General features: G+C 37.3%; 2 protein-coding genes across 10 annotated transcripts; one reads left to right on the top strand and one right to left on the bottom strand.

Moving 5' to 3' along the window:
- Positions 1 to 3,987: 3,987 nt before the first annotated feature.
- Prp38 (pre-mRNA processing factor 38) lies at positions 3,988 to 31,385 on the bottom strand. Of its 2 annotated transcripts, none has more exons than XM_083120200.1 (7): positions 31,143 to 31,385; positions 27,316 to 27,475; positions 23,465 to 23,586; positions 12,060 to 12,145; positions 9,224 to 9,459; positions 5,668 to 5,777; positions 3,988 to 4,575 (listed from the first exon to the last, which is right to left on the bottom strand). In XM_083120200.1, the coding sequence occupies exons 1-7, from the start codon at positions 31,270 to 31,272 to the stop codon at positions 4,289 to 4,291; spliced, it is 1,131 nt and encodes a 376-aa protein (XP_082976326.1). In that variant the 5' UTR covers positions 31,273 to 31,385; the 3' UTR covers positions 3,988 to 4,288. The 2 variants fall into 2 exon arrangements, with proteins under 2 accessions (XP_082976326.1, XP_082976325.1); XM_083120199.1 differs by having other exon boundaries at positions 3,988 to 4,578; positions 31,143 to 31,383.
- Positions 31,386 to 31,695: 310 nt separating this feature from the next.
- Pdzd8 (PDZ domain containing 8) lies at positions 31,696 to 94,506 on the top strand. 8 transcript variants are annotated; one of them, XR_014441421.1, is made up of 17 exons: positions 31,696 to 31,777; positions 34,576 to 34,932; positions 36,754 to 36,951; positions 39,843 to 40,035; positions 42,654 to 42,811; positions 49,400 to 49,604; positions 52,565 to 52,926; positions 55,012 to 55,231; positions 56,889 to 57,145; positions 58,706 to 59,031; positions 63,032 to 63,290; positions 63,975 to 64,217; positions 65,041 to 65,217; positions 74,135 to 74,326; positions 78,732 to 78,833; positions 80,476 to 80,507; positions 83,099 to 94,506. XR_014441421.1 is itself a non-coding variant. In XM_083119494.1 (17 exons), the coding sequence occupies exons 2-16, from the start codon at positions 34,771 to 34,773 to the stop codon at positions 80,494 to 80,496; spliced, it is 3,183 nt and encodes a 1,060-aa protein (XP_082975620.1). In that variant the 5' UTR covers positions 31,696 to 31,777; positions 34,576 to 34,770; the 3' UTR covers positions 80,497 to 80,507; positions 83,099 to 94,506. The 8 variants fall into 8 exon arrangements, 7 of the variants coding, with proteins under 7 accessions (XP_082975620.1, XP_082975622.1, XP_082975619.1 ...); XM_083119494.1 differs by lacking the exon at positions 78,732 to 78,833 and adding an exon at positions 78,376 to 78,585; XM_083119496.1 differs by lacking the exon at positions 80,476 to 80,507.
- Positions 94,507 to 125,552: the final 31,046 nt, after the last annotated feature.

Raw genomic sequence — 125,552 nt, 5'->3', positions numbered from 1 at the left:
GAGAAGATGGAAATGCTTCACGGAGGCCCTGTGCTCTACTAAGAGCAACAGGAAATATGTCAATTCACATTTGCATATTTTGATATATATGTGTTATATGCTGTGACATACTAAAAACATGCGTGGTTTCATGTTGGCTGTCTGAATTATTCTGTTCATAATACGCACCACAGTTTTTGGGGCAAAAAATTTGGAAAAAAGTGCGCATTATACGTGAGTAAATACAGTAGCTGTCACCTTGACACCTTACACCTTTTTGATCACATTTCACATGAGAAAAAATTGTAGACACTAAGGTAAAAAAAAAAGGTAAAAAAAAAAAAAAGAAGAAAAACTTTACATGTGTAGAAATTGCAATATATGAGGGAAAGTCATGTAGGATAGGTGATTGTAGTTTGTAGCTTTGAAAGGTATAAGTATATGGTTGTACTACTAATTTCAATGATTAGGTACCAGATGCTAGACATTTATTGCGTGTGAACAGCTGTATTGAAAATGCTCAATGAGTGAACAGAAAACAACTCAGTGTTGTGCACTTTTTCTGAGCTAAAAGGGCTTCCTTGCAAAGGATATTCATAAAGAATGGTGAGCAACAGCAATAAGGCCCCTGGAGACTCCATGGTGCACAAGGGATTTGAAGGGTCAGGGGAAAGGCAAGTCAATGCTCATCAAACTCAGAAAAATGAAATTTTGTTTGCAAAATGTTCCTGGGCATGTAAATTACATCACTCTCTCTTATGACAGAAAATTGACATCTCTTCCCCCCCCCCCCCCCCGAACCCTTCATTTAAGGTGCCCCTCAAAATGGTTGGTGACAAACACACTTCAATATATGCACTCAGTGGTGCAACATGTTCCTGACATTAATTGATTGTTGATTTTTCTGCCACTTTTGGGTAATTGCGAAGATTATGATGAAATTGATGAAGGGATACTCGCAAGCAACACCCATTTGTAGGCTGGGATTCGAACATGGAACTCTAAGCAACGTTCTTACAAAAGTCACAACAGAGTCCAACATTATGACAGTAGCAAGTATTAAGGGAAAGTTACGAATATGAAGGGGCTGAATTACCTATGGTCTGCTGTAACTGCTTGTGGAAATCTGCCTTCAAATGGGCAATGTTGAAGCAATACATCGTGCTCATATCCTGTATACATCTGGATTTATTCATTACATGTTGCTATTAGAAAAATTATTCTCTTCCAGATATTTGATGTGTATGATATGAAATCATGAAAATGCACCCTACAAATTCTGTAGTTTCTTTTCCTTTGATGTAGATAAACCAAATGGTAAAACTCAAGGCAATACATGATTCAAGGTTTTTAAATAATAAGGTGCATCTTTTTCAACAAGACCCCCTAACAACAGCTGTTTAATTCTGACTGTCTAATGTGTAGGCACTAGGGCTGAGCAGATACCACTTTGAACCATTACTGATGCTGATAATCTTGCAGATCTGCTCTGATTGGAGTCTTCTATGTGGTGTATGACCATTTTGCAACTGATCAGAGAAAGGAACAGCGAATGTGCATCAAAATTTTGCGCAAATATTGGGAAAAGTGTGAAGGAGATCTTGGCAATGATTACACAATGTTCAGGGAAAAGCATGAGCCATACATTGGCATCCTGAAACAAAATTAACTTTTTCGAAAGAACTATTAATAAACAAATTTTCCTTATAAGGATCTGCTACTTAGTCGATCATCCACCATTGCCAGATGCATGCAGTGACCCACTTCTACTAGTCATGAATAGTATACCCCCTCCTCTCTTCACACTATTTAATATTAACAAATGAACTCGTGATTAGCCACATACAGGAAAGGTATTACATAGAAAAACAAGCAAAAAATGCAGGTTTGACGAGAACTTGTACCAAGGGGTCTGGCATGGCATGCCATTGCTTGCCAGCTGAGCTACCAAGTCAGCATTGGGTTAGCCGGATTTCTCACTTCAGCTGTTTTACCCGAGTAGAATTACACCAAGTAATGGCATGGGATGCCATAAACTGGGTGCATGTCACTAATAACTTAAAAACAATATTAATAGAAAGTATTGAGAAAGAGTATTTAAATTTGATTATGAGTTTATAGAAAAGAAGAAAAATTGGTAACAGTTTCATAGATCGGAGACGCATTTCTTCATTTTTACAGAAGAAACTACTTACGGAAATGAGTTTCTCTAAGGTTTCCAACGTTAGTCGAGGTATTTTCTTTCATCGTGGTATCTATTTGACTGGGAAATCATGTCAGTGTTTCCAATACCTTTTTTTTTTTAACTATGCTTGCCTAACTTAACCTAACCTTATTGGAAATGGTTCGTGGGGCTATCCGTCAGCTACCCGTGCATAATGTACAATTTGCACACATGACAAACACGATAGTAGGTATTTTTCGGTGAAGAAGTTTGGAAACAATGATATTCGAAACCAAAAGAAGCGATATCATTTGCAAAGTAAGCAATATCGCACCGTTACGTGTGTTCGGTAGCACTTATAAAAATGCGTTATTTTAGTAGAAAAACTGTTTGTTTTCGTGTATAAAGCATAATGGCACCTTGAACTATGTTCCGCAATACACAATTGGTAAGTACGAACCATGCGATACACAAAATATTCAATGTTTAATGTGTCTCCGATCTATGAAACTGTTACCGAAAAATGTATCCATGTTAAGCCTACAATTTACTTCAATTTCAATGTAATACCTACTAATAATCCGGCATTTTTGAATGGGTGGATAGTGTAAAGATAAATTTACATTATCCTATCATTAGACATCAAGAAGACTTAAAATTCAAATCACAAACCCCCGAGACCTTCTGTAAACAAAACCACCTGCATGCAGAAAGCATTGCAAACTCGTAGAAGTAAAATAATCCACACGAAAATCCAGTGTTGTTACAGGAATTTATTGCGGTTGGAAACTTTGACAAGCATCCTAATAACGATTTTTGTTCCACCAAATATAGTGTACTTCGTAAAATAACTTGGTGACATGGCAAGGCTAGATAAGTGTGAACATTTTGTAGTAATATGCATTGTAACTTTCAATGAGCTTAGAGATTTGTGTACATAATGATATTTTATAACATTGGTTATTTTCTAAAAATAATCATTTGAACAGCAAGGAAGTAGTGCAACTTAGTAATATTGCTCGACTTATCCTTAGGAAAATAACATTGCGAGTTCTATGCGTGCGGGAAGGTCTCCGTGTTCTCCGAGCTTGTTTTCAAAACACCAGCAAGGACAGCCTTTGAAAAGGGGTGAGGAACAGATTCTACTCAATATTATGTAACGTTCTGTCAGTGGTATCCTGAGAAACCAGTAAATGAAGTGGTTAAGTTCGTATCCCAGTGCAGTGGTGTGTCAGTGTCTGCAGTTTTAAGGGTTATGAAAGAGAGAATGACCGGGAGAGTAAGAATGTATGCGGCTGTATATTCGTCTGATGTTTTGACAGCGGGTTCTCACCTTCAAAGGCTCTTATATAAAATGAATAGGTGCGGTGAACTATGAGTGTAACAGCAGATGATTGCGGCCATGAATCAGCTGACGCGGAGTGAAACATCGAATCGGTGAGACCGTTTGTTTACAGAAGGTCTCAGGGTTGGTGATTTACACTTTAGGTGGGCAGAATGGGAGGGGAAAGAAGAGTTTACAGTATTATTGTTGGGAAACCTGATGGTAAGAGACCTGTAGAAGGCCAAGACGAAGATAACGTTGAGATGGACATAAAAGAAATCGGCAAGGATGGAAAAGATTGGATTGATCTTGCCCAGGATAGGGACAGGTGGAAGGCTTGTGTTGCTGCAGCCATAAACCTTCAGGCTTAATTTCTTGCAGTAGTTTATGTTAATTATTATAAATGTGTTCGGGTTTATGTTTAGATATTAGTTGGTCATCATTTATGCAGTTTCTGCATAAATATCTAAAAGTAATTAAAATTATATATATGGAATCCTACTGAATGTGAAGAAAGATATAATTTTACATTAAATGTATTAAATTCTGCTGTAATTTGTATATACAAGATTTTTCATTAAGATCTTGTACAAAATATCAACTTTCCTCTACATTCTTGCATGACATGATTGGTTTTCTTTGACCTTCTTCTGAACACATTTATTTGTAAGAAAAATAAATACACACACAGATACCATGATGGTCTTCTTAAAAACAGCTTGCTCATCACTTCTGCAGTTCCATTCTAGGAATTATAACACTAATCATGTTTAGAAGATGTTGACTTTAGAAAACCTTGACAACTAAACTGCCGTTCTTTCTTAAGGTCTCAGAGGAGGAAGACCAAGCCTTGCTCTCAGTGCATTGGCTTCTGCAATTTCTAGTTCATCCCTGGACATCGGCTCGTGTCTTCTGCTTTCCTTCTTTTCACGATGACGCCTTTCCCTATCTCGGTCTTTGTCACGGTTCCTTTCACGGTCCTTGTCACGGTCACGATCTCGGTCCCTATCTCTGTCTCTCTCACGCTCCCACTCTCTATCCCGGTCCTTGTGCTTGTCTCCATGATGAGACCTGTAATGGTCTTCTTCTCTGTGCCTGTATCGTCCACCTGCTGAAAGAAAAGAAATGTGTTATAATTTACTTAAATGGTCTTTTATCCAACTTAACTCAACTTTAACGGATAGCTGGGATTACCCTCATCTCAGTGCCATGTGGCAGCATTTAATACATTGCTCAAAAACCAGAGATAACAATTATTTCAATTCTGTGTTCTATTTCTTAATTTATATACATACTACAATATGGGACACTCAAATTTCAATCTTATACGAGTATTGGAAGTTTGTCAAAAAGACATTTAATCTTTTTATTGATTAAAAATTTGAAACTCCACACTTTTCAAATGCACAGAAATGTTTTTAAAAAATCATAAAGAGAGAGATGTTCATAGAGTTGAAGTTAGTTCTATTTTGGATAGAATGACTAGGGCTTTCAAAGGAGGCAGAGTGATGGCATTCCATAACAAAGTTCCCTGATTTTTCTGTATATCTATTTCAGTGGGAACGCTATTTTAATTCATATCATTAATTGCAATTTGAAAATGGAGAGGTTACCATGGGTCACATACTATATTGGTCTTATTGCAGCAGAGTTACAGATTCATTCTGCTTATGTGATCTTACTTTCACACTTACCCACAAAATGACTTATTTTAAGTGCAATCCACCAGAAAAATTATCACCCTACTTCTTAATGATTCTGGAAATGAGTCTCATGTATGCAAACTACACGACAGAAATCAACATAGTATACACTTATAGTCCTCCACTTCTTTTAAATACCCTGTTTATCCCATCGGATGGAAAACCAGAGCCATAAATCCTGGGGTCAGACAAAGGAAGGCAAGTTCAGTTACCAAGCGTCTTACAACTCATCTCTCACTAAACAAGACAGAGAAGGTTGGCGAAGGTGGACATTCTTCCCTTGAGTGTTCTTCAAGGGCCATGAAAGATTCAGTCCCACCCTTTTCTTTCTTAATCTTCATGACTTCATCCCTCCCTCATACACATGCCACTGCAGGATGTATTCACCATACCCAGATGAAGGATGGCTATTGAGAGACGAGAAGAGGGGAAAAGATGTGGCAACGGTTTTGACTTGACCGTGGCAAACAGGATAGCAAAACAATTATTCACAATACCTTCAGGTGATTTTGATCTGGACCTTGAACGATGCCTTCTGTCAGCACTTCGGCTACGTCGCCTCTTCTTTTCCCTTGCAGGTCTTTCCTCCCTCTCTCGACTCCTATGCCTGAAACAGAATTTGCAGTTTCACAAACCAAAAGTAAGTTTCAGCACACACTGTAGTCCATGAACTGTACTACTGTACAAGTGAAGACAAGGCACGTATCCCCATAAGTGTTATACATGGTCACATAGCAAATATAGGTGGCATGTATGACTCCGAAACATCAGTGTAAATAGCAATCTCGCATTAGATGTCAAAGTGTCATGCAACTACGTAAATGTTCTACATTGCGCAAGATCTTAATTCAATTTCCCAATAATGACAAAATGCACAACTTCATAATTGTAATATCCACCCCCATCTTCAACTAAATCATTTTGACTGTCATATATACTACAGCTGGGCTAATATCGATCCAATTCTAGTACCCGGTGGCTACTATCCTTGATTGTGATATCACCTTAAATTCCAATCTATAAATTCCTCATATTCTGTGGCTATTCCAATTTTCCTCATAAATATTATTCTAAAATATAATTTCCTGCTGATTCTATGTTTACTCTCATCTCAAATGTCAAGAAAAATTGACAAGAAATATATTTTAGTTGTTAGTTTTACTTCAAACATGATGTTCCATTTATAAATTTAATTTCTTCCTTTCTCACAAACTACCAGTTATTTTGTGTCTTTTTTTTTATCTGAAAATTTCATTTGTAAAACACACATTGAATTCAGATAACACCTCCCCCCACCTTTGACTTGGATTTTCTAAAAAAAGAATATCGGATATATTAATAAACAGTAAAATATACCTTTGCCTACTAAAAAAGTCATAGTGAGCTAGCTTACAGCTTGTGTTCTGTGCTATACTGTATGTAAATCTGAATAGGAAAGGTTGAAGTTTCAGATGTTTAAAATTTTACTCAGACAATCTATCAAACAAATCATTCTAACTAATGTATCCAATATACCTTGTTGTGGGGCTTTTGTATCTTACCCTTCATAAACAGCACACTGCCAATTTGTCTCACTTCATGATATGAACATTAAGCTTCGCTTCTCAACTGAGATTCATTCTGTAAAAAAACTGATGGCAGAGTAGTCAGCATGTGTACTATGACACCAGTATTCCCGGATTCGAAGCCCTGCCAGGACATGGATGTTCTTTGTGAGTATCGCATCATCATTTTCATCATATCATCACTCATATGCATCGCTGCAATTAGCCAAAAGTGACGCTAAACAGGGTATCAGTCAAGAATGTCAAAAAAGTCAAGAAATCAACAGGTAGGTCAAGAAAGTCAAGAAATTATGCTTGTTGTGGTCAAGAATTTTTGCTATTTCTTACAGTGCCGTGAATTTACTTTGTTATATACCTGTACTGGGATTTTATAAAATTGAATATTTGTAAATCTAAAATTGTATTAAGTTGTAGTTAAGATTTGTTCACTTTGCTTCTTAAGGATTACATTCTTGTATGTACGAAGTTCTTATGGCCGCAATGGCTCAGTCGGTAACGCATCTGACTACCATACTAAAGGTCCCGGGTTCGATCCCTGGCCATTTCAAAACCAGGAACTTCTAACATTGGAAGCGGCCCGGGTGCCCACCCAGCATCGAATGACATGGGTACCTCGGGGAAACCCTGGGGGGTAAAGGCAGTCAGGGGCGTGATGCTGATCACATCATCCCCACTCACGACCGGATCAAGAAAGTGTGGGGCGTTACCCCCACACCCCCTATACGCCTTCATGGCGTGGTGCTAAGCACAGGGGAACACTTTACCTTTTTTTAATCTTACTAGGAAAGAATACATTTTAATCTTCTTCGTCAAAACCCAGACATTCATCTCCAGAGCTAAATGAGGAGTCACTTGAATCTTCTTCCAAATCAGGATCGGAGTCCTCATACAAAAAATTGTCCTCTGAACCTCCAGTGCATTTCTAATGCCACAATTCTTAAATGACTTGACTTAACCACTGTCTTAGTTTTCACAGCATTCCACGAAGCTTTGACCCATTCACAAACTTGTGAAATGCTAGGCCTCTTCCTTCTTCCTGATGGTCTAACCTGAGTATCAGCATAAAAGATGCACCCTGTTTTTTTTTCAGACCTATATTTAAAGGAAGAAGTGTGTGTAATACGCTGGCAAATACGGTAGTTGATATGCTGGTGCTCAAACATTAAAAATGCCACATGAATGTAAGATACAGGGGATGGAGAAAAATATGGAAACACCTGGTATAAAACAGGTAGCCATTTCAAACATGATTTGCATCTGAATGGTAGGTGGCGCTGTGGTCACTGGCACTTCCTGCGAGGTATACACCCTGGCCAACCTGACAGATGGTCCAGTTACGGTTCAGCGACCGGTCCGTGCAGGTTATCGTGAATCATGTCTGAGCTGACAAGAGTTTCAAAGAGGGCAAATTGTGGATGCGCGTATGGTGGGAGCTTCCGTGACGAAAGTAGTGGAAATGTTTGGTGTATCAAGAGGCACAGTCTCGAAGATCATGACTGCCTACGAGACGTCCGGAAAAACCGCATCAGTGAAGCACCAGCGTGGACGCAAGTGTGTGTTGTGTGACAGAGACATGCATATTGGGTAGGATTGTGACCCAGCAGAAGATCACCACGGCTGCAAAAGTCACTGCTGAGCTGAATACAGTGGTTACAAATCCTGTTAGCATCAAAACAGTCAGAAGAGAACTCCACAAGCAGGGTATTCATGGCAGATCTGCAATTACCAAACCACTCGTGACTGTTGGCCATGCTGCTAGATGGAGACAGTGGTGCAACGCCTATAAAAACTGGACAATGGAGCAGTGGAAGACTGTAATCTGGTCGGATGAGTCATCCTTTACATTATTTCCAACTACTGGCCGAGTGTACGTGTGGAGAATGCCAGCACAAGACTGTCTGTTACCGAGAGTGAAGCATGGTGGTGGTTCAGTGATGATTTGGGCAGCTGTCTCCTGGTATTTTGCCAGACCCATCATCACCCTGCATGGACATGTCACTGCCAGGGACTACGTAACCATTTTGAGTGACCAGCTGCATCCCATGGTGCAAACTTTGTTCCCAGATGGTGATGCCGTGTTTCAAGATGACAGAGTCCCTGTTCATACAGCTCACATCGCCCAGGACTGGTTTGATGAGCATGAAGATGAAGTGTCACATCTATCATGAACTCCACAATCACCAGACCTCAATATTTTTGAGTCCCTGTGGTCGGTTTTGGAGACCAAGGTGCGTGCCCGCTACCCACCACCATCGTCTCTACAACAACTTGCAGCTGCTTTGGAGGAAGAATGGTACAACATCCCTTTGACAACCATACGCGACCTGTATTTGTCCATTCCACATCAACTGCAGGTCGTTCTGCGTACCAAAGGTGGTCCTACTCAAAATTAATAAAGGTAATGTGCATTTTTGCAGGTGTTTCCATATTTTTGTCCATCTCCTGTACATACATTATTGAGCATAAGTATTTTTCTTCCATAACCAACCTTCTGTCCCTCTCTCTCTCCCGGGAATGGCTCCTCCGATGACGAGGAGAGGGTGGGGAGCCTCTCCTGTTTCTCTCCTCCCTTCTGACTGCATGGAGTTCAGCGCCCGAGGGTGGCTCAGGTGCTCTCACCACCTCATCCTCCTCTTCAGAGGATTCAACGCCTTCGTCAAGATCATCCTCCAGAGCAGATATTCTGGCTTCAAGTTCATTGTTCTCTTCAAGGACATGGCGTTTCTGAAAGAATTCATCTATATAATGCCCAGTAAAGGTCCAACTGTACAAGATATATCCTTTACATGAACAGACTGGTGGAACTGAGTCCTCCATTATATAATATAAATATTTCATCAATTATACCACCAACACCCTGATTTCACTTTTTCCTGTATTACAAATTTTACTCTCCTGGTAAAAATAAAGAAAAATACTACAAAAAGTTCTTAGATCATACTTTTTTTGCACTATAAGATCTTTTAAGTTCAGTGTCCTTAAAAACATAATTTAGATTCCACTTAACATAACAATGTCCCACACCGTGGCCATGCGGTCTAAGGCATCATGCTTTGGGCTCCGGTTACAGGGTGGGAGCAGGTTCAAGTCTCCTGGAGGAATCGTAACAACTTTTCTCCTGATATATCAGTCTGTGTTAGGGACTGGTGGCCACCCACCATCGTGAGGAAATTGGGGGACTATGAACGAGTGGCATAAACTGGCCACGGAAACCTACAACAACAATTTGGGGTTCGTCATGCTGACCACACGTCACCCCATAACTGGTTGGATTATCTCCCAACTTGGCAGGTGGGAGTTTGGCCAGTAGGTAGGCCCTGTCCCTCACAGGCTGTTGTCCATTCCACATCAACTGCAGGTCGTTCTGCGTACCAAAGGTGGTCCTACTCAAAATTATATATATATATCAGGGGTTTTCAAACTTTTAGCTGTCGTGGATCCCCTATGCTCCCAAAATCTGCTTGCGCCTCCCATCAATAATAATAGCTAAATACATGTGATGCGACCATGGAAGACAGACACAAAATCTCTTGAAGTGTTTACTTACTGCTGGTACACATACAAGTACTGAAAATATATTGTGGCATACATTTTTTTAATATTTATAAGCTGGTGTCATTTCATCCATACGATCATCACAAGATAAAATTGTAAGGAAAGCTGGATAATATATATATATATATGTTAAAAACAAACATACACCAATATTTGGATATCTTCATTTAATTGTAGCCCTGTTTCTTCTAACAATGTGTTCAATGTATGAAAGCAATCCCCAATGTATTCATTCACCTTTAATCTTTACCTTACCAAGCCTCAACTTCCTTTTCAAGGGTGAACACCTTGTCTGATAGGTGCAGGATTCCCTTGTATCTTGTAGAAATACATTCAGAATCAGAACATTCAATTTGTGGAACATGCCAGAAAGGTATGCCAATTTCTGTACAAAGGCACTATGAAAAGTTTTCAGCATTGACGTGGTTTTCCTCTACACGATACGAGTGCAGTTCCTGTCTCAGTTCAAACACACAGGAGATGACAATGCCGAGGGTACAACCAACGCGAGTTGCAATGATACAGAAGAAAAAAAAATGTAAGTCTTGAAGCTTTCATAGCGGTGATGAAAAGATTTATATTTTTAACTCATTTTGAACTTTCAGAAAAAAGAAATAGTTTTCGAAACTTTGGCACTTCCTTAGGGAGGCGTACTGCACAGTTTGAATATTACTTATATATATTATTTATTTACATAACTTAGTGAATAACTGCAACTGTGCTGAACACTAACATACATACGCATTATTCAACAGGGCCTCCCCGCTGGGGCAGTGGTAGGGTCGTTGCTTTGTAATCAATGGGTCCCAGGTTCGATACCCGGTGGAGGTACATATAGTGGTTTGGATCCCACTATAAACTGTAGGTCCAGTCCCGATTAGCCTTACTGTGTACAAAGTGGACTTAAAACACCAAAACAAACCAAAACATTATTCAACATTTTGATACTAATTAAAGTGCTACCCTTGAGTGGCTGTAAGACACTTAAATTAATACAAATTTTCTACAGAAGCATGACAATATGCGAAGTATATAACAGCAATATAATTAATGTGACAGTAAGCATCCTGTGGATATTTGGCTGGTTATAGGCTTAGTCCTGTATATATTTGTGGATAATTTGAAGAACCATAACTTTAAAATGAATGAAGATTAAATTAAACCAGTTTTCATTATTGCATTTAGCTGAACAATTGACATGAATTTTAGTGGTCACACAACATCCATTCATCAAATTCTATAGCTGAGTTGAAGATGACAGCTTCCAAGAGGCAACGCTTGAGGGTTATGATAGCACATAGAGGTCGAGCCATTGGCCTAATATGTAATGAGATTATTGCTCAGTGCTTATGAAGGATATTGGAGTGGTTCTAAACTCCTGACTCACCCTCAAAACAGATATTACATACTGTAGCTGGTTTTATAAAGTAATTGCGAAAATATGCAGCTTCTTTTTCAAAGGCACAAAATCCACTTTAGTCTCCTGACTACATCCATTAAGGCGGTTGATGAACCATTCATTTATCTCAGGGAACATTTAGAATTTGGATTGGTCAAATACCAGTAATTGATATTGGCAAATTTTATACTGGTACTTTAAGGTCATCAGTTAAAACTTCATGCAGGTTAATCCTTAATTTCATCTTTTCAAACTTGAGTTTTCATTAAGCTAAAAAAATGCATACAATTCAGAATTACACTTACTTTCATTTCATATCATATTTTGCTTAAATTATATTACAATGCTGCTTTAGAAAAATTAAATTTACCTGTACTCTTGGTAATATCACATCATACACTCTTTCCTCTCTTAGAAGTTCATCAATGAACTCATCCACGTGAATTAATTCAAACTCTGAAAAAGAAAAGAAATAGAAATATCTTAAATGTTTTATGAAAATATTTGTATATCTATATATGTAAAACAAAGAATGTCAACTAAGAAAAGGAATGTATATTAACAACATAAAAACCACAATACAACAGAAATAAGTAGATATCAATTTAAAACTACATGAGTGAAAATATGAATAATAACCCTTTTGCAGATTTCACTATTACCTGAATAACCAATGGGTTATTTACAAGTATGGAGGATGGCACAAATGATGAAGATATGGATGTAAGACATATGCTGAAAAATTAATAAAAATTCTAATTTATACAGTTGAACTTCAATTTGATGTTTTTCAGGGGACAAAGCTGAAAAAACTTAAAATGTAAAATCGAGGAAAATTTTTATAACATTTTGATGTGTTGTAACAATCAAGACTCAATGTACATTCTGTCAAAAAAATACCAGGAATTGTTCAATAAAATTCAAAATACTGGTTTAATCGTCCAAATTTATTTTGTCACCTTCAAAATAGACCCCATTTGATGCGATACACTTACGCCAACGAATAATCCAGTCGTCGAAACACTTCTTATAGGCACTTTCTGGTATGGAGTTCAGCTCCTTCTGAGAATTTTGTTTTATGACTTCAATGAACTCAAAACGTCTTCCACAAAGTGGCAATTTGGGTTTGGAGAACAAAAAGTAAGTCACACTGGCGAATACAGATCGATCGATGACATTCATTGAGTTCTTGGATCGTTGAAGCATGTCTTCAGCAAGCTGTTTGCGGTGCTATTTTTGAAGAAAATTTAGCTCCTTCAGAACAAGCCGTACCGGAACATGTCTCATACCCAAAACATCAACCAAAATGGTGCAAACAAATTTGTGAGACATGTCCAGATCCTGAGCTATCTCCCTTAAACTTGAATGACTACTTTCTATCACCATTTCCTTCACTTTGTCGATGTTTTCATCAGTCGGAAGACGAAGGTCGACTGGAACGAACCAAGTCTTCAACCACTTTTCATCCTTCTTTGAATGCTTTGTACCACTTATACACTCATGTTTTCGATAAAGTTGACTCACCATAGGCCTTCTCCAACATTTTCAAAAATTCAGCACAAGAAATTTTATTGGCAACACAACATTTGAGGCAAACTCTGTGTTCAATACTTTTATCCATATTAGAAATCGCAGAGCACTCTTGAGGTTGACTAATTTAACCAACAGCTGTAAACAAACTTGTCGATAGATCGTGCCAAAACTCTATGTGACAATTAGGTACATTGGTAGCAACTTACAAGAAAAAAAAATGTTTATACCTTTTACACAGACTATTTATATGAACAATTCCTGGTATTTATTTGACAGAATTTATAATACAGGAAAATGTAAAATCGGGGTTCCACTGTACTCTTGCCCTGTAATCAAAGGGTCCCGGGTTCGATACCCGGTGGAGGCACATAGTGGTTCGGATCCCACTTGAAACTGTAGGTCCAGTCCCGATTAGCCTTACTGTGCATAAAGTGGACTTGAAACACCAAAATCAACCAACCAACCACTGTACTCTTGGAACAATATTCTAAAACATGACATAATCTAAATCTTTAGACTTCCTGTACACATTGTGAAGATACCTTAGACATTTTTAAGAACTACATACTCCCCTAATTGCAATTTATATCTCCTAGCCAAATGTCTTAAACTAACTATTACTAATATCAATGAAAGTGTTTATTTATTTATTTTATTTTCCCTCTAATGTTTTGATGCATTCCACGTGGAATGTATCAAATGCCTGAATGTGCATTCAAACCGTATACTCTTACCCCGAGTCATTGCTGTTATGACAGGGTTAAAGTGGTGTTATAATAATCATAAACTTTTGTAAGTAACAGAAACCAGCACTGAACCTGGACAATGGACAGGCACACCCCCACTTGGTGCTCTGTCCTCAAAAAGATCCCAGACCTGAAAAAGAAAAGATGTGGTGCGCATACTCGACCCCTCTCCAGCCACGTAGGGAACGGAAACTGCACCGCACAGAGCAGCATGACCCAGCCCCCCAACCACCACCCGGCAGCACCACCTGACAACAGGAAGCAGAAAGCACAGCAGACGACGCGAACCTGGTTACACACGCCAGCACCACTGAACGGGAGAAATTGCAACTACCGCTGCCTGGGAACAAACAAAGCAGTGACGCGGTACCATCTCCTCTTCAGACGCCGTACCCTTAGTGAATAAAGACAGAGAGTCTTCGAAATTAATAGGATTCTACCATTAAATTGTGCAACGCAGAAATACGAAATTTCAAAATTTCACGTAAATATTTTTTTTAAGTCCCCTATGAAATCCCTCAAAATATAAGCAGACAAAAATTTACATTCCAATGATCAAAAACTTTTTATAGTATAATAAATGGCAATAGGTGCTAATATTAATGTTCACCTGAATACCCATTGCTGATTTATTACTACATATTAAGTATAATCGTGTATGTTTTTTTAAAAAAAATTGGGTATAAAATTGATTACTAAATTTTGTTTACCACACACTGCAGTTTCTACATCTATCATTAACACATGAGTGAATCTGGAGCTCTGCTATTACATAACTACAGATACAGAACTATACACAACCAACTTGGAATTCTAACTGTAGAGGAAAGTGACCAAATCCGGACCCCACCTCCTAGGTCAGACCCCCAGCTTATCTTTTCAAGGAAGCACGGCACACTAGCGACGTGTAAGATAACAATTCTGAATGATGCCACGAGGCAGTGGCCTTGTCATGCTTCATTTCATATGGATGCGTAGATGGATTTTTCTTTACCCGATGAAGCAAAAATGTTTCGGCTGTCAGTAATTTCATCTTATTTTGATTTCTACATTTGTAAGAATTCGTCTCTCGTTGGAAGCGGCCCCGGCGCCCACCCAGCATCGAATGACATGGGTACCTGGGGGGTAAAGGCAGTCAGGGGCGTGATGCTGATCACATCATCCCCACTCACGACCGGATAAAGAAAGTGTAGGGTGTTACCCCCTATACGCCTTAATGGCATGGTGCTAAGCACAGGGGAGCGCTTTTACTTCTTTTTACTAATATGTAATAATACAAATAATGACAGGAAAATGCAGAAGCAAAAAAAAAAAAAAGTCCTGGTCCCATGATTCGATGGCCAGAGTGATAGATGCAATGAGAACAAAGAAAATGGGCTGGAAGAAAGCTGCTAATACATTTGTTGTTGTCCCTAAAACAACATTTTATCCAGTGAAAGATAGTGGAATCGTGAAGAAGAATCCCAGACAAAAAAGGGTTGTCTGACTGAACTTACACAAGTTAAGAAGGAATTTGTTAAGTTTTGTTTAGAGATGGGGAGAACGTCTTATTCTAACTAGTTCAGATCTAAGATGCATGGCATATCAATGGAATGGTACAATATTGACCATCCTTTTGAGAGACAGTTTGGATGGAGAAAAATGGCTCACCTTGTTCCTGAAGAGATACGGGAAAGGTCTGTCTGTTCGTCCGCTGACTGCTAGAGCAGAACAGCTACAAAACACTGTTTTGGAGGTTATCCACTCTACTATGAATTTAAATTTATGTATAAGTACTCAAATATCAGTGGCGTAGCATAGGCATTTCGGGTGGGAACGCCAAGTCCGAAGGAAGGGTCGGCCCTTTCTTGTTTAATAATTTACTTATGGTATTAGTCTCCACAGGCATTGTTCATTTGCCTGAAGTCAGCTGGGTTTTTAATAAAACATCGTCCATGCATGTTTTAGCTAGAAAATTAGATGCCTCACTATGCAACAAATGTTTTGAACTCTGGTGTTGTATACCTTTTTTTTATACCTTTCTGCATGACGCAAGTCATTAAAAACCTACCTGAATCACAAGCGCCTCTGCACAACAGTAGACGTCATTGTCGTGGGCCATCCAACTACTGATTGATTTCGTTGATTATACTTCACTTTTCTACCACTTTTGGTTAATCGCGAATACGAATATGAGTGATGATATTGAAAAAGAGAGACTCACAAAGAACACCCGTGCTCACGCCGGGATTCGAATCAGGGGCCTCTGTCGTCTTGGCGCGCTGTGCAAAACACTCTGACACGGAGGTGGGTCAATGATCCAACTATCATACACTCAACTGACGTAACAGTGCCGATTAGTAATTCAGACCCCTGTTTATTACATCTTGAGAATGTTGATAAACATTTTAAAATAATTTTGTCCAGAGATCATTCGATATAAAGAGTTTTCAAATGAATGCTAAACACTTCCATTGACACAATATTAAGCAGTTAGATACTAACAAAATAATAATAATAATAATAATAATAACAAAATAATAGTTTTGCAGGTTAAGTGGTAGAGCAGGCACAGGCTGAACTTCTACCACGAGGACTTCACCAACTTATTTGACAAAAACTGTGTTGATCTTTTAGTATTTAATGCACATCGCCCTTCGTGCGATAAATTATACAATGAAGTGGTCATTAAGAAGTGGTATATTTGAGTTTGGTAAAGTTACGTCAGTCAATATTGTGTATTGTAACATCACATAGCACGAGTGGCATGAGCGCGAAGAACCGAGTAGGAATTCTACCGCCGTCGTCTGCTTCAGAAGGCAGGAAGGGTCACATGAACCAATCACGTAGCGTAGCCCTCTGCTCCGTACGCTGGCGTATGAGAGAGCATTTACGCCCGTACTGTACAGATCCAAGCTTTCCCTCAAGAAAGGCAGCAAGGAATATAGAGTTCTTTACGCCGAACCTGCTTGGTGTACGGCCAGTAAAGGCATTGAAAAAAAATGCTAGAACGAGTGTTGTTAGTGGAGCGTTACAAGCGGATCGCGAAAAATAGCTATTATAATGCCATGAAGTGCGACGAGCTACATGACATTCGTTCAAACTTGTATGTTTGAACAAAAATGTGTTCAAACTATTTGGTTTAAACTAGGCAGCAACTACTCAACAACTGAGTTCCAACAATCTTGAGACGTGCTAAATGTCATTTGTTCGAATTTATTTGTTTTAAGAAAATTTGCCTGATAGCGCCGGTGACGCGTGCAGATCACTGGGAATGAAATTTCTATACCTTATGATTCCAAATAGAAAATACTTAATTTACAAATAACAACATCCACTTTCCATAATAACGACACTAACCCAATTTACAAACACATGCGGAATTCCCCCTCTGAAAAGGAAGAATTAAACATTTAAGCATTGTCACGAATAACCAAATACAGATGAAAGAAAATGTTAAAGAGCGCAAATATGAACAATGAACCCATTTATTGAGTTCAATAATTACACATGTTTCATGCTTATCAGTCAGCTGATTTGAGAGTACTTGAACAGAACTTTTCAACCTTACTGAAGCATATACTGTTTTTAGTATCAAGGAGTTTATCTCCTTATTGAACTATGATATGTGAATCAACTGTCAATAGGTTGATCGTGAAAATTACCATATATGGTCATGTGACCTTCAAGAACTTTTCAACACCAAATGCACACCATGCAATACATATCTGCGAAAATATATACATATGGTATATGTGATCAACGAGAAATTAACAATATCAAATATACATCAAACCAAACAATTCTGTGACATATAACGACCAATATTTATCATGGCCAAATTACCACTTTATATATTATCAAATGTCAAACACGTTTCGCTCAAGATGTTAAGAATTCAAATTTCAGACATCAATGGCGTCCATTTACATCGCGCTCATCCATGCGGTGCAAATAATGATTTGTTCGTTATCCAAAGAACCACACTGACCACACGCTAGCATGCTTCGAAATCAGTGGCGGCTCGTGGTGAACCAAAGTGGAGGTGCGATAACTCACAAATTTGCTCTATTGATTTGCTTTATTTTACTTTGCCTTTTGTGCTACATTTGGCTAATTTGCGAAGATGGGGATGTGTGATATGATGAAATTGATGAATGGGTACTCACAAACATCCATACCCAGGCAGGATTCGAACCCGAGACCCCCGGCGGCGGGCGTCGTAGCGCGATGTGCTAACCACTTTTTTTTTTTTTTTTTAAAAAAAAGGAAATACCCCTTACACGGAGGTATCCCCCACCATTTACACTTTTTCTCTCCTTTACACTTTTCAATTGTTACAGTTTCTCAGTTTCTTATCATCTAGACAAACACAAATACCCATGCCTTACCCGGGACTCTAACCTGGAACCCCTGGCGTTGTAGCGTGCTCTGCTAACCACTCCGCCACGGAGGTCGACTCCACTCAGCCACGGGGGCCGACACAAATTTGCTCTACTAGTAATGTGAGTTTAAATGGTGAATTTCGTATAACAGCCAAAGTGATAAGAAACTGATACGTTCGTGTTTACCGAATATCATGTTTTACACGTTTGCACATATTATAATAAATTAATAATTATTTTACAGTAATGCGAAGAAGATGGAAGAAGAAATAGAATTCTAACAGAATTAGTCGTTTAACAGAGGGGAAAATTCAGAAGAAAGGATATTAATTTTTACACAACTTGATAAGCACAATTACGAATATTTACGTGCATTGATGGTGAAAAGTTCTAAGCTGCTCGTCAAGTCAACCTTGCAGCAGGTTTTATGTATCAATCCGCGCGAGAACTGAGCTCAGAATCTTCCGTGCCAGTCTTTCCTCAACCGCCGAGCTGCTTACATCGCAGACACTGAGAAAATCCACAGTATTGCCAACCGCACAACACATCAAAACCCGCATGCATGTCAAGTGGAATGTATTTTTGCTTCTCTTTGTCTCCTGAAACATAAAATTTTAAAAGTACTTTCTGCGCATAGATTATTTAATAAATGTGTCATTACTTAATATAAATGCGAAATATCTTCGAAACATGAGAGCGTGTGTGTATATTTCGAGCACGCAAAAATAAAAATGAACAAAGATAAAAGTAAACAACGATAGGCCCTCTTGAATTTAATGACAATTTTTTTTTTTTTTTTGGTTTAGAAAGAAATACATTTATGAAAAACGTGGTTGCTTCGTCCGCAATACATCCGTTCCTGTAAGACACACGCAATTCAAGTTATACCACCAAAACAGCATGATTTGTTATTGGTGATATATACAATCAGGTGCATTGTCTGTCGCTATTACTCTGGTTTCAATTTATGAATCACTTCACTAAACCAGGATTCAAATCTTGGTCTGTCCATTTCTTGCGGATAATCACCCTTCCCTTTCTTTGCGCGGAACAGTAAATATGCACCTTCAACAAAGCTTTCATTGCCGCCAGTGGGTGAAACAATAAGCCTCCCCCTTCCCCTCATCGTTGGTTTCTTCAGCCCTGGCGTGGTTTTGCATGCTGGTATCCTTCCATGTTTTATTCCCCCTTCCCCCACCCACCGAGTTGAAGGACGTCTCGTCCAAATAATAAACATGTTTCTTCTCACTGCGATATCTTTTAATACCGCGCAGATTCTTTTGTCGTCAAAAAACAAACAATCGTTTCCTCTTGCTAAACTCAAACAGCAAATCATTCAACACCCGTGATACAATTCGTGCGCACATTGACGGAAAATCACCTCACGCCCTGTTTTACTTTGATCTTGTTGCCGCAAGGAGGATTATGCATTCAAAACAACTTGCTTGTCTTTGAAGAAAATTTCCCTTCGGACGAAGTCCAAAATAACATTCGGGTAAAACCGCACGCTGAACAGTAGATTCAGCCATTCTCGCCGCTCTACAATAAACATAGGGTTAAAAGAGTGGGATGTGCAACACTGGTATCGCCGATTCCACGCGTTCTGCAACGCATTCAGTCTCGCTCGACTCGCTCTAAAGTTTCAGTGTCTCTTCAACGCACTACACATTGCAGTTGGCGAATCTACGGTTCTAAGTTCGTCTGCACAGTGATTGCAACCAATTAAGTCCATACCTGCTAATGGATGTACTATTTTGTCTGTATATTACAAATTAAATAACTGTTTTCTTGCAAGTATGCAGTTGTGTCGGAATAGAACCCGTCTCAGTGGAACTATGTTCTTGCGCGCACGTTTGGAACTACATATGCGAAAACCTGCTGCAAGGTTGACTTGACGAGCAGCTTAGTAAAAAAGTTACACAGAAAAAGTTTCCTGTCCAACATTACTAATTGATATGTGAAATAGGGCACCAAAATAAATATCTCACTGGAAAGGTGATATCTGCGTTACCAGAAGCTCTAAAGTAAAAACTTCAAACTTACCAGAAATCTTCAGTCATGCTTGTAACTGAAATTCATCCTTCTGTCCTTCAACGCGAAATTTGAGAATGAACTCACGACCTCCCTTCTTTGACACTTGTTCTAGATTCAAATTCGGCCTAGGTTTTTTTATGTTTATTTTTTCATCAAGACTTCAGACTTCTGGTAGAAAAACTTCACACCAACAATTTCTCCACACTGTTCATCGCGACAAATACACAACTACAGAACACAACTACCAAAAAAGCTTCACTTTTCCATGGAAAACAAAAAACAACAAGTGTCAATACTATAGTCTTCCCAACCATCCCGTCGTTTTATTGCTTCGGGGTTGCCAGGCAATTTTGCCAAATTTTTAGAAATTTGTAGTTCACAGGTTCCTGTAGCGGCTCTTGGTGAGTTTAGATGACGAGTTTCTAATTTATTTAACATCCGCCTTGAAAATAAATTGGAGAACTTTGTCACATTATCGGGATTTTTTTCAAACGTGCTAATCAAAACATGTAATTAAATCTACATGATGTACTCCACATCATTGTAATCCAAATGTACTTTTCACTAAACTCAGAAAAAATACAACACATTTATACGATAATTTTGCGTGTAACAAGAATCTATAGCAGACTTCCGTGGCTAGCATACCGCATTACAAAGCCAGGGCTCCTGGGTTCGAATCCCGGCATGGGTATGTGTGTTCTTTGTGAGTGCTCTTCCATCAATTTCATTATATCATCGTTCATCCTCATCGTCGTGATTACCGAAAAGTAGCAGAAAGCGATGGTAAATAACAAAAATCAAGCAAGAGTCTGTACATTTTCAGTTACCGATATTTTCTTTCCTCCTTGGAAATTGCGTTATTTATTTCTCTACTCTTATGTCATAAGAGAATAAGATTATGGAATACAGAATGATTTTTTTCAACTGTTGGTAATTTTCTATCTTCTGTTAACTTCGTTGCTTCTGGCAACTCTTCATTGTTTACCGTTCTCCAGAGAGAAGGCCAGTTTCGCCTAAGGGGTGAGTTTCGGACGACAAACCCTCCGTCCTCCCAGGCACAGATCCAGCGCGTGTTATTCAGCCAGTTTCCTCGCCTTATACCCCTCGCAGCCGCGCCTGAGAATGCTCTACGTCTCGTAAAGTGGGAGGACGGCGCCCCGCCAGATTTCTCTCGAAGTTCCGTATTCCCCCGCACGGTGGCGTGCAAACTTCGCAATTGTCGCGGAAGAAGGAATACAGAACCGACTAACCAACGATCTATAAGCAATGGAATATTTTCAATTCAGACAATGTAAAAGCTAATATATAAATGTTAATGTAATGTTTGTTCACTTGTAATTACACACGGCAGTGCGGCGTCCGTATCGTCCTTATGAGCGGCCGCCCCTGTTCGAAATACATTAACAGACGGGTAGATCTACCAACAAGCGTCGAAACATGAGCTCATGCAATACTAAAAGTACATATGCAGCTTACCTCCCTTGTGATATCACGAGGCAAAATCCGCTCCTCATTCCACCTTGTTTAGTTTCAGCATTCCAAGTCCAGCTCGCCTTCCCAATGATCCGTGCTTATCCCAAACCTTGGCTCAACGTTTCCAGCCCTAAGGCTAAGTAAAATTATCGTGAAACTCAGGTGTCCACACCGAAATTTGCAGATTTTGGTCACCGTTTATTCATTCCGATGCAGTTTGTTCAGCGTCCATTCCGCCGGAATCCCTCCCTCTTACCCTCCTTCTTCTTCTTCTTTTAGTTCTCGTTCCCTCATCCTTTTGTGGGGGTTTATTTATTAATTCGTTTTGGGGATATATTAATATATACTGTTCTTGGTAGGGTACTTTTGTCTTTACCAAATCAACAATTTACTTGATTAAGAAACCACACGTTAACAAATATGCGTATGCGTTAAGAATCCTATTGTAATACTTTTTGAGATAAACTTTTTGCTGTTAACTATACGATGGCACCTAGACCAAAACGCTGTAAATTTTACAATTTTCCGCCATTACTGCAAATTGCCCATGCGTGCAGTGGCCGGAACATCAAAATGTCCCTGTGCGTAAGCAAACCACAAGCAAATCTGATATCAAACAAAGGAATTTACAATTTAAATACGTACACCAGCCAGAGCCATCTAGCGACTCTTCGCATAACTACGAAAGCAACAAAGTTTTTATACTGCATTGACATTCCACCTGTCGTGAATTCTCTACACTAGAAGAGTTCATCATCTTAGGACGTGAGTTGGGCTACTTTACCCCAGCAAACACACACGAAACTCAAGTTACCAGAATGCCTTATGACAGCTCGTCATAAATGGCGCCCAACATATATGAAATTAGTCACGTTTTACTTTATATTTACAGAATTTATGCATTTTTGTAATGTTAAATCTGGGAACGCCAGGCGTACGGGCGTACTATAACGCTACGCCACTGTCAAATATAACTGTTTAAAAAGATCATCATAATATTACATAAGCTCAGTTTGCTTTATATTTTCTACTTTAAATTATCATTCAATTGCCATTTACAATATTTATTTTACAAATATTAGTAGCGGGTCCGAATTTGGAGTACTTTTTCAAACATTCATTTTTCAACTTTTTGCTAGATTTGAAAATGCTCTTCGCAGTATTTCCTTAAATGGATTCTGACACAGGGAGCCCTTTGGCAACTTACTAGAGTATTTTAACAATGAAAAATCATTTTTAACTTTCATATTAAGAAATAAATAATCGACAAACCAATTGGAGATCCGACTTTGGTTACTTTCCTCTACTAATTCAAAAAAAAATAAAAAAAAATTAAGATTTTTTAAAACTTGGTTACATGCACTGAGAAAAAATCTGAGCTGTACATTACTGAGGAATTAATTATATGTTCCCAATCTTTCGATTTTAATATTCAGTAACAATACACAATTTCATTGGTAACACACAAAACTGTAATCCTTTCAACATAAAAAATGGATTCAGCCCAAGCACTTACATAGATAATTTGCTACTGCATGTAGATCTTAATACTATATAAGAACATAAAACTACGAGAGTAAATATAAAGTGCACAATTTTAGTCCCTTGTGAAATATACTCACGTCCTTGCCTATTCTGCCTCCTAAGTTTTCGATAATCATTGAGCAGTGGTTCCAAGTACTTGTAGCAATCTAAGGAAGTCCCCACTAATCTCATGTAAAAAGCTCCAAGGGCACGAACATACCTGTTGAGTACCATGAAAAAATACCAGCAGTTAATCCTAAGTCCACTTTCAATTTCTAGTTTTTATATTGCATCACACCACATTGTGTGATTATTGTATGCTGTTCCAGTAAAACGTGTAGGACATAGAGAGTTACCAAGAAACAAGACAACCTGAGGAGGTTGTGATGAATTAATTAAAATTTTTGAGCACATTCACAGGGTTGTTAACAGCAATTAGTGTCATTACAGTAGAAATAATGGAATTTTCTTGTAAACTTTGATTTGCACTTAGGTAAAGGTGAAGTTCCCCATGCCAAGAAGGCACATTTAGGGATTGTGGGGATAGCCCCCGCACATTCTCGATCTCAGCCATTTTGGAGGCGATGTGATCAGCACTGCCTTTACCCACCAGGTACCAATTGATTTGAGGCTGGGTGAGTCCCAGAGCAACTTTATGCAGGGACAAGGTCGGTCAAATTCCAAAGTTAGTTCACCCACCCCGGGTCTGCTACGTGGCAGTCAGACACCCTATCCACTAGACCACTGTGAGATTTGCACATAAATTATGCCATTTCTGTAGGTACAACTATAGCATCTGCTGCATCATTCATTGCCTCTGATGCCCACGTGGACAGGAAACCAGAAGTGAACATCAGCACTCGCAGACAAGGACATTAGCTTAGGTCCTCAATCAATACATGTGCAGTTGCACTTTGTGTTGTTACAGATTTATCAAATGATACATGTGGGGGTGGAAGAGCTTTGTAACACATTGTTTCAGCAAATCAAACAGAACTCTTCAAATTTATTGTAATACAATTTTATTTTCTAAAATGTTTAAACTTCATGTTGTATACTTGAATATTTGTAAATCCTAACAATTATGAATAATATTGCACAATTCCTTGTGCATACATACTGCCTTCAAGAAATTGTAGAAAACAGGGAAAACATGGAGTTCTCTTACCAAAAATGAAACATAATCACTTTACACAGCAGCATCTGAGAAAATATGGAAGGGGGAGCTCAATTAAAAGCTGTCTCAAAAGGCAAAATTCAGAACTTTACATGTGATTTCTTCATATAATTAATTTTTAAAAATATAACAAAGATATTCAACACAAGATACTGTATTACATAGAATTTTGAAAGAAAAATGCAGGCTCGACCAGGACTCGAACCCGGCTCTCTGGCATACCATGCTATTGCTCTATCACTGAGCTACCGAGCCGGCCTCGTGTTGCTTGATTTTTCGCTGTCTTTTACCTGTGTGGAATAGTCTCTGCCAGTGGTTCCTCCCAGGCAATAGATCCCGTTGCGGTAGCACTGGCGGAGTCGATTCCACACAGGTAAAACAGCGATAGTGAAAAATCAGGCGATGCCAGGTCGGCTCGGTAGCTCAGTGGTTAGAGCAATGGCACGGTATGCCAGAGACCCGGGTTCAAGTCTTGGTCGAGCCTGCATTTTTTGAAGAAAATTTCTACGTAGTACATCTCCTGTGTGTGCCTAATCTTCATGATACTATATGTTATATTCAAAATGCACTTTCAACAATGGTGTAATCTAATGTCACCTTCTAAATGAACAGAAACAAAAGCAAACTTTAAGCAAATAAGAATAACATTGTACAAATGAATTTCAATCAGAAGTCAGTTTACAATTATACAAACGATGGTAGGTACTTTATTATTATGAGATAACAAGCTATGTAACTCACTCACTGCTTGTAAGAGTACCAATTCTTTCATTCCATAAGGTGGACCTTTGTTGGAGTCTTTACACCAGTAGCATGTTCAGGAACTTCACAAGAGGTGGGGGTAGGAGAGATGGTTGAAGTTGATTTTTGGGTAGTGAGATGAGATCAACTAGATGACTGATAAATTGATAATGTATTATATACAACATGATTGCTATGTTTTCATGTGAATCTCTGTGTGATATTTTGATTTATTTTTGTAACATGAACTTTGTAACTTTTGTCTCTAATATATAAAATTGAAGTGTTATACTTTTCCATGATATTTTTTTTTTAAATAAGGGAGAGCATTTATGTTCTTTTGCAATAAATGTTTATTTTCTTTGTATGTGATGAATACTGATTGCACAGTATATTTTTTCACATGAATCCTTGAATTTACATGCTCAAAATAAAATGTTTATTTGTTATACGTATTAAAGACAGCACCTATTATTCCTTTATTTTGTCGAGGATTAATTTCTATTGTCCCTACAGCATACTTATTTCTGAAAAACTGTATGGCATATCACATTGTCATTGTACTCAGTGAAGCTATGACCCTCCAGACACCAGGAAACAAATGATAATATTCAATAATGTGCTTTTTGTTTAACCACTTTACCTACTGAAGTCACTGAGCACCTCCTACAAACAGAGAAATATAAATGTTGCTCCCATCTATGATGGAGATACAGTTTCTTCAGCAAATGTGATAAATAAAAATAGCCCAGGCATAAACACACACACACGTAGACAACATGATCATAAACAGGGAATGGATTTATAAGTATGTAGTAAAAATGTGCTAAATATGTAAATATACGAGGGGCGTTCCATATAGACTTACACTTTATTTTTTTTGCACTCACACAAAATAGTTACACCTCAGTAGGTATATAGTTACACCTCAGTAGGTATGTCCACCTTCTCAATGTAGTCTCCCTTCAGCTCTATAGACTTGCTTCAGCAGTGTGGCAACATCTTCAGGCCTGATCCTGGTTGTGGTGTTGCAAGAAATCGCAACTAATGTCCTCTCATTGTTGTCTCTGATGGATTCAGAGTGTCGATCTGTTTCCAGCCACCCATCAAGTTGTGCACTACTTTTTTTTTTTTAACAATGCATGCTCTCCACAAACTGCTACCAATCACCTGTGAATCTCTGCTGTGGTTACACCCTCCTTCCATAGAAACCACATCATCCAGTGCTGTCCCTGCTGTCCTCGTACATGCTGACAGCTGATGGCGAAATGCACTGTGCTTCACATGTATTACAACCCCCCTCCTTTGGTGCTGACACCTGGAGGCAGACCTATGTATTACCTATCAGTGACCGTTATGACAAACCAAATAGTGAACCGTGGATAGTGGGAATTTCAAAAGTGTAAATCAATATGGAATGCCCCTCGTATATTTAGTTATTTTCACCAAAACATGGAGTTAAATGTGGACTGAAAATCATAAAAAAAATTACCTTTTTAATAATATAAGACACTGCACGAGCTACATAAAATACAGTCCCATCTTGAAGAGAAACCAGAAGCGAATCCCGTACTAGGGCCACAAAATCATTGCTTCTGGCTCTGCTGTCGGGTGGACAACTAGTAGAGAGGGTGGGGTTAGCAATGGGCTGCTCGTATTAGGACTCTCTTTCAATGTTTGTAACAAACAGGAGCCAATGCTTGAACCCTCATTCTCTATTGTTGACAACAATTTTAAATAAACAGGAATTTCAAGTGTTTTACAATAGCAAAAGCAAACAGTTGAGAGGTGCAAAAAATACATTGTTCGGATGGCAGAAAACTTGTAATTAATGCAGTTGGAGGGTATACATATGGTCATAAACTTTTGTTTGTTTAACGTCCCTTCGGACTTCCATGATTAAAGCTGGACTGTACCACCTCTTTCATATGGTTTAAACAAAGGTACAGATAAAACTGTGTCTAATCATGTTGCATTGGAAAAAAGTTTATAGCAACATGTATTATCTCCAAAAGCTCTTCAGTTACTTACTTAAATTCTTCATTTTTTATGAACTCCACGATGATATCCTTTTCTGGTTGAATCTGCAACATCTTAAGAACAAGACACAGAAAAGGAGCAGGCTTTATGTTTCCTCCATACACACCTCCCACGTATCTGATTTCCATAGCTTTGTCAACCAGTAATTCAGCTGTAATTAAACAAAAAGAACGTAATACATTATATCGTTAACACTTTCGGGAATGTAGTTCTGATCCATTTTAATGCAAAATCATGTGTTTATCTGCAAAAATATCTTTCTGACACGTTACTGCTGATGCTGCCATTTGCTTTCTGCATGTGAGCACAATGTTCCATGTATTACATGACGGTACTAATTTACTATAGTTCAAACAGATTATGGTACTAATTTACTATAGTTCAAACAGATTTCTTCATTTTTACACAAGAAACTACTTACCGTAATAAGTTCCTGTAGCATTGTGTAACATACGGAAGGTGTTTTCTGTCATGTCTGAATGTATCATAGCTGATTTTTTTTTAACTATGTTTGCCTAACCTAATCTTACATAATGTTTCTTGGGGATGGAACGAATTTTAACTATGTTTGCCTAACCTAACGTTACGTAATGTTTCTTGGTAAAATTCGTTCCATCCCCAAGAAACATTACAAGGTTAGGTTAGGCAAACATAGTTAAAAGAAATAATAATTTCCGCTATGAAACATTCACACATGACAGAAAACACCGGTAAAAATTTACTATCCTTCGGACACCTCTAATTTTTTCGTTTCGTCAATTTTTGACATTCGTACTTACGTATTTCCTTCGTGGAACATTCCTGAAGGTGTATCAACCTTGTTTTGATGAAATTAATTGCAATTTTTCACATTACCAGTACGTCTTTCTGATAGGCCTTTTTGCTTGCCTGAGACGAACTAACCTAACCACGCGCCAATGGTTCGCAATTATTTCCAATTTCTAGATCCTGATACTAACACGACACCAAATTTTAACTATGTTTCCTAACCTAACAGAACTAACCTATCCACGCGCCAATGGTTCGTGGGGCTAGCTATTCTCCGTCAGAGATTTAATTTTCAACGAACAACAAGAATTTCAGCTATGAAACATTCCCACATCACACAAAACACCTTCCCGATGTTCGACAATGCTACAGGAACTTATTACGGTAAGTAGTTTCTTCTGTAAAAATAAATAAATGTGTCCGAAGGATAGTAAACAAGTACCAAATTTTTTAAACTATGCTTGCCTAACCTAACCTTACGGGAAATGGTTTGTGGGGCTAACGTCAATGGTTTGTGGGGCTAAAGTCAATGGTTTGCGAGGTATTAGCATAATTTCAAATCCAGGCACAAAAGTAGGTATTTTTCGGTGAACAAGGTTGCAACACTGCATGCACACTCCAAATCGACAAAACACTGGCACAACGTGCGATGAACCAGTACGCTATCACCATATTGTGTTACAGAATCAAAATAACGAAGAACAGTAAGTACTCGGAAATGTAAGAAACAGACATTATTTTTGTTACAAATTCATTATTACACCTAAAGAAATCTTCCGCAATGCAGAATAGTATGTTAGCAATGTAAAGAAGTGTGAAATAAATGATTTCTAGGTGTTTCACCTATACGAAAGTAGTAATCATTACATCTAATACAATTCTAACAGTACATGATGTTCCAAAAAGAAACTCATGAATTAGACATGTGGATTTATTTTTACTTCAAGTTTGTCTTGTAGACCATATTTATCTTAATTTCTTTTAAAACCTGTTGCAATGTTAATGAGTTATGTGAACAATTACTGTCAATGAGTTAGGGAATTATAGTTTAATGGCTCTCTTTCTCCCTAAAAATAATAGCAATTGGCATTTGCCCATTAAACCATATGTTTCAGTTCCATGTGATTGATTACAATGTTACCGATTTTCCAGAATTGGAATTTTGCCTGGTTTTTTTCGAAAAAACCCAACCTGGGTGTTTTTTTAAAAGTAAAACTTGAAAAAACCCATGCAAAACTGTTTTCTTTTTCAGGTTATGTTTAAAAATGAAATACATTTCCCCCATGGTAGTAATATATCGTAACGTTCAATTTGTATTGCTTTATACCCTGTCTCAACCATCTCTGGAGCAAGCAAACGAAAACCAGTCTCTACGCAAGTAGTGACGTATGACTGCTCAACCAATGAACACATGAGAGGGAACTAGATTGCGTGGAGAAGAGGTAAGCGACTGCAGTTACCAGCATTTGCAACAGTGTGCACTTTTCTACTACCCTGACCACTCGATTTCCTCCCCTTCTCTGATGCTATGCATGACCTTACTCCAGAGATAGCTGAGACAGGTATAGTGGACTGAATCAAAAACTATTTAACCTTTCTGTTAACATGATCAGTTCTAAAATATTTGTTTAACAGTTTGATTCTACACTTCCTGGATGGTGTAATACTTAATGCTATGGTAACAGTAGTATAAGCCGGAGACGGATTTCTTAAAATTTACAGGAGAAAAGACGAGAAAGTACTTACGGAATTGCGTTCTTAGGGACTTTCTGAAGCTGGGGAAATTGTTTTTTTAGAATCGTGCAACGTATTTTGCCTGTACATAAGGTATTTTTCGTCAATAATGCATCTCCGTTGTACGATAGCTCGTGCCGCCATTACCGTCGACTACGTGAATCAAATGTTCCGTGCGTTCCGTCATGTAACCCCCTCACAGTGTAGCAACCACGCGGAAGTTTGACAAGATGACGTGTGAGCGGTTTTTTTTTTTTCCCAATGTAAGGTAAGACTCTAGTTTACGTCCTTTTCCTAAGGAATACGTGTCATATATCGTTGGAAAGCTTATTTTATAAGGAATTCAACAACGTAAATCCCAAAGCGAGCAAAAATTTCCTGAAGGAGTAAATCGAGAAAAACCGATGTTGTCCGGATATGCGCAATTGAACGTACTGAGGAATTTTTTAGATGATGAAGCACATATTTAGGGGTGAAATGAGTGCTAATGGAACCTAACCTAACAAGCCTAACCAAACCTCGTAGGCATACCTCGACCCCGTGAATGGATAGTGGGGCTATCGTGAACAGAAAGTGTAAAAAGAAAAAGGTACTTACCCGAAGAGATGCCGGGTGCCGCACGACGATCGCGCTCCGCGAACGCAAAGAAGCAATCACCATGCAGATAAGGACGTAAAGTAGAGTCTAGCCTCAATTTTCGCTTAAAAACCTTTTGTGAATAGTTTGTGCGGCATTTATCGGTTCATAAGTTTGGAAACACTGCACATCAGCTGACGATACTACATATCAGCTGACGATAGACAACGTGAGTCAAAATTTGCGCGCCGAATTAGCAACGACCAATAAATGATTATAATGTTAAAAATAACGCTATTTTCATGGGAAAAATGTGATTCCCAGATTGAAAAATCTTCCGCTATGCATATGAGGTAAGTAGCAATGATTTTTATTTGAAAACAAACGAGTTTAAGGTGTCTCCGGCTTATACTACTGGTACCAATGCTATTGCTATGTGCTGAGTTTTCAGGGTTGCATGCCCTGAGGAGGCATATACTTTAGTGCATCCAACAATCAGGCTACCGGGGGGGGGGGGGAGATCCCATTTTTATACAAGCTGTTTATTATCACAGTTGTTTTTTTCCATTATTTCTCTGGATGTTTTTGGCATGAATAATGCCAAATTATAAGTTGTCTGACTGATTTCGTCCAAATGGAATACCTTATACATCCTCCAAAATGGTAGCTGTAGTAATATTGCTTCCAATGGGCAAAAATATTACAAAATATACTTCTTAATAAATCCAAAACATTTCTACCTGTTAGTGCAAAGCATTCTTCCTTCCAGTATCTGCTGTCATATATCCGAGATCTAATAATCTTTTCAACTAGATATTGTGGATTCGTTCCACGGATCGATTTAGCATCTTTTACCGTGCGATTTGCCATAGTACTCTACATTCAAGTAAATTTAACACATTTAATTAACACACGTAAATCTTTTCCCGATACAGACACCAGTGAACATCGTTTGAGAACTCTGACAAATTCCTAGCCAGACCAATTGTCCCAGATCGTAGTGCGAACGAAATTATACTGCTGAGAAAATTTTTAAAAGTTATGTCGGAGAAACCAACCTATTTTATGAGTTTAAGCAACAAGTTTTATCTGTAAATACATTATAGAGGTAGAAAGTAAACTAACGCAAAATATAATATTGTTAATGTTTCCAGTTTTAGTGTCAGTTTCGCGGGGAGGACTATTTACCAAACCACGTTGTAGTATTTCTTCCTTACCCACAGCATGTATTGCGCTGTATACAAAATATTTTCTGAAAAGAAATTGTCGTCTGCCTGTGCTGCCATCCATTGACGACTTTCAGCATCTAATCGGCAAATCTACATCTGATTAGCGCTTGTTTTGCTACAACCTTTTATTGGAAGCGCAGGAAAAAGTAAGAAAAAGAGTGAATTTGCACGACCTATTAAGTTAACAGTTTGTAATAACGTAATTAAATATTTCTAGTTTAAGCGGCGGCATTATTTTAAATCGTATTCTATAGTGTTGAATAATAACCCTTGTTTGCATGTAAAGGGTCAAACTAGTTGTCAGCTGTCAAATGAGATAGAGGCAAGTCCGAATTACCTAGTGTTACATAATACAGAAGGGTAGTTAGAATCACTGTGTTCTCTTCACCAAGGTCTTGGGCTAAGTATGATTTTGCCTTGTTAATTTTGAACGAGGATGGTAACTTTAGTATATGACATGAAACAGTTTTTCTGCCAATCCAGATGAAACAACTTTCTTTTCCATTGGAAGTAGTACGAATTTTCTTTCAAAATTTGACCTCTGATATCAAAAGCATAATGTTTTATGGAGATCTTTTACTACTGCCTTTATTCTAAATTATGCAACAAATGTTCAGATTACAATTCTACTGTTTCTGGGGTGCTTAGAATTAAACACACATACTACGTATGATTTTAACAAGAATTTGAAATTAAAGATTTCATTTGATTTGACAACGAAAACAAGGAACATACAAAATATCAAAACTACTATGTAACCCTTAGAGGCTACTCTGGGTGAAATTTCACCCAAGGGCATTTTCTTCTTCATGCTATAGTGTTGCAAAACTGTGTTGCACTTTCTCCTTGCAGGAACTTCTATGTCCTCTTCTCTTCAGTCTGTACATGGTGACAGTTCGAGACTGGTTGCAGTAGTCCATTGATAATTTTTCATCTAGTGTGCCTGCAGTGATTTTTTCCATGGCTGTTGATTTTATCAAGTGTTTTGTCTGGAATTGTTCATTAGAGAAAAGAATGTTACTTTCCTTAACCATGCTTTAGATGGTTAAGTGTCTCCTATTTATATTGCAAGATTGCAACACTGAGATATATACTGCCAATGCATGCTTTCGCGTAGCTGAACTTTCTTTGTCTTTGTTCTTAGCTCAGCTGTGTTGTTCTGTTGCACTTCTAAGCCACATAATATTATAATGTTAACATCAGTCGCTTGCTTGGGGGACTAAATACATAACAAGAAAAATATCAAACCATAGAAAGACCGTGCTCACAGCAGATTCTGATGTTATATATAGTGAGGAAAGTGAGGATACGTAGGTATGTGTTAGTGACAAAAGTGAACATTACACTGTTTTGTAGCAGAAAATCGCAGCTGACCTTAGAAAACAGACAAAGAAAGAACATTCAGCATGCATGCGCTGTATAGGCCTAATGGTGAATTTCATGCCTTAAAGATAGTTAAAGGTTTGGGGGACAGGTGCACCCCACATGCCTATGTACATTACAGAAAATAACGTGCCTAACACAGGGTTAAAAGCTACTGTAGGCAGGAGCATCAAAGTTGGACCTTGGCCCACCCAAAATCAGGTTCAGCCAAACTAATCATGGTATACATGCATTTTTCTATGTGGTTCAGTTTCCATGGGTCTTAATGATTACTTGCTGCATGTTTTCTGAAAAACTATTTTCCCCTTTTGTATTTTTCTATGTGTGTATTTGTTTGCTAGCAGTCATTCATTTACTGTTGTCTTGAATACAGACTGCTGCTTGTACTACATCATGTGGTGTATTTCATGTCTAAATGCTTGTGTTGTTAGGATATGTGGGTCATCATAGCATCCCTAAATGCTCCCAACACCTAATCATGTAATATCTGGTCTCACGCACGAAACCTCCTTTGAGCCTTGCTTGAAAATCAATCAGAACTCTGTCGGAAATCATGAATGGGCGGTATTCATGATGTCAGCAGCCCAAGACTTTATGGGAAATACAGCTGAAACAACACAGGGTCTGGCAAAGTTACCGCAACCATGTAAAGGTAAAGTGCTCACCTGTGCTTAGGACCACAACGTAAAGGTGTATAGGGGGTGTAGGGGTAATGCCCCACACTTTCTTGATCCGGTCGTGAGTGGGGGTGATGTGATCAGCATTACGCCCCTGACCACCTTTACCCCCCAGGTACAAGTCATTCGATGCTGGGTGGGTGCCGAGCTCGCTTCCAATATTAGAAAAGTTCCCAGATTTTTAACCGGCCAGGGATCAAACCCGGGATCTTTAGCATGGTAGTCAGATGCATTACCGACTGAGCCACCGCAGCCACTACAGCAACCATGTAGTGAAACAAACACTGTGGGCATGAATATAGACCTTGTGTTTAACAATTTTGGTGGTCTTGTAGTGAGGATTTAAAAATAAAAATCATTTTGGTCAATTTATCTGTTTTGTGTGTGTGGTAGGGGTGTATGTATTAATTGTGAAATATGACCATTTTTCCACATTGAGTGTTCTCTTAACACGTTCCCTGCCAGGGTGGTTTCACCAATTCTTTCCTCCTGCACCAAAGTAGTTATTGTAATTCATTTCGCAAATTTTACTTTTTTCCCTGTAAAAATAGAACAGCCAAAACACTTTTATGTGCACTCAAATCCCCACGCCTTGTCAGTCATGCCTTATGCGCATAATTGTTATATGTGTGACCAATGGCATGGTATGAAAACAATGTGCAATCCAGATGTTTCGGTCATAATGACCAAGATGGTGTGATTGGTGTGCGCCAGTTTCAGTCATTATGACCGATGTGGCAGAGAACATGTTAAAAAATGGAGCTAAGCATCCAATAATTGGTCTAATATGTATAATAAATATGTAGTGTTGATTACTACTTTCATAAATATGCACATACAAATGTGAAAATATATGCAACTAATAGTATTTTTTTTTCCTCCAGGTTGCATGCAGGATGCAATTATTGTTGTGATTACATGTCACAATTCTAATGGAATGGAAGAAGTGAGGAAGTATGGGAAATTACGTATATCATATTAACAATATATTGGTATCTACAAGTTTTGTTCTTAGTACCATGATGGATTGATTAAATGAAGACACTAGATCAGATTCCAAGAAACAATAATATTTGAAGATGGATGTCTTATGGATAATTTGCCTAGTTATATTTTGTGTTTTGATAGGTGTAGTAAGCACAATTGTGATAGAATGGTACTTCTTCAACTATTATATTATGAGTAAGCCATTTGTGGGTCCACCAGACAAACCTATGACTGCAGGATACAGTCTTCCACAGGTAAACTTCTAACATTTAATCTGATAACTTAAAATCTAAAATATGTACTAAAAAGGTGCAAAATATGCACTTCAGAAAATTATCTTAGCTTTTTCAAATGTTTTCTTTTAATAACTGCATTCCTTACAGATCACTTGATTCCATGATATCTCAAATTTTCAACTTTGAAACTCCTCCTGTTTTTGGCAAGAATAAATTTATACTCTGAGAAAAACTCACTTTACTTCACAAGATACAATTGGTCGATATTTTAAGGTGACTGTATTAAACATGTCACATAGATAGACTGGCCATTGCATTTTTGTCGTTTCTCAAAAAGAGAGTTCGTGCAAGGACAGCAAAGGACATCTTATCTCCTTGTTTTGTAAAGAGAATGGGGAATGAACAGTAGTGATGGAAGGAAATAGACGTAAAATGCAATTTTGTTGGCCCTAAAATATGCAAGAAGTTCAGGTATATGATTCATATATGTATTTGCATATGCAAAATTGATAACTATCTGGGCCCTATTGATAACCTTCTTATTGCCACATTGATTCATGAACTTGTAGAACTTGCTTTTAATAACGGTCATGCACATACAAAGTTTTTAAGTTGGCTTAATAAAAACTTAGTCTTCAATCTCATCTCGCCTAAGTCCACACACTTAGTGGCATGGCTGTACAATTGCTGGATGCCCCTGTGGAAATCTTTTGGGATTGGGTTTAGGTGCCTCGTCACAGCTTCTCCAATTTTCAAAATGGAGTCAACGGCCCTTCAGGTGGGAATTCAATTTGAGGAATTAAAATTGGTCGGCCGGTGCCAAATCTGGTGAATAAAGTGGGTGGTTTAACACAGTCGCTTGTTTCCGTGCCAAAAACTGTTGGACAACTTGTGTCTTGGCACATTGTCATGCTGCAGGAACCAAGCACCGGATTCAACCAGCTTTGTCTCCCTCGTAGCAGTCTCTTTAGCAAGCACTCCAAAATGGCTCTATATACAGCTGCATCATCCTCTGTGATTGTGCACTGTTTTCATTCAATTTTTATGGAACCTTTTCAACATTATCATCAGTTCGACTGGTGGAGGGACAACCCTCCCTGGGATCATCTGTCACATCTTTCAGACCATCACTGAATCGATGATGTCAAATGAAAACATTGGCACGACAAAAGGCTTCCTTGCCATAAGCAGTTTTTAGTATTCCACCATTTTCTGAAGGGGTTTTACAGAGTTTTACACAAAACTTAAATGCCACTCTTTGTTCTGTTTTCAAATCCATGACGAGGGTACAAAACACTGCTTTAATTTAAAAACTGTAACTCACTCAATATTGCACCAAATCAGACATCAATTTCACTGCACACTCACCACGTGCAACACTACGTAATACATGTACGAAATGCCAGATCGTAGCATTTATCTTGTTACAGTGTTGCCAGTCTAAAAACTAAAAATTGTGTTTGTACAGTAGATTTTTTTTCTTATTTTCTTTGTGTTCAGAAGGAGAGTTCATGTGTAGAGTGTTCGCTTGATAAATCAGCCATGTTAATGATAAAGAACTCTTCAATACATCTAATTTTTGCCCTCGAAATGGTAATTTGTAGAAACTACTTGACTAATTCCATTCCTTTTCACATTATTTTAATTTAGGATGCATGTTGAATGCATCTGTGTGGACATTTTCTGAAAGTACATTTCTAACAGAAATTGTACCATTATTAAACTTTGGGAAGGGGCACTGAGACGTAGAGGCTTAATTTGTGAAATGTGGGTTATATATTGAATTCATAAAGTTTTATCGTACTGTAAACGTTTTGAGTTCTTATTTTTCTATTTCAGAAATTACTGGATGTTTTACAAAACAAGGATCTACCAAAGAAGGAAAGTTGTATTGCACTCAATCTGATATTTCAATTTTTATTTAAAGAATTGAGAAATACAGATAAAGTTCGGAAGTGGTTCATAAGGAAGTTAAGCTTGGAATTTGAAGAGTTACTAACCAAGACAACAACTGGGAAATTATTTGATAATGTCACTGTAAGTTTCATTCACTCTTTCATGTGTGTGTGGGTGTGTTGTGTTTGTGAATGAATGAAAGCATTTCCATTTTTTTTAACTCCAGAATTGGTCTCCCCGATAGCATAGTTGCCTTGTAATCAAGGGGTCTCTGGTTCAATACCTGGTGGAGGCACATTGCCCAGTGGTTTGGATCCTACTTAAAACTGTAGGTAAATTTACTCTGATGTGCTTTTCATTTTTCTTCACCACCCGTCTGATGCATCTGGTGCCATCAGATGGGTGGCGAAATCGATCACAAAGAAACATTTGCATGGAAGAAATGAAAATTAAGCTTATCAGAGTAAATTACCTATCTCCGCATAACCGCCAAACAAACAGATATCTTTAGATACACTGTAGGTAAAGTCCAGATTAGCATACCTGTGCATAAAGTGGACTGAAAACCAGAAATCAAACAAAGAAGCAATAATAATAATTCCTTTATTTAGCGAGTGAGTTTCAGCTGTGATTTTATGAACTGATGGTGTTTGTTTAAATTTCTTCGCTTTAGGAGAACCAGAGTGCTGCCATTGCATTGACTGCTGCTTCGACTCCCCAGTGGCATATGATATCCACGTTTCATCCCCCGTCACTATGTGTGAAAAGAGGTCATCCCCATCCTCCCAAAAGCGGGCCAAAAAATCATGTTCAGCTGTCGCTCTTTGTGAGCGTCTGTCAGCATTTTTGGTACCCACCTCGCACACAGTTTGTGATACCCCAGGTTGTCAGTCACAATTCGATGCACTGTTTTCGCAGACACTTCTGGAAACTCTTTGGCGAGTTCAGATATTGTGAACCGGCGATTGGAACGCACTTTCTCATTAACGCGTTCCACCAGATCGTCCGTCTGAACACTAGGCCTTCCGCTACGCTTATCGTCATGGACATTTGAACGCCCTTCCCGAAACTCTCTGCAGCATTGCCTGACCTTCCCTTCACTCATCACTGTCGGTTCATAAATGGCACACAATTCCCAATGGATGTCAGCTTCACTCTGTCCTTTGGCGTTCAGAAATCGTATCACAGATCTCACTTCACTTTTGGTGGGATTTTGTATTTCGGCAGCCATTTCACCTTACTGCCACTCGCACGTACGGAACCACACTCTGATGATTCTATTTCTGGTGCAAGCACAGAATACTAGGGCATGCTCCTGCGCATGCTCAACTTCATCAGTATTGCCAACCCGGTGCAAAAAATTATCGGCCCTTCTTTTTTACATGCACCTCATACTAGTGTAGGAAAAACATAGGATTGAAAAGCTTTTATTACGTTCTTGATTTTTGGTAATGAATTTTCAATACAGGAGACAAATTTTAAAATGCAATCGAGCACTAACAATTCAAGTCGTCTCTAGTTTTATTTTTACTTCAGGTCACGTAACAAAAAAGATCTTGGAAATAATTGATTCAATTTTCTTTTTCTCGTCTCCACTCTTTATCATTAAAGTTTCATTATTATTTCAAACGTGACTCGGGCGATATGCACTCGCCAACTAAGAAGAATTTATCTTGAAATAAGTTAAATCAATTTTTCTTGCCAATAATTGTAGAAAACCACGATTTAATGGGAACGTGAAAGTACTGTTCATACGGATGCTAATAATCATAATTGCCTGTTTACTAAGCAGATTCTCGTCTTACATGAACAAGTAGAAAGTTACTGGGCACACAAAAATTAACTGTTCACAAAAGGAATTTTGTGCAGTAAGTTGCCACACAAATCGCAACTGGTATTATTGTATTGTAGACGTAATACTGCTTCCAAGTTCGTAGAATACATGTGGCTTCTTTAGATTGCATATGGCGGTGTTTCCACTACGAGTTAATGCTGTGCCAATCGTGCTTCGTTATTACTGGATGACGTAAACAACACGTAGGCATGGCATTTGCTACCTGTTCTGAGCACGTCTGAAGAAGGAATGTGACTGGTATTCCATATCCAGCTGTTTTGAAGCACAGACTTTTTAGTTACGGGAATTCCGTTAGACGGGTGCAGGTATCAAAACAAATGATTCACAGGAGTGCCATCTAGTATCAATGACTGGAACTAGATGTATCTGAGATGCCTCACAAGGAAAGGTTGTAACGAATTAAGATATTTAAGTGAAGAATATCATAATACGTTACAAGTTCGATACAGGGTTCCCTCATTATGCAATTTTTCATCTCTGCATCTCTTGTCTTTCCTAAATCTACAAACTGCTTATCAGCGACGTTTGCAAAATGATTTCAGTTATTTATACAAAATTGTGAATGGCAAAATCCGCTGCAACACACTCCTTGAGGAATTCCACTTTCGAGTACCTATGCGCACAACTTGCAACACAAGATTATTTTATACAAAGAAACCTAGGCTACAAATTCAAAAAATATCCCTCTTTTACAGACTTGCCACACAATACAATGACCTCCCATCAAGAATCGACATATTTTCCTCAGAGTTTGCCTTTCGGTCTTCTATTAGAAGAAATGTTTGTAAATAATATCAAATAGTGACATTATGGCTTATTTTTTTATCAATTTGCTATTCTCTTTGTGTTATTTTGTTACTTTTAATTATTATTTTTTAATATCTTTTGCTTATTATTATTATTATTATGTTTTCATTGTTGACAATTTCAGTGTAAAATGGCCACCTGTGCTGTATCTGAAATTTTCTCAATAAATAAATAAAATTATATCGAGATTGGTGCTGCTCAAATGTGGCTTTTTCATCATACCTGTAGACTCATAATAACAAAGTAGTGTTATTTACTAGTAAACTAACAAATGCAGTGAAGGTTTGCATGTATGAAAACAAGCTTCTTCTACATATTACATTATCAATTTTTTTAATCCCTTTACATTTAATTTGAAATTTTCTTTCAGATCAGGGATCTCTGCCTAGGGACCCAGTTTCCTGTAATAAAGGGTGTGACTGTAGTGAATGTTGATCTTCATCCGGAACACCAATATATAGATTCGTTGGATGTTAGTCTGGATGTTGAATATTCAGGTGGCTTTCAACTTGCCATAAATGCAAATATGCTATTAGGGCGGACTGCATACTTGTCTGTTAAAGGTAAGAGGGACCTGAAAACCTGAAGCTCTTTAATCTTATTATTTGCCACATGCAGGTTTGATCAGGGCTTGAACCCATGTGTCTGCAGAAGAGGAATAAATTAAGGATGTGCTTTATTTTACTTTGCGTTTCTGCCACTTTAGGCTATTCACGAAGATGAGGGAATGAATGGTGAGAAGATGAAATGCGTAGAGGGACAATATTTATCAATCATATATGGACAGGATGCAACGCAAGTCCCATAGAGGATTATACTAGCCATGGGTCCAAATGCAAGACAATTGTTACTCTGCACAGGATGTACTACATGAAGAAGTGCAATGACATGATATTGCATAGGACTGGGTTTAAATCCTGGTCAAGCCTTCATTTTTCCATGAAATTTCTACATAGTACATCTCCTGTGCATAGAAAACGGTAAGATAGGGCATCTCTGTCTGTTGAGTCAGTCTTTGTATCTTGCTGTTTTCCTGCTTGACTTTGGATGGCTCTCCAGTTATGGTTGGAAGAAACACGCTAAGTTTACCATGAAGCAATTTGTCTGTGCACCAGGTATGTGGTAAAGTCATAGGTTCGATCCTCGTCACTTGCAAAAGTTAAATAAAATGTTCACCTGAAGACAAGAAGAGGTGCTCTTTCGAAACATAAGGTTAGAATAGATGCATGTAGTTAAGGCACTAGACAATGGATAATGTCCAATTAACATTGCATGCTAACAAAGTGCCATTGTCGTTAACATTCAGGGAATTATTTGGTCTAGGAATTAATTCGTGCACCTGGACAAGAGATGGCGTAACGAGCGTATCGTCCCACAGTTCCGTGTAGCCACACATGCGTTGAAAACTCCTGTCAGCGCGCATCGTTCGTAGTTTAGGGCAGTTGATTGACGCGTCAACAACAGCATTTTGTAGTCAACTGAACATGGCGCAGTTCGTGCCAGATAAAGTGTTTTTGCGGGGTGTTCTGCTTCATTACTTTAACATGCAGAAAAGTGCTACCGAAAGTCATCGTATTTTGGTGGAAGTGTATGGTGACCATGCGCTAGCGGAGCGAACATGTCAGAAGTGGTTTGCACGGTTTAGTAGTGGTGATTTCGGCCTGGAGGACCAAGAGCGACCTGGACAGCCAAAAAAATTTGAAGACTAAGAATTGAGTGCATTGCTCGATCAGGATTCGTGTCAAACGCACGAAGAACTTGCAGAAGCATTAGGCGTTGATCAAACAACAGTTTACAAACGCCTCAAAGCCATGGGAATGATTCAAAAGATGTCACATTGGGTTTCACATGAATTGAAAGACAGAGACGTTGAAAGACGAAAAACCATTTGCGAATTGCTGCTTCAAAGACAGAAAAGAAAGGGGTTTTTGCATCGCATTGTTACTGGCGATGAGAAGTGGATCCATTACGAGAACCCGAAACGAAAAAAGGCGTGGGTGAAGCCAGGTGAACCAGGTCCATCACAACCGAAACGAGATATTCACTGTGCAAAGGTGTTGCTGTGCATATGGTGGGATATGAAAGGTGTGGTGTACTATGAGCTTCTGCAACTGGGTGAAACTATTAATGGAGAATGTTATCGATGACAATTAATGCGTTTCAAGCAAGCTCTGGCCAGGAAACGACCAGAATGGGAGAACAGACATGATAAACTTATTTTTCAACATGATAACGCTCGCCCACATGTCACAAAACCGGTCAAAACCTATTTAGAAAATGTCGGATGGGAAGTTTTACCCCACCCGCCGTATTCACCAGACGTTGCTCCTTCGGAATACTACTTGTTCGATTGCATGAATAACGATTTGATTGGACAGCGGTTCACTTCTTCAGAAGATATCGAAAAATGGGTCTCTGACTGGATCGCTTCAAAAGGATGAGGACTTCTTTCGCCACGGAATCCGTAACTTGCCTGACAGATGGGCGAAAGTGGTGGCTCGCGATGGACAATATTTTTCTTAAGGTATTTATGTATTTTGTGTTTGAACTACAGCTTCAATGTGTGCGTAACAACCGCACGAATTAATTCCTAGACCAAATAGTAAATGCAAATATGTGTCTACTTGTTTTTGTTGTCTTTGAAAAAGAATTGAATGAGACACTTTTGGACTATAAATATATCCCAAACATTGTCATGTAGAAGAAGCATATTCACTTTATTTATGTAATATATCAACTCAATATTGTCAGTGGCTAGGTTCTCCAAACCTGTATACATGTACATATATAGGTAAATGCAATGTTGGAATTTGCAACTAGTGGCATGGCTACTTTCTATGGTCAGAAACACTTCTTAATTAATGGCAACTGTGAACCGTAAGAAATAATTGTAGTGTAAATAATAATTCGTTGCCAAGGTTGCCATAAAAATTGAGAGTACTTTTTTAATAAATTGAGATAAAACATTAATATTAAATAAGTAATAAGAAAAGGAAAGTTATTGTTACAAATTTATTTGTCAATATTTGTGGCTCATATTGAGAGCTACGGATTATTTCTCTCCTTAATCATGTCAGGAATGTGACAAATTCAGTTGAATGATGTTGTAGTTATTTGTTGTTGAATGCAGCAAAAGAAAATATTTTATAGTAAGTAGAGCTTTCTTTTTATCTCTTTTCAGTGAATCATCTCTCAGGATTAGGAAGGTTGCAGTTTGCAAGAAAGCCTTGCAGCCATTGGTCATTTAGTTTCTACAATGATCCTGCTTTAGAGTTAAGTGTGGAATCTCAGTTTCAAGGGCGACCTCTTTCTCAAATTACTTCCCTTATCATTAACCAGGTAATACTTTTATTTTTAATCATAAAATTTTAGAATTAGAAATTAGGTAGTGGAATTAAGGCACAAGAAAACGTATTAAATATCACAAGAAGGGAAGGTTCAATATCACTATTATGTCATTATTCACTAATTCAAACTTATTACATATATGAGAGCTTATTCCTTTTTCTTTCAGTTCAACCACCCCCCTCTCCTTTCCCACATGTCCCTGTTAACCTCACCTTAATCTTATTTTCAATTTCTGATGTAATCTGATGACTAGGAAACTGATTTATAGGTGCTGAAAGAAGAAGGATTTAGGACTTTATAAACTTCATTTCGGGACTTTTAGGTGCCTATAATAAATAACTAGGCATAATTATTAATTAATAATAATTTTAAGAAATAACTGGTTTTAGCTGGTATGGTCCCTCAATAAACTCTGATATTCATCCAGTCTACATTCGGCTCTTGTCACCATAAATTCATACTGTGCAGAGGGTAGAAGACTACAGAATACAGATGGTGAGCAGGGAGGACCATTAACCACTGAGTTCCAGAAGTTTAATTTATAAATATCCAAATAACTCCTGCTGGAACACGACTCTCGCCTTCATCATGAACTTTGAGAACAACGAGTCTTCTGTGTGGAATCTCAGTTTCAAGGGCGACCTCTTTCTCAAATGTCCTCATCTCCCAGGCACCGAGAATCCTGCATACAGACGTGTTTGAGAACCTGAACCGAAATCGTAAATTCAGACTTCCAGACAGACTCTGACATCTCCGCACAGTATGAGAAATGCCACAATTTTGAACTTTAACAGCGCTACAAGATATGTGTGAAACATGTCAACGAGTCCAACGCATTAAGACACTCGGGAAAGTGATAAATCAAATTGGAACTTCAGAAGGGATAACGCTCGCAGCAGTTTACAACAGGTCTAAATTAAACAGGAACAAATGCATTTAACTCCTCAAATCCCTTCTCACAACAGAGGAATTGTTGTGTTGTGGTACGAACTGAGTGCAAACTCATGGTCCAGGCTAAAGTGCACTGACCAATAGGAAGGAAGGAAAATTCCCCTGGGGCAGCAAGATGCAAGGACTGGAGGGTGGAAGAAAAGGCTCCCAAAAACAGTTCCCGTGCAGCGCTTGGACCCGCGAGTAAGAAAAAGTTTTTGTTCGCAAACTCTCCTGCATCAGCATTCTTACCTATTGGAGGGGGTGCTTAAAAAGTTGCTTTGTCTACTGTGCCAATAGTCAGATTTTTAAAGACAGTTAACGTGCATCGGTAAAGACAATACTGAAACTAGATACGAACTAGTGTTTTAGTGTACGACGATGGCCATTTGCAGCCTGCGATCTTCAGGTGTTTCCATCCAGTGTTGACTGGGTAAAACAGTGCAATGCGCTACTCTTCTATTTTGTTATGGGTGTATGTGAAGGGAGGCGAGCTGTTGTAAGTATGTGGTGATATATTAACAGTTGGGCTGAAAAGTTCGTAGGCTGACTCATAGATGGCGCTACTAGAATTAAATCCATGTGATTTTTACTTAGTACTAACCTTCAAAAGATACGTGTATAAATTTCACAGCTGCCGGTTAATTAGTTCGTGAGATATAGCATTGTGAGTGAAGCAGCTTTTGTTATTGTGAAAAAATGGATAAAAAAGAATTTCGTGTGTTAATAAAGCATTGCTTTTTGGTGAAAAAAAATACTGTTGAAGCCAAGGCTTGGCTTGATAAACATTATTCGGACTCTGCACCAGGAAAATCAACCGTTGAGAAGTTGTTTGCTAAATTTAAACAAGGCGAAATGAGCATCGAAGACGATGCACGCAGTGGATGCCCCAAAGAGGCTTTTACCGACGAAAACATCAAAAAAGTCCACAAAATAATTTTAAATGATCGTAAAGTGAAGTTGATCGAGATAGCTGAGACTTTAAAAATATCAAAGGAACGTGTTGGACATATTGTGCATGAATATTTGAACATGCGAAAGCTGTGTGCAAAATGGGTGCCGTGCGTGCTCACAATCGATCAAAAGCAACAACGTTTTGGTGATTCAGAGCAATGTTTAGCGATATTCAACTGTAATAAACACGAATTTTTCTGTCGATATATTACAATGGATGAAACATGGCTCCATAACTACACTCCAGAGTTCAATCGACAGTCAGCCGAGTGGACTGCACGTGATGAACCGAATCCAAAGCGTGGAAAGATGCAACAGTCGGCTGTCAAGGTTATGGCATCAGTATTCTGGGATGCGCATGGTATTATATTCATCGATTACCTCAAAAAGGGCCAGACCATCAACAGCGATTATTACATAGCATTGTTGGAGCGTTTAAAGGATGAAATCACAAAAAAACGGCCCCATTTGAAGAAGAAAAAAGTGTTGTTTCATCAAGACAATGCACCGTGTCACAAATCAATGAAAACGATGGCAAAATTATATGAATTAGACTACGAATTGCTTCCCCATCCACCATATTCTCCAGATCTGGCCCCCAGTGACTTTTTCCTGGTTGCAGACCTTAAAAGAATGCTCGCTGGAAAGAAATTTAGCACTGATGAAGAGGTAATCGCCGAAAGTGAGGCCTATTTTGAGGCTAAAGAGAAATCGTACTATAAAAATGGCATCGAAAAATTGTATGACTGCTATAATCGTTGTATTGCCCTCGAAGGCAACTATATTGAATAATAAAATCGAATTTTGTCAAAAAAATATTTTTTACTATGTTAGCCTACGAACTTTTCAACCCAACTGTTAAATGTTTTCTTCTACCATTACAAAGTGTCCTGAGTGCTTTCATTTGTGGAAATAGAGATTAATTACAGCCGGCTTGAGTCTCAAGACCAAAAATCATAGAATTTAATCGTCTGTGATTTTTGGCCAGATCTGGACCATTCACAGCTGAGTATTGCACCAACATGTTTTGATATTTTTTGATACACATGTCATGTGTTGTGTTTTCTTTTTAATGTTCTTTTGTGGTAAAGAATATCCATGCCTGGTAAGTGTATTAATTTGAACTCCATTTCGTGTTTATAAACCGTGACTGGCTGCTTGTACAGTCAGGGACACTTCTGGAATGTAACAATCCCTTTAAATTTCAATGTGATCGTTACAACTGAGAAGTGTCCATGGAGAACCTTCTATCTATGCCGCAGGAAGTTATTGGTGCAAACTCCATAAATGCAACTGCTCCTGATTTCCAAGGTAAATTTGGGGCTCCCCGAGGTGTAATGGTAACTTGGTCACCTTTTAACAAAGAGGTCATAGGTTCGATATCTGTTGGAGGCACATAGTGGTTCGGATCCCACTTTAAACTGTAGGTCAAGTCCTGATTAGTCAATCTGTGCATAAAGTGTGCTCAAAAACTCCATCTCAAAGCTCAAACCTGCCTGCCTGCCTCTTCTCTCCTTGATGAACAGCTTCTATACTAGGGCAGTTGTAGTTTCCGGAGCAAACCCACAACCTAACTGTTGTGTCAATGGGGGAAATAGGTGATGTGATTGGTCACTCGCAGGGTTGCCTTTCCTACTCCTTACAGCAGTCACTCGAAACAGCCAATCAGACGCAGGCATTCTTGGAATTGACCTGCACTCTTACAGTTTTGGAATAATGCCGGCCCTGTTTTAACAACTAAATGATTTTGTAGCTATGATTGTCCCAAAACATCCTGCATTTTTGTTTGGTATGTTGCACCTATGGTCTCTGTATTGCCTGGGAAGTGCAGCGTTTAACAACGTAGAATACAGTTTGCTCAACATTTTTCCAATTTCGTGATGCAGGCTGGAATATGGCAGAACTTTATACAGTCGATGACCACTCTTGCTGTTGCATTGCTTCTTTTGCTGCTCTGATCCGTTCAAGGGTCTCAAACCTTTGTGGTGGAAATTAAGGGTCGTTCTTAATAAAAGTTATTTTCAAAGTTAAGCACATAGTTGAAAAGCAGTTTTTCAAGTCAAAATAGGGCTTTAGGAATTTATTGTTCATTTAGGCATTTTTAGGTAATATAGAATTTCAGTAGAGGGGTGCTGTGTACATGAAATGCAAAGATCTCTAAATAACATTAGTCTAAGATGTAGAAAGAAAAATAGGTATGAAGCTAGAAATATGTTCCCTACTGATGACTCATGATGCTACATTTGTGCATATGCTATTTTTACATACATAATTGCAAGATTTTGGAATCATTTTTATACAAACATTGAAGTTAAGTTCACCTCCATTTTTTTTTCCCTCGCTTTCTGCCCCCCCCAGTATTTGTGAGGATGATATGATGTCCAGAGTAATTTGTTTTGACAGAGTTTCAACCCTGTTCACCCTACAAACTGGAAATCTTATCTTCCATTTGTGATCTGGCATTTTTACATGTGTCACAGTTTCTTCATCTTGCAAATGTCTCCATCTGTCCTGTGTTCCCTGCTTATCACCAAAATGGAACATACTTTTTCAGGATGGGTAATGGAAACACATACCTAATTTTGTAACCCTGAGAATTGGTTTTATTTTAATTTGCTATTTTCATGTACATGAATTCGCTCTAGAATGATATTGTTAGAACTTATCCATGCCATTTGTGATAAAGTGCTATTGACCTCCTTTTGGATGTCATTCTTTATTAATATCTTGCATAATTTAGCATGCCCTATTTTCCTGACTGTTACTAAAAATGTTACTAAAAATTTGTATTGTGATGTTGCCACTTCGCTCTACATAAAGAAAAACATTGCATTAGATGTCATACTCTGCATTTTTGTTCTGACCGATTTGAAATTTGCATGAACTAAATTTCTTTCTCGCCTTGAACACAGGCTTTATGCATTTAATAAATGATAATACAAATTCACATTAACATATGGTAATCACAGTGTTTTCTTCAATGCATATAGTTGCAAAGAACTGTATTATTCTTGTATACTTAAAAGTACAGCATGTTTTATTCATTACCAAATATAAATTTGGTGTGAAACGAGGATTCTGTTTTCATTATGCTATAGAGATGTAGCTGTATGAAATTATAATTCTTTAAATGGCAAACATTACACAAGGACTTCATTTACCTTCATATGCAGAAAATTTGGGATGGACTAATATGAAATCTCTGTCACTACCAATACAAAATGTACGAATACCGAACCAGTTCGCTGCTATGAAATTGCAAAACATGACCTTTCAAAATTTATGTAATCAGGTAACTGCATTTGTTTTCATCTTTGAAGAAACACTAATTAATTTTTGATAATTATATCAATAAACCATCAATACCAATTTATTTGTCCCACTTCTAATATGTATTGCAAGTATATATCAGTATATAGACATTTTGGGCCATTGGCTTACAGGCAAAACTGCCAATAATTTTCCCATCCAATATTTCCATAAATGGCCAGTTTGTTAGCATCAAATTCTGCCATTTTGTTATTTTATTATCAACGTCAAAGTATAATAACAATGTGTGACCAGTTGGTAGGATGTGTGACCAGTTGGTAGGATGTGTGACTAACATGTGGAAGATGTGGGTTCAGTTCCCAGGGTAGAAAATCTCACGTGACGATTTTACCCAACATGTCCCTGCTTAAATTGGCTCTGGGGTTTCATCCAGGGTGCCTTCTGACGGGTGGTTAAGGTGGCCAGAGAGTGGTGCTGTTCGGATCACCTCCCGGAATGGCAGATTCTGAACATGTGGAGCTTCCTTGCCTCTCTCTTGCCCCTTATGTGCCTTACTGGCATGTTGCAAAGTATAAGGGAATAATTTAGAAATAATACTTTCTAAAGTCTAAATTTGTAATTTCCTTTTCAAGACAAAATAGTCATATCTTAACCTACATTAATTAAAGAGGTAAATGAACCATTCAAGTCCTACATGGAACATGTTCAATTTTTTTTATCAGATTGATAAGGGCCAGGGCCTGCTAGAACAGCTTTTACATTGGGTGACCTGGGATCAGTGCATCGAGTTCCATCAGACTGTTTTCTGACTTTGAAGACCACAGCCTGCTACTTCTTCTTTCCATGTAGCTCCCCAGTTGTCCTCACAAAGCTGGTTCAACGCTGAAATTTTGCTGCTCCCACCGGGAATCAAACCTGTTACCACTTGCACCAAAAATGGGGGCACTAACCATTTGGCGATGCAGATGCCCTTGATAGAATATCAGCGTTGGTAAATTTTGTATGGGTATCAGCGACACTTTCACACCAGTCCATACCATAACTTACAGAAATATGAGATCATCAAAATTGGGGTAATTTCATCAAGAAACTACTCTGGTGTGAATGTATCCAGTGATTTATCCACACAACTCCAACCCCCCCCCCCCCCTCCTCCTCCCTTCAAAAAGAAATTCCTGAACACCTGTAAGCTTTTCAATAAGGTCCAATTTATAGTCATTTTGGCTCTAAATATATCTTTACAATCCTCATCCTCAAATGGAATATCCTGAATAAACCCCTAAATGAATCATCAAAGACCAATGGAGCATCAATTAACCTGTCCCATTCTGATTATAATGTAGTCACCATCCTCTTTCATACTTTGGCATGTTGAATACTGCATGTTGCTCAAAGCTGCAATTTCCTCTTTCTTTGCTTTTCCAGATCCGTAAATCTTTGAAGAAGAAACACACACTGCCTAATTTCAAAATGCGTTATAAGCCATTTTTTACTAAGCCCGATCCTACTGAAGATGATCAGTATAGGACTGACACTGCTTGCCCAGGAACTCTTCATGTGACAGTCATTGAATGCACTCGTTTAATGGAAAGCTTGCTAGCAGGAAAAATTTATTGCTCTTTGGCAGTTGGCAAGTATCTTTTAGCTTTACTATTCTTGGTTTGTTACATTTTTTCTGCAGGAATAAATATGCTTTTTCTTCTACCATTTAGTGCCCTGCTGCGTTGATTATTTTGCTTGGAAGAGCCTAATAAAATATACACTATAGTTGTGCCATAAAATTACTAAGTTATGTATTGCAGTGGCGTATTCTCCATGTTACTATCTTTACAACTGGTAAACAAACTTTTCTCATGTATTTTTTATACATTTAGCGTTAATGATGCAAAATAACACACAGACTGGTCATGTAAAGCTGTATGTTGTGTGTGGTTACCTTGCCTTGAAAAAAGGTCTGGGAAACCAGGATGGAACGTCGCATAGAAAATAAAATATAAACCACTTAAAATAACCATTTTGCATCTATAAAAAGTGATTATGTGAACATTTAAGAAGAACCTAGATATTTAATTTTAATATACGGGAAATCGCTCATTATATATGATTCAAAATATTAAAACAAGCTTTTAAGCCAGAGTTTTAAAGATTGGTTTATGTACACCACTGATAGTTCTTCATCACATCCTTATTATAACTGAGTTTCTTTCCAGGAAAACAAAGAAAAAATGGGTGGGTGACTATTTAAAACCACAAGCCCTGGTCAGTTCCACCACTGGAAAGAGCATTGGCCTGCTTGTTCCTTTCTGTTTCTGTGTTGTGCTTGACAGAGGCAGTGTTGCTACATGAAGGAAAATTTTCCTTGGTGAAGGGAAATCTACGTCCAATTTTTGGTAAAGAGGAAAATTTTATGAACAAATATAGAAAGTGCCAGAAAATTTTTAGTTGTTAGGCTCCTGTTTTTGATTTACTTACATGCCTACGCTGGTGTTTTATTTCTATTATATCTAAATCATCTACATAATAACCCATGGAGCAACAGCCCTTGAGAACTAAGGCCTACCTACCGAGTGCCAGCCTCACCACCCAGCAGAGATGGGCAATCATCCAACCAGTTACGGGTTGACGTGTAGCCAGCGCATCGAACCCCCAGTCATTGTAGGTTTTCTATGACCGGATTTCGCTACTCATTCGTTGCTCCCAAATTTTCTCACGATGGAGGTTGGCCGCGGGTCCCATACACATCCGAACTCTCAGGATAACAATTGTTACACCTTTCCAAGGACACTCGAACCTGCACACATCACTTAACCATAGCACAAAGTTTCACGCCTTAGACTGCATGATAGGCCTCTCCGATGGCGCAGTGGTAGCGTCCTCGCCTTGTAATCAAGTGGTCCCAGGTTCGATACCCAGTGGAGGTACATAGTGGTTCGGATCCTACTTTAAACTGTAGGTCCAGTCCCGATTAGCCTTACTGTGCATAAAGTGGACTTAAAACACCAAATCAATCAATCAATCAATTAGACTGCATGGCCACGGTGCAAGACAATTCCTCTAGAAAGGGGGGTATATAATAAATAAGAATTGCTGACGGTAAACCAGGTATACGCCTCTGATGAATCGTGGTTGATTGTTGTTGGAGCTGTTTACAGGATAAATAGAAACAGTAACCTTTCCAGCACACATTTTACTCCTATTGATAAACAACTTAAATTTTCTCTCCGCCTGTTTCTTTTCATCCTGAGTATCTTCTCAAAATATTCTAGTGAATTTCCACAAGAATGCAGTAAGGTTACTACTGTATCTTATAAATTGCATGTCTGTGATGTAATATTAATGGAAATTGAATTGGATATTGGCTAATTTATTTTTTTGCCCTCACAGGAAGGTAAAAAATTTAGCCACAATAAGTATGGTTGTATGTAATTAATATTCATGGCTCCACTCTGATTGCAAGATGTGTGAAAGAACTGCTTCTGAGATGTGCTTTTTACTTGAGCATTTTTTTTCTCTTAAGCATTCTTGTGTTATATGCTGGCAAAATTTGGTGGTGTTCAAATGTGACAATTATTTTATTTGTTAGATTTTTATGCTTTATTTCTCAACATAAACACCTCATGTGCAGATTTGAATACAGCTGTCTTTAATTTGCTGTCACCCACCTAATGGTGTCGTTACATTGTAATCAAGGGAATTCTCGGTCCATTGCCTGGTGGAGGCACATAGTGGTTTGCATCCCACTCTAAACTGTATGTCCAGTCCCAATTAGCTTATATGTGCGTACTGTGGATTTAAATATTCAAACTAACACAAAAAATCATAAAATGATCCCATCAGCGTACTATATCTTCGATTTTTCATAGTATTCTGCTCTAAACATCAACATTCTGAAGTAATAGGAAGCTCATTTACTTTAATAATATTTTATGAGAATGTAGGGCAGAAAGATCTAAGGAAAGGCCCAAGTACTTGTGTCTTCCTTATTAAATATTTAGAACTCTTGGTTATCTCAGCTGTCACCACATACATGATAGAATATGCTTATTTTAATATGTTAACGTGCAAAAGAATTGCATAATTTGATCATTTTATTTGCTTCCAGAAACCTCCCTCCTCTTACCCTTATTATTTTAACATATCAAACAGTCTATATTCATTTTTGTTCAGGTTCAGTGTTGTCTTCATGCCCTTCCCATGTTAACACACCACTGCTTGTGCCTCCCCTCCCCTCCCCTCCCCTCCAGACCATGCTTTGCTCATGAAAAAGGCTCTTTCTAAAAGAGTAACTCTAAATTGTGAATTTTAGGTTGCAACAGCAGACAGCATATTTACCAGAATGTCATTTGTGCGAGTTCAGTACCTGATGAAGGTACATAGTTGGTTTGGATCCCACTTTAAACTGTAGGTCTAGTCTCGATTAGCCTATCTGTGCATAAAGTGGGCTTAAGACAAAATCTCAAACTCTATGTATGAGCATGTGTATATAAAATTTTAATTGACGATTGTCTAGATATTATTAAAAAAAGGTGTCAAATTGCATGAAAAGAGACTGATATTTTGTGACATGTTTTATGGTGATTTATTGTACAGATTCAACTCCATGGGTTGAAGTGGTTCAATCTGATACTTCAAGTTACATGACTTTAGATCTGAATATCATGAAGCAGCCTTCCAGCCAATTAGGAATAGTGTTTAAGCAGGAATTCATCCTTGGAAAATACAAACACTGTGTTACAGTGGAAACTGTGATACCTAATTCTCCAGCCCACGCGGCTGATGTTCGCAAGAATGACATCCTTTTGGCAGTCGATGGAAAGACTGTTACTTCCCTGAACCAAGCAGCTAAGCTCCTGAAGAATGCCGGTGAGAGGTTTCGTGTGAGGGTCGAAAGAATTATGAATCATAAAGTGCCACAGCAAGAAGGAGCCAAGGAGAAAGATGTGGCAGAAAAGGTACTGTGCTCTTTCTGTATTTTTGCTTCACCTGCTCTTCTAAGAGCCCAGATTTTAATGTAATTACATATTTCAAGTACCATATTTAGTAAGGTAAAGGTTCCCCTGCATTTAGCACCTGCCATGAAGGCACATTTTGAGGATGTAGTTGCTTAAATAAATAAAAAACCTTCAATATTGAATTTCGTACATTGATTTTTTTTAAACCTTTTATGTCATATATTTTTAGCACATCATGCTACGGTGCCAGGGTTCCCGGGTTCGAATCCCGGCCTTGGCATGGATGTTTGTGAGTGTCCATTCATCAATTTCATCATGTCATCACTCATCCCCATCTTCGAAAATTAGCCAAAAGCCAAAAGTGACACAAAAGCGAAGAAAAATATGTAAAATCAATCAATCAATCACATATTTTTGTATATTTCATTCAGTTCTAAGTATTTGTAGTCATTTTACATTAAAAGATGCACATTTTGGAATTTTTCTGAATGAAGTACTTTACTTCAGTTCAATTCCCGGATCTAATTTCAGAATTTTTCCAACCTTGTCCTCGCATAAAGTGGCTCTGGGGTTCACCCAGACTTAAATCATTGGTTTCCTGGGGGCAACCCTGGGGTGTAAAAGCAGCCAGAGCATGGTGCTAATCACATCACCCCCAAAATGGCTTAGACCAAGAATGTGTGGAGCCCAACCCATCCATTCCCTAAATGTGCTGTATGCACAAGCAACTTTACCTTTCTGCCTGACTTGTTAGATAAGGCTAAGACTCTGAGTGTTATAAATATGTGACATACATACTAGTTCAGAGTTGGGAATAAAAATTAAATATGTGCATGTAAATTAACATACAGAGTGAAACATTCATATTTTTTCCGCTGTTTAGATCTAGGACTATTAGCAGCTAGGCAACCACTTTGTCACAATTCTTCTATTCTGGTTTCCATAAAAATTCTAGTTTTTTATTCATGACTACCTTGTATTCATTCAACGTTTGTCAAATGCATTTAGTTTTATCAAAATTTTTGAATGCAATTGTGAATGTGCAATGAACTCTTTGATTTTCTAAACCTAATAAAACAACTTTCAATCTGTAGTGTGTAACATATCTTTCACAATATCCTCACCAAATCCGACCATTCATTCTTAGAAATCCTGCGTAAGTATTCTGTTGCAATGCCACTATTTCATTCTACCAGAGTTTTGGTTGAAGACCTGTTTAGATTCACATGTGAGATAGTCAGAATTTGCTGTAAATACCAAGGGAATTTTCTCAGTTTTGTTGGTTGTTAGTCTTGCTATCTTGAAATTTGTTGACCGATTTCAAATCTTCTAATAAACTCTTGAGAATATCAGCATGAAAACTCTGAATCTGTTGGTTGGCATAGTCACAGTATAAGTGATGGTTATCAACTCCTCCCTAACCTCTCCCCTCCCTTCCCCCTCCTCTTAAACCATGTACTACTTCAAAGTGTTTATTGCTGCATTGTTATGCAAGTGGTCCCATAAAATTTATACAAGTTTTGTTTGTTAAGCTCTTGAAATTTGTCAGAGATTTTAAAATATCGGCAGAATTTTGAAGTCACAAAACGGAAGAAATGGGTATTTCACATTTGGTAATGCATTTTCCAATTTCACTCAAATTCAACACCAGAACTATAAATTAAAGTATCGTAACAACTACAAACATCTCGGCTCAGGTGTTATAAATTAATGGCAGTTGCAGTAATAATCTGCTGTATGGAGCCCTATTTCCCTATGTAACTAAGTTATTATGAGAAACTCCTAGTTCAAGCTATACCTTAAATCATCAGTTTTTTTGTTTCTTCAGCACCAAAAATGTTATCTAGGCAGATATTTGAAAATATCAGCATAATTTGGAATGCTCGGAACATAGAAAAAAAAAATTGTCCATCTTAAATTGCACCAAGTAATTTTGCTCAAATGCAAAATTAGATCATTCTTCCACAGTATCTATCAGCTATATAATGCCATTTGATTTTATATATGTGTGAATCTTACTACTTATCATTTTACTGCATCTAACCCAATAATAACATATTTGTTTACTTTTAATTCTATTTGCAGGACAGTGATGAAGTAATGGACAAAATTCCTGTCAAAATTCCCCACGTAGATGTTCATAGGTACTCTGAAGGGGATGCCAGCAAATTGTCTGATTCTGGCAGATTCTCACTTCCTGGTTCACCAGTTCTTCAGAGAGCAGGCCTAAGGAAAAGACAAGCGTCTGGCGATAAAACTGACAAGGAAAGCGACAGTAGTAGTTCAGGAGCTCCATCAGTACCAGGTGAGTAATGCTGTGCAAACTTTGTTTTAATGAAAACACTGAAAATATGAAACTGAATATAGGGTTTCAAGGAGGTGGAAGAAAATTTCCTCAAGGAAGATTTTTTCAGTGTGCAACAGGTAATATACTTGATACATATTTTATGTAAATTATGTGGTTTACAAGTAAATTACTTGTAGAAAATCATTTTTTTTTTAGCCTGCATAAGAAATGTTTTTCTTCATTTGTTAAAATAAATGTGGTACTCAAAACATTTGTATGATTTAAAGTACATAACTGTGGCATTATGATGTCACATAAACATACATTCTGTTGTATGCTAAGAGCAATTGCTAGAGGCACATAATTTTGGTAAATAAAAAAACAAAATTGCGGTACAAAAACAGAGTTGATTATTGGTTCAAAAGCAGTAAATAAAATAAAATTTTGGTGTTCTAGCAGTGAAAAATCGGATGAAAAGTGGTATATAAAAAGAAATTTTGGTTTTAAAATTGCAAATATAATCCTAAATTTGATTTAGAAACTACACTTATTACACAAAATTAACATTTCACTTCTAATAGCACATTTATGTAGTTATCAGAGTATTAAGTTTATTTCTGTCTAAAGGAGTTCATTTTTGCTTCTCCAATATTAACAGCAGAATTAATCAATTCTCCGTGAATTGCATAACTCACAGGATAATTCAGACCTCTGAAGGTGTCGCATCTGTAAATAAACCCTAAATTTCGTGTTTAAGAATTTATTTCGCATTTTGCAGTTCATTTCATGACAATACATGGTAGCAAAATGCATCTCATACCTTTCAAAAACATGAAAAATTAACACTACAATGTGTTTTTTGACATATTTTTTTGTTAAAAACTAAATATGCATGCCCCTAGCAATTGCCTATCAAATTACCTCTTGAGAGAGAGAAGGGGAGGGGTGGAGAGAGATTGATTTTTTTTTTTATTTGGTGTTGCTTTTCTGTCACTTTTGGCTAATTGCTACGATGAGGATAACTGATGATGTGTTGAAATTGAAGAAGGGACACTCGCAAAGAACACCTATGCCCAGGCTAGGATTGAAACCCAGAATCCATGCCATCATAGCGTGCTGTGCTAACTCCTCTGCCATGGAGAAAGGTGGAGAGAGAGAGAAGAGAGTGATCTCTCACTCTCACTCACACACTCTCATACAACGGAAGGTGTGTCTTTTCTATTTTTAAATTGAAAAATCAGGTATCACCTTTGGTTTGTATGTGTCTGTTGAATTTTATATTAAGTGATGTATGTTAGGGTTTGGAGCTCTCAGGATCGAGCCCTTCTCCAAGTGATATTTGTGGGGAATAAAGAATCAAAATTTCGGTACAAAAATTAGGCATGTTGTGGTTCTAAAACACTATATGACAGGGTGATCCAGAAGCGATCATAAAAACCGTAAGGGTGGAAAGTACACATGCACACAAAAAGTGGTTACAGTCAACATGGGTCCGCAAATAAACTGTTCAAAAAAATGGCCAATGTGTGACTGTATTGTTAGTCTCCCACTGAAACATTTACTGATATTGAATTTTATGTTGGTCTCTGAGTAGCAAACCTGAAAAAATACAATTATTTGGTTTGGTTTCCTATGGTGGACACTTTTTCTATATTTTAATGTACTTTTTTTTCAGGTTCTCCATCCAAAAAACCAAGCCTCTTTAGTCGACCTAAACAATCACCTGAGAATTCCACACAGTCAAGTCCAGAGCAGAAGAGGAAGTCCATAGATATACCAATTCCACTCACCAAAAACAAAGAACACAGTTCATCTTCTATAGACATTTCCAAAAGTAATAACGGTGAAGAGGAACAAACGTCGGATGCAGCGGCTGAAACCTTAGAAAACACCATTCAGATAAATAAAACAAAAGAGTTTGCTCCAAATCAGGTATTGCAATATTTACTTTTCTCTTGACCTGTTCTGTGTTCAACTGAACTAGCTGTACAAAATAGCATCTCTGTATTTGTTGATGGAGTGGTGCATTTTGTTTTTAACTGTTTCTCATCAGATGCTTATCATGTCATTATTTAGCATCCTTTTGTAGATTTAGTATTCCAATCATTTAGTTATAAATTGGTGGTTATGTGAATACTAACCTAGCCACTCGTCAAAATTATACACACAGTAATCTATACTGTTGCAGGCTATAATGGACTCTGGTTCCTGGAACCACAGTTAGCTTCATAGTCTGCAAGTTTTCTACTTTGAAGCTCAACTATCTCTGTGTGTACGTTAAGAGGATATATACATGTATTTATAAACATGGAAATTTTGTGGGAATTATTAGCATTAGGCATTTTCTATAGAAATGTGAAAAAATTGCATCACTTAATTGTGAAATGTAGACATTCGTAAAGATTCTCTTCAGTGTTTATCACTGTTTATTTTTGCTTCTATTTTTACCGAGGCAGCATAGATGTTAAGCAGACTTAATTCAGGAAATGTGTGTTACTTTTCTGTTCATAAACTTTTATCTTCTTGTGTAATATCTAAGAAACTAAAACCTCTTTTAGTAATTTTGCCTGTAGTATTATTTGGATGTGAAACTTGGTCCCTTGCATTAAAAGAGGAATATAAATTAAGAGTATTTGAAAATAAAATCCTTATAAATATATTTGGACCTAAAAGGGATGAGGAGACAGGTGAGTGGAGAAGGTTACATAATGTAGAAGTGCACAATTTGTATTCCTGTCCAGATATTATTAGAAGACTTAGCTTGGCAGGCCATGTGGCACGAATGGGAGAGGAAAGAAGAGTTTACAGGATTCTTGTTGGGAACGCTGATGGTAAGAGACCTGTAGGAAGGCCAAGATGAAGATAGAAGGATAACGTTGAGATGGACCGAAAGGAAATCTGTAATGATTGAAAAGATTGCATTGATTTTGCCCAGGATAGGGACAGATGGAAGGCTTGTGTTGCTTCGGTTTTAAGAAGGCTAGAGTGTAGTTACTTAGCATCATAGATGTTCATGGTAAGGAACAAAATTGAACACCTGCCATTCCTTTACTTTGTGAACATTGGTTGTATAATAGAAACATTCTGTTAATAACAGATGCAGGATAAATGTGATGGCACTGAGACTAGGTTTTCCACTTTTGTAGCCTTCAAACTTTTTTGTGCTTGAAATTTAACTGGGTTTGGTATCACTGTCCTTCACACAGATTACTTACCTGTTTACCTGTTGTGGAAGCAGACCTTGCTTGTTGCAGTCATAAGATTATTTAGGGTGTTTTAATTTTAATTGAGCTCCCACCTAGCTGAATGGTTGAATTGTTAGTCGGTGGTGGTCCAGCACTGCGAGGACTTAAAGTCTCACGTGGAAAAGGAACAACGTGCTGAAAATATACTCAGCTTAGTTCTGCCTGTGAAAGGAGTCTTAATGCAACTGTTTCTTTGGTAACTATGAAAACAGATGCACATGTTCTTAATGAGATATTTCTTTTTCAGGATCTGACTTTCGACGAAGCATTTAGTTTCAAAATAGAAGAGAAGCATAAATACTTGAATGTCAGTGTGTGGAGTAGGCAGCCGGAAAATGCCGTGAAAGAGGAATCTACATCGAAAATTAACCTTAAAGTGCATAGACTTAGTGATTCTGGTATTGGCGAGAGGCCAGGAACACCAAAATTGCCATCTAAGCCAGAGAAGGATGTCCTTCTGGGGCACATTAGCATTCCAGTGGGAAGAATTGCCATGGAGTGCACAACAACGAATTTGGGCCACTACATTAAGAGTTACCACCTGCTTCCTCCAGACCCTGAAGCAACTGCCAGGTATTACAGTCTAATTAATAAGCACAGATCTTTTGTTCAGACTCTTCAGGATTAGGGAATAAAATACATGGTTATATAATAAATAAATGATTGCATAATAGGGATGGGACAGGTTAACCACTATTCAGTTGGTATCGGCCGATATTGGCATATCGGTGTATCAGTTTATCAGTAAAATTACCAATTATTTTACCGATCCAATATATCTATAAATATCTTATAATTTAGTGCAAAGTTCAGCTATTTTGTTATATTTTTTATGGATAATCTCCATGTTCTACTTTTTAAAAAAGTAAATGTGTAAATATGCAGCTTATTTTGCACTGAAGTTGCCTGGAAACAAACATTTATTAAGGAGTCAATGAACTATTCAGGTTCTTCAAGAACCGTTTGGAATTTTGTATAGATTGGTAGAATATCGTTTGGAATTTTATATAGATTGGTAGAATATCGGTTATTGGTATCTGTAAATTTTATACCTGTATTTTATCGGTATTGGCCAAAATTTCATATTGGCCCATCCCTATTGTATAGTCAATACATGTAAACACATTACTAACTTTTTCCGCGAGATTTTCCATTAATGTTAGTGTCCCCTGCCACCATTCACGTGGAAACTTGTTGCTTCACTGCTGGGCTTCTTAAAATTTTACATTGTTTTAATAATGGAAATGTATTACCATCTGTATTATTTTAGACTGTTATGAATATACTATCAATGACCTAAACTATATAGACCAAGAATGGAAGGGAGAGTCACATGGAGAACATCTTTGGGTGTTCACTGCCTGCCCAAATTCACAAACAAATCGCAAACAAAATTTTACCCCTCCCTCCCCTTCCCCCTGGTATTACAAGAGAAAACAGTGAATGTGGGAGACTAATTCAGCAAACAAAATGACATTTTAATCGAGAATCCAATTTATGACTGCTGAATTTACAACTAGCTATCATCGACTATATCAGTATTGGTTTAAATTTGATGGTGACAAAACAGGGTTGCTACGTGACTGGAAAACTGGGAAAAGTCAGGGAATTTGGCTGGTCAGGGAATTTTGCAGGGAATTTGGCTGGTCAGGGAATTTTGCATATTTTCTGGAATTTACGTGCATTTTGGAGTTGCAGGAGAACCAGTTACAAAATGAACGAACAGTTCATTTCCACTTCCAAATTCGGTTCTTGTGATTCCGGTCCTCCCAAAAGATTCAATTCAGAAACTTGTTCCTCTCGTCATTATGACTTCTAGTCTGTTATGTACAAAATTATGGTACCTTCGCATTTCGGTTCTATATTTATTCACTCTCGGATCTAGGTTCTTGGATTCGTTACGACCGTCCATTCATTTTGCGACTCATTCTTGTGAACCTGTTCCAAGAACAGAATTTGGAGAGGCGTGAGATTTTTCCTTAGAGAACAAGCTACTCAAGACGAAACTTACACACCAGCCATCCTCAGAATTTCTTGCGCAAAAAATGTTGCTTTAGCTGTGTGTGTGTGTGGTGAGGATATTTCCTTTCTTCAAGAACACACCCGTTCGGAACCCATTCTCTTTTGATACATGAAGCGGAGCAGGTTGGTTTTCAGACAGTTCATTGGTTTTGGATCTGCAATAACTGTATACACCTTGAACCAAAGACAATGTAATACTTTCTGCCTTGAAGAGCAGAATTTCACGTAACTGGCTGTGGTTGACGTCACACTGGACGGGTGCGGACGTGGAGTAAAAACAAATGGACTCACTGCTTCGTTTCCCCCGTGAACCCGTTCTGTGAATTTGAGTCCTTCGTTTGCGACCCGTTCAGAAGCAACCTGATCAACTAGTTCATGTGCTCGTTGTCGTAGTTTTTACATTGCAGAGATGTGTTACACCCGAGAAATTTTATGCAGTATCAGTGACGTCATTATTCGAATATGCACGTGTTTTGTGCATGTAGAACAACTTTATTTTTTAGAAATTGGTGCGAAATAGAGGAATTAATGTACGCTGGTCACACATCGTTGTTAGGTTAGGAATGTTGGTTTGATGCCGATAGTAATTTTACATATTTTTTGCATGTAGAATTAAATTGTGGTGAAAATGGGCCCAAGTTCCTTTTGTTTTATTATGATTTCATCGTGCTACAAATGCAAACTTTTACATGGTTCGATTTTGATTTATGTCTGTTAACACATTCTGCAGAGTTTTAGCAATTACCTAAGATTTTGTCAATATATGCTTTTGTGGTTAGGTTAGGAAGGTCAGGTTTGGTTGTCTTAGAATTAAAATAAAGACCCTGAATGCACTCTACTAAGGTTCCGATTTATTTCAACATTCCTTCCCACTAGTTTACGATACTTTCTGTCGCTTGTCAACCAGAGAATACCTTTGTCCGTGGGAAGCGTGTATGCTTGCGTAAGGTCATTTTGAAGTTGTTTTTTTAACATAAATAACTTACAAATCCAAACAGTGCTCATTATTTTAAGGAAGGTTCAAATTTCATGTCACAATGATTGCCAAAATTCTATGATAATTAGTCTTCCTGCTAGGAAAATTTGAAAAAAATCATAAAACATTCGGAACGGTTTCCAAACATGGGTTGGAATGCGGGATTTTGGAGGAACCGTTGACCCACTGTACCCCCTCGAGAAATATGTTGATTTTTTTTTAATAGACAGATTCCGTAATATAAAATTGGTTCCAACATGTGGAAAACCCAAATAATCGAGATACTTGATTCCAAAGTATGGCCCGCGTATATATATTTTTTTAGGTGTATGGTTGGTCACCGGCCCCATTCACGTTCTGAATTTCCGAAATATGTACTATTTTCAATGATAATACCATTAAGCCTTGTTTCCATGATTATGAAAAAATAAATATTCTGACCAAGGCAGTAATTTATTTTATTAAAAACATAAACTAAAGGTAACGTTTCAACCTTTTATCAAGGTCTTCTTCAGACTCTGTATCAAGTTTGAAGAAGACCTTGCTAGAAGGTTGAAACATTACGTTTAGTTTGTTTTTAATAAAATAAATTACTGCCTTGGTCAGCATATTTATAGTTTCAATTAATTAAAAAATATAATCATTAAACTTATTGCATATTTTCTAAAGGTACATGACCTAATTTTTTGTTGTTTCTCATTTGTATTTATATAATTGAGGTTGTATACAAGTTACATTGTAAAGCTTTGATATATGCCACATTTTTTTTTTTTTTACTTTTTACACACCTTAATTGTAATGACTTAGTGAAAATGGGTAAGTACAATAGTTATTTATTTTTGCATTGAATAGCATTGTATTAATCATTTGGTAAATTTTCAGCTAATAACTGTATATATTCATATTCGTAATAATTAACGTGCCTGCATATTTAATTGAAAAACATGAGGTTCAAAAACAAAAATCATGACGACAAACATGTCTGGAAAAATTTCATTTCTGGTCTGGAAAACCTGGAAAAGTCAGGGAATTTCAAAATCAAAAAATCGTAGCTACCCTGCAAAAGTAGTGTGCAAATTTCATATTAATGTATAATCATCATACATCCTCACCATCATGATGTGCAAAAAGGGTCATTCAAGTGATATTCAAGTGTCGACCTCACTTTCACGTACTACACCAATGTAAACCCATTTCTGCAGGCCAATAAGGCTCTGGCACCTGGACCTACAGACAGTATGGTTGTGTGTCCTTATGTGTGCTGAGTGTCTCTTTACAGCCTTGGGTAAGGAGATTTTAGTTATGCTAAAGGACTTGATACCATATAATGTAATGGGGTGCAATGCACCCACAATTCCCATTTTGATAAATCAATCAGTGGTTAGCATAAAGAGATAGAAATGCAATTCTAGGTAGCCAAAGTATGAACAGTATTTAATAAAGTACTGAAATATAAAATTCTAGCATTCTTGGGCACACAAGTAGCATGGAAGATTCATATTTTATATGCTATGAAGAAACTAGGAATCATAAACTTTGCATATTATATGTATACTCTTCTTTATTTCTATGCAGCCGGAGTCATCCATTTGCATCGCATTCTGGGTTTGAACCAACCATGTGTTACGGAGACATTCTCCTGTCCTTCATGTATAAAACCAACGATGGTACGGCTCCTTCAATTAAAGATATCCTCCAGTCAAAGGAAGCATGTATCGTCGTCAACAAAGTGGAGAATGATAGGAAAGAACAGACAGCAGAAGCAGAAAGGCCGCATGATTTTATACGAACACACTTCCATCGAGCAACGCAGTGCGAATTCTGTCGGAAAAAGGTAAATAAAACCACGTCACAAACATGGTTGAATTCTCTTCTTACGCATATATGTAACAATATATCCAAACAAGATTGTTTGTGCTGCACGAAATATGTAAATTGTGCCACATGACTTTAGAGCCAATGAAAAGAGGTCCTGCACCATGGCTGTGTGGTCTAAGGCATCATGCTTTGGGCTCTGGCTACAGGAGACATGTAGGTTCGAGTTTCCTGGGGGATAGTATAACAACTTTTCTCCTGAGATTTCGGTCTGTGTATAGGACCGATGGCCACCCACCATTGTGAGGGAATTTGGGAGCTACAAATGAGTAGCGTAACCCGGTCATGGAAACCTACAACAACTACTGGAGGTTTGTCGTGTGACCACACGTCACCCCGTAACTGGTTGAATGATCTCACCTCAGCAGATGGGAGTGAGGCCAGCAGTCTGTGGTTAGACCCTGGCCCTCACGGGCTGTTGCGTCATGGGTTATTATTATTATTAGAACGAAAGTTGGATACCTTAGGCTGGCCTGCTAATATAGAGCACTCGCATGGAATTCATGGAATTTCAGTGGCCCGTATTCAGACCCTGATAGGGTCATGTGTACCATAATTTAAGTTATAATATATTCCTTGCATCTGTTTCATATAGCTTGTTGTGTTTAAACAAGTTTTATTATTTTGATTTCCTTTGTAACAGATATGGCTGAAAGATGCTGTCCAGTGTAGGAATTGTGCAATGACGTGCCACAAGAAGTGCATCCAGAAGTGCCAATCAGGAACTGTTTGTACGTCCAGTGGAGCCAAGCGAAAGACATCGGAAGAACAAAGCCGAACGCCCGAGATCATTATGACCTCTCCAGATGGGCAGTTGGAAGATGGTGATCTCGGAAGTTCAGAGGCAATATCTGATGGAAAGCAGAACAGTTGCACGACTCCTCAGGTAAAAGTGAATTTATTGTGCATAGAACTGCTGTTGTAAGTATTGTACAACTGCATGATTTGGGATAAAAACAAATGTCTGGGAATATAACTATGCATTTTTGTTTTTCAATATTGCCTGCTGTGTTAAATGACAATAAGCATGGTGAGCTGTTTTTTGGGCATCCTGTTCTTTTGAGAACGGGATTGCATCCATTGAAGTTCCATGGGGTGTGTTTTTGTAACTTGATGTTATTTTGTCTTGATTTTTTAGTTACAGGAGCATCCATTCTTTTTCCGCCCTAAAAGTGATTCATATATACTATTGCTGTGTTTTGGAAGGAGGAAAGGGATATATTGAAAGAATATGTAGGTGTTAGGTTATGAAATGTGAAGTGTGTATATGTATAGAAGTGTTTTTATTTTTATAAAATCTTGTTTGATAGTTAGCTATTTCGTTATTTGACTTTCAGATTTTTCTTTTGTGCTTGTAACTATTAATGCATTTGCTAAAGATCTCATTTACTAATTGATGTTCTGAAAAGATTCTTGCATTTATGAGTATTAATAACCCCTGCTTGTGTATGATTTACTAATTATGTAGAAATTTTAGTATGTTTGAAGAACCGCCAGCCTTTTAAGTATTATTAATAATTTTGATTTGTTTGATTTAGACTTGTAGCATTTGTGTTTTTTCCATTAATTGAAATGTTTTAGTAGCGTTAGAATCATTTTGTTGAACTGGCGGTTCATTACTGAAACCTTCAAAAGAATAATGAGAAATATAGTTAGTGATTTTAACAAGTATAAATCTATTCTAAAAGACTCACCACTGCTATTGACAGAGTCATCGAAGAGGATTTGGCAGTCTTCTAGCATCTGTTGCTAGTGCAGCACAGTCCCGTGGCCTCAAACGAGCGGGGTCAGCAAACAATCTGGCTCCCCCAGCTTCACAAAATCAAACAAATTTGTCTCGCAGTCTCCCGCCCTCCCCACAGCGTTCACCATCAACTAGCCGAAAGGTAAAGGAAGATACTTCTTTTTTTAATGTTATGACTATCTCAGGCAACATTACGATTGCTATGTCCCCTAAGAACCTTCTCAGTCTGAAGATTTAGATGTGATAGTTGAGAAAAAAATGCACCACAGGAAAGAAAGTTATGAAGCATCTATGATTCTTGCAAATTTTCATGCATGTTGTAGTATAGTTGCAAATAGTCAAAGGTAATTTCTGATGTTCAAGGGAAAAGTTGCAGGTATAATCCCTCACTTCTAGTGTGATATGCTTTTCCCCCTCAAGTATAAATTTTCCTGTAATGGCAGTCCTTCTTGCATAGAATTGTTTGTTTTCTTATTATTTTACTGTTATTAAATATCCATGTTACATCTTAAGTTTTGCCATCATATACACTTGTACACTTCACATATATTTCTGTAATCGTCTTCTCTGTTTAGCCTTTGCATTTGTTATGATGAAGTAAAGTTTTCCTCGTTAGTGTATACATTTTCTGAAAAAAAAAAAAAAATCTGTATGATTTTAAGTTGAAGTTTACAGCAGAAGTTAAATGAAACAAACACATCCCTTAAAGTTTGTTCAAACTTTCATTAACCACCTGCTATCTTTCTAGGAGATGGATAAACTAAAAACATACATATCTTAGTGTTTTAATATGGAAACAAGGCTTAATTATATTACAATACATATTGATTAAAAGATAAGGTTAAAAATGTATGACAACAAAAAGGTACTATAAATACAGAGAAACTAGTAATCAGTTTATCTGCGAAACTGTTTTTTCTTTGTTCTATTAATTTCAGTGGCCACTGTCACCATCCTCATTGGAACTTGTTGTACTGTTGCTTCACTTGCTTCTATTGTTCGTAGTTCTCCGGCTACCACTGGTGCGCTGTTGTTAACTGTTTGTCTGCTATTTCCTGGCATTAACTGTTGTAGTAGGGGAATCCAAATGTGGTGTGATCAAGATCAACTTCCTGGACATCACCATCAGCCGTGAACACAATAAATTCATAACCACTGTCTACAGAAAACCAGATGCAGGCAACCAGTACATACATGCTCTTTCCAGCCATCCCCCCAAACAAAAAACTTATGTGTGGCTGAATTTTCATTGAAGAGCCTTCTTCTAGTGTTTCGGAGAAGATCTACGAAAAGAGATAGCCTCCAGCACTGAAATAGCCCTGAAACATGGGTACACAGAAGCACAACTTTCAACTTGGTGCAGTAAAGCAGAAATACAGGTCAGGCACCCTACCCAGCCACAATCAACCTCCAACGGCAAATATGAGTGGTTTGCCTTCCCCTACCATCCCACTACATCCAACCGCATATCGAAAGCCCTTCTCCCCTGTGACATCAAAGTAGCAAACAAACCCAATGCCAAAATAGCTGATAAACTAAACAAACACAAACGGTACTTCCTCTCCCCTCTCTTGATAACCCAGGTGTATATGATGCAGTGTGTGAGTGCAAGGCACATTACATCGACATTAGATCTGTCAATGAAAGAATCCAACAACACCTAACAGATGCAAAAAAAAAAAAAAAAGCCCAACCCACTACTGGTCTAGCTAAACACATGAAATACAATAGCCATAAAATCCAAAAGGTACAAGTCAAGCACACCGCCCACACACTCGTAGACACCAAAATCAAGATAACACGTGCCATATTCCCACATGAGCTAAACATCGATAGTACGAGAACTACGAACAATAGAATCATGTGCAGCAACAGGTCAACAAGTTCCAACGAGGATGGTGGCAGCGACCACTGAAAATAATGGAACAAAGAAAAAACAGTTTCTCTGATAAAGTGAGTACTAGTTTCTCTGTATTAACTACTACCGCGTCCCTCATTTCCCAATTATGAAAGAGGTACTAGATGATCAACTTCAACCAGAAGGAAAATAATGAGAGAGGATTGGGCAATGTCCATGAGATAATTTTACAAAAATGTTAGAAGAAAGGATAGCACATCAAGATGAAAGATTAAAAATGAGCTGATGAAATGAATGGACAAGGTAACATCATAATAATGGGGGGAGAAGACTAAATATGAGGAAACCTCATTTGACATGCCCAATACACATTTTTGCTTGTGTTTGTTTTATTGTGTACAGATGAAGTTCACTTTACCTTCTCTGGCTCATACAAGCAGTTCCCTTTGTGATTGTCATTTGTTCTTTATCTCTGGACCTGTTTTTTTTTAAAGTCGCTAAGTGTTGACGAGCTTGATGGTTTCTAGAGGAGTTAATTTACAGCTGGAAAACTGCAGGAAGGCCTTCTGCAGGCACAACACTCCTGAAGCTGCAGGAAAGTACTGGGTACGTACATATCCCAGCAAAGATGTGTCTTGGGTGTTACAACATAACAGAAGTACAAACATCATTTTAAAATTTGCACTGTAAGAATATACATTTTTCTCAATAAGTGCAAATATTGTATCAATATTCCAACAGAGACCAAGAGAACTGCCAGTGGTGAAAGTTTGTAGTCCAATAGTTTAATGACAGTGGTGTCAAAAGATATAATTGCTTAACTAATCAGCAATGCACTACCTTGAATCTGGACTTGTTTCACCAGTCAATAGCAGTACTTCATTGGATGTCTGGTACATCTATATCTGCTGCTTTTTTATTCTTTTGTACCTTTTTCTCAATACTTTTTAATTGTTGTGCGAGTTTGTCTTCATTTTCCATCTCCTGAGAAAGATAACAGTGCAAAAAAAGATGCCTAATTGTCAACCTTACTTCTACTATAGTACACCCTGTACTGCATTTTGCAGACTATTGAATCTCTGGCATCTGGACTCACAGCCAGTATAATCCATTCTGTCCATGTATTTTTGTGATTGTCCCTGGATCCATCCTATCGCCATTCATCCTCAGCTTTGCAATTATCAGAAAAATGAAGTAAAATAAATCAGTCAGAAGCACAAGTTAATGTCGAAACACACTCATTAGATAGCTACATATCGATTGTTCTAGCTTGCATTGCATAATTCTCATATGTATCATCTCACGGTATATCGAGGCTTTTAACTTTGTATTAGTTTAGGAGTTGCCTAAGTTCAAGTACTGTTTGGATTTCTTTTTGGTGGGTTTTCTTTGCCCCTTTTATAAATATATGTACCAAAAAAACAGGGTGGGTACTCACTGGGAATTCCAGGAATTATATATACATGAATTATTGGCACCGGGAATTATGTGTGCATTCTGTGTGATTTTTTTACTTATACGTGAAAAACTGTAACTTTTATTAATCCAGTCGCATTGATTTTATACTTATTTATAATTGCCCTGAGGCAAGTTTTTCACAGTTTATATTTTATTTTTATCGAGGAAGGAAAAGCATCCTTTTACTCTGTTAGCATACTTTGCAGAACAATCTACCTGACAGATGAAACATTATTGCAAGATATCTTGAAGTTGATTAGATAAATTTTAGTTTGAAATTCTTATACAATTAACAAATTTTCATAGATTAGTATATACCGTAACATATGTGACTTGTATTTCTAGATGTATTTTGAGCTTGAATATGTGAAATGGCAAATGCAAACTCCGTACCTTAAATTAAATATTTTAAATATACAATTTAATTGAATCAAATTAGAATTTTTGGATAAAATTGGAGTCATACAGATCCTTTCTATTGTTAATATATTTGTAATATTAATCAGAGAAAACATCTGCTTCTACTCTTTAATTTTTGGAAAGTTTGCCTTGAAAACTGGGAATTATACTTGAATTTTATCATGGTCCCAGAGTGGCCACCCTGAAAGCATTTCTTTTGTAAACTATAACATGTCATTTTTTTTTGTCTAGACATGATTGCTTAAGTAGCGTATTACGTATTAAAGTATTTTATTAATGGTATAGATTTTGTGATAAGTTAACATACACAAACCTTTCCATATCTGAACCAATGCTCATTTTTATGAATTCCATTTCTCATAAAGCCATCTTCCATGGTGGAGAGGTTAGTGTAACTTGTTTCAAAACCAGAGCTCTTGGGTTCTAGTCTTGTGTAAAGCATGCATGTTTCATTTATCTACGGCCTCCCCGATGGTGTAGTGGTAACGTCGTTGCCTTGTAATCAAGGGGTCCCAGGTTTGGTACCTGGTGGAGGCACATTGCACAGTGATTCAGATCCCACTTTAAACTGTAGGTCCAGTCCTGATTAGCTTATCTGTGCATAAAGTGGACTTACAACATCAATTCAATTCATTTATCTACATCATAGCAGATAAGCCAGAGAGGTACAAAGCAACATAAAATAGCCCAAGTACAAATACAAATCACATGATCCAAAACCAATTTTAGTGCAAAACATTATACATGATACAGTTAAAATATAATAATATTAATGACTATTTATCATAATTTCAATTTGCTGAAATGTATTTGTGATATAGCTCAGAACTATCACAAACTTACGAAGTATAGTGAATTGAATTAACAAATTTGTAACTGGACATAACAACATTTTGACCACAGATTCAGGTGCATGTAATCCTGCAATACATTGTATTCTCTAACCCCTTAGCCCTATCTAGAACTGCTATTGCATCATTTAGGTGCATGTCCCACTAGTTGCTGCTTTTCCTTGTGCCTGACTATGCATGGATGCCTGAAATTAAGCAGATTTCATGAAGTCCATTTTATGAAAACTGTAATCAGAATTATTAGACTTCTCCCAACAAAAATAGTCTCAAGTCTCCACTATCATTATTATGACTTTAATTACTAGGCTGTTGGGAAAGTATTTTTGCAGGTAAGAAGTGATTACGTATTTCTCTTGTAATATATGGTTGTTACAAGCATATAGAAAAACAGTTTTACAAATGCTTGTAACAACTGCAGACTACGAGAGAAGTAATTCTATATTGCAAACAATGCATACATACAAAAAAAATTAAACAAGTGATTATATTGCATTAGGGATGCACCAATGAAGTTTCCTGAAGGACATGTACAGGCATTTAATGTGTTAATTATATATTGAACACCTTGAAATCGAGGGGCCTCTGGTTCCATACCCAGTGGAGGCACATATTGGTTACAATTTAAACTCCCAGTTACCCTTTCTGTGCATTAAGTGCACTTTAAACAAAAACTCAGACTCTAACTGTAAATTAATTCTTCGCTTAAGCCAGTTTACATTAAGAATATAATGGTAGAAATTATTATTCACTCATTTTCTGATTTGTTGTTCACCAATACTTCACAGTTGATCTATTGAAACCATTCATTGTAAAAAGGGAAAAAAATTGATATGAGTGGCTTTTATTCTGAAATTACTACATTAGACATTATTATGTATTCAGAAATTTATTTTAAAAGCAGTGTCATTGAATTTAGTTTCTTTTTGTTCATAAGAATAATTTCAAAATGGCAATGGAAGTCAGTTACAGGTCAGTATACTTACAGACAAATTTACATCGTCTAGTAACTTGAGATGCAATCATTAGCTGTTTAATGTGTCCCATAATTACATAAAATTATTTTAAAATGTGTCCAACATAGGATTTTGACTTGTTGAATGTTGAATACAGGGGATATAGGGAACATGTGTGGTTCTTTCTCATCAATGAGAATTAACGTATGCTTTCAACGTACATACTTTCAACATAAATATTGTTCCTTTCTCCCTGGAGCATTGCTGATGTGTAAGTATTTTCATTTACAGAATGAAATTTTGAATTCAACACTGGAGAAGCATGTGAATTTCCTTATGTATGGTATGAGTAAGTATCATTGTCCAGAAATGAAAATCTGACTAAGGAGAATTGTAGCTGGTTGCACAATCTTAACTTCTCTTAAAATAGCATTGAACTACCACCACTATATACCTGAAACAAGCATTGACACTATACTACTTTTATGGTATGCATGTGTGAATTACTATGTGTATGGTTCATGAGCATGAATTTGTAAGTTAATATTTGAAATGATAATTGTTGCAGCTGCATTGTGAAAGTAAAAGTAATCAAATGCATTGGAGAGTTGAAATTACAGGTGTCTTTCTTTTATTTTTGTTTGACATATGGGGATAGAAGATGAAATCACATATTTTATAATTATGTGCATGTGTATATGGACATGTATTTGCTTTCTCTTGGGTCCTGAAACTTTTTACAATTTTTCTATATTTACTTGAAGCACATGAACACTTATTGGCCATAGGTTGGTTCCACTACAGCCATTTGTAATTTAGAAATATTTAAGGATGTTATGACATGATTTAGGTCCTGTACTGTGGCCATACAGTCTAAGGCTTCATGCTTTGGGCTACGGGACACACGCAGGTTCGAGTCTCCTGGGAAAAGCGTAACAACTTTTCTCCTGAGATTTTGGCCTGCATATGGGACCAGTGGCCCACAATCATGTGGAATTGGGAAGCTACAAATAGGTAGCGTAGCCAGGTCATAGAACCCCCGAATTTCAATGAAAAAAACAAATCTGGAGTTTGCTCATCTTCTTCCGCTATTTTGGGGAGAAGGTGCAAACCTTAGTATTCTCCTCAAAGAATGGACGTTTCGAAAGAGAATGAAACATGTTTCATGTTCATGGGTGCCATACAAGTTGAATAATAAGCCTGAAACTCTGTTTTTTACGAAAAATAGGTAATTTGCATATTGCTTAGAAAATTGTTATAACTCGGGCAGTATGGGAGCAATCTACTTCGGATAACTTTTGTTTTTCAGCTAAAACATCAGAGCATGCAACCTTGTACAATTCAGAACGCCGAACCAAGGAAGGGGGGTTTGGGGGGCACGAACTCCGAATTTCAACGGAGAAAACAAAAATCTGGAGTTTGCTCCCTCTTCTCCCACTATTTTGGGAAGAAGGTGCAAACCTTAGTATTCTTTTCAAAGAATGGACGTTTCCAAAGAGAATGAAACATGTTTCATGTTCCTGGGTGCCATACAAGTTGAATAATGAGCCAAAATTTGAAACTCTGTTCGGAAATGTGGCATGGATATGTTGCGGTGAGGGGAGGGGGTCATCAATGTGAATTTCCCAGGCTTGCTCCAGACCTGTGTCAGAGTTTACACCCAAACATAAGAGTATGAAGGTTCAAAAAGCACACCCATTTCGTAATCAGCACCATGATACCATATGGTATCATTGGGCCAGTTCGACCTTACTCTGGTGATACCATATGGTATCATTGGGGGAGTAAAGGTTAAGGATACTCCCCACCTGGCATCCTTACTATGCAAAACTACCCACCCTAAACCAAGGAGAGAGAAACCATATGCATGCATTGTCATTTTCCATCCTCTCAATGCTGTCAAATATAAGAAATCTAAAAGCCCAACAATGCAGATACAATAATGAAGTAATTGAACTTTTGAAATTAATTAGCTTAAAACAAGAAGGGCTGCATAGAATCATGGAAAGTTCTTCCATACAATTTTTACAAACCTTGTTATCCTTCTGCTATGTACTTTGTAATTATATTTCAAGTCCACAGTATCAACAAAATGCTTAAATTGTATGTACTGAATATCATTATTTTTGCCTTTCATGTTACAAGGTACTGGATTACTCACTTTTTTTTTTCAAGTATGAGTTGTGGTTGTCTTAATAATTTTGTCTAAACAGTGTGAAAGAATTTCCTCAGAATATGTTAAATAGCCATTGCATACTCACACACATAATTGGAATTGATATGTTAAATAGTTTAAAAATATTGGAATTGAAAATATAGGGGGAAGTGCAGGTCTCCCCAGTGGTAACGTTGTTGCCTTGTAATCAAGGGTTCCCAGGTTCGATACCAGATGGAGGCACATAGTGGTTTGGATCCCACTTTATACTGTAAGTCCAGTCCTGATTAGCCTATCTGTGCATAAAGTGGACTTCAAACAACTATTCAATCAATCAACCAAAAGTATGGTGTGTGTGTGTGTGTTCAAATTATGGATGATGGAGAAAGACTGTTAGGTATTATTTGTAACGATCTTGATTTTTTCACAAATTTATTGGCAAAGTAAAAATATTATTTGTTGCAAGAAAACTGTTTACATGCATCACGATCACATTTTTTATTCATACAAAATTGTAAAAATAATGTGGGTTGGCATTTGGCAGCTACTATTTTTGTGAAATAATATGAAGAATTGCCACAAAATACGGATTGTAGTCTAAGGCTGACTTTCATCTCACTGAATTGTATTGTTATCATAGTATTATTCCTCAACCACTAAAATAAAGTTTGGGAATTAATTATCCTTTTTCATTATTAACAATTTTTTTTGACAAACTGTTATAATTATATATTACAGAAGTTATATGCACATGGAAACACAATATGTGGCATATTCAGCATAAAATTGTGCCAGACTGATAATGTGAGTTATATAACATCACAAAATTAAGGTCCAAAGTTATTAGACATATCTACAGCTGCAGTTCCAACATTGTAATTAATTACTTAGATCAATATACATGTACATAATGAAATATAAGTACAGGTGTCCAGGGTTCAAACACCAGCAAGTATCTTCACACTTATTCTCCCTACCATTTCATCAGTTCATCATACATTACCTTCATGTGGTCAATATGCAGAAGTAGAATGATAGTACAAAATGAAAATTGAAAGTGGAAGAAAAATATGAGGAAAATCAAGAAGATGGAGAGAGATAAAAATACCTAATTAATGTTTTAACTGCTTGTGGAGCAAAATGTTAATTGATAAGTGTGGATAATTAAATTTACCTTGATAATTAATAATTTGAACATTTTGCAATACTTTCCAATATATTGCAACCACAGTTAATGTGAAGACTTTCTTGTTTCCTTCTCACTATTTCATCATTCTGTCCATCTGCACAATGGGAAAATGGTTTATGTACTTCTTTGTTTTTGTTACTGTTGAATTGATGTTTACTCTGAATGTTAATTCCAGGCATCGTTGGTTGGAAATCCTTTCCAGTTCTCCAGTACGGTAGATGATGATGACGATGATGTGAATCTAGCATTGGATCATCTGCTTCAGCATCCGAATGATGAAAATCTAATGGCAGCTGCAAAAGCAAGCGGGAAAGAGCTTTACTCGGGACTTTCCCTGGAAGAGCGGAAGGAGAAAATCAACAAAATGGTAAGTGATGATATGCAGAGGGAATAAAAGTAAAATTGTTTTCATTTTTAGATGTACATGTGCAGTACTCAACTTTTCTCTGAAACTTATCTATGTATGAATCATTTTTTTGGGGGGTGTGGTAATTTTGTGTGCTAGATTTAGTGATGATCGAACATTCATCTGATCTTCAAAGGGAAGAGGTTGTTTTTAGGATCATTATTTCCACAGCATTAAGTTCGTGCAGAAATTAACTTTGTATAATGCAAATTACCACCAACTTATTGCATTTCCATCATAGGTGAAACATGCAAAGGAGAGTGTAAAATAAAAATGAACCAGTGAAGAACTTTTCTATGAGTGAGTGCCACAATAAAGATCGATTTTGACTTCATAAATGAAATGATTTGCATTTTTTTTTTTTCAAATCAATGCAGCACAAGAGAAAAGTAAAATACTGTGTAGAACTGAGGATTGAAGCTCTATATTGATGGAATGATGATCTGCCTAATGTGAAGATATTATTGTTTAATTTATCATGTATGCCGAATATGGACTTCGAAAAATTTTTGAATGCCTATGGAAATATTCTTATGAATGTTGTTTGAATTTAGGTGCAATTAGCTTTCCCAATGTAGTATATGTTATTATATTGCTATTAAGTGAAGTTGTATTCATTCCTGTCAAAAATCAAAATCTCAGTCAAGAAGATTCTATGGATCGACTTCATATGATGGTTTATCCTTGTACGATTTCTACCATTTAGTTTTCATCTTGTCATCTTCAGGCTATTGTTGCCACATGGTTTGATGATTGAACATGAAGCAAGAAACATTGATTAGAAGGGATGGCAATGAGTATGGGGGCTTCTTTTAAGCACTTTACGGATGATTTCGTTCCCTCCACTGAAATACCCCTGGTCATGGTAATTGCCATTACCCTTCTTTCCCCTGGCTTTGTGACAACCAAGTGCTGATATCCTTGAAGAGGAAACTGTGCAAGGTGAGAGATTTGGACACAAGGTGCCTTCAAGGCTCCTACCAGTGGACAAAAGCACTCTTGTGATAACTGGAAGAGGTCCACCTATAGAAATGATCACTCTGGTAGCAACAATTTCCCATAATAGATGGTGTTGGTTTTGATAGATTCTGTTTTACATAAGTTAAGGCCAATATTCATATACATCCATATTGAAGTTGCTGAATGAATGGGGTAAGGAAGCAATTGTTAACCCACTTCTCAGTATTTATAATATTTTGAGGTATAAATTCCATTATTCTCGGTTCCTTTTTTTTTTTTTTTTTTTACCAATTCTCTAACCCCTTAAGTGTGGAATTTGTGTGGAACAAGTCGCTACTGGAAAATGTAGGTTTTTTAATCAAATTCAGTTGAAAACCCCTTAAGTGTGGATGGCGTATATATACACCCTCTGCATTGTGCTGCTGTAGTGCAGAAGGCGTATATATATGCTTTATGTTAGTTTCAACTATATTCGATGTATTGTGGCGTATATAGTCTCACAGATGTTTGGTGAGATAGTTCTAGCTGCAGTAGAAACAAAAAATAGTAGCAAGAGAGGAAGAAGACTAAAAGAAAGAAGAAGAATTTTCCCCTCTTTTTTTAGTCTTCTTCTCTTTTATCTTCTTCTTTTTGTCTTTTTCCTCTCTTGCTACTATTTTTTGTTTCTAATACAGCTAGAACTATCTCACCAAACGTCTCTGTGACTACAGTCCCGTGCGAATTAATCGGAACAAGATATTTTGTATGCATGATAGTCTCAAACTTGACTATGGTTTCATGATGATGAATCTATGACAAATCATGTAATACAAATTATATAACAGAAAGAACATATTAGCTATTAAGAAATATTTCAAATATGTAATTTATTATTTCTGAATAGTGTAATTGATGAATTAGGGTATAAGTACAAAAAAATACATAACATGTGTAGTTATTGTCGTATTTAAATTAATTCGCACGGGCCTGTAGACCTCATTTCTGATTGGCCTACTTTATTTGAAATATATATGTATGCCTTCCGCACTACAGCAGCACAATGCGGAGGGCTTATATATACACACCATCAACACTTAAGGGGTTAAGCAAATCAGTGAGTAAAGGGATACATTCCTCTTCCAACATTTCTTAAAATATTTTATTAACTGCATATTCTATTCTGTCCAGAGCAACTTTCCAGACATTGCCTCTTGAGACAAATGATCAGTAATGAACTTCCAATGACATCAATCGAGAAAGTTATGAAACTTGTTCCAACATGAGTTGAGCAAGGTACAGATGATCAGTTTGATGTGTGTTAAAGAGATCAGATATCAAATCACTTACAAAAGATACAAAATCATTTATTATATTAATACTAATAAATTGTCTCTCGTAACAACAGAGTTAACTGATGTGCATGCAAACTATGGCTCATACCAGTACTTATTCAATATATATTTTTTTTTCCATTAAAAGTATACTGTGACATTGTACCAGTTATCATATACAGCTCAAGTAGTCATACAGAAATTCTACCAGTGTACGTTTTATTGGCTGGTCCTTTGTATCTTTACCGTGGTTTTCAAGAAGAGAATCTGCTTCTGAGTGTCTTGAGACCTACAACCACTTAAAACATTAACTGCTACGTGAGTTGTATTTAACTCACGTTAGTTTTATGCCCGGGACTCACACATCTCTTTACCTTGGGAGCCTCATTGTGCACTGGTAACTCACGCTACCTTCCTATAACATACATGTTACGTGAAGAGTGTCCCCATGGACAAAATGTTGCTTATGATTTGTGAAAATCTTGTTTAGTGATGCTGTTATTGTTACAATTGATACAAACAATTTAAGAAACGTGGACCAAATGAATAGATTTACATTAACTTCTCTTATATTTATTTTTGCCTTTAAATTTTACTTAAATCTGACAAGTAATCAAAATAAAAATTTTCACTCGTGAACTGTTTTCAAGTTCAAGTACGTTTGTCCTTAAATTATTGCTGGCCAGCTCCTCAAACGATATGACACATTAGTGTACATCAGAGTATTTCAACAAATAACAAAAGACTCAATGCTCAGAAAAAAAACAATAACAATGCTCAGAAAAAACAATACTCAGGAAAAAAAATACCAATGCTTGAAAAAAAAATATGGTGAAGAAGTTTTCTCAGGATATAAGCCAATGTTAATTGATATGAATGTTATTTAATGATATCAATTTTAATTTGATGAGAGTGGCGTTAGCTCTTGAAAGCTCGGAAGCCTATCCAGAAATCACCTGGCTGTTATCCCAAGAAAACTTCATCATTCGCCGCCAGGAAAGTTTCAAGATTAAATATGCTGTGATCCAAATAAAACTCACATGGCGTGCAGCATAATAATTGATTCTAGCACCGCATGAGTTGCATATGACTCACTCACATAAAATAATTAAAAATAACAATTTTTATCTAATCATCAAGAAACATATTGCTTTCAACGTTTTTATTATACTCTCGAAATAAAACATTGTGGCCCAGAGATTTTTTTTTCTTCTCTTGTGGCAGGCAACATGTTAATTAAGGTAAATTCCAATTTGTGTTGCTGTTTCATTACCAGATTTCATGTTCCATGAACTGAGAAAAAGATGAAATTCGGTATGTTCATTTATTCATACATATTACATAATTATTTATGTATAATCAGAAAGAGTTGCTACCATCATTACATGAAGTGTGATGCACAATTAGCATATTCCCACATCATCTATGTCTTGACAAAAATTATGTTTAGATACCATTCAGTACATGAGAACCAAGAGTGATGGAATATATACATAGGAAATCGCTAAGGAAATACACAGAAGATATAACTTTTTGAAAAATATAGCTTGTCCTATGCCAATTCTCTATCAACAGAATTACTAAGTCAACTGTTGGCTTCACCACGTTTTCTACTAGCTATGAGGGTCAAATTATGTAATTTTGTGTCATTTGTTTAAATTTTTAGAATATATGTAAGGGAGCAAAACATTGGAAGTATTCCCTATGGATCGTTAGGTTTGAAAACAATGTCCCTTACAGATTTCAAAGTTGAAAGCAGCAATCGACAAGGAAACTGAGGTACGAATTGATCTTGCACACCAAGAACAGGAAGCGAAAGATGCGGAGTCGCGTACGAAAATTGCTTTCCTCATCGGAAAGTCTGATGAGAAAGTCCAGGCATTAGCTATACTCATGCTACATTTTTGTGCAGGTTTGCAGCATACTCAGGACTTGGAGGAGCTTCAGAAGGTGAGATTGAAGCAGCATCCGTTTCTTCAATTCTCTTCACGGGTTTCATTTCCGCATGTTTTTGACTTTCTTGGATACTTTATGTTCTCTCTTTTGGGATCGCTTGCTCTTATATTTCTTTAAAGCCTGGTTTTCTTCTTTCTTAGGCTTCTCTGTCTTGTAATGGGAATGCTCTAGCTGGTCTAGCTTCTAAGGACACTTCTATATCCTTTCTATAACGGTACTTGCATGAGGAACGGTTTTTTTGGGTAGTATTTGAATATATTTGTAGTGTTGTTCTTAAAATTTAGAATTGTATACATTTATGTAAATTAAGTCTTGTTTGCAATATGGAAATAAGTGGAATGAGTAAAAGTTCATATATTTGATTTTAAAACTTAATACGCCATTCATGATGGATGCAGTAAATGTGGTTCAAGTATTACATACGTGAAGTTTCATGTTTCCACTTTGCAAATTGGATAGTTTTTTTTATAAATTGATTTCGAAGGCTCACTGCCTTCATCCACTAAGAGAATACTCAGAGAATAATACATTTTGTAAATAGGACCTAAAAAACTGCAAGATTACGAGTCAGTCTCATGACTAGAAATTTTATGTTTTTCCTTAGTCATTGATGTACTTTTCTGTCTTTTAACATGCCCCAGGAACAAAACAAAGTGTCACGCTACCATCTCTGTTCCAGATACCATACTCTTAATGAATGAAGGCAGTGAGCCGACAAAATTAATTGGGGAAAAAGAAACATGAAACTTCACATATGTAATTAATATACCATATCGTATTACTAGGGACCTTAACTTTTCATATTTGCAATAACACAAAAAACGTTAACAGAATGTGATTCTGCTAATCAATTTTTTTATGCATAGCAATTGACGAAATAATGCCAATTTGATCTTTATGCAGTTTTTAGAATTTCTCACCATTTTCAGCACTTTTTACATGCATATAACAAAAAATATCATGAAAATGGGAAATTAGCAGCACAGGAAGTATTCTGTGATTTGACAGTTCCCTGGTAAGGAAACTGTAATTTGGAGTTAACTCATGTGACGACACTTTGAAGTACAAGGCTTGACAGTGGCTAAAGCATGGTTGGCGTTTCGAGTTCCATCACGGGTGTTCTCTGGCTTTCCATAGGGTGAGGCAAATGTCAGTTTACATAGGAAATACAAATATGTGCATACAAACAGGTACATAAATACATGCTCAATATGTGCTCCATCTGCTCGAATGCATGCTTCAATTTGACACTCACAGTTGCATAAGATGTCTGCTAGTGTGATTTGGAAGATGAGGCGTGCAATCCTTTTCTTGATGTAAACTAGGCTCTTTTCTTAGTGTACACAATGGCTTGACGTGTTCCCGCAAGGAAAATATAGAGGTGTAAAGTCTGGCAACCATGGTGGCAATTCACCTACGTAACCTGACCTTTACATCACCCTGTAGACTGGAATCTGCTTCTTGTTTTCAAGTAGCTCAGAAATTCTTGAAAGTGCATGCCTTCAATTCTCATAGTTATTCAGGCATGTCATGCATTCATATTCACAAATTCATACATACATACATGAAATGAGAAAGACAACAGGGAACAGCATGTGTCCAGCCACCCTTAGAAGCTTAAAGATACATGAAACAACATAAACTCCACATTTTATTACAAAATACTGTTCAATTTATAACAAATATTATGTATTTTATTGTTTAGATTTCTAGAATAGAAACAGGTTTGCAGAAAATATTTTGTAATATTCATATTTCTACCAGTTCATTGGAAAAGAATATTACTTTATTGTATGTATCTGCATCTGATATTAGAAATATTTTTTTCAACTGTAAATGTGTTGAAGCAATAAGCTTAGTGATATTTTTTTCTTGTTTTAACAGTCGGATGAAACAAGCACATAATGTTCAAGCAGGTATGTCGGTAAAAAATATTTATTTAAAAAATCTTGATTTGATGATATTAGTTTTGTATGTTAGTTTATTACATTAACTAAATGTTTTTAGTTAATATAATCACTTGTGAGCTGCCCAGAATTTATTTGACCAGATTGAAATTAAGCTGTTTGCAAAAATGACTGAAGTACAAGTACAACTATCACAATCAGGAAATCACACTTTTCCACAAAAAAATGTAAGTCCATGAATAGTAATGCTGTTGATCAAACTTGTGATTGAAAATTTTTGTCATTTGTGTGGTAGTGGATCAACTGCATATTTATGGATGATAATCATAATCTGGCCTTAGAGGTTGACAGTTGAAGGGCTCGGGGGATGGTGGGGGGGGGAGTAAAATATGGCAAGTGGCATTTTGTTCATTATTGAGTTTATTAAGCAGAAAGGTTATTGGAAGCTATTCTGGAGATAAATTGTTTTTGTGTTTTGTTTACCAATTTCAGAAGCATTCAATGAGTCCACTGAAAATTGCATGGCATGGAAATTATATGCGAAAAATGAAGGATGGTTCTTTTTACTTTGTAACTCAATGACCAAAATGTCACGTACCATGTTTTATCCCCGAGCCCTTCAATTGTCATATGGCTGCTGAGAAGAAATTTTGAGATAATTAATAGGAAAATGCTTTAATGTTTCTCAGCATCCATGAGAAATCTTACGTGCATGACATTTGGTGTATTTTACAAGGTTGCAATGCTGCATGTGGAATTATATGTTTGAGGCAGGTAATAATTATTGTACTAAGTTTATTTTTAGCGACCCTTTTCATTAAAGTTAGTAAAATCATAGCACATATTATTAATTGCACACACTGTTTAAACTACAAACAAGTGTATGAACTTTCTTAGGAGTAGAATGTTTTGACACATCACCAAATGTATATATTTTAGTCCAGTCAGATTGGCCAAGAATAAACCATAAAGAAAACAAAGTGGGGCCAACTAAAAATTGTTAAGAACATCATCTAAAATACCTCCCCCCTTAAAAAAAGCCCAAAAATCCAATTGCAGGTTTTCCATCATTTGCAAAACAATGTCCACCATCCTGAATTTTTTACATACTGTCATTGAAACATTAATATGTACACACAATGTTAAATGGACATCGTTCATTGTCTAGTGCTTTTACCTACACTCATTCTAACACTTATGTTTCTGAAGAGCTTGCTTATATGAATTTAGAAGAATGTGTTACATTTTGAAGATTTGTCATGAAATGCCAAACAGTTCACTTATTTGATATATAAATATTAACAGAAAAAAAATGTAATTACATAATTAACCAGGCCTTAGTTATCACTTATCAATTTTTTTTTTTTTTTTTTTTTTTATTTTTTTTTTTTTTTTTTTTGCGGGTAAACATTGGTAACAAATTTCATCAGCCTATCCCTATAACAAAAGCAGTTTTTATTATTGTCTTCCTCCGTGGCTGTGTGGGCTAAGGTGCTGTGCTTTGGGCTCCGACTGCGGGACGGCATGGGTTCGAGTCTGCCTGGTTTCATTCTGGGTTTTCAGTCTATATATAGGACCGGTGGCAACCCACCGTGAGGAAATTGGGGAGCTACAATGAGTAGCATAACCCAGTCTTGGAAGTCTCCTATAACGGCTGGGGGTTCGACGTGCTGACCCCACGTCACCCCATTACCGGTTGAAGAACTCCACATCTCTATGTAGGATCGTGGGTGGGAGTAGACTGGCAGTCGGTAGGTATAGTGGAACCACGAGCAAAACAACATGCGCAGACCCGCGACTTCTGTGCACCATACCCCCGCGAGTAGGGGAGGGGGAGAGTTGACCATGCTTCCTTATGGCCCGAGGTGGAGGGAAGAAGTGAAAGCTGCGCGGGGACTTTTCGTCCCAAGGTTTTTTTCCTTGTGGTCGATCTATAGGCCAAGGCCCTTCAAGGGCTGTCAAACGATGGGTTATTATTATTAGTTTTTATTATTATTAGGAATGGGCCGATATGAAATTTTGGAAGTTCTGATAGCCAATATTCTACCAATCGGACATACAATTCCAAATGTTCCTTGAGATACATGAATGGTTCATTGACCTCCTTAATAAATACACGTTTCGAGGTGACTGTTGTGCAAAGTAGCTGCATGTTTATACTTTTACTTATTAAAATGTAGGGCATGGAGATTATCCCTAAGAATTATAAGAAAAAGGCAAAACTTTGCACTAAATTATAAAATATTTATAGATATATTGGATCAGTAATTTTACTGATACACCAATATGCCTATATTATTATCCCATCCCTAATTATTATTATTTTAGGTAAAAGAATGAATTGCCCTTCACATGAATATGTTTGTAGCATTCGATCACTGCAGTTATTATTAAACAAACCAAGATTCCTTGCTATTTTTGTAAATCATTTTTTTATGTTGGAATTGTGTCTTCTGAATCAACGTTCATTAATTATTAAATCTAATATGTTATTAATAACCTCTTTTGCAGAACTGTAATCTTTTATGTTTTTTTACCTTTTAGCCACTGTTTAACAGCATGATTTTCTAATGCACTCTGTGTGCTTTGTCTCCTTTCAGAAAGAAGCAGACATTGGTGTGGTTTCCTTACAAAGTGATATTGTGAATTGAAAGACTGAATGATAGTTGTTCCTTAGCCTTTTCATTTTGAAGAAGACTGTAGTATTTTTTTTTTAGAGTAGGTAGGAAGTGTGAATCTGGTTTTTAGTTATGCTAAGTATTTTAATATAAGAAGTGTGAAGTGTTATTATACTAGGTTTCCATATTTATGAAATATTTTATTTATAGTCTTATGCTGTGATTATTTTTAGTTTTTTTTTATATAAAATGTTTTATCTCTGTATATCCATCTTCATATTTTATTCTTAGTTACAGAAATGAGTTTTCATACCAAAGATGTACTTTACATTTTTTGCAAACCAGCTGAAATTATTGATGATAATTGTAGATTGAAAGTTGTATGATTGAATGTTATTGTTTGATGCCATTTATAGTCTTGTAATAAAAATCTCTTGGCATCGGAGTGTCAGGTATGTGTTTATTTGAAGTAAGTTATAAATTATAAGAGAATTGATACATGTTTTTCATTTGTAATTTTTTGAAATTTTAGTTTGGAGAAGATGGGCATTGCAAATCATTTCATCTAATTTAATTTAAAGATTTCTGTTCTTATATTGCAGTCTTAAACTAAGGAAACTTATGTTTTGCATAAATTAATAAATATGCTGTGATATGTCTTAATTGAAGAAATTGTGCTTGTTGAATCTTTCTTTCGTAATTGTGATTCCAGTGCTTACGATGAAATTTCAGAAAAAAATATATTTTAAGACATGTCGCAGTGAATCAGACTTTACTTGATAGAAAATTGTGTAACATTATTTTGTTTCTGTTGTTTGCACAGCATATTTTATCAGAAGCCCACTAAAAAAAGAAAAACCCTTCTCTGTCTTACTTGTAATATATGTTGTAAATAATTTTACATATCTGGGAAATGCTTTACATAGTCAGACTTCCTATTTGTGAACTGTCTTTTTCATGCACGAACTATTGATGTTGATTTGACGTTCCTAAGTGTAACACCACAGATAAAGTTACGAAATGTGTATTGTTTCACATGCATCAGAACTTGCCATAAAACTCCAGTACACGTGTTGGAGAAAATACAAAATAACAGGGAAAATTAAGGAGGTAATAGAAAAACACAGTGTGTGCATTATAATACCAACATTATCAGTTGTGTAAATTAGGTTTTTTCTGACTAAACATTATGAATGCATGTTGATGTAAATGCAACTGCCATTTCTTTGTCATATTCATAATGATCTCTACATTAACTTATGCATAAATATTGAAACATGAAATTGGATTGGCATTTGCCAACTAACACTGAAGACTTAATCACAGGACTGACTGAAATGTTATTGAATAAAGGTGTGTATAGCCAACAACAAAGACAATAGCAGGTACTTTATACAATGTAATTTCCCTACAATCAATTTTGTTACTATAAGATTAAAGTTACGCTCTTCACATGTATGAATAATGTGACCAAATGCATGAAATAGCTTTTCACACATATGCCAAAATGCTCTAGTGTTGTCATAAAATTGTCGACTTGAGCAAACAAATGTGCTGTATACGAAAATGTTTTATTTCTTTTTCAGTTTTACATGTTACATTGAATACATTTTCTTGACTGATTTTATTAATATTACAACAAGGACATTACAAGAACATATGCAGTTTATCAGTTATTTTCCTAAGGAGGTACATTTTGGTAGTTCAGTTATTATTTAAACTATAGATACAGTCCCAGTTAGCCTATATGTGCATAAAGTGAACATAAACTTTTGGCAGTGTAATACAACAATCTGTGTAATTTGTGTTGTGCGGGAAACCTTACATAATGTTGCATTACAACAGAGTGCGCTGGTTTTATTATATTTATGCATTTACTTCTCATCTTCTTTTACTTTTAGAGCTTTGTTATAGAAAGACCAATTCTTCGGGTATTGAGATACACATACACAAATTTTGAATGACTTAGGTTAGGTTAGGCTGATCCACCATATATGGTCAAAGTTTCTCATTTCACGTAAGAATGTATTCACAATGTGCCCTGCTGTTAAATTAATGAATGCATTACAAACATATACTGGTCACGAATTACACAATTACAGTGAATCCCTTGTAAGCAAGGTAGAGGAAGAAATCCCACGTGGCATGATTTAGTTTGATAAGTTTAATTACAGCGAGTGTTTACTGATATGTTTTTTGCAAAGATATTAAATGTCATTATATTTGCTGTACTGCGTAAGTGATGTATAAAAAGCCAAACCAATTCAGTTATTGTTTTCTGGACACAACTAAAAAAGTGCAATTTACTGTGTGATGTAAAATAATGTTGAAGTGCATGTTTCAAAAGCACTTCTTGATCTATATATATTCTTGAAAACTTGCAATGGTACTTAAAACAACAGTGGTAGAGCGTCGTCGCCTTGTAATCAAAGGGTCCCGGGTCCGATACCCGGTGGAGGCACAAGTGGTTCGGATCCCACTTTAAACTGTAGGTCCAGTCCCAATTAGCCTTACTGTGCATAAAGTGGACTTAAAACAACAAATCAACCAACCAACATTAAAACAACCATAAAACTCCTAATACATTTTCAAGCTTGATTTGTATTCTAACGTGTAAATATTCATTACAGTTTTTAATAGAGCTGAAGCTGAACCAATACACATACTGATGCTAATACTCTTCTGAATTCCCTCCAATATTGATGCTTGAAAATTGTAAGAATTGTACATTGTACATTGATTAATATTAGTGTGTAGGCATTTCACTTCAATTACATGCACCAATTTACCATAGTTTTACTTTAAAATATATTTCACCTGTTATATAATCACAAAATGCACTTTTTGAACAATACTGCAAACTGAAACTTCGGAATTTTACTAGCTTTCAGAATAATTAGACTGCAAAAGTGTTTGACAACATATTTGCAGAGCCTATGAAAAACCAAAAGGTCAGAAAAGTATCATGATGCCGATACTTCAATATCAGTATAGCCTCAGCCCTAGTTTTTAAATTTTAAAACAAGAATGTAATAAACTTAGTCATTTTCATGTTTTTTCAGGATTTGTGAAGTATAGAAAACTTTGCCTCGCCCTCTTCTCCCCAGCATTACTAACTGGCAAGTTATTCCTTATTAGAACTTCCTCTGTTAGTTGCTGAATTAGTTATTGCCAATCCATGTGTATAAATTTAAGTGGATATGGTACGAACAATTAATGAAATTTTCCAAATCACCACAGTGAGTGAGAATATTTTCTTTACAAAAACTAGTATTGTGTAATGATGAGTTTCTAGATCCATACTGTCATAATTTGTGCCAAATAATCACACTTACAAGAATTTTGTTCGTACAGTAAACAGTGTAGATAACCTGCATTGAATACACACTAAACTAATGTTGTTGAAATATGTAGTGTTTTAATACTTTGTCAGGGTCTATTTCGAGTTGTTAGGGTTATTTCTTCCTCATTGAATTAATTACGCTACAAGAAAGACATTAATTTCGTCATTGGTAGATTCACAAATTAATTACTTCCGTGATAAAAACATGGTATTACAGGTGAAGTAACCCAACCCTAGAATTAGCACGAAAGGTTCTACTAAAAATAGAAAAGAGGAATGTTATCTATATCCATAAATTCTCTTCTGGTGTAAATCACGGTCGGGCCTAGACAAATCCACACATTAGTAGTAGTAACCAGAAATTGATAAGTTACATTTGTAAAGGATGTAGGTCAAAGGTCAGACTTGTGTCTCACCTGCAACCCAAAGGCACACCATAGTGACAAGTGTTACTTGAAAACATACAAATTAAGTGCAGTCCTTCACACCATAATGGCATACCAGGTTGCATGTGACTGCATTTGATTCGCTTGTCTTCAATTATTACACAACACATGACACTTTGATGCGAAAATGGCCTAAACCACAATACCTAGGCAATCACTACAGGGTGCATGAAAAGTCTGCAACAGTGGTAAAAGTAATATTGAAAGCTAGAAGTGGCCACTTGATGTTCAGTCATTGGAATTTGTTTGAAAGAGATGTAATGGAAGTGATGCTGCTGCGGATCTCCAGTATACTAAAACTAATGTGACATTGTGACTCGGAAAGTGTATGGTGAGAGTTGACACAGCATAATAAATAAGGCAATTTTGTACAAATCCCATTGTTGCAGATTTTTCAGACACCCTGCGTTTGTGTATATGTTTGAAATCTGTATAGAAAGCCCTAAAATTTGCACTTTGCTGTGAGTTATCAATTAGTAACTAGAGTATCTAAAATAGAGGAGCATTTTGTTATTACTAAGATGGGCTTCAAGTCTTCCAAAACAATACTAGCCAGAGTTTGATAATAACAAATATACATTAATAAAGATTCAACCTCCAGATGGGTTAACTATTCCTTTCTGTGAACAATGAAAATCTAGTGAAATTTTTGTGAACTTAGAAGCAAAAACATTTCTCCATGCAAGGTACTACAACATATCATGGTAAATGAACACTGAATTTCAGCTAGGTGTTTTCAGCTGCTGTAATTTTTCCATAGCTGTTTGCATGTTTGAAAGCAAAGAAAAACCTGCAGCAGACATTTTATTTCTAATGTATATTTGTGTTGTACAAATTTGTACATACCAACAATAGCTATGTTGGTATATAACCAGTTTAACATATTTTACATCCTTAAAATTGTTAAATTTACATGATGTTAAAGCAGTGTGAGTTTAGATTATACAAATTTCACATGTACTCAGATTTTGTTTTTGAAAGGCATTTTGAGGCCAAAGAGTACCAATATACAGGGTATCTATCTATAAAAGAACTCCTGGGTTTTGAAGCTAAATATTTTATTAAAAACTGAAACTCAGGAAAAAGTAAATACATATTTTTGAAGATAAATGTTATCAAGTATTGTTTACAATTTAGTAAATTCCAATGAATGCCCTGTTTGTAGCACGGCACACATCCAAATGATAATCAACTTCTTCTGCTGCTTCAAATTCGAAATGATGTGTTGGTGAAAAGAGGCATAAAATATGTTGAGTTAAGCAAACTCCTAGAAATGTTGACCCAACAATAACATGTAACCCATGAAATCCCGTTGCTGTGAAGAATGTGGATCCATATACTGCGTCTGCAATAGTAAATGGGGACTCATAGTATTCGTATGCTTGAAGAATAGTGAAGTATATCCCTAATATTAGTGTTAATGTGAGGGCTTGGGTTGTATGGGAATATTTTTTTTTCTAGTGAGCTATGGTGGGCTCAGGTTACTGTTCTTGCCACGTCCTGACTTGCATGTCTGAGGTGATGGTTGCCACAGATGCGATAATTCTTTGCCTTAGATGGTTGACATCTTGAAATTTCTCTGCATAAACCATGTTCTTCACATGTCCCCATAGGAAAAAGTCTAAGGGAGGAAGGTCCGGACTTCCACTGTACAGTAATAAGAGATTCAGTTTCTACAAGCCATATCACACACTGCACCTTCCGTTGTGGCGTCGCTGTTGCACAGAACTGCACTGACTGTGTTCAGCTTGGCTCGGCCACTTCAAGGTCAGCGCTCCGCAGCGTTGCCAACCTTTGTTGAAATAAGCTCCAAACGGCGTGAATAAAATTTGATGAGCTACTGATTTCAAAGTAATTAACTAACCTGAGTTCCCTAATACCGTTTGCACGCTATCATTGTTTAACCCTTAACCGAGCAACCAGTGTCTATGAGACACTGTTGCTTATATTTTTTGTCACATACTCCAAACGATACTTCCTGCGAACATGATATTTTTTTACTTTGTTTGTTTCTCTCACTCTCTTTTTTCTCGTTTCACAATATTTGACTATGTTTCATAAAGAAGGTCAGGCATAAAAAATATTTTCCGTTTCACTTACGTAAATGGGCAAGCAGTTTCTGTCGGATACAGTGTACAAACAAAAGTTGTAATATTACTTGAATATGTATTAACAAATGTTTAATAAAAAAGAAAGTATTTAATAAGACATCACATAAATTTATTATTAACGCTAAAATAGAAAACATGAAAATATATGAGCAAATAAAACAATTTCCTCACACTACCTTCCGGCCTAACATGTTTCATATACTATGCTGCAAGAAATGCAATTACGATGATGATGATTAGGTTAAATATCATGTTACTCGCTTGTTTCCACAGCAATGAAACATAAAAACTTGGCATTAGAAGGGCAAGATCCATTTAAAACGAATGCAGTGTCCTACAGATACTGCTTGCTCGGACACGTTACAAAAATAGCTTGCCCGGATAAGGGTTAAAACCCCGGAGTTCTTTTATAGACACCCTGTATTAAATTATAGGGGAATATATGATTGCACTCTGTTGTGTTTATAAGAGGTGAAATGATATTAAATATTGTGACTGTTGTAGTGGAGAGTGTGTAATTTTATTTGTGAAATTGTTGAAGAACCTTAAAGTGGTTGTCAAATGAGTAAGAACCAAAATAAAGCTGAAGAAGAGAAGAAATCAATGTTGCTTCTCACAATATATCGAACACTAGCATAGCAGATGAAGGTATAATTCAATTACCACATTTCAAATGCACCAGAGCATAGGCAGTAAAATGTCAGCAGGTGACTTATGTTGCTTTGGAAAAGAATAGACATAGAAGCAGCACATATAAAACATTAATATGCATTAAACCAATACAAAATGGCAGGATCTTGCACTAAAATCATTCTATTTGCAGGAGGAAATTATTATTGTAATTTTATAAATGCACATAATACACATATGCCCACATCAGTCGATGCTGACAGAGAATCAATTATGCAAAAGAAAAATAAATTTGAAGTGATAAGAGGAATAAAAAACATTCACATTTTGTCCAGTATTCAAATCCTGTACCCTGCAATATTCTAGCAGTTTCAATATTAATATAAAGTTTAGTCTGAAGCCTTTTTAGTTTGAAATATATCCTACATTTCTGTTGAAAGAGATCTTGTGACTGTGCATTTGTAATTTGGCGACTAAATTATATTATTTGCACTGATAAAGCTTACATTTTTTTCTGACACTAGTAACATCAGTTAGTGCACATCTCTGCTCAGACATATCGTGAGAGGAGGTTAACAGTCCTTCTCTGTGTTGCTTGTTCTTTGTTTTCCTTGCAGCCAGTTTTCCACACATGGAGGGTTGTTTCTGAACTCTGGAAATAATTTTCAGTTTGCCTAATGAAAAAATCCATCATTCTTCATTTGATGGTTCTCCATTGGGGAAATACTTTTCAGATGTTGCCACTGCTCCTCCCTGCTTTCCAAAGTCACAAAAGTACATCCACAGGAATTGCAGTGAAAGGTATGATTTATTTCCATTCAGTTTTGTAGAAATCGGAGGGATGAACCAGATATACAAAGGTCATTTTGAAATTAGTGCGGCTTCTGCTGTAAAAGTAAAAAGTTTACGTGAAGGGGGAACAATTGGATAGTTTGTGTGAAAATAGATACACATGTAAAAGTGTACGTATTAAAGTACTATTCAAAATACTCTCCACTGCTTTCAATACATTTCTGCCACCGTTCAACCCAATGCCGAAATCCCCTCTGGATAAAAGTCAGTTGTTGTTTTTTGGACCCATGCATTCACAGCGAATTTCTTCCACGTCCTGGAAATTCTGTCCACGAAGTTTGTTTTTGAGAGGGCCAAACAAAAGGAAGTCGGATGGGGCTCAATCAGCACTGTAAGGTGGTTGGGGCATTACTGACCACCCCATTTTGGCAGTGGCCTGTTACAACCCTCTGTTTGCAAGAACTGAATTACAACTCATGTTTTTTTTTCTGCTGTTCATGTGGTTTATTTAGTTACCTGCAAATAAAAAGTTGTGTGCATTATACGTGTGTGAAATTTCATTGCAATCCGATAACAATATGAGGAGTTATTAAGGTGGAGGCATTAATTTCGGGATGACTTTTGTATGACCTGATGCCTTACTCAGATCCACCCAGACAGGAAATTGTCTTTTCCCTTTGCAGAATACTCAACATATTTTCAGGGTTGCCCAGAGGAGGATTTTGTGATGCAGACAGCATTGTAGGAATTTTTGAGGGGACAAAAATAATAGAACTTAGATAACGTAATAAGTAATTAGCAAGTCTAAAAATATATTTATTGTAGTTTATCTACCATTTGTATTGTTTTCTCTTGACAATTAAAAACAGTCATAATCGGGGAATATATGTTTGGCATTTTGATGAAGTAATGAAGATATACTATACTGTAAATCCGTTCCATGTTCTCAGACCTGATCAGCAACTTCAGTTATAAAATAACAGTTTGTTCTGTCCTATTATATTTAAAAAAACATGGATCATTTTTAAAATGGCATTCTATTCTAAATACTACTTTTGTTTGAGTTCTTTTAAGTCCATTTTATGCACAGAGAGGCTAATTGAGATTTAACTTAGTCTAAAGTGTGCAATGTGCCTCCATTGGGTATCGAACCCAGGACCCCTTGTTTTATAAATACTATTGTACTATGATTATCCATGTGTTGTAATAATTGTACTCGATATACTTCATAGTAACGTATTGTAAATTACCCTATATAATAGAGAAATGAGTACTTTTTGTGTGTATTTCAGAACAGTTTTGTCTTAGTGAGCTTTCTACATTTAAGGGACAACTGTTTTATTGTAGACAAACATGCATGCTTCAGACAAACTGATATCATTTTGAAAATATTAAATGGGAGTTTAAAATAACATAATTGTCCCAGGCAGTGGGAGAGAGAGGTGACAAATACATTGTTGGGAGTGTCGAATTTTATTCTTGCATCTGGCATAGAAATCTCTGACTTTGGCTCTGCGTGTAGGGAAAACTCAAACAATAAACCTTAACCAATCATAGCAGCTTTGTAAAATTTAAATATACCAAGGTGCTTTCCTTTTATATATAAATAGCACCTACACACCGTTATGGTAAAATATTTGCAGTGGGACATAGAAATCATAGTACACTTCATTTGTTCATTTTAGGGCAATTGAAATACCTTATTTGCATAAAGAGTTTAATGCAATGGGGAGGAGATGGGTACTTGCATACTGCTATAGAGTATCATGTGATAATCATTATTCTTTTGGGTGGGGGGGTGTCTTTTTATCTCGAGTATGAATTTTGTTTTTGAACATTTTTTTTTTTTGTTTCTTAATTTAATCCTTATTTAAAATCATAAATTTCCATCTGTCTGTCTGTCTGTTGCATACTTTCATACATGGATTTAAGTGTGAGACTACAGCCTTGTAACTCAAATTGTGTTGCCATAGAACATTTGTCAATATCTTGTGCAATTTTTGTAATTTCAAATCACGTTTTTATAGATGTTCTTAGCTCAGGTTGAATGGATTTTTGTGTAACTATTACTGCCAAAAACTAGGACTTTGACTTCGCTTGCAACATGTGGGATACTGATAGTAGAAATCCATGTTTCTAACCTTAAGGAATTAACCTCCTACATGTTTTCCCCATTCTTATTTACGCTTAGACACACTCGGATTCTTTTCATTTTTGTAATGGCAGACATACACTAAAAAGCATAGTGTTATGGTCCTCCCAAAATGGCAGTGCAGTTACATGCATGCTAACACTATACCGTGCTAATTACAAATAGATTTAAGTGGGAGATTACAGCCTTGTATCTGAAATTGTGTGGCCATAGTCATGTTTAGAGTTTGTTTCCAGAAATTGGAAATAACCCTTCATATTGTTTGGAAACTATGGAACTAAGCACATCCTTCCCACATGCCTGAGGGCACAACCCTCATTTGCCACCATAAGATAAGCTTACAAGCATCCAGCACACACAGGCACACACCTACATACATATACATATATCGTTTTCAGACTTTCTCTTAAGTTACTTAAATAACTTAGCAGTTGTTCATTTTAACAATATTTTATTGTATGTTTTGTGGTATTATTGCATTTAGAAGTAGCTGTGGTACCAGATCAAACATTTTTGCTACAAATATATAAATTAAAAAGTATGAGTAGATGCTTCATGGAAGGCAGTGCTTATAGTTGTGTTGAATTTTTGGAGTTAGTTTATTATTTATTGTTTTTGGCCATTTTAGTAGTTTGTTGAAAGTTTAAGTTAAAGAAATTTAATTTTATTTATGTATCAAGTATTTAAAGTAAAAAGGTGAAGGATTATGTACTTATACTAATGGTAATGTTCCTTTATATATTATTGTAGTATACGAAAGTAGATACTGAAGTAACTACTGTTGAAGGGAAGACCCATTTAAATTGTTAAAACTTATGTTTTCATGGTGACTTTTTTTATTATCGACAGATAAACCTCAGTGTATTTATGAATCTTTAGTACTATCTATGAATATACTCAGATCTTAGGAAGTGGATATGTAAGAGTTGTGAAGTATGGAATGTGAGAGATCTAAATTCAATCTTGTTCAAGTGAATTTTCATTTTTCTAACTTTGACATATAATGCAATGAATTTTTATATGTAAATACAAGTTTGATATAATTTATTATTTTGACTTAATGTTAAAATGAAACTTCCAATCTTTCATGCCTGGTTGATAGTATTGTGATTACAAGTAATCAAATGTAAACATATCAATTTTTCTCAACCCCTTCCTCATGCTAACAAAAAAAATTGATCATGATTCTAATATGAATTTGAGAATGAGGATGATGGAGTGATGATAGAAAATAGTAATATTTTTGTAACATGTTTTGCTTTTATCATAATTTGTTTTTAAACATGGGTAGCATAATAATTATATAGTTGTGATATGCTCATAATAAATTGCTTCGAACACCAAAATAATTTCAATAGCTGCAGTAATGTGTAGCAGTGTTGTACGTTGTCTTGTGATAGTGTGTAACTTACATCATGTAGCATTAGATTATTCAAAATAAAAGTAGACAGCAGATATAAACCTACATGGCAACAAAATGCAACTGTAATTCAATTGTAATTGAATTTATAACAACAGGAATTTAACAGTTTAAAAATTTTTAATTAGAAGAGATGACATGAACATAAAGTTTTGCACTTTTTAAAATGTTCAATTCTTCATTGCTAATTTCATAGCTTTGACATAGATAAATTGAAGAAATTTCTGATCTGATGTCAATAATTTGAGTTTACGTGCACTTTACAAAAAAAAATTCCCTTGTTTATATAAAAAGAAACAATGTTTTTAATTGGCTGATTTAGTGCAATATGTAACTTTTTTTAGTGTAATGAACCTTAAACAGATTGGTATGTTTTTTTTTTCTCATATAGGCCTAATGCTGATTTTGGTATTATATTTTTATGACTATGTGTATTATTAATGGAAGAGAAATGTGCACTAAATGAATGAGGAAAAATTATAATAAAGCAATACAAATGAGGTTAAAGACTTGTTTCCTTAATTCACATATTTTACAATACAAATTTCTAGTTCTATGTCTTGTGTAACTTCAGACACAAGTTTCTTTTGCAAATGAATGAGATTAATTATAGAATTATTATTAGACTTTAAACTAAACTAATTAACTTAAGAAAAAAAAAAAGGTAAAGTGCTCCCCTGTGCTTAGCACCACGCCATAAAGGCGTATAGGGGGTGTGGGGCTAACGCCCCACACTTTCTTGATCCGGTCATGAGTGGAGGTGATGTGATCAGCATCATGCCCCTGACTGCCATTACGCCCCAGGGTTTCCCCCAGGTACCCATGTTATTTGACGCTGGGTGGGCACCATGACCACTTCTAACGTTAGAAAAGTTCCCGGATTTGAACCGGCCGGGGATCGAACCCAGGAATTAAGAAATTAAATAAAATATAAACAATGTGCATGTTTGGCAGGATAACAATATATACCAGTTGATGTAATTTATGAAGTAGTATTGTTAGAAGAGAAGAGAGCCGCTCCTAATAATTTATCAAAGCTCAAATATTATTTCTGTAATCAGGGTATTAAGCTTTTCAAAGTAAACTAAATAATTTTGAAGTATTTATAATAGATGATTGATTATCCATCAATCATCCATTCTTGCTATATAAAGTGATTCCTGTCTTATGTTTGTACAAGGTGGCGCCAAAGTCATCACCTGATCTTAGCCTATAGCTTGGGTTTTAAATTAAACAAAGTAGGTTTTTTGTGTTAAACTTTTATTGATAGTTGTAAGTTTTATGTCCTCAATTTTTAAAGATAACATCCAATAAATGACCACCATTCGAATTGATGCAAATGTGGGCTCTTTTTATTGCGTTGGTGCTGTCTGAAAGAATCTGCGGGGAAATGTTTTCAATTTCTTGCTGAATATTGTCCATTAGTTGCTGTAACGTCTCTGGCTTTTTCACATAAACCAATGACTTCAAATATCCCCATAGGAAAAAAATCTGGAGCGGGCAAATCGGGGGACCTGGCCGGCCATGGCTAATATTACTCCACGGATATTACTCTGCCCGGAAAAGTGACGCAAAAGAGCTAATGTTTCACGAGCTGCATTTGGGGTATACTTATTCACTTTCGCACACAATAAATTTCGTGAGTATCTTCTATTTAACTGACAAAACACTACTAATTTAAACAACAAGATGTCAAAATATAGGTCAGTTCAAATAGGATAATGACTTTTGCACCACCTGTTATTTATTACTCTGAACAAAACTTGGCCCTTGTGCTAAATGCTTTGTCCAGTCGTTATGCACCCATACGAGAACATGGAGATGTTGCTACTGCAGTCTTTGTCTCAAATTTTCATGACACAAGGGATTTCAGATGACCCCACAGATAGAAATCCAGTTGCATGAGGTCAGGTGATCTGAGTGGCCATTCTACAGGACCATACCAGACAAACCAGGTATTTACATATTGAGCCATGATTAGCATTTGCTCTGGAGAGTGGTGGAGCTCCATCATGTTAGAAATAAGAGGAGAAACTGCCATCTTCAGTTGGAAGGGGACACTGTCTCGTGTAACATTTCCAGGTAGCTCTGAGCATTGTCGATGAATATGGGTCCAATAACACGGATGCCCCATACCACACCACACCATAAAGTTGTATAACTGGCGACTCTGGATGGTTCCACCCAGTGAGGGTTGACAGACAGTATCTGTGGTTCTGATGGTTCACTTCACCATGACAGACTTGAACTGAACAAAATGCCCTCTGCAAACGTGGGACCCCATTGGCGTTGATCTGAACCCCAGGTGGAGAACTTGACACGTCTATCAGGGTCGTCATCCTCGGCTAGTTTCTTCATCTGGACATAGAGGACTCCCACTTATTGGTATGCAGAAACCATAGCATGAATGACTACATTGTGTGTTGCATTGTCGACTTTTGGCAAATGACACCAAGACCACCTCGTCAGTTGCAGTTTTGGGGCAACCGCTATGTGGCTTGAAAGTTGCATATGAGGGATGAGACATTGCTGAGTGTAGGTTGTTGAAATCTGTAGCTATGGTACAGATGGGTTTATTGAAATTTGCAAAAGTAGCCTCATTTTCCTCAATGAAATTCCCTCACTGTATGTAAACAAGTGAACATAGCACACGTGTGACAGGAGTGTTCGAAGTAAGAGGGGATGCTGTAATCCCCATTTAACAAACTTTTCATAGATCATCCCCCGGTTGAATAATTTGCACAAGCACCCCCACATATACTACATTTATCCATGTTGATCCACAGAAGCACCCCTCTCATGTCCCCAAACTCGATCAAGCATCCCCATAACTACGAATTTCCACTTAGTGGGTGACTGATTTGTCCAGACACCTCAAAATTTTCTCAGCACCCCTTAAAACTTTCACGAAGAACTAATTTATGGTCTTTTTACAGGGTGTTTACCAGTCATGAAAGTCAAGAAAAGGTAAAGAAATCAACAAGTAGGTCAATAAAAAAACAAGAATTTTTGCTATCTCAATGACTGATTGATTTAGTTTACTTCACTTTTCTTCCTTTTTTGGTTAATCACAAAGATGAGGATGAATGATGGTACAATAAGATGGATGAAGGGGCAATCACAAATATATAGGGACGACCTACATGTGCCCACATAAGAGACCAGAAGCCAGAATCTCGCTAGTCTGCCAAATGGAGACCAGGGTGCATTAATAGATAATGCAAGTCTAATTCTTGTTAAATACAGCTTCAGTTTTCATCATAACTGGCCTTTTGGTAGGGTGTTTTAATTAAATAAATATTAATTTTGTTAATTAATTTCCAAATTTACCTAAGTAGGAGTCGAATAAGTAAAGGTTAAGAAAAATGAAAAAAAAAGCCATAGAAAAGGCAAGAAATTCGGCAGACACCCTGTTTAGATCTAAATTTACATTTTCACGTTGGGATGATGTAGCAGGGAACAAACTTCGTCCATGCAAGGCTACCCATTGGTGCATGCCATTCCTCGTACCGTCCCTTCCATCAAGAAGAGGCCATTTTAACAGCTTTGAATTGGACACAGTCGTATCACCCATGATCATTTGCTGCACGGGCTGGACCCTTAAATGTGTCATGAGTGTAATGTTATTTTAAGTGTTCGGCATATTCTTACAGAATGTGTCAATTTTACTGTCCTCAGACAAAGTTTTAACCTTTCTAACTGTTTGTCATCCATGTTAGAATATGATGACAGTGTTTTGTCTAGCTTTTGAGACGAGCAGGCTTCTTACACTGTTTCTAAGGAAATTTTTACTGTATCCTTTTTAATGTGTTGTGTATGTCCTGTGCAGGCCCCCTTTACTACATCTTTGCACCTTTAACCTTTCTCAAAGGTATGCCTTGTAAACAAGGGGTCCCAGGTTTGATACCCGGTTGAGACACATAGTGGTTCGGATTCCACTTTAACTGTAGGTCCAGTCCCAATTAGCCTTGCTGTGCATAAAGTGGACTTAAAACACCAACTCAATCAAAGGGGCTCTTTACACACCTTTTTTTAACTTCAAGGTAAGGCTCTTAGTGGTGCAAAATGGTCATATATGTCAGCACACTCAAAAATTTGAATTAATTCATACCTTAAGGTCATCGAACTTCACTTGAACTAATATTTGTCATAAAACTGGAGATGATAGTAGATCTTGCAAAATTCAGATATGGAAATTTTGTAGTAAACACAATCTCATACTGACACTGCTGCTCCCATTATAGCCTCAAATATTCCTGGAATTGCAAATATTCAAACTTGTTTGATCAATCTCCTTTCAGTCAGCATTATCCTTATTGGCATCCGAATTGTATTGTTAGTACATATTTCTTTTAAGTATGAATTGCTCATAAAAATCAAATGAGTGCCATAACCATTTTTAAAAGCCCCATTTCTAACACCAGATTTTTCTAAATTTTCTTTTTAAATACTCTTTAGCAGGGTGCAAAATCGGTGGGGGAGAAATATCTTAATCTATATATGTATATACAGATTTACAACAAATTTACATTGTTATTAAATATGAAATAAATTACTAAATATTTTAAAATACATTATTATTAAATACATAAAAAGGAATCAATTTGTTACTTTTATGATGTAAAATATTTTTGAAGAAGCAAACTAATTCCTTTACTAACTGGTTAAAGGATGTCAATAAGTTACAAAAAAGTTGAAATAGTTATGTTATGTAATTCTTGAAATTAAATGGTTTTTGCTTTCTATTAATATACAGTAAATCAAATACTTATATTTGTATGCATTCTTGTTTTACTTTTATTGTACACATATTACTATTGGTGTATCTGTTAATGATCCCTTGAAAGAAAGTGTGTGCTATTTCAATATTTTCCTTAGTAAAGTATATTTGAAGTCAAAACTAATTGTTGATCTTTTGTTATTAAACAAAAACTCTCCCCCCCCCGGAAAATTTTGATGGCAGGATTGTTGGTGGGGGGGGGCGGAAATCCCTCACCCTGTCTCCCCCAGGATTTCACAGCCTGCCCTTTAGACCTACGTTTGAAACACACTCCACATTAAATCCTTTGTATTCACCTTGATCACGTGAATGTCTTCATCTTCTGAGGATAATTGTTTCCTGGTTCCTAGTTAACCAACCATTGTTCTAATTTCAAGAGACACAGTGATCTAGTCAGTATGGTGTCTTGACAGCCACACAAGACCCGGGTTTGACTCCTGGGGCAGGTGACCTAAGGTCGGAATTTTTCCAGCCTTGTCCACCCACTGCTCCGTGGCTCACTAAATCTCAAATCAATACGTGGGTACCTGGGGGAGGGTAAAAGACGGCTGGAGCGTGGTGCTGATCACATCACCTAAAAATGGCAGAGATCAAGAATGTGTGAGGCCCTACCCCCACATCCCCTAATGTACCTTCATGGCACGGTGCTATATGCACGAGGATCTTTACCTTCACCTATTGTTCTAATTTCAAAACTAGTAGTTTTATTTGTTGTTGATGATGATCATGAAACATACAAATGTTCTTCCAAACTAGCTTCATGTTTCGTTGCGAAAGTCATTGCTGTTTGAAAATCCAATTGATTCTCAGACAATTATCTTCTTCAAGGGGCATCATCAGAACCTTTTCCTGGGGCCTGGGCAGGACATCAAGGATTGATCATACTGACATGTAGAAATTTGTGCGTAAACAGTTTGAGAAATATTAACCAAGCAAATAAGTCAGTTAAGGTACCATCATTAAAATCCAACACACCACAGTGCCATGGGATGATCAACTACATCATTAGCGAAGCTTCCGCTTACCAGGAGCCTGCCTAGGGAAGAGAATGAAGAAAATATTAAAACGTTGCTGTGGCCAAAGAAGGTGTAGTCCTAGCCTAACATTCGATATGCAGCATTTTAGGAAAACTTCCATATCTCTGAAACTAGAGGACACATTGAGACATTCATTTCTTAATTTCAGTGCTGACATAACTCTATAAATTTGGTCCCTTCATGTTTAAAACATTCCAAATGGTTTTTGAGTAATTTTAAGACTAAATTAAATAAATGTAAATTTTTACATTTACTTTTATCTTTTTGGCACTGTATTTTCGTTACGAATTATAATATTGGAAAATTATCCGAACAAAAGTTGTAGAGTATAAAATTATCTTTCATTTGATACCAATAATGACAAGCTTGCTACTAAAATTTGTCCTGCAGCAAGTAAAAGCTTGAACGCGTATGCGCGCTTTTACTCGCTATGTTCGCTTCCCTACTCTTGCCGCGTTCCACAAAAATTCACACATTTTGATGCATTTTGTTCGTATGTGTTATATTTAAACAATATTTTAAATATTTTCTAACATTTTAAAGTAGCCCATGTGCTGTAGATGGATAGAATATATAATTTTAATTGTCATATTTTGAAAATATTAACATGGTCTGTATGCAAATATTTGCATTACTTACCTCAGAAAAATATCATTCTTGTCTGTCATTCTCATGTATACACATGCTTATTTCAAGAACTTCCTCGTAGCCTAGTTTCACTTTGTACTAGCAATCTGCGGAGCAGCGGCACGCACAACCGTAGAGAAGGGGAGAAAGCGAATGGACGGAACAAAGCATTGCACGCTGCTGCAAACAGCTGGTAGCTGAGGCTGTCTTTCCCCTCCATTCACTCATTGGTCGAACCCTCTTGAGTCCTACTTGTTTTTTAGCACATCGCGCTGCGACGCCAAGGGTCCCGGGTTCGAATCCCGGTCGGGCTTGGTTGTTTGTGAATGTCCATTCATCAATTTCATCATTTCATCACTCATCCCCATCTTCGTAAATTAGCCAAGAGGCACAAAACGCGAAGTAAAATAAACTAAATCAATCAATCAATCAATCCTACTTGTTTTTGTTTTCTTGTTCCAGAGTTTCTCAGGACAGAGTAATATATCTAGTCCTCTTTGAAAATATTCTTAATTTTATGTACACATACGTACGCTATTTAGATGGGTCTATGATATTCTACAACCAATGTTGAAAATGTAGTTAATTTTCTTGAGCAAACACTAGAGAATTGTGGCAGGAAGGTCTGATGCAGTGCTCGCACATAACAGTGCAGCTGTAACAAGAAGTTTCCACCAACTGCCCTACAGCCACATGAGATTAGGCGAAGTATGTCGTCAGCTGGAACAGATTCTGTGATTGTCATTGGTTTCAAATCTTGTCCAGTTTTTTTTTTCATCCCCAGTCAGTACGTTGAAGTTTGTTTCCAAACCATGTCTAAATTTGTAAGTGAGCCCTGTAATCAATTCCTCATGAGAGCATGCTACTTGGCTGAAGATGGTTGCGTGAAATTTTGCATCAAATGATAACAAGTTCTACTACTTTTGTCTTCCCCAACTCTACTCTTCCCTAAAAAAAAAAAAAAAAAAAAGCCCTTTAATGGCGTGAGGGAACAAATATCTACGATCATCTCTGAGAAATTGAATGAGTTCTTGAACACTGAAAAAGACAGGGGACTTCGGGGCCAGTGCAACTGCAGGACCAGCAAATCTACATCTGATCCAACTGTTGTAACTTTTGACTAATCCTCAATTTTTGTATGCCCACCTAAATTATGTCAAAATCAGCAACCGCTTCTTCAAGAACTAATAGACTACTAAAACAAATTTGTGAGCAACAGCATTAGCTAGTCTTCTTTTGTTGGATGCATTAGCCTGGTTGTTCTATCAAACCTCTTAGGCGAAAAAAAAAATGTGATGACGCAATTGATGTTTTTCTGAAAGAGCCCTGAAGCAAGCTCGAAGTGAGGGCAGATGGGATTGGATGTTATCCCCCAGCTAGCAAGATTTTCGAAAAGCATCTTCCTAGCTGTTACCATGTTAAATCATAGGAGCACCCCCCCCCCCCCCGCCCCCAGCTAACCCCATGGCTCGTCCAAGCGAGTAAAAGCACCCACGCGCGTTCAAGTTTTACTTGCTATAGGACAAATTTTAGTAGCAAGCTTGTCATTATTGATATCAAATGAAAGATAATTTTCCCTACAGCTTATGTTCGGATAATTTTCCAATATTATAATTGAAGGCCTCGGGTGTAAAAGATGGTAAGTGACATTTTGGTAATTTTTGAGTCACAAAGTAAAATGTGCCATCCTTCAAATTTCAAGTGAAATTGCCATGTCAAACAATTTGTATTCGACTCAGTGAAACATTCTGAAATTGGTAAACACAACACGAGAACAATTTATCTACATTATAGCTTCTAATAACCTTTTTTCTTAATGAACTAAGAAATGACCAAAATGTCATTTACCATGTGCTTTATTTTGCCTTAAAATTGCTCGAAAATCATTGGGAATATTTAAAACGTGAAGGGGACCAAATTTATAGAGAGATATGTCGGCACTGAAATTAAGAAATGAACGTCCCGATGTGTCCTCTAGTTTCAGAGATATGGACGTTTTCCTAAAACACTGCAAATTGAATGTTTAGGAGGGCGTAGGGGTGGGGACGTTTGAGAAAATATAGCCTTATCTTTTGATGGTCTAACACAGGAGTTTCCAACTGGCGGCCCGCGGGCCGCATGCGGCCGCGATGCCTTTTTTTGCGAGCCGCAAAGCCAGTTTGAAAAATACATTAATTTTATGTATTTTTATTAAAATGCATTCTATTTTTACTGAAGGAACGGAAGCTCTGTGAAGAAAGACAATAGAACAGGTAGAATTGATTTTGCAGTCACTAATGATCAACAGAAGAATCTAAAGTGACGTAACTTTCTTCTCACACCATGCATTCCACCTCTTCGCTATGCGGTATGAACTCCCCCCGCTTCCGCAAAGGCTTCATTCTTTGTCTTTAGAAACAAACTGCAGAGCGGCGCTATACAGATCTGTTTTACTACGCACGAAGTACGAGGAGATTTCCAGTGTTCCAACTCGGATTGTACTGTGACTGATTGTTAAAGTTTGTGCAAATATCGAAATGAGCCATATGAAATGAGCAGCATCCAGCTATTTAGCAATCCTCTTGGCGTTAACATCGAAAAAGAAGCTTCTCTCCAACTCGAATTGTGTGATTTGCAAGGCGATGTGTTCCTTAAAACTAGGCAAGAAAAGGGCCCAGAGTTTTTCAAATACCTTTCAAAGGAACGCTTTCCAAACCTTCGTAGTTTTGGGCAAAGAATGACATTGATGTTCGGCAGTACATACACGTGTGAAAGTGTTTTTTTTCTTCAATGAAGTTCATCAAGAACCGCTACAGAAGCCGACTTGCAGATTCTTCACTGCTTCACCTTCTGAGACTTTCAAATACAGAAATTGAAGTGGACATTCCAACTTTGATAAAAAAAAAAGCAGATCGGCCTCAATTTTCACATTGAACACTTACTATGAAGGATTCTTATTTGTATGGTGTGTTTTTCATTTCTTTCAATTCATCCATAAGTATTAAGTTTTTTGTGAAATAAATTGTAATTATACAATTTTGATTTGTGATTCCATTGTTGTTATTGCCTCATTTAAGAAATTTAGGTCATGCGAAAGATCTACATTTTCAGTTCAGTACTTACAATTTTTGTAATTTTTAATCCCTCCCCCCAAAAAAAATGCGGCCCGTCAATCAAATGCTGAATATAATATTGGCCCTCGGACCTTTTGAAGTTGGAAACCACTGGTCTAACAATACACCAAAATTCAGATTTCCCCTAATTAGTTCCGACAAAAAAATCTTCTTTACAGGCTATTATTATTGCCTGGATGTGAACATTAACTTACGTTCTGTTCTTTAACGTAACTAAGCAATTAATTTATAAAGATTCTGTCAATAAATTTGAATTTAAAGGTTATATAAAGAATTACATTCTAGAAAATTATTGAATTTCAACTAAGAGTAACTAGTTTAATGATTATTTATGTTCCCAGTGTGTTTCTGTATTATCACATCCCAGTATCAATTTCGCTCGTGACTGTGTCTTGAAGAAGACAGTCAATCGATGATTGATTAATTTAGTTTATTTTACTTGGCATTTTTGCCACTGTTTGGCTAAGCGCCAAGATAAGGGTGAGTGATGATACAATGCAATTGATGAAGGGACACTCACAAACACCCATGCCCAAGCCGGGATTCGAACACAGGACGTCGTAGAGCGCTGTGCTAACCACTCCGCCACGTAAGCCGGCGGTCAATTAATGAAACTGCCTGTTCAATAGTCCAAGTACTTGAGTCGTTCCTAAATCTCCAGTGTTTAAGTTCTTGGGTAGTATCGGACATCGAGCTAAGGTCTACGTGAGATAAATTAGCTTTACGTTGGACCTGAATGTGTAGAAGGGGATACATGTAGCATAATGGAAAAATTACGCCAAACAGCTATCAACTTCTGGCACCTGCACGGTAGGACCCTCTAACCAGACAAAGGAATGCCCTGTGCCAGATTCTTCCCGGCAGCTGCTAATCGAATTGCGTGGACTCCTCGCGATCTTTGGCAAAGGAGTCAAAATTTGCGTTCTTGGAACGCAGCAGGGAAGAGGCGGGGATTTAAATGTTGATCCCGGAGATGCGCCATGTGTACTCATACATCAGCAGCACTCTACGACCTGGTCATGGGAAACGGAAATGTTGAAAAACATCACTAGAAAAAATATCTTAAGGTCACGGCATTTCCTTGAAAATTTTCTTTTTGGGCAATTGAAAAAGAGGTATAGTATCTCTACTTATAGCTATTTAATCTCGGGCATGCGCAATCTTATTTAAGGTTTAAATAAGGTTTAGCATAGTGTGAAGGGCAAAAGTGGCACAAAATGCCCCCTACGTCCCCCTCTAATCGCCGCCAGTGGTTCCCCCAATTCCCTTTCATTCCGTCCAACGAATTCGAGGGAGTGAAAAAAATGCTGGAAATATTTTCTTTTCTTCTTTTCAGTAAGAAAGGTAACTATACTACGTAACAAACAAAACAAGAAACTCTCCTTTTAGTTTCAGTAGTGTTATACTGTATTTAACTGTATTAATCTCTTGCTCGGAAGTACGAGATCAATGCATTATAACGATAATGAAATTATTAGTTATGTGTGGCTTTCCCATGTAAAAAATATAATTGCGTAAGTGCTCAATAGATGACATTAGACATGGATCAGAAAGTTTCAGAAACACTGATTATCACACACGCTTGACCATGTGCATTGCCCCCTTTGTTTTCAAGTATGTTACTATTCATTAAAGCAGTGCCTCAATAGCATCCCGGAGTATGAGAATTAATATTTTCCCCCTCCTGAAAATAAAATACCCCCCCCCCTTCATCTCGCACAGAAATGATAACGTTCGTCTGCTTCAGCTAAGCTCAGTCTCTCAACTGTGACGTCACACACCTTTACAGTGATTGGCACTCCCAGGTTATGCTCCCTGCCCAGGTTGGCGTTACCTATCTTAACCTTGGGCATTACTGATGCTAGTCGATCAATGACGTAATCGGGAGGAACGAATAATATTTTACCAATTTCTTGTTCAATTATGCATGAAATATAACACTTTTAATTCTTTACAGTTTTATAATGATTTAGATCATAAAGCAACCAATAACTTTTCTTAATGAAGTGCGGTTCTTAAATAAATGTATGAATTTAATACTATTCATACTCCAGAAACAATCCATGTACATACGTACCTGGTTGGTGAAGTAAGAAAAAGGCGGATTCATATCTCCACCAAAAAACCGTTATGTAGTTCGAACTTATTGTCTTTCGTGTTCAATTTAGAATTGTTGTTGGTTCATTTCGTTATGAAACATGCAATCGTAAATAATATGTTGAGGAATTACGGTACTGGTGCGATCTCGCACAAACGCTTTTCACTCGTTTCTTTCGTCATTTTTAACATTCGTACTTACCGATTAGGCATTGCGAAAGGTTCTTGAAGGTGAGATTTTGCTCTTGTGAAGAAAATAACTTCAATTTATCACATTAACAGTAATTATTGTTCTTGTTTTCTCCGAAAACCATTGACGGATAGTCCCGAAAACCATTCACGGATAGCCCCAAAAACCATTCACGGATAGCCCCACGAACCATTTCCGGCAAGGTTAGGTTAGGTTAGGTTCGGTTAGGTTAGGCAAGCATAGTTAAAATTTTGTTTGTAACACAATGCGAGACAGCTTTAAAAAATAAAGAAAATCTTGCAAAACATCCGCGTGGTTGGAAACACTTCAAGGGGGGTTACGTCATGAAACGTATGCGACATTTGGTTACCGCAGAGCGTCGGAAAGATACTTTTCTTGAAATATACATGAATTTGCTGTCAAATATATTGCACGATGGAAAAAATACATCCACGGCCTTTCAAGAATCTATAGAAACTCTATTCCGTAAGTACTTTCTCCTGTAAAAATGAAGAAATTCGTTTGTGCGAGATCGCACCGTTACCGTAATTACAATAATATCATGTGACAATGAATTATTCTTGTTGGTATGAATTCAGTTGGCTGAGGAAGGACTTTTGAGAGGGGGGAGGAGAGTGGCGTGTACGATACAATGCAGTTGGAATCACAAAATTTTGATGGCTTGCGTTAGATAATGTTCATGTGCGTAGATGATCAAAAGTACGTTTATACTTTTACACTTGTGTGGTGATAAACACAACACTGTGTTGATGCCGATTTGATGTTAAGCAGATCTCGCCAAAAGCAGGTAGATCTAATACATTCACCTTAGGCTTAAACTCGTGGTATTTCGAATGGATGAAAAATGTTGTCAGAACATGTCACTGCACATACATAAACATATTTTTTCTTGCAATTAACACTTTTCGGTGTTATGCGTTCTAGGTCACTAACTGCCCCTACAATGGTCAAAAACGCAATTATACTAAAATCAAGAAAATTTGCAAGCAATATTTTTGCAAGCTATCACCCAAATCTCACTAGGTTTGTGTCTGCGTTTTACAATTTCAGAAAGTCGCAACACGAATGAGTTTTAAAAACATTCGAACCTTGAATCTTGAAAGCGAAGATTTTTGTTTGCGACGATACGAACAGCTGAGAGCCAAGACCTTGCAGCCACCGAGAGAAATGATAGCACATGATAAAGGACAGACTATTTGAAGCATGGAAAAAAAGTCGTTCGACCGTGAACGAACAAAAATAGCTCCAATACCACAACAGAGCATTTTGGTTCGCGGCCAGAAAAGCCTCGCAAATGACAGGATGGTGCAACGTCTGGTAGCGCGAAAAACTTGGGATTTTTCTGCTCTTTTGTGACGGCGTTCGCGAAAGCTAACGACGGTTCTCGGACGAAAATACCGTTCAACGTGAGTTGTCACGAGTTGCGCCCTTCTGGTTTCTTTGCACACGAAGCGTGGAAAGTTTTTAGCTGAGCCATGGTTTATTTTTATTATTTTTAGCGTCAAGGCGCGTGCTGAAATTTGTTTTCCTCTTCTTTTGCGCCGAACCGAGATTCGTGCTTCCTCGCTGTCCCATATTACCCGACTTGCTTTCAGCTTAGAGTTGGAAACAGAAGTACTTTTCCAAAGTTACTCTTTAACCCTTAGGATAGTACCGAGACCCCCTTTTACATAGGCGTAACTTGGCAGGAGCAAGGGTGCACTTTCCCAACGAAATTTTCATGATTCCACACGAGACTGACATGAGACTGGATTAAAATATTCAGAAATAACTGAGTTCATAGAATTATGAAGTACTTTCTGATGACTGTTACAAATGAAAAAAAAACAACTTGAGTATGATGAAGCTGAATGCATGAGAAGTGTTAATGAAAATGTGTTACGTGTGTGACACTTTAAAAATGTAGCAAGATTTGACTTCATTTGTCTGTGAAGCATATACGGTACAGATGCTAATAATTTTTGTTGGTGAAATATGCAAATTATATTCATTCAAAAACATTTAAACCTTAATACAATTAAAAGCACTAATGATTTTAACATTAATTCACTTTGTTATTTATATTGTGTAGGACCATTTTTCGTGGAATGGTCCTGGTACTTTTGATAACTTCCTGGGATCTGAGGAGCAAAGTAATGAGCAATTTTTATGATTGTCGCAAAGTAACAGTTATTTAGCAAAATATTCTTGGATTATCCCCCTCCCCCTCAGTTTAGGTCCCAAATTACGCCAATGCCCCTTTAGAAATCCAGACGAGAAAAATATCCTAAGAGATGGGTAACATGGGGCAGTGAAGAAGCACGAAATCTAGACGAGGGAAGGTGGAGAACGAGACAGACCCTCTGCGTATTTATATCTTGAGGATTTAATTTTCTATCATAACATGTTGGTGCACACATTAAAAATTGAAACAGGGTCCAACAAAGGAAGGCAAGTGGAAAAAATATCCCAGGAACCTACTGGCCGGTTATCAATATGAAATTTGAGTTACATAAAGGAGTGCCAAAATATTTGCTTCTCCCGGGTGGCTCAAGGTCTTTATCCGACTCTGACCTAGATAGTTATATGTAAACAATCAACATAAATCATAGATGGAAAAAAGGCACAAGGTTAATCATATAGATAATTATTTTTAAAAAAATCTGTTTATTTTTAGTAAATATTTACTTTTCTAGAATAGCATTTGTATAAATAGCATCCACATTAGAGTACTGAATGGGATTACTTTCGCTCCCTCGCATTCGTTCGAGTCTTCCACCCTCGAGCGTATACTATGGAATATAATTTTAATATGGCAATAATCGTAGGCACATATTATATTTCAGCCCACAATCATCTATGCCATTTCCATGTATCAATGTGTATTGTTTGGGCGATATATCGTCTAGACGATATATCGCGATATTGAAAAAATATCGTCCAGGCGATATTAACTAGACAATATATCGTCACGATGTTTTGGCGATATACAGGGTGTCATTTTAATGGCGCCCACGGACCACGGAAACGTATAGAGGACATCAAAACAAACAACTTTTTTCAGTAACATTTTTCTCGTTGGAGCGTCGTTTCGGCGCTACAGTCGTTCAAAAAAGCCCGTTTTGCCGCCTGAATGCTGGCAACCACACACACCATTTGATTGCATTTGTGACGTCATATCCCGTCGTGAAGCGATGCGTTACAGGGTTGCCAGGAACACACATATTCTGTGAAAAATGACATACTTACAATCAGCCACATTATGTACCGTAAAACAAAACGAGAAAACACGTTCTGTAACCTAACAGGAAGTAAACAAACGATACGAAAAATGGTAGAAAGAAAGTAGAATTCAAGTAGAAGTGGTCATATCGAATTTTGTATCAGCTTGCATGTCAAATATTTGCAAATCTAGTTATCAAGTTGGCATCTACAATTTAGTCTATCCACTTCGTCCTTCTGAAACTAGTTGTCTGTGACACGCTGATCAGATGACAAAATAGAAATGAAAGAACTCAAAATTCCAAAGGTAAGCAACACATAATATAATGTATATTCAGGGCATTATGAGGTAAGTGACAAAAATGGTTGAAAATACAGGGATATAAATAGTAGTAAAACAAACTCTCCGACGACTGTGTTTATCTACGCACCGGATACACATGTAATAGTTTGCAACTGTGAACAGGGCAGTATATTCGCTACTGATTCATCATTAGATTGTTACTTTGGTTGTACGTGTTTTAGCCGTAATGTAACAACGTGAAACTCGGATACTTCCGTTATCAGCACAAAAATATCACAAGGCATCTGGACACAAACCTGTAGATATCAACCTTGCAACGAGATTTGCAAATATAATTGACATGTAGCTGGGCGTAAACTGCCACATGTAAGTTGTAAGTACAATAAAAGTTATTGTTGTTGATATTTGACATGTAGGCTGAGACAAAATCCGATATTGACTCTTCATTTTGAATACGTTTTTACCATTTCTCATATCGTTGGTTCACTTCCCCCTTCCCCTGAGATGACTGCTGATCTTCTGGCTGGTAGGCTATGATGTTCGGTTTACTGGACGCGTTTCTCGCTTCGTTTTACAGCTAATAATGTGGTTGGTAGTTTGTCATTTTTCACAAAATTTGTGTGTTCCTTTCAACCCTACCGTGCGCTGTTTCGCCGCAGGAAATGACGTCACAGATACGATCAAATGTTGTGTTGGGTTGCCAGCATCCAGGCGGCAAAACGGTCTTTTTTGAACGGCTGTAGCGTCGAATTGACGCACCAACGTGAAAAATGTTACTGAGAAAAGTTGTTTGTTTTGATGTCCTCTACACGAATCTGTGGTCCGTGGGCGCCATTAAAATGACACCCTGTATATCGTAGCCACGATATGTATCGTCACCATATTTTGGCAATATACAGGGTGAACAGAAACTATAGGGACAAACTTCAGGAAGTGATTCCTGATAAGTAAAGGAACAAAAAAGTTCATATCAACATATGTCCGGAAACGCCTATTTACCAAGGTACGAGGGAGGGCTGAAAAGTAATGCCTCCTATTTTTTTGGATGCATTGTACTCTTCAGACTTTCCCCCTTCTCCATTCCAAGTTTCAAAATTCTATCACCAGGGGTTGCTGAAGTAGAGCGAGGAAAATGGCAGCATGTAACCATACTATGTCGGTGCACCTGAAACTGCGTGTGGTGATCGAGTTTCTAACTGCAGAAAATGTGTCCCCCAATTGACATTCATCAGAGAATGAAGGCTTTTTATGGCAATGAATGTGTAACGTCAGTACTGTATGATGTTGGGCTGTTCCTGCTCACAATGAAAACCCCTGCTGAGGAACTCTCAACGTGTGTCACAAGGAACTTCTTGAGAGTTAAGCGTAAGGTATGTTTTGTAAATAAAGATTGACACGCGCGCGCGCACACACACACACACCCACACTCGATTCAAGAAAAGGCGCTAACACACATACTGTGTTTTGAAAATAAACTTTGTGCACAGAAGCTAATCAGGACTGGCGTACATTTTTAAGTAAGACAAACAAAATCATGTGTCGCTTCACAACTATTTGAAACTTGAACCCATGATTGAAAAAAAATCTAGCTTGTGTAGGGTATCACTTCCCTTATATACAGTGATACAATGCTACCCCGTTCGTTATACCAGTAAAATGCACCGCGGCTAAAGAGGATTGTGATCTTCGCGAAAAAGTAATGAAACTTTCATATGTCCTATATTTATTCAATGTTGTGAAGTATTGCCCGGTAGCGAAATATATGTCTCCACGATATTTATCGAGGTGATAATAGAAATCGTGTTAGGTATATCGTTACCACTATTTGAGTGCGAGCCAAGACCGTGGTTCAGGAAAGGGAATCATCATAACGTGGAATGTTTTAATTTATTTTGGTTCTCGTAGATAGCCTAGTCAGCCAGAACGACGAATATCTGATTTTCCGCGTAGGTCACTACAATTCGACTTTTTAGCATTAGCAGATAAGCTTTAGTTTACTTCGCATGCCTGTCGTTCATAGTTATAGGTCTTGTCCAGTCTTACGGCGGGCGACCTTCATGCTGCCAAGGGAAGTGGGGAAGCGACCAATCCAGCGCGATAAGAAACGCAGCAGCCTGCAGAACGGGGTGCGCGCGGCGCTTCTTCTTCTCGACTCGTAACTTCCCGCGCCATCGTTTTGTCTGGATGGTCTGCTGCGTATTCCCCGCTCCCCACTTTCCTTGTCAGCATGAGGGCCGGTTAGTTCATTAAACTCTCCAGCCTAACTGTTGCCTATTTTTGTGGGAGCAGGAAAATGTTCTTAATGGTCCTTGCCTTGACTCACCTCACCCAACAGGTCGTTAGGAGCCGGGGTAGAATCAAACTTGGGACTTAATTTTGGGGGGTAAAATCAAACTTGGGACTTAACTTCGGGGGTAGAATCAAACTTGGGACTTAATTTTGGGGGGTAAAATCAAACTTGGGACAACTTCGGGTAAAATCAAACTTGGGACTTAACTTGGAGGGTAGAATCAAACTTGGGACTTAACTTGGAGGGTAGAATCAAACTTGGGACTTAATTTTGGGGGGTAAAATCAAACTTGGGACTTACCTTTGTGGGTAGAATCAAGCTTGGGACTTGATTTTGGAGGGTAAAATCAAACTTGGGACTTAACTTCGGGGGAGAATCAAACTTGGGACTTAATTTTGGAGGGTAAAATCAAACTTGGGACTTAACTTGGAGGACAGAATCAAACCTGGGACTTAATTTTGGAGGGTAAAATCAAACTTGGGACTTAACTTGTAGGGGTAGAATCAAACGTAGGACATAACTTTAGGAGCCAGAATTGATAAGTTTTTCATCCCACAAAAATAACGTCCAGATTTATTTTGCTAAATAACTTACATTTGAGCAATTATAAAAATATACTCTTCAATACTTTTTTCCCCAGGTCCCAGGAGGTTAACAAAAGTATCGTTAACTTATAAATTTATTAACCTTAAAATTTTTGGAGGGCAAGTGTCCCTCTTGCCCCCGCCAAGTTATTCCTACGCTTCCCGGAGATGAGGCCTGCTCGAGAAAAGGTTCTTAGAGCCGCCGGCCGTAAGAGTAGACAAGAGTTATAGCCAGAAGACGAATTCCAGGCCACTAATCAACAAATTTTGCAAACTTTATATGAAATAATATTGTGACAATGGAAAGAACATTATTGGAAAATTATTTTGGTTGTAATGGAGAATGATCACAATACTGCTTTGATTTTGCAACATAGGTACTTATTAATTTTTGTACAATATATTTATATTCTAATTATTGCGTCAAACTTTCCATTCTTTTCTCACCCTCTCTAGTGTGTATGAAGTACACATCTTACAATGCGTTTTTTATCCGAAGGTGACGAACCGAACTTGCTTGTCATTGTATGAAATAATCTTCTGTTTTTGACGGGAAAGGTAGCACGGAAAAGAGGACGATACATATCGCCAGCACGATATATATCGTGAAGACGATATGTATCGCCGACACGATATATACCCTGGAGACGATATATATCGTGGAGACGATATATCGCCGATATCATGATACGGAAAAATATCGTATCGTATCGTTTGTGACGATATATCTCGATACCTAATTTCCGATATCGTCCATCCCTTGGTAATATAGACGAAACTACATTTTAACAAGGAGATTATTACTATGTTCACTTAAGTCTTAATTTCAGCAAGTCTTTCACTTCACGATTCATATTTGAGGGCCCAGTGCCACAGACAAATTTACGATTCTACGTGTTCTACTACTGAGCTTGGAGTGTATACCGCTTGGTCGAGCGTTATTCGTACGCTATCTAGCGTCGTCCGTGCGAACTATTTAGCTCTCCCTGCAGCACTCTAATCGAAATCGACAAAGGCGATTGGGAAAACATAAGAGAGAGCACAATCGTGATTCGTCTTGTCTACATCGGTGTGGTGCTAAATTACTTCAACATCAGAGAGTATGAAACGTTTTACACCTAATATTATGACGTATTTTGTTAGATTTCTTGCCCTGTGCAAGAATGTAGAAAATAAATAAGTAAAAAATAAACTTACGGGAGCGCCAGAAGGCTCAGTTGTTCAGGGAATCTTTTGACAATGCATGTGTTTTTACGCCAAAGTGTATAAAAGCAACATCAGAGGTTTATTAAGAATTTTTCCATCTCCGGGGTGTAAGTCCGTGTTCAGGGGGGGGGGGGGTAAGGAAAAATTTAGAACCGAAATAACCATAAATTTGGCCTTTGTGAAATATTTTAGTGGAGTGTGGAGCAGTAACGACGCCAGAGGGGGGGCAGGGGGCGGGCGCCCCCCAGTCAGAAACGTCACCAAAAAAAGAGGAAGGTATGACTTGATGTATCGTGAAGTAAACTGCTTGGGCTTCCAAAAGAAGACATGGAAAACAATGTGGATGATAGAAGACGAGGAAGGCTGCGAAAAAAGGAATATCGAATGTGTGGGGAAAGTACGTTGAAGAGCTCTACCAGAAAGAGAATCGCCCAGACAGTCTGAATGTAGAAAATGAAGACGACGTGCCTGATGATGAGAAAGGATACTATATCCTGAATGAAGAATTTGAGCAAGCACTCAAAGAAATGAGGAATGGGAAAGCAACGGGCACTGATGAAATTCCTGTTGAACTTATCAAATGCCTGGGAGATGGAAAAAGAGAAATACTGCACTTATGCAATGAAATCTATGAGAAAGGGGATTGGCCACAAGATTTCATGGAGACTGTTTTGGTACCTCTGCAGAAGAAAAGCAATGCCAGAAAATGTTCTGAGTACAGGACAATCAGCTTGATATCTCACTCGGCAAAAATTCTTCTAAGAATTCTGCACAGACGCCTATGCTCGAAGGTCAGTGGCGAGTTAGAGGAAGAACAGTTTGGTTTCAGGAAAGGAAGAGGTACAAGGGATGCAATTAGTTTACTGAGGACCATTGGGGAAAGATGTTTAGAGAAAGGAAAGGAGGTGTTTGTAGTATTTGTAGACCTGGAGAAAGCCTTTCATAGAGTGAATTGGGTTAAACTTTCGGAAATTCTGAAGAAAATTCGGGTAGATTGGAAAGAGAGGAGACTTCTAGCAACTTATACATGAATCAACGAGTTAAAGTGAGAACAGGAGACGAAATGACAGAAGGCCGTGAAATTGGAAGAGGAGTACGACAAGGATGCTGCCTATCGCCTACTTTGTTTAATATCTATTTAGAAGATGTAGTGAAAAATTGTTTCCAGGGAACAGGAGGTGTCAAATTGGGAGGAAGAAGAATAAACTGCATAAGATTTGCTGATGACATGGCATTACTCGCTGAGGATGAAATAATCATAAATAGTATGTCAGTTGTGGATGCCTCGCGGTTTCTTACTATTCAGGGACTTGATTTTCAAGATGATGAGTCTGGGGCAAACCTTACCAAAGGGAATTTCTTCGATACTCTTGAAGATAATTTGAAAAAGAGGGGATATTATTCGGAAATGTATTGAACTTGAACCTTAAAATGCAAATTACACTCAAAATTATATTCAAAACAAATTAATCTGCGTAATGTCCACATTTATTCTCAGCAAAATAAGCCAGGAAGGGATAAGATGAGAGTATTCGCACAGATGTCGGATGAAACAAAATACATTGCGAGATAGGAACGAGAAAGATATTTGTATCGCGGGCAGTAAAAGAACGCTTTTTAGGATTTGCCACTCTTCAATCATTAGAAGCAGGTTCCCTTTTTCTCGTACATATCAAAATCGAAGAACTTCTTCCCCAAAAACTCCATAGGTGCATGTAATTGTGTAGCACAAACATACGTACTTTGGAGTGGTAGAGTGAGAGGTGCAGCAGGGTCAGAACATCTCTTGAATTATGAGATAACTGTAACCCTTTTGAGATTTTTATTCCTGTGATAACATTTCCCTGAAAGATGAAATGCAGATTTTGCCCAAAACTCTTCAGCGTTACGAAGGTGGAACGAAAATACTCCACTTAATGGATTTAGATTTCTTCGAAATCCTAGGAAAATATAAATTGGCATTTCACAAAGCTCACACTTGTATTCACTCCAATGCAGCATGTGAAAGAACCTTTTCGTGTTTGAATCTTTGAAATGCTTTGCTCAAAACAGGATGCCGGATGCCAGCTGCCTCATTTGGATGTCCTTGCTATTGAGAAGAAATGTCAAGTCCTGGACGTACCGAAGGTTTGCAATGTGTTCTCCAAAGCACATGCAGCAGAATTCTCCTACAGGAGAATTGCACTTCACTAAGTGACTTTCGTTGTTTAAATACTTAAGATTAGTTTCTTCCAACGTTATGTTTATTTTGCAAGAAAATTAAACTCTTCGAATTTTTTTGTTCCTCATTTATATTATTACCTATCTTATAACTTGAATATTTATCAGTAGTTTCATCTCAAGAAAGACGATGAATTATAACATTATAAATGTCTTTAAATGCTGAAATAGGCCATTAGAAACAACGCAACTTGTGGCAGTTCCCACGAATAAAGAAAGAATTAATGCCTTTATTAAAGCGAATCATATGGAGATAAACTCGTAATCAAGAATTTATGAGACGTCCACTCTGAATAAAGGACAATCACAAACACCATAATGAATATAGTTAATAATAATAATAATAATAATAATAATAATTGTTATTATTATTATTATTAGATATTAATAATAATATAAGTATTATTATTATTATATATTTATATATAGTGTTTTAGGGCGTTTCAATGTGACTGCCCCCCCAACAATATTTGTCGCCCCCCTTCCGCCTCCCCAGTCACTTTTCCCTGGCGCCGTCACAGGGTGCAGATTGTATTTTGAGAGGAAATTGTTTTTATAATCCTTGTATTCTGTATTAACAGTTGGATGAAAATACATTATCGTTCATTATGCGTTTATTCTGTTCTTCAAGTAGTCTGACGTGAAAAAATCAAATAGTCCATTGAATTTATGTGCGTTGCCATGCACACGTTTTGTTAAAGGAACAGAATTTGAAGAAAGATGAAACTTCAAAATTTAATAATGATTAGTTCATGTGAAAACGTACTTTTGATCCAAGTTTCACTTTACTCAGAACTTTGACATGCGAGCACGTTGCGTTGAAAAAGAGTTCTTCCTGCAATTGCAACCTCGTTCGGAGAGAAACATCACGTGACCGCAGATGTTCTTGGATTGCGGTAGAGATGTCTGTGTTGCTAGCTTCCAGAAACTAAAATTAGTCGTTTGGCTGTGCAATTTTTAGAGCGACGCACATGGAGTTTTCTTTTCGTTTTTGAAAGGGGTTACTTGGCAAAGGAAAACACAAACCACGTGAGCAGCTGGCCATTTCCTGCGTCACCGAAAATCCCCAGACGCGTCGTATAATTAAACTATGTGCCAGAGTTGCCAGGTTCACAGAAATATTGGATCCTTAGGAAGTTATCACCATGCGAAGGCTTCTGGTTATTCACGTGTAAGTTATTTAGAGGGATTTTATAAAAAAAAATTAAAAAATTACAAAATACACCACAAAAGAGCCCGGATTTTGATTATCTGTCATCTCTTTTTCCTTACGTAGTCTTAAGTATTAAAATCCTGAATACGAACCTCTGGTTATAAAAATGTGAATTTTATTGTACATTTTTCGCCATACTTTCTATTTTTGAAGTTTGGGTCATTTTTGGTCATTTCTTGCGGTTTATGTCTTTTTCTGATCTTTTTTTTACGTAATTGCAAAAAAAAACAATATAATTGCATTACGTTTTACTCAGTGCCACATCTACAAGCCCCAAAACCCCGCAGTGCGCGGGGGGGGGGGGCGGAGACATGTGAGCTTTTAGGGGGCCCTCAGCCATTGACATAGTAGAGGGTTCGTATATGCGTGTATAAGAAACAAACTGTGTTACTCAGGGGTACAGCAGGCGCGGCTCGTGCATAATTTTCCTGGGGGTTCACCAAAATTATGCAAAGTGGACTTATTTAAACCTTTTGAGACACTACACGCTTTTGTTCGTAGAGATAGTACTGGGAAAATTATCAAATTTTGGCCGGTAGATTACTGACAAAGTTAATTTGCTTTATGTTCAGATAACAGTGACAGCACCAAGGAGTGTGTGTATAGGGGGCGATCATTTTAATTTAAGATTTTCGTATGGTATTGTATTTAGGGGTATCTCAGAATTCAGAAAATATTCTCGCCTCAGTTTTGCCTCTTCCACTCTTGCCAACTCATTTCTGGTCCCACCACTGTCAAATAGACTATATTATTGGAACTGGATCCTGAACCTACAGTTAAAAAATACAAATCTCTGCCTGCTAAAATGAGTATGTATCAGTAATCGAACCCAAGACCCCTTGATTGCAAGATAATTCTTATATAACTATTCGCGACGCCAAGGGTCCCGGGTTCGAATCCCGGTCGGGTTTGGTTGTTTGTGAATGTCCATTCATCAATTTCATCATTTCATCACTCATCGCCATCTTCGCAAATTAGCCAAGAGGCACAAAACGCGAAGTAAAATAAACTAAATCAATCAATCAATCAATTATATAACTATTCGAAAGTATATCGCTAAATCAAAGCGATTAGATTCTATTCTATGCAATATGTTAACTTCTCACACAGCAACATCTATACTCCTTCCAATACACAATCCACCTCACTTCACTCAACGTATCACTATGCCATATATATTTCAATCACCAGCCATGCACTTCAAAACAAACTAACAAGTATGGAGACAATGACACGTAACAAAGTTAAATGCGCGCGTCCCTTCGAACACCCTCTCGCGCTAGAGTATAACTGATCGCACGAAACCCAAACAACTTTTTGGTCGTCTTCTGACGTAAGTGCGAAATGCCTTCATTGTTAGGTTAGGCTTGAATAAATAGCAAATATTACATTTTTGGTTAAGCACGGTAAGCCCCGAAAATTGAGTGCATATATTCTAAGACAACTAAACCTAAAAAGCCTAACATGTCAACGAAAGCATTTAGTCTGACGTAAGAAGACCAAAAGGTTGTTTAAGTCTTGTCCGATAAGCAACCCCTCGCCCTCGCGCTATTTTTGACATTTCGGCTCCTTCCACCTGAAGTGTTTCCATCTTAAAGATGAAAACTCTGAATGTGTAGGCAAGTTGTTTTCTATCATATTTATCTTATTTGTCCCATCATCTTTACTTCTAGCTTTCGTTCGGTGTTACCTCTACATTTGTATTACACCCTCTTCATTAATCTAATAAGTCTTGTAAAATATAAAAATATAAAGAGAATGCCAAATGAATTCAAATTGAAACACATAGTGCAACACTGGAAGAGAGAAGAGCGTGATTCACTCCAGCTCGCTGGTGATCCTATGAACTGCGCATGTCCGTTTTGACGAGACGGCCTTCCTCCAGTCTCAGACTGCATGTATTTTCGCCATATGTACGCGTCGAGCTTCTGCTAGCCGTCCTAAGCTTTTAGCATGGTAGGGGTTGGCTTGCGGAGGTTCAGCGGAGACTTTGCACGAAACGGAACTAGAGGGGAGCTGAGTGGCTCTGGCCCAAGGTTTCTCCTTCTCACTAAAAGAATTTGCCACTCTACGCTTATGAACTTCTCAGTTATTGTTTATTTTGTATATTACTGGGGGTTCACTGCACATTTGCGCTATACAGCCAACCGCGCCTGGGGTACAGTAACGAATACAATATATGCAGGTAAAAGAAAAGTTAAAGTTCCTTGTGCATATAGCACCGTGCCTTGGCACATTTAGGGAATATGGGGGTAGGGCCCCACATATTTTCGATGTTGACCATCTTGGAGGTGATGTGATCAGCACCACACTGCGGCCGCCTTAACCCCCTCCCCATACCTTTTGATTTGAGGTTGGGTGGGTCTTAGAGCCGCTTTATGTGTGGACAAAGCCGGAAAAATTCCGACCTTAGATCGGCAGTCAGACTAGAATCAAATCAGGCTACAGAATTTCACGAAAAATGCAGGGGTGAAGATTTCTTCAACCTATCTTTAATCAGGAAAAAGTTATGACTGCTTGATTGTAACAAATGTATCATTTTCCAGGTGTGAGTAAACAGTGTACTATATATAGTATATCACATAACCCCCTTCCAATTTAAAAAAAAAATTGAGTTGGGTGGGTGTGTGTGGGTGTAGGTAGGAGGTAAGATAAGATTTTTACAGATTTTTATATCTAAAATCCCACATACACCTTGTAATTTCAGTTCTAACGTTACAGAAGTAAAAACTGTGTCGTACTAACTGTGATACCCTGAAATAATAAAAAAAAAATTAAGTGATATTTAAATCATTTTATTGATATTTTAGGTCTCTTATAGATCATTTTTCAGATATTTTTAGGTCATCAAAATCCGGGCTCTGATTATAACCAATTTTAGCCTGAGTGTATGCAACCACTCAGAACACAGTTCGAGTTAAGTGCATTAACTTTGTAATTATAATAAAACGATATATATTTATCATAAATAAATAGGGTAGGTACCAACCAGCTAGGTATATGAATAATCAATCCGCTTAGTAGAGTCATTTTGTTGAAATATCCTATACTAAAACCAGTAAGCAAAGTCTCATATTGCTCTTTACTCCTTTTCAAAACGACCATCTCGCGGCCATTCCTACCCAGATTTCTTTCTCTGTGTATACGTACATTTGCTTTTCCTATCTTCCTATGGGGTGTAATGGGTGACTTTGAGAAGGCACCCAAAAGTAAACTTCACTTCCTCGTAGTACAGTCATTGACAGTTCTGGGTTATAACGCTTCCATTGAAAGTCAATGAGATTGTTACAACCCAGAACTGTCCGTGACTGTACATCCCAGTAACTGCTTGTTGCAGGTCAACAAGGCTCTGACGCCTGGATCCGTGGCCAGGGTAATCCTCTGCAGTGGCGGCGATTGGGTTCCAAAACGCGGGGGCAAGGTGCCAAAACTTGGGGGAGGGGGCAAATACAGTATATTTCCATTGTATATAAGGTTTAGCATAGTGCGACGGCAAAAGTGGTGAAAAGTAAGAGGGCAACTGCCCCCCTCCCCCCCTATGTGCTGGAATTCCCTCTACAACCTCAGCTTTTAACTAGAATAGAATTTTTTTTTTAATGGAATAGAATTTATGTCAAGTATGAGCCTTTACAGCTGTGCATACCATACAAGGATGAATATTTTTAGTGCATTGTCTACTTCCTCTTCGCACTGTTTGGTATAGTTCACAAACACCGTCTTTAATTTCCTTTACTATAACCACATTTGCACTATTTCACTACAGTATTTCACTGAACTCTTACCCAAGTGATTCCTAGATTTTTCTTACATTTATTTATTTATTTAGTAACCCCTTTCACTCATTTTCACTCTCCCACTGGGAGCAGCGGCGCCAGGATTAATCATGTAGAGGTGCTGAGGGGGTGCGGAATGAAGTTTAGGGGATGCGACGTTATAAATAAAGAGAACATGAAATATGCATGCATGTTTAATCCCTAAATCAAATATCAGTCAACTTATGGTAGCCATCTATGATAATATGGTAATGAAACTGAAGAATAGCGACTTGCCTAATTTTTGCCTGATTTTAGCACAACGACATTTGGAAATTTGAAAAGAACAGCTTGTTCAATGACATATATGGACAACTGGAGGATTTTTCCATGGAGAGGCAAGCAAGCATGGGCGTAACTTGGGACCTAATTTTGAGGAGGCAGAATCAAACTGGGCCTAATTTTGAGGGGAATCAAACCTGAGACTTAAGTATGGGGAAGAGATTCGAAAAGTTTTCAATCCCATAAAAACAGCATCCTGGATTATTGGCTAAATAACTGTGATGTTTGCGAAACCACAAATATTACTCTTTATTACTTTGCTCCTCACGTCCTATAACTTGTAAATTTTAATAAACCTGAAAATTTTTGAGGGGCAAGCGCCCCCCTGGCCCCCGCCAAGTTACGTCTATGCAAGCAAGGCAAGACATTTTTCCACGGAGAGGGGTCGAGGTATATCCCTCCCCCTAATAGTGTTGCCCACTCTCTCGAAAAAAAATCCTTCAGTTTGAAGTTAGAATAGAATAGAATATAGGTTTATTTCAGTATGAGCCTTTGCGGCAGTACACACATTTCCATTCATCGATTAAGTTGGTTTTTCCCCATCTTCTTCTTTTATCCCACCCATATCCCGTCTCCTTATGCCCTCACATGTTCAGCTTTATCTTTCATACTAATTGAGGGTTCTTCTCTCACTACAATCTATCAACCTGTTTCATTTTTCTCATAATTTTACACTTATAGCAATAGTTATTACTCGTATATTGTCAAAAAGAAGCTTTCTGCACACCGCTCTCAGGCACTTTCACTCCCGTCCCTCAACTTATTCGCTCTCTTTGACCAGACGTAATGTAGGAAGGTTCCCAGGTCCCTTATTTGAGTTTCGTCCCTTCCCGCCATTTCCCTCCCCGTAATGGCCCTCATTAGCCCCTCCATTTTATATTCGTTCATATTCCTTATGTATTTCCGTCTAGTCTCTGCTGTTTCTTTGCACTGGAGGAGAATGTGGAATTTCGTCTCGTCTTCCCCACACATTGGACATTCTGCACTCCCGTCCTCTCTCACGCGCTTGAATTGTGCCCACCCCCCTAGCCTGAACCATGCCAAACCTGTCCTGTCACTCGCTCACACGTGTCTACGTATTTTCGTCTTCCCCATTGCCTATCCCCATCCACGATGTGTGCCGTAGTTAAATATACTTTCCTCACACATTCTGCAAAAATGTTTTGTTTGCTGATGTCCTCCAATCTGTCCCGTATGATCCCAATTTCCTTCATGCCCGCTCTCCCCCGGACTCCTTCTTCCCAAATCCACCCCAGCCCTATGGTGTATAGTTCCTTCTTTATCATTGTTACCCATTGGCGTTCCTTTGGGTCATTGTTCTGCGCTTGGTTTTTTGTTTTAGATTTCCATCTCCCATATTTATCAGTCTTGCCCAATATTTGAAACCTCTCGTTTTTACTTCTACTTCCTCCCTATACTTTCTCATTTCCTTAAGAACCTCGCACGTTGCCATACCCCTTCCCACCCCCAAAACTTGTTTTAGAAAGTTTGCTTGTACGCAGTTTACAATTTCTGTTGCCCCCAGACCCACAGTTCGACACCATAGAATAATGTGGCCTTGACTGTAGCCTCGTATACTCCTCCAGTGTTCAAAGTGCGGATTATAACAGATGGAGGAGTATCATATTGGTCCAAATTTTAACAATGAAAAGTTACGGTGGCGCTTATATTCGCGACCTGGCTTTTACGACATTTCATCATATCCTATGCTGTTTAAAAATGGCGCTTATTTCTCTTTTTTTTTAAATACAGTGTGTCCCACGAACGGCGCAACTGGGAATTAAGAGTGGCGTTACTTTGTAACCGAAACCTGTACATACAAAAGTCATACACCAAATGTTAGCCCTGTCCAAGTAGATATTTTTAAACATAGAAACAACAAACGGGGTGCAGTGTTGTTCATGCAGTGTTGCCAAATGTAAGTGAAAGTGTAAATTTATTTTTCCACAAAGCATGGAAAATTGCATGTCAAAAATTCGTACGGAAATTTGGACGTCAATTTCCACCTTGGGTAGGTGGACTATTTCGCCATCTATAGTTCAGAGAAGAAAACCGATCGTTTTCGCGTATAGCCAATCCTGAAATGCCTCGTAAAGGCGTACCGGTCCAAATGGGTGTTTAAAAAAAATATGAGGTACAGTGGCAACACTGTTGGTGTTTGAAGGCAACAAAAGGTGTGTTTAGTGATGGTCTATGACATGGAAATACTGGAAACAGGAAGGAAAGAAAATGAAAATTATGGTGAAAAAAGTGTTACTTACCTACTCCTGGCAACCATGCAATGCGCGTAACAGGCAGTGTAGCTTTTCAAAAGATGTTGAAAATGACAACCATTTTCCCTGAGGCATTCACCAACACGTTTTATCATGTTGGAAGCAACTTTATGCAAGGTTGATTGGTTGATATTGTTAATGGCTGTGCAAATGTTTATTTTTAGATCATCAAGTGTTCTTGGGTTATTAATGTAAATGTTTGTTTCAAATAACCCCACAGAAAAAAATCTGGAGACGTCAGATCCGGGCAGCGACTGGGCCATAAGTTTTTACTTATAATGTGATCGCCAAAAAACTCTGCCAACATGTCTAAAGATTCATTAGACGTGTGACATGTTGCGGAGTCTTGTTGAAACCAACAATCACGTTCATCACGTTCCAACAGAGAAATAAACTGTGTGATAAGGTCACGATAAACTATTCCGTCAACTGTTGTGTTGAAAAAGAATGGACCGATTATTTTTCTCCGCGAAATCGCGCACCACACACCGATCTTTTGTGGATGAAGTGATTGTTCATGTAACAAATGGGGATTGTTTCTTGACCAGTGTCGAGAATTTTGACTGTTGACATATCCATTTAAGTGGAACCATGCTTCATCCGTGAAAAAAACCTTATCCAAAATATTCACACCATTGTCTCTAATAAAATTTCTAAACCACTGGCAGTATCTTACACGTGCACCTTTGTCTGCTTCCATCAGTTCTTGCACAGCCTGTAGGCTACCTTATATGCACGTAGGTGCAATTGTTTTAACGCTCGGTGAGTTGTTAATTTTGATACACCTGACTGTGCAGCAAGTTTACGAACAGATTTCCTGGGAGATTGTGATATTCCCTGCTCCAAATCCTGCATCACACCTTGTGTCAAAACTGGTGGTTGTCTGTGGTAGGGTTTGTCATTAACTGATCCTCTTTCACGAAATCTGGAAACAAGTCGATATATCGTCGAATTTTCTGGAACACTGTTATTCGGATATTTCTCGCGAAACACAGTTTTTACACTAGCGTACGATTTTGAACAAAAATAATGTTCCACAATGAACACCCTCTCTTCCAAAGAGTACTTCATTTCACAGGACAATTCTAATCTTCCCCTACGAACAATGCGAAATGCACGGCTCAAACAGTTCTGAGTACACAACTAACTTATTCTTTTGTTCTCGTTCGGTGGGCGCTCTTATCGCATTTCATGGTTGCCAGGAGTAGGTAAGTAACACTTTTTTCACCATAATTTTCATTTTCTTTCTTTCCTGTTTCAAGTATTTCCATGTCATAGACCATCACTAAACACACCTTTTGTTGCCTTCAAACACCAACAGTGTTGCCACTGTACCTCATATTTTTTTAAAAACACCCATTTCGACCGGTACGCCTTTACGAGGCATTTCAGGATTGGCTATACGCGAAAACGATCGGTTTTCTTCTCTGAACTATAGATGGCGAAATAGTCCACCTACCCAAGGTGGAAATTGACGTCCAAATTTCCGTACGAATTTTTGACATGCAATTTTCCATGCTTTGTGGAAAAATAAATTTACACTTTCACTTACATTTGGCAACACTGCATGAACAACACTGCACCCCGTTTGTTGTTTCTATGTTTAAAAATATCTACTTGGACAGGGCTAACATTTGGTGTATGACTTTTGTATGTACAGGTTTCGGTTACAAAGTAACGCCACTCTTAATTCCCAGTTGCGCCGTTCGTGGGACACCCTGTAGTAGGGCAATGGAAATATGTTAGGTACCTAACAACATTGTGCTGCTATACTCCATGTGAAGAAAAATGTTTACCTACTTGTTACTAATGGAATTATTAATGATTGTTACTGTGCCTAACGAGGAAAGAAATGTGTTGAAGGGAAATTCTATAGGTACAGGCCCCGACAATAAAAATAGGACACCTAGATCCTGAATGCTCGCTTCTCTGCAAGGCGTTGTGTGTTGCCTAACTCTGCGGCGGTGGTAGAAGTTGCCATTGAAAATTTGCTATTAAAATCGACTTTACGTCTTAGAGTTATGCAACACACATAACACCTTGCAGGGAAGCAAATGTTTCAGGATCTAGGTGCCCCATTTTTATTGCCGGTGACTGTATATATTGTTTTCCAAATACTAGATTACAGAATAAAATTACTGCCCGTATTTTTTCTTCCCTCAGTCTCTGATTATTGATTATTGTCTTTTTTTCCTTTCCAGCATCCGAGTGTGGCTCATTTTCGGGCCAATTCGGTATTGAAAAGTTATTACTTTCTGATTAAATAAAGCCTTACTTTATTACATCGGTGCC

The sequence above is a fragment of the Lepisma saccharinum genome, chromosome 3, assembly GCF_977018435.1.
Source record: "Lepisma saccharinum chromosome 3, izLepSacc3.1, whole genome shotgun sequence".
Taxonomy (NCBI): Eukaryota; Metazoa; Arthropoda; class Insecta; order Zygentoma; family Lepismatidae; genus Lepisma; species Lepisma saccharinum.
Note: the sequence above shows the minus strand (reverse complement) of the source record. Positions and strands in the feature narration are given on the sequence as shown.

Bases quoted from the DNA above. Each gene is read 5' to 3' on its own strand.
- Prp38 (XM_083120199.1), bottom strand. From the start codon at position 31,272: ATGGCAAATCGCACGGTAAAAGATGCTAAATCGATCCGTGGAACGAAT. The intron at 5,778-9,223 runs GTTGGTTATGGA...ATTCTGTTTCAG, and splicing joins GAGAGAGAGAGGGACAGAAG to GCATAGGAGTCGAGAGAGGG. The intron at 4,579-5,667 runs GTATTGTGAATA...CTTTTCTTTCAG, and splicing joins CAGATCAAAATCACCTGAAG to CAGGTGGACGATACAGGCAC.
- Pdzd8 (XM_083119493.1), top strand. From the start codon at position 34,771: ATGGATGTCTTATGGATAATTTGCCTAGTTATATTTTGTGTTTTGATA. The intron at 34,933-36,753 runs GTAAACTTCTAA...TTTCTATTTCAG, and splicing joins CAGGATACAGTCTTCCACAG to AAATTACTGGATGTTTTACA. The intron at 64,218-65,040 runs GTAAAAGTGAAT...TGCTATTGACAG, and splicing joins ACAGTTGCACGACTCCTCAG to AGTCATCGAAGAGGATTTGG.